The sequence below is a fragment of the Aquarana catesbeiana genome, linkage group LG09 (genome assembly GCF_042186555.1).
Source record: "Aquarana catesbeiana isolate 2022-GZ linkage group LG09, ASM4218655v1, whole genome shotgun sequence".
NCBI classification, from domain to species: Eukaryota; Metazoa; Chordata; class Amphibia; order Anura; family Ranidae; genus Aquarana; species Aquarana catesbeiana.
The window spans coordinates 64,189,007-64,333,185 of NC_133332.1; the positions used below are offsets into that span (position 1 = coordinate 64,189,007).

Here is a 144,179-nt window from a genome sequence, read left to right on the forward strand (position 1 = left end):
TGCCCTTCCTGCTGCATTCGCCAATCCTAATTGGGAACCCACCGCTTCTGCAGTGCCCGTACTTCCCCCATTCACATCCCCAACCAAATGCAGTCGGCTGCATGAGAGGCATTTTCTTTATGTCCTCCCGAGTACCCCTACCCAACGAACCCCCCCAAAAAAGATGTCGTGTCTGCAGCAAGCGCGGATATAGGCGTGACACCCACTATTATTGTCCCTCCTGTCCTGACAATCCTGGTCTTTGCATTGGTGAATGTTTTGAACGCTACCATTCACTAGTTGAGTATTAGCGTAGGGTACAGCATTGCACAGACTAGGCACACTTTCACAGGGTCTCCCAAGATGCCATCGCATTTTGAGAGACCCGAACCTGGAACCGGTTACCGTTATAAAAGTTAGTTACAAAAAAAAGTGTAAAAAAAAAAAAAAAACACATACAAAAATATAAAATAAAAAAAAATAGTTGGCGTTTTATTGTTCTCTCTCTCTCTATTGTTCTGCTCTTTTTTACTGTATTCTATTCTGCAATGTTTTATTGTTATTATGTTTTATCATGTTTGCTTTTCAGGTATGCAATTTTTTATACCTTACCGTTTACTGTGCTTTATTGTTAACCATTTTTTTGTCTTCAGGTACGCCATTCACGACTTTGAGTGGTTATACCAGAATGATGCCTGCAGGTTTAGGTATCATCTTGGTATCATTCTTTTCAGCCAGTGGTCGGCTTTCATGTAAAAGCAATCCTAGCGGCTAATTAGCCTCTAGACTGCTTTTACAAGCAGTGGGAGGGAATGCCCCCCCCCCCAACGTCTTCCGTGTTTTTCTCTGGCTCTCCTGTCTCAACAGGGAACCTGAGAATGCAGCCGGTGATTCAGCCAGCTGACCATAGAGCTGATCAGAGACCAGAGTGGCTCCAAACATCTCTATGGCCTAAGAAACCGGAAGCTACGAGCATTTTATGACTTAGATTTCACCGGATGTAAACAGCGCCATTGGGAAATTGGGAAAGCATTTTATCACACCGATCTTGGTGTGGTCAGATGCTTTGAGGGCAGAGGAGAAATCTAGGGTCTAATAGACCCCAATTTTTGCAAAAAAGAGTACCTGTCACTACCTATTGCTATGATAGGGGATATTTACATTCCCTGAGATAACAATAAAAATGATTTAAAAAAAAAAAATGAAAGGAACAGTTTAAAAATAAGATAAAAAAATAATAATAATAAAGAAAAAAAAAAAAAAAACACCCCTGTCCCCCCTGCTCTCGCGCTAAGGCGAACGCAAGCGTCGGTCTGGCGTCAAATGTAAACAGCAATTGCACCATGCATGTGAGGTATCACCGCGAACGTCAGATTGAGGGCAGTAATTTTAGCAGTAGACCTCCTCTGTAAATCTAAAGTGGTAACCTGTAAAGGCTTTTAAAGACTTTTAAAAATGTATTTAGTTTGTCGCCACTGCACGTTTGTGCGCAATTTTAAAGCATGTCATGTTTGGTATCCATGTACTCGGCCTAAGATCATCTTTTTTATTTCATCAAACATTTGGGCAATATAGTGTGTTTTAGTGCATTAAAATGTAAAAAAGTGTGTTTTTTCCCCAAAAAATGCGTTTGAAAAATCGCTGCGCAAATACTGTGTGAAAAAAAAAAATGAAACACCCACCATTTTAATCTGTAGGGCATTTGCTTTAAAAAAAATATAATGTTTGGGGGTTCAAAGTAATTTTCTTGCAAAAAAAAATTATTTTTTTATGTAAACAATAAGTGTCAGAAAGGGCTTTGTCTTCAAGTGGTTAGAAGAGTGGGTGATGTGTGACATAAGCTTCTAGATGTTGTGCATAAAATGCCAGGACAGTTCAAAACCCCCCCAAATGACCCCATTTTGGAAAGTAGACACCCCAAGCTATTTGCTGAGAGTCATGTTGAGTCCATGGAATATTTTATATTGTGACACAAGTTGCGGGAAAGAGACAATTTTTTATTTTTTTTATTTTTTTTTTGCGCAAAGTTGTCACTAAATGATATATTGCTCAAACATGCCATGGGAATATGTGAAATTACACCCCAAAATACATTCTGTTGCTTCTCCTGAGTACGGGGATACCACATGTGTGGGACTTTTTGGGAGCCTAGCCGCGTACGGGACCCCGAAAACCAAGCACCGCCTTCAGGCTTTCTAAGGCCGTAAATTTTTGATTTCACTCTTCACTGCCTATCACAGTTTCGGAGGCCATGGAATGCCCAGGTGGCACAAAACCCCCCCAAATGACCCCATTTTGGAAAGTAGACACCCCAAGCTATTTGATGAGAGGTATAGTGAGTATTTTGCAGACCTCACTTTTTGTCACAAAGTTTTGAAAATTGAAAAAAGAAAAAAAAAAAATTTTTTTCTCGTCTTTCTTTATTTTCAAAAACTAATGAGAGCTGCAAAATACTCACCATGCCTCTCAGCAAATAGCTTGGGGTGTGGACACTTTTTTTCATGAAATGGTACCATTACCGTTACCAATTCACATAGGGGGGGCCCGGGATCTGGGGTCCCCTTGTTAAAGGTGGCTTCCAGATTCTGATAAGCCCCCCCGCCCGCATACCCCCACAACCACCGGGCAAGGGTTGTGGGGATGAGACCTCAAAGCACCCTCCCCATGTTGAGGGTATGTGGCCTGGTATGGTTCAGGAAGGGGGTGGTGCTCTCTCATCCCCCTCTTTTCCTGCAGCCTGCCAGGTTGCATGCTCGGATAGGGGTCTGGTATGGATTTTGGAGGGACCCCTACGCTATTTAAAAAAAAATTTGTCTCAGGGTTCCCTTTTGGGTCTGGTATGGATTTTGGGGGGGACCCTTACGCTATTTTTTTTTTAAATTTGGCGCAGGGTTCCCCTTAATTTCCATACCAGACCTGAAGGGCCTGGTATGGATTTTGGGGGGACCCCACACAATTTATTTTTACATTTTTGGTTCGGTGTTCCCCTTAATATTCATACCAGACCTAAAGGGCCCAGTAATGGACTGGGGGGGAACCCATGCCCTTTTTTTCAATTAGTTTTATCTATTTTACCGAGACCAGACAATTCATTACAGCCGCGATCAGTTTTAAATGACAATTTTTCCTTTAGAAATGTCATTTTGCTGCGGTACTGCGATACTGTGCAGACCTGTGGCTAGTGGAGTCTGTGCATAGCACCAGGAAGACTGGAGTATCAGGACTCAGCCACTGAAGGGTCTCTTGGCTGTGCTGTACTGGAGCAGGACTGAGCTTTGAGAGGATCGGCGCCCCCTCCAGGCAAATCCAGACATAAGTTGACCATTGTCACTGTATCGTTGGGACTGGTGAGAGGGCATTGCTGCCCTCAACCTATCATTGCTAGCAAAGACTGAGTATATAGGGACTGGCCATCTAACTAACAGCCTTACCAGCTGCATGCACACTGGGCCCCAACATTAGCCAGCTGAAGAACTGGGACAAAGGACTGTTCCCTCAGCTGTTCTACAAGGTCTTAACTTGTTGTCAAGACCAAGAGATACCTCTGTAAGAAGGTCTGGGTCTTAGTGTAGTAATTCATACAGAATGCACCCTAAGCAACATAGCCTACTGGTCGAAGGAAAGTTGTTGCAGATCTGACCACCATTTCCGTTACTGTTACCTATGCCTTTGTTTATTGCTGATTTACAGATTATCAGGTTTAAAATAATTCAACTACATTCAAAACTGCTATAACATAGTGAGCATATTGTTTAGTGAACTATGGTTAACCTATTTCTCTATTTGCTTGATTATACATACATACTGCCATTTACCTCAACCCGTTACAATACAATTAATTTACCGCTACCCAGTCTGGTGTTTACTTTCTAGTACTGAATCACAACTGGGTGCATTGTATCTATACTAGTGTTCCTATAAGACCCCATTCACACCTGAGCGTTTTGTAGCTTGAAGCCTGAAGCTACAAAAGGCTGGAGGGGAAAAAATCAATTATTCTTTATGGAGATGGTTCATGACTCCACTCCAAAACGCCTGAAGCCAGAAGCCCCAAAACACCTGAAGCTCAAACAAGTTCTGGAACTTTTTTTATAGGCAGATTTGGGCATTTTTCTGCTTTTTACATTGGTGACCTTTTGACCTGTACAAAATTGCGGCAAAACATGGTAAAAAAGCCGCAAAAACGCGGTAAAAATGCGGCAAAAATCGTGGCAAAATCGCGCAACTTTCTGCCTGAAAACGCTACGCTCAGGTGTGAATGGGGCCTTAGTGTTTGCAGAAACTTTTGTTTAACCACTTGCCAACCGCCCACAGTACATTTACTGTGGGTAGGCAGCGGGGGGGGGGGGGCAGGCTTGATCATGTGCATGTCATGACTTAGGCTGTTCCTGGGTTAGGGGGGCGTGCAGCGCAACACTTCTGTGGATCACAATTACAATTGGGTAATGATTAAGCACTGACTTTAGCATGAAACACGTCTACCTGCTTGTCCCCCACTGTACTTGTTCCGTCTGTCACTTGGTTTTAATGTTTATACTGAGTAAAATGGATTGTTGGAGTGCAGCCTTCTGGATCTTTCTTGTCTTCCTACCAGTAACCAGTTACCGGGTATCATGTGATTGCTATGATTCATTATAGTAATCACACAATACCATGGTACCTGGCTACTTGTGCCATGTGATTAGCTATGGCCAATCACAGATCACAATCATAAGCACAATCATAAGCAAGCTGTTCATGAATGTTAACCCATTCGTGACAGCTAAAACTATTGCTTATACAGTGAACATTGTAATAAATAATTATATTTACGCTTATCCAAAATATTATTAAAATAGGTGCTGCTGCTTATGATAGCCTGAATACTATAGCTAATGGTAAATGTGGGAAAAATATAAGCACACTACCCAAAATTCCAGTGCAAAATAAAGTGATTACAAGCAAATTAAACGTGGTAAGTGTCTATATAAGAACTGAAAATGAATTAAATGATCAAAAAAAAAGTCCAATGTGTACTCAAGACCAATGCAGAAAGTTAAATAGCAGGGTTCATTCAATGTTTTCTCCTTCATATAAAATTACCAGAGCAGTTGGATCTCAATGTATAGAGAACATGCATAACATACTAGCTCATTATGAAATACTTACCTTAGATCGAAGCCCCCCGCAGCGGTCCCGCCACACTGCTCTGGCTGGCGACATGTCTCCCGAGTTATTTCTGGGTATCGTGGGCTCCAGCGCTGTGATTGACCAGAGCCGTGATGACGTCACTTCCGTGCATGCGCGCGGGAGCCGCCGGTAATGGCACATCAGCTGAAGAACCGGCACGCTCGGTCAATTTCATCAGTGCGCATGTGCTGATGACGTCGGCACATGCTGATACAGTGGATATCTCCTAAACCGTGCAGGTTTAGGAGATATCCATGGTACCTACAGGCTTACCTGTAGTAAAAAGTTGTCTGTATGGCACATTCTAATAGGCCGTACACACGGTCGGACTTTGTTCGGACATTCCGACAACAAAATCCTAGGATTTTTTCCGACGGATGTTGGCTCAAACTTGTTTTGCCTACACACGGTCGCACAAAGTTGTCGGAATTTCCCATCGCCAACCACGCGGTCACGTACACCACGTACGACGAGACTAGAAAAGGCCGGTTCAGAACCAAGCGCGGCACCCTTTGGGCTCCTTTTGCTAATCTCGTGTTAGTAAAAGTTTGGTGGTTTCAGACTCGTGGCTTTCAGATCGTTTTCTGCCGTTCAGTTTGTGCTTGTGGGTTTGTATCTGCTCTTCAGTGCGTGCAGTCAGTTCGTATCAGAGTTTTCTGTGTGATCTTGCCTGCTCGTTGCTGTTTTTCAGGTCGCTCTTCACAGGCCTTGCTGTTCTTCAGTGCGTTCTGTTACTTCGTTCTGAGCAGCCGACCGTTTTCTAGCCATGTTTCGTATGCGTACTCCTCGTAGAGTTCGTGCTGTGCGGGGGCTTGGTGTTAGGGTCCTGACCTTGACACAAGTCCAGTCCATGAACAGGGTGGGGAGGAGTTCATGGACCAAGAATTGGTTGCTTCAGCGTGACCAGTTCTCTCATATGCCTTTGCTCCGTGAGAATAATCCTGATGATTTCAGGAACTTTCTCAGGATGACGGACCCCGTGTTTCACCGTTTGTTGGCTTCGCTGACCCCCTATATCAGCAGGCAGGATACCTGCATGAGGCAAGCCATCACTGCGGAGCAGAGGTTGGTCGCTACCTTGCGGTATTTGGCCACAGGGAGAAGTCTGCAGGACTTGAAGTTCTCGACAGGCATCTCCCCCCAGGCTCTGGGGATCATTATCCCAGAGACCTGTTCTGCCATCATCCAGGTCCTGCAGAAGGAGTATATGAAGGTAAGATTTTTATCCTTTTATATCCCATTTTAGTGTATTTAATGTTTGCTAATATATTGTATTTCTTTCCTCATTCCCTAATTACGATGATTGTAATATGCTGTGAATGTCCCCTTTGTCCTCATGCATGCTGGATTTTTATGTAATTATTATTTTAGGTCCTTCATACATATTTGCCCTTCAATAACCTCCCCAGCATGGTGTCTCTTGGCCCTATATTCACCTCATGTAGTCACTTAACAATGTATTTTATCTGCTCCATAGTAGTGCTTTACCCCAAACACCCCCTAAAATGTTTGGTAATGTTATTTTTGATTTAAATTCAGGCAGAGTGGCAGAGGCTTTTTTTTGTGGTGTCCCCAAATAATTTTTAGTAGCCCTCCCTCCCCCAACTGCTAAGTCAGCTGTAGGGATGAGCTTCGAGTTCGAGTCGAACTCATGTTCGACTCGAACATTGGCTGTTCGCAAGTTCACCGAACAGCGAACAATTTGGGGTGTTCGCGGCAAATTCGAATGCCGCGGAACACCCTTTAAAAGTCTATGGGAGAAATCAAAAGTGCTAATTTTAAAGGCTAATATGCAAGTTATTGTCATAAAAAGTGTTTGGGGACCTGGGTCCTGCCCCAGGGGACATGGATCAATGCAAAAAAAAGTTTTAAAAACGGCCGTTTTTTCAGGAGCAGTGATTTTAATAATGCTTAAAGTCAATCAATAAAAGTGTAATATCCCTTTAAATTTCGTACCTGGGGGGTGTCTATAGTGTGCCTGTAAAGGGCCGCATGTTTCCTGTGTTTAGAACAGTCTGACAGCAAAATGACATTTTGAAGGAAAAAACTCATTTAAAACTACCCGCGGCTATTGCATTGCCGACAATACACATAGAAGTTCATTGATAAAAACGGCATGGGAATTCCCCAAAGGGGAACCCCGAACCAAAATTAAAAAAAAAAAATGACGTGGGGGTCCCCCTAAATTCCATACCAGGCCCTTCAGGTCTGGTATGGATATTAAGGGGAACCCCGGCCAAAATTTAAAAAAAAAAATGACGTGGGGTTCCCCCTAAATTCCATACCAGACCCTTCAGGTCTGGTATGGATTTTAAGGGGAACCCCGCGCCAAAAAAAAAAAAAAACGGCGTGGGGTCCCCCCAAAAATCCATACCAGACCCTTATCCGAGCACGCAACCTGGCAGGCCGCAGGAAAAGAGGGGGGGACGAGAGTGCGGCCCCCCCTCCCTCCTTAACCGTACCAGGCCACATGCCCTCAACATTGGGAGGGTGCTTTGGGGTAGCCCCCCAAAACACCTTGTCCCCATGTTGATGAGGACAAGGGCCTCATCCCCACAACCCTGGCCGGTGGTTGCGGGGGTCTGCGGGCGGGGGGCTTATTGGAATCTGGAAGCCCCCTTTAACAAGGTGACCCCCAGATCCCGGCCCCCCCCCTGTATGAAATGGTAAGGGGGTACATAAGTACCCCTACCATTTCACGAAAAAAGTGTCAAAAATGTTAAAAATGACAAGAGACAGTTTTTGACAATTCCTTTATTTAAATGCTTCTTCTATCTTCCTTCATCTTCTGGTTCTTCTGGCTCTTCTGGCTCTTCTGGCTCTTCTGGTTCTTCCTCCGGCGTTCTCGTCCAGCATCTCCTCCGCGGCGTCTTCTATCTTCTTCTCCTCGGGCCGCTCCGCACCCATGGCATGGGGGGGAGGCTCCCGCTCTTCTCTTCTTCTCTTCTTCTCTTCTTCTTTTCTTCTTTTCTTCTCTTCTTCTCTTCTTCATTTTCTTCTCCGGGCCGCTCCGCAATCCATGCTGGCATGGAGGGAGGCTCCCGCTGTGTGACGGCGCTCCTCATCTGACAGTTCTTAAATAACGGGGGGGCGGGGCCACCCGGTGACCCCGCCCCCTCTGACGCACGGTGACTTGACGGGACTTCCCTGTGACGTCACGGGGAATGCCACAGGGAAGTCCCGTCAAGTCACCGTGCGTCAGAGGGGGGCGGGGTCACCGGGTGGCCCCGCCCCCCGTTATTTAAGAACTGTCAGACGAGGAGCGCCGTCACACAGCGGGAGCCTCCCTCCATGCCAGCATGGATTGCGGAGCGGCCCGGAGAAGAAAATGAAGAAGAAGAGAAGAAGAGAAGAAGAGAAGAAGAGAAGAAGAGAAGAAGAGAAGAAGAGAAGAGCGGGAGCCTCCCCCCCATGCCATGGGTGCGGAGCGGCCCGAGGAGAAGAAGACAGAAGACGCCGCGGAGGAGATGCTGGACGAGAACGCCGGAGGAAGAACCAGAAGAACCAGAAGAGCCAGAAGAACCAGAAGATGAAGGAAGATAGAAGAAAGAAGAAGCATTTAAATAAAGGAATTGTCAAAAACTGTCTCTTGTCATTAACATTTTTGACACTTTTTTCGTGAAATGGTAGGGGTACTTATGTACCCCCTTACCATTTCACACAGGGGGGGGGCCGGGATCTGGGGGTCACCTTGTTAAAGGGGGCTTCCAGATTCCGATAAGCCCCCCGCCCGCAGACCCCCACAACCACCGGCCAGGGTTGTGAGGATGAGGCCCTTGTCCTCATCAACATGGGGACAAGGTGTTTTGGGGGGCTACCCCAAAGCACCCTCCCAATGTTGAGGGCATGTGGCCTGGTACGGTTCAGGAGGGAGGGGGGGCCGCACTCTCGTCCCCCCCTCTTTTCCTGCGGCCTGCCAGGTTGCGTGCTCGGATAAGGGTCTGGTATGGATTTTTGGGGGGACCCCACGCCGTTTTTTTTTTTTTTTTTGGCGCGGGGTTCCCCTTAAAATCCATACCAGACCTGAAGGGTCTGGTATGGAATTTAGGGGGAACCCCACGTCATTTTTTTTTTTTAATTTTGGCCGGGGTTCCCCTTAATATCCATACCAGACCTGAAGGGCCTGGTATGGAATTTAGGAGGACTCCCACGTCATTTTTTTTTTTTAATTTTGGTTCGGGGTTCCCCTTTGGGGAATTCCCATGCCGTTTTTATCAATGAACTTCTATGTGTATTGTCGGCAATGCAATAGCCGCGGGTAGTTTTAAATGAGTTTTTTCCTTCAAAATGTCATTTTGCTGTCAGACTGTTCTAAACACAGGAAACATGCGCCCCTTTACAGGCATACTATAGACACCCCCCAGGTACGAAATTTAAAGGGATATTACACTTTTATTGTTTGACTTTAAGCATTATTAAAGTCACTGCTCCTGAAAAAACGGCCGTTTTTAAAACTTTTTTTTGCATTGATCCATGTCCCCTGGGGCAGGACCCAGGTCCCCAAACACTTTTTATGACAATAACTTGCATATAAGCCTTTAAAATTAGCACTTTTGATTATTCATGTTCGTGTCCCATAGACTTTAACGGTGTTCGCATGTTCGAACGAACTTTTTTCCTGTTCGCATGTTCTGGTGCGAACCGAACAGGGGGGTGTTCGGCTCATCCCTAGTCAGCTGATCCCAATTCTCTATCCTCAATCATCTATCTGCTGACTTTGCCAAACCCATACACACTATACCCATCTCTTTAGTGCTCAGATTTATGAATGAATTACCCAAAGCATGTAGTGCAAGGGCCTGCCTGTATACTTTCAAATTGTACTGTTTAAAGTTTTTGTATCCTATTATTATCTTGATAGGTAATAGCAGAATGTCCAAATGTCCTCAAATGTGTACAGTGTGTATTTATATCTTTGTATTATGACACTTCTTACCTGTCCAGTGGGCTGCCAATAGTGTAACTAAGGAGGGGCTGTTCCAAGTAATACCCTGTATTTAGGCATTCATCTCTCAATGAAGTGAAGAGGGTTACCTGTCCAAGAGTTCCCCCCCCTATAATGTTAGAAATGGCCCATGAGAGGGGGGAGGGGGAATATGATAGGTGTACCTTATACTTTGGCCTTGTTAAATTCCCCTTAATAAATGCTATCTGGAGGTTGCCCCAGAATGTTTGTGTCTAATCTGCTTGCCATGTTTCTGTGAAAAAATAGTAATGTTTATTGTTTTTTCCTCAACAGTTTCCTTCCACGCCACAGGAATGGCAGACTGTGGCCTCCCACTTTGCCCAGCGGTGGGACTTTCCTAACTGCGGAGGGGCAATTGATGGGAAACACGTCCACATCGTCCCACCACCCAACTCGGGGTCGTACTATTATAATTACAAGGGGTTTAATAGTATAGTGATGTTGGCGGTGGTGTCGGCTAATTACGACTTCTTGTATGTGGACGTGGGGAAGAATGGCCGGATGTCCGATGGTGGAGTCATCGCCCAGACGGAGTTCTACAGGCGTCTCCAGAATGGCAGCTTGGACTTGCCAGCTCCAGAGGACAATGTGGAAGGTCTCCCATTTGTGTTCGTTGCTGATGAAGCATTTGCGCTGGGGGACCACCTGATGCGGCCATTCCCGATGAGGACCCTCACCCTGGAACAGAGGGTTTTTAATTACCGGCTGGCCAGAGCCCGAAGAGTGGTGGAGAACACATTTGGAATCCTGGCCAGCCGGTTCCGACTATTTCTGACACCCATCCATATGGCGGAGTATAAACTGAACCATATAATACTTGCGTGCTGTGTTCTCCATAATTTTTAAGAAAACATTCTGCCAACTATGCTGGCTCAGTTGGGCCTGAGGCCGGAATCCTACATCCAACAACACTGACGGCGCTTGAAAGTGGCCGTCCTGGCTTGCCCTCCCTGAGTGCCCGTGATGTCCGGTTACGATACCTGGAGTTCTTTGCGGGTAGGGGGGCTATCAATATGCCAGACAATATGTGAAGCCTTTTTCAAATAAATAAAAAAAAGAAATTCTTTGTGGACATTTACTGCTTGTGTTTGTTTTAGCTGACCCTGACAGAAATGTTTTGAGTGCAGAAAATGTTGTGATTGGGTAACCTTATACAAAGCACTGTTGGCTGGTATTTCCTAAATGCAAAAACACATTTCACTACAAGTGCACTTGCAACTGCACTGAACCTGCACTTGTAGTGCAAAGTGGATTTGCCCTTAGGAAATAACCCCCATTTTTGCATAAAACAGCTATTACATCACCCCAAAAGTGTTGTAGTGTTGAGACAATAATCCACACATTCTTGAGTAAGCCACTTTTTTATACCTGCACAATCACATGTGCATTTACCAAAGGTTTTTAAAACAAAACCAACATGTTTGTTGTATAACAATTTTTGCAGTAGCATTATCAAAAATCGAAATATCCATTTCAGATAAAACAGGCCTGTGTAAAACCAACAAGAAAGTCAAAAAACTTGAACTTACAAAGTTCACATTAGGTAAAACCTGAAGGCTATATCAGACATCAGTATTTAGGAACTGTGTTTGATATAGCGTTCAGATGGGGGGAAATCACCCCAGGAAAAGCCAAATTTGGAAGATGCACACCAATTTACGAATGTCAACATGTGCTATCTGCCATCAGGGGGGATCAAGGGACGAGTTTTGGGGGAGCAAGCCCTTCCTCAACGCGACTTTATAATTGAGTAAGGGGTTGCGCCCCCAAAACGCGTACATTGATCTCCCGTGATGGCAGATAGCACATGTTGGCACACTGTGTGCATCCTCCAAATTTGGCTTTTCAAAACATTGCAAAAAAATTTAAAAGATTGAACCACAATACAAAAAGTGATTTTGTGGGGTTTTAAATTCGCCCCAAAACATCAATGATGTTATTATTTTTTTTAATAACATCATGGATTTTTTGCTGGATGTTTTGCAGTTCGGCATTACACCCCATGATCTCCCCGATCAGGATCTGGGCACTTTCAGAAGTAAAGCATTCGGGATCCACAACCTCACGATCACCTAAAAAGAGATAAATAAAAAAAAAAGTCTCAAAAATCTGCCACCATCCATCTCTTTTACCTGAGCCTGTGGTCGCAGACACTCACCTGTTGTGGTGCCAATCTCCACCACATCTTCTTCTTCCTCCTGCTCAGCTTCGTTTGGGGGTATTTCACCTTCTTCCATAGGTGGGGGGTCTGTGGTCTCCTCGGATGAGGGGTGTCCTCCGAGTCTTTTCTCCCCTATGTAAAACAAAAATGTTATAATTAGCACACAGATATTTGATGGTAGAACTAGAAATAGGAAACATTGCTTGGAAGTGGGGTACAATTGTCTATTTTAGCAGAGTTCCAAGATGTAAATTTTTTATTGCCCTTTGTCAAGCTGCAATACTTTACCTGTTTGGTACAAGCTTCACAGATGTAGCCCCCCCCTATAGTATACACTGGAGCACCTGTGTGCCCCCCCTAATAAAAATGGTGTTCTTGGGGGCGTGGCCTGGACGGGACCCGAGATGGCTGCTTGAGGAGAAAGCTCCCGCACAGTGAGGACGAAAAGAAGCCGAAACAGGGGTATTTGAGACTTGTCCCACGATGGGAAAGTCAAACAGGAGCACCTCCACACCCCGCACACAGAAAGACCCCACACCGCAACTCAGCGGTAGTATTCCGGACATTTTCCGGACCCGCCAGTCCGCACTGCTAGAGGCGTCACAGGCCTCATCACAGGCCGCGCGCTCTATACAGGCCGCATCCCCGGACTCGATTAGGAGCGCCACGGACACGCTAATGGACGGCGGCGATCACACCGATCCGCACCCAAGCCTGCTAGACCTCCAAAGAGACCTCCAGAAGGTTGCTCTGGTTATCAAACACACCATGATGTCAGCAATCTCGGATCTCAAAGAAGATATTCATGCTATAACCCACCGGATAAATGATGTGGAGGAGAACGCCAGACTGCAGGCCTCAGCCATCAGGCAAGTACAAAAAACGTACGATCTCCACCTGCCCCACATGTTTGAGCTACACAGACAGGTGGAAGACTTAGACAACAGGGGACGCAGGCATAACATTCGGGTGAGGGGGGTCCCGGAAGGGTTTGACCAGGCCGCACTTCCCCAAACAGTCAGCACCATTTTTAATGACTTGCTCGACTGCCCGGCAGACTCCCCCATAGAAATGGAGCGTATACACCGAGCCCTGCGTCCCCCACCCCGAGACAACGAACCACCCAGAGACATTATCTGCTGCATTGTTAATTTTCCCCTTAAAGAGGAAATCCTCAGGAAGGCGAGGGAAAAAGGACGCATAACCTTTAATGGAACCGAGGTGAAATTATTTCAGGACTTATCTGAAAATCACATTGCAGAACAGACGCACCCTACGCCCTCTACTGGACGTGCTTCGCGCTCGCAACATCCAATATAGATGGAAATTCCCCTTCTGTCTTTCCGCATCAACCAGAGGCCGCACAGCCTTGTTAAGAACCCCGGAAGACCTACCCAATTTTTGCGAGCAGCTGGACATCCCACTGGTGGACATCCCTGACTGGCACTCATTTTATTTCCCCACGGAGCCGTGGAAGCCAGTATCCACTAATTCTTCCCCCAAAGCTCAAAGGCATCACTCGAGACGCCGCAGGTTGGATCCTACCTCCCCTGGAGACCGCATATCACGCCGAGACATGCCTGTACATAGCCCTGGGCGACATGACACCCCGCGTCGGAATCTTCCGTTGGCATGATAACCGCCTGAACACTCTACCCACGCAAATACGGGCAGCACTAACTTTCTTTATTTTTTCCCAGCACCGATCTAGCCTTATTTTATAGAAACTGGCTTTCAGGTAACCCACCCCACAGATGCCAATGAAGAACGTCGAAGCTTACGGAGACTTTTCACCTTTTACCTTCTACAGGAAAAAAGAAAAAGCCTCACATAGACTTATGCTTAGGTAACCTATTCATCCTATTTCCAGGTATTGTTTACCAGCACACATACACATGCTGATGCAGATAACTCCTCTATCTCACTTTGGCCACCCTCTTGGAACGTGGAAATCCACTTCTGTGGAGAACCCATAGGGCCATAGAGGATTACCAAACCCAACCCACCTATTTTGTATTTCACTAACCCTGACCAGGGGTACCCCAGGACACCTGCTTACAGATAAACCTAGCTAACTGGTCCACCTTACTCACGAGCCTGAAAGACCTACTCTCAAAGCAACCTGTCTTTTGCTCTTGGAACCAATTAAAACCTTGTAGCGATAACATAACCTCTATTGGGTTAACATAAAGCTAATCCCATAGCCAAACCAGTCTGTTCTTCTTCTTAAAGAATAAATATAATGGAGTCCTGGGGTACACTCACACTCATAAAATGTCTCATAAAATACCTCATATAATGTTTTAGTGCGGTGCTGATATACGCTACCCATACATCCATAAAGTAATTTAGACAGGCTGGAGAAGGAGTTTACATTGTGCTGCCCGGATTGTTATTGTTACTGTTAAGGTTACAGTTACTGTTATTGCTAGGTTTAGATCTATGTTCATGTTCTCGCTTTCTATCAGTTCATTTTGGTACAAGTAGCCCCTTTAGTCTCCTGAAACTTAGACTACCATAATTTTTGTACACCCCACCCAGCCAAGAAATACCTCCCCACGCGTCCTCACTAGTGCAACAGATCTCGTGCCCGCTCAACCCTACGTACCCCACATAGCTGTCCGTACGGACTTGAGCTACCAACCCGGAATTATTACTAGGTGGTTGGGCACGCCTACGACCACCTCCGGTAACTGACTCGCCCAGTTCACTAACTGGTGTTTTTTTCCCGTCCCCCTCCCTTTTTCCCCCCACTTCTTCTGGTCTATTCCCCTTTCTCCCTCCCCCCTCGCTTCATACTACCCCCATCCAAACACCTCACCCCACCCCTTTTTCTTTTTCCCTTTTCTTCTCTTTCCCTTTCTCTCCATTCTATACCCACTCTTTTCTTGTTTATTTTCTCAGGGGGCCGCCCCTCTGCCCGCTCCCCGTCGTCGATCCTTGGGCTCCCCCGATCAGGCAAACAATACTGGAAGACAGGCTAACTTTCATTTAAATTTTTCTCATTACCCGCAACACTAACACAATGAAGAAGAGTGCCACCAGCAACTATCAACTCTCACTCAAATGCCTGTCACTTAATGTAAGAGGCCTAAACCTCCCGGAAAAGAGATCTCAAGTTCTTTCAGAACTCACGAAACACAAAGCTCACTTCCTGTTACTGCAAGAGACACATTTCCGAACTAAAGCCATACCTAAATTGATGAACCATGTATACAAACAGGCCTTACACTCTACAAATCCATCTTCCAAGACAAAAGGAGTCTCTATTCTTATCTCCAAACATGCAGACTTTCACTTATCTGATACACTGATAGACCAGGAAGGCAGATACATTTTCATCAAAGGCACGTATGCGTCCAAACCCATCACAATAGCGAATATATACTGCCCAAACGACCATCAAGTCTCCTTCCTCCGGAAAATCTGTGACTTACTCTCATCTTTTCAAACAGGCATTCTGATACTGGGAGGTGATTTCAATGTTCCACTGAACCCCTGCCTAGACACCTCGACTAGCACCTCCACACTCCCATTTCGAGCCTTAAAACAAATGAAACTCCAATTACAAAACCTCTCCCTACACGACTCATGGCGCACCCTATATCCGACAGATAGAGATTACACGTACTTCTCTCCCCCACATCAGAAATACTCTAGAATTGATTATATATTCCTATCCCAACCAGACCTTTCATATCTCTCACAAGCTACAATAGAAAACATGTTCCTATCCGACCACCACCCCATCACGATAACCCTCTCATTCCCAGAATCGCGACAGACCACTAAAACTTGGAGATTGAACCCTTCTCTCCTAAAAGATCCTGAAACAATTCGGCAACTGAACGCCCAAATCCAATTGTACTTCCAGGAAAATTCAACCCCAGATGTCACCCCGGTGACGCTGTGGGAAGCACACAAGTGCGTTTTAAGAGGCAAACTTATAGCCCTAGCCACGGCGGAAAAAAAGAGACACCAAGAGCAGATTAAAGCCCTTATCGCAACAATCCACAAACTCGAAACAACCCATAAAAAGTCCATCTCTCAATCCACACTACAAGCTCTCTCACAGGCAAGAGCATCTCTGCTAGACGAACTGGGGAAGCGCACTAGGCGAAGATACATCCTAGGTCAAAAAGTGTTTTACGAACACGGCAACAAGAGCGGGAGACTTCTCGCCCGCACAATCCAGGCAGCTAAAATATCCTCCACTATACATCACCTCCGCACGGCAAAAGGCACACTTCTCTCCAAAAATGAGGAAATAGCCAAACATTTCGAGGAGTTTTACTCTAAATTGTACAATCTACCTCAAAATCCACCAGACTCTCCTTCCGCACATGACAGGTCCTCACAAATTCAAGAGTTCTTGACCCAATATTGCCCCAAGCCTATATCAACACAAAAAGCTAAGGAATTAGAGCTCCCCATGACCAGAGAAGAACTCAATCTAGCCATTAAACAAATGAAGGCGGGTAAAAGCCCAGGCCCTGATGGCATACCCCTCATATACTATAAAACTTTCCTAGAGACACTAGCGCCCAAAATGTTGTCGGCCTTTAACTTTCTTTCAAACCCACTCGCCACATCTGGACACATGTTAGAAGCCCAAATAGCAGTGATACCCAAAGCAGACAAAGACCCAATGATAGTTTCTAATTATAGACCCATATCGCTGCTCAACGCAGACATTAAATTGTATGCCAAAATTATAGCCAATAGACTACTACCCCTGATTCCAGACCTAATTTTGCCCGATCAAGTAGGCTTTATCCCGGGCAGAGAGGCAAGGGACAATACCATCCGCACCCTAAACCTACACCACTGGCTCAATACATCCAATACCAAGGGATTTTTTTTATCCCTGGATGCTGAGAAGGCGTTCAACAGGGTGGCTTGGGACTATATGCAAGAGGTACTCAAAGGGATTGGCCTCCTACCACGCATGTTTGCACACATCAGTGCCCTATATACTACTCCAACAGCAAGAGTTAAAGCAAATGGCCTCCTGTCGAACGCCTTCCATATCAGCAACGGTACCCGTCAGGGATGCCCTCTGTCCCCCCTAATTTTTGTCCTGTCTCTTGAACCCCTCCTCAACAGAATAAGAGCCAACCCTGATATTCAGGGTATTCCCATAAACCGCAGGGAATTTAAGGTTGCTGCTTTTGCAGACGACATACTATTATCACTACAATCACCTCGCACATCCCTTCCCAATCTGTTGAAAGACATTAACCACTTCGGAACATTGTCCAATTTTAAGATTAACTACTCTAAATCCCAGGCCCTCAATGTCTCTCTCCCACCATCAGAAGTCGCGCATTGCCAGGCTTCGTTCCCATTTCAGTGGGGAAAAGACTATATTACTTACCTAGGCATTAAAATCCCCCGACATCTAACAGAGCTCTATGATCTCAACTTTCTTAATGCCTTGACGAAAATCCAAACAGACCTTCAAAGCTGGAATACCCTGAACGTTTCTTGGTTTGGTCGCTCGGCATTGATAAAGATGATAATCCTTCCCCGTCTTCTGTATTTCATGCAAACGATCCCAATCCACCTGCCCCCATCTTTCTTTTTGGCCTATAAAAAAGCCTGTTCAAAATTTATCTGGAGAAGCGGCCCCCCCCGCATCAAATACACAAAGCTGACATGCTCCAAAACGAAAGGGGGGATTGCTTTGCCAGATCTACATAAGTATTACTTGGCTTGCCATCTCTCTAGAGTGGTCAACTGGAAAACCCATAAGCTAAGCAAACTATGGACCATTTTGGAAAATGCCTCTAGTACTATACCCTTGCACACCCTAACATGGGTTCCAATACAACACTACCCCCACGCAGTCAAAACACATCCGCTTATATATTCATCATTGCGAGCTTTTTCCACAGCAAGGAACTTATACCACATAGCTTCAACACCAGGACCGTTGACCCCCCTGCGGGCCAACCCCGAATTTCCTCCTGGAGAATCAAACTCTTTCCTAACACAAGAATGGCCACACGACGATATCTATGCCCGTCATTTTTATGCTGACGGGAGGTTACGTACATATAACGAATTAAAAGCCATCTCACGCACAAAAGAATTCCCCTTTTGGTCTTACAGACAGCTAAGACACTTCTTCACATCGACCAACACAAACGACCTCTGGACAAGACCACTTACCCCATTCGAAACACTGTACTCTCAGCCCACTCCACAAGGACACTTAATTTCCACGATTTATTCCTCCCTCCAGGATGACCCGCTTCTCCCGCAGACGGAAACCTCAAGACTATCCTGGGGGAGAGACCTACAAATCAATTTTTCTGATGACGACTGGGAATCTATCCTTACATATGCTCATAAGGGGTCTATGAATGTAGCAATTCAAGAGAACGGGTACAAAATTGCCACAAAATGGTATAGAACCCCCGCTCGATTACACCACTTTTCGCCCTCCATCCCCAACATTTGCTGGAGGTGCAATAAGGCAATAGGAAATATGTTACACATCTGGTGGGAATGCCTATTAATTCAACCATTTTGGAAAGAGGTACACTCTGTTATTACACAGGTAACAACCTATTCTTTAGACTTTAACCCGGCCCAATATCTCCTCCATCATTCAACCTTGTCCAAAAAAGTTTACCACAAATCACTCGCAATGCACATGGTAAATGCCGCTAGAATGTGTATTCCCGCACACTGGCGCTCAACTAATTCCCCGACCATAACAGAATGGTTAACCAGGGTTGCAAGGATCGAGGAGATGGAGGAACTCATTCATATATCCCAAGACTGTATCCAAAAATTCACTGCCATATGGGCTTGTTGGTCCCATTTTAAAACCACTGATCACTATAAATCTTTCTTTCCGTCCTAAACACCCTCCCATTTATAGCCTAACACCCATGACCCCCATGATTTGGGGGGGCGCTCGCGGGGCCTGGGCTGAGGGGCGGTCCCCCCTCTCTCTCCCTCCATCTGCCCTCCTCGCTTTATCTATTATCTTTTCTTTTCTTCCCTTCTTCCCCTATGCCTTCCCCCCAACCCCTGACTCTTTGTTTTAACAATCCCTCCTTACCCACCCTTATATTTTTTCTTTTTTTTTTATTTTTTAAATTTGGGGCCACACCCCACGCATGATCGTCATAACATGCAAAATCCCCCACTATCAGACACTCAAACCTGTATCCTTATATGTAATATACTCAAGGAACAGGACAGACACTGGACCTTCCTGTACCAAATACACTGGAACATTTTTATTACAGTATTAGCAACAATGGTACAGTTCTTGCTACCAAGTTTGCCCCTTCTTATGTGCATACTTCAATGATTACATTTGCACTTTGTAAACCCAAACGTGTTATAACAATAACCATTATGATGTATCCTTGTCCAATGAGTGTACTGTATGATTCTTTTTGATACTCTTTTGATGTATTGTACTTGCTATCTTAACCCTTTTTCAATAAAATCTTTTTTGTGGGAAAAAAAAAAAAAAAATGGTGTTCTTGTGTCCCACACTAGTACTCCAGTGTCCAGATGTGAAAACAGCTGCTCAGTGTCCTCTCCTTACACACAATCTAGTTGGCATTTCATTCTAGTAACAAACCCATCTACACAAACAAATATTTGGCATCCAAGTAGGCCCAAAAAAAATGTGTGAAAATGCATATGGCCTAAACAATGGTGTTCTAGAGGCCGAAAAAAAATGTTTGATACGAACGAATAATGGGCCCATGAACATTAAAGTTGCCCTTTTAAACGTTACAATTAATAAAAGCATATGGAGCAGCACGAACGTAATAAAGACAGAAAGAATAGGAACACAGCACAACTACTTACTTTTTTGCAGCACTCTCCGGATCTTTCGGTACTGCTCTGGCTCTCTCAACTTCAGGTCCGACCACCGCTTCCTGAGCTGATCTTTAGATCTTCGTACCCCGAAATTCCTGTGAAGGCTTTTGACCACTTTAGCAATGATTTTGGCCTTTCGGATGTTGGGGTGGGGGTAAGGCCCATACTTTCCGTCATAGTCAGACTTCCTCATGATGTCGACCATCTCCAACATCTCCCCAAAGGACATATTTGTGGCCTTAAAACATCTCCTTCTGGATCGGGACGTGCCTGGATCCGGGCTTTCCTCCTCCTCCTCCTCGTTGCTATAATTAGCACACACCTGCTCGAACTCCGCCATCATGCTCTTCACCCACTGCGCTGAACGAAAAGGGGCGGGGAATAGACTAGAAAGAACGTCAGGGGCGGGCGGAGTTACACGCATGCGCAGTGTGTATAAAGCGTAACACGCGTGCGTATTACGTACGATCTGTGAGCGGAGGAAGGAGCATTGGACGCGCCGATCGTAAGAACGAAGGTAAGAGACAAACTTGTGCCTATACTGCTTCTAGATTGAGGCCTATATTGTAACAAGATTAGGAGAGTTTTGTCTGACATTAGGCTTTGTCTTGTGTTGTGTCTTGCAGTGAACATGGATATGCTACTCAAAGATAATGACTTCATGTCAGTATTCCTAGAGATGCTAAGGGAGCTGCCCTATCTGTGGGAGATTAACCACCCCCATTTCAAGAACCAAGCAAAGAGGAAGGCAGCACTGGAGCAATTGTGTGAAATTGTGAAGCAGGTGATATCCACGGCAGACATCACTTATTTAAAGATATTAATTGGTTGCCTGAGGAGCACATATCTGAGGGAGTGCAAGAAAGTCCTGGATTCACAGAGATCCGGAGCAGCAGATGACATCTATGTCCCCAGGATGTTGTACTACGACAGGCTGCACTTTCTGGCAGGCCAGACTGAACCCAGGCCATCCCTCTCAAGTCTTCCTTCCACGCTTCCTTCCCCCCCGGCTGAGGCTTCTGACGCCCAACCTGGGCCTTCCAGGCGATATGTGGAGGAGCCCAGATTGAGCCAGGTATAGCATTCCTCTAAATATTTCTGCTTGTCCAATCAATGATGTTAACTAGATGTTAGTTTGGAGTACTAATTTAGGATTGTGATTGATGAAGCAAAAACTAAAACCATGTCCCTTTTTCATACACAGGGAAGTCTCAGCCAGGAGGTGGCCGGGCCGAGCCGGCTGGCTGATCTGCAGGTCCCTCCACCCCCCCCTGGAAAGAGAAAGTGGCAGTAGGAGGAGTGCCCTAGAGGAGGCTGCTATAGGATTCTTTTGGAGGGCTACAGAGGTCCTGGGAGCACCACACACCATGGAGGAGAACATTGCTGCCTTCATTGCATATAAAATGCAGAGGATGGAGGAGGGCCAACAAGCCATGTGTGAGGCCCTCATATTGGAGGCTCTGGAGAAAGGTATGAGGGGCCAAATTACACCTCAGACACACCTTCGCGATGGTCCTCCTCCTCCTCCTGCAGGTCCTCCTCCTCCTCCTCCCTCTCCTCCAGGTCCCCCCAGTACTCCTCCAGGTCCCCCCAGTCCTCCTCCTCCTCCAGGTCCTACTCCTCCTCCTGCCACATCTCCAACTGCACAGCCACAGCCCGGAAGGAAGCGTGGAAGGAAGACCAGACAGTGATTGCCCTGGGTTCAGTCTGGTCGGCCAAAAAATGCAGCCTCTTGTGGTACCACAGCCTGGGGACATACATGTCATCTGCTGCTATCCGGATCTCTACGAATTCTGGACCAGACTGCCCTCCCTTACATATGGACTCCTCAGGCCACCAATTTTGATGTTGAAGAATTGATGTCTGCCGTGGGGGTCCCAGGCTTTGCTAATTTCTCATGTTGATCCAGTGTTGCCTTCCTCTTTGTTTGGTTCTGATCCCTTAATAAAGGATTTTTGTTTTGAATTATACTCTCCTATGTGTTTTACTTCAAAAAGGACAGTTTGTTTGTGAGGATTCAGGTACATTGCAAATATACAATGTGAAATGAACAAGGGACACCAACAACAAACAATCTCCTGGAGATTAAATAATAAAAGATATCAATGGTGTTGGGGTAAATTGACACACAAAACACACACAAAAATATTCTGGAGTAAAAATAAAAATAACATTGAACAAAGATCAGCCTTGGAAAAAATCCAAACATTAAAGAAAAAAAAAGTCTGAAAATCCAAAAAAAAAAAAATATATAAAACTGTCAGATGTGACAACTAATAACAATATATTCAGGGAATCCCACTAAAAAAACACAAATAAAACTTTGTGAGAAGTGTGTGTGAATATGAGCAGCAAAACTACTTAATTTTTGTCACATTATAAAGAAGAAGAGAGTGCGCTGTATTAAACCATTTTTAACATTGCAGCGTGACGAAAGTGCTGTATCCATTGCGAACGCTAATGCCGCGTACACACGGTCGGACTTTTCGTCTACAAAAGTCCAACGGACGCTGACGGACTAAAGCTGGCTGGTAATCCGATCGTGTGTGGGCTTCTCCGGACTTTCAACGGACTTTTTTAGCCTAAAATCCGACGGACTTTAGATTTGAAGCATGCTTCAAATCTTTACGTCGTAAGTACGACGGACCCCGAAGTCCGCTCGTCTGTATGCTAGTCCGACGGACAAAAACCCATGCTAGGGCAGCTATTGGCTACCGGCTATGAACTTCCTTATTTTAGTCCGGTGTACGTCATCACGTACGAATCCGTCGGACTTTTGTGTGGTCGTGTGTAGGCAAGTCCGTTCGTTAGAAAGTCTGCTGCAAGTCCGCTGAAAGTCCGCCGGAAGTCTGTCGGACAGGCTGTCGGACTTTTGTAGACGAAAAGTCCGACCGTGTGTACGCGGCATAAGTTTACCAGAACGAGCTGTCCCGTCTCGGAATTTCTTCTGAGCATGCGTGGCACTTTGTGCGTCGGAACAGGCCACACACGGTCGGAATTGACGCGATCGGATTTTGTTGTCGGAAAATTTTATCTCCTGCTCCCCAACTTTGTGTGTCGGAAAATCCGATGGAAAATGTCCGATGGAGCCCACACACGGTTGGAATTTCCGACAACACGCTCCGATCGGACATTTTCCATCGGAAAATCCGACCGTGTGTACGGGGCAATAGAGCGGAATGACACGGCACAGGGAGAGCCTTGAACAGCTCATCCGGCATCTCTCCTGCTTAATTGCTTAAAGTGATTGTAAAGGATCATTTAAAAAAATAAATAAAAAACAAACATCTCATACTTACCTCCACTGTGCAGCTCGGTTTGCACAGTGTGGCCACAAACACCGACTTCTGGGGTCCCTCTGCGGCTCTCACGGCTCCTCCCCACATCAGATAAGCCCCTCTGAGAAGCGCTCTCCAGAGGGTGTTACCTTGCGGGCGCACTCCCGAGTCCAGCATTTGTGTCCACAGACACGAATGCTGGACTTGGCCCCGCCCCCGGTGCCCACTTCATTGGATTTGACAGCAGCGGGGGCCAATGGCTGCGCTGCTATCAATCTATCCAATCAGTACACGAGACACCAGCTAGAGCTGGTGTGCTCGTCCCTGGGGAGAAGAAAACCGGCTTCAGGTAAGTAAAATGGGGGGCTGGGGGGCTGGGGGGCCGGTGATTGCAAGAAGTTTTTTTTACCTTAATGCATAGGATGCATAAAACATGAGGGTTTACAACCCCTTTAAGATCCCTATTCAAACAGCCCGGTCCTATCGGAGAGGAGCAGTGTGCAGAGGATTTCCAGGACAGGATTATTTGTGATGGCTATCATTTGCATGAGCACATCTGATCTCTATAATTTAAGATCCAACTGCTCTGGTAAATGGCTTTGATTTTATATAAAAGGAGAAAACATTAAGTGAACACTGCTATTCAATTTTTTGCATAATTTATTTATTTTTACATACTGTCACCATTTAGCAACCCTGATCAACACGACACCACGTCACTGGCAAAAAATATATATATATATTTAATTTCTTCATTTTCCAAAAAAAGTGTGAAAAAAATTACAAATTCCAAAAACTGCTTCTTACTAAATACCTTATACTATCTAATTTCCAAAAAGGGGTCTTTTGGAGGGAACTTGTACTGCCGTGGCATTGTAAGGACCTCAAGAAATTAGATAGGCCGTCAGCACATCCGGATTGAATAATTTTCAAGTATACTGTATATACCATAGTCTGCAGACGCTATACTTTTACACAAACCAATCAATATACACTGCTAGTGTTTATTTTCCTTGGACATTAAACACCTTATTTATATGAAAATTGTTTTGATAGTAGCAGCTATTTGTGTAACGGACTATTTTAGTTCATTTGAATATTAGACCATTTCTGAGCGCTGAGGGGACGTGGATTATTACTTGATTGTGATCATATCATTTATTTTTTAAATATAAACTTATTGTTACTTTTTTTACCAATGACATTTAGGCCTAAATTTTTGGATTTATGGAAATTCGATTTTATTGCATATGTTTTATAACAGAAAGTAGAAAATATCTATTTGTTTTTCAAAATTTTCAGTCTTTTTCCTTTATATAGCAAAACAAATAAAGCAGAGATCAAATACTACCAGAAAAAAAGCTCTATTTGTGTGAATTATATAAAAATAGGCCTGTTTGTTTTTGATCTGGGGGGCTGGGAATGGTTTGAGAGTAGCAGCATGTGACTGACATGTGGTTTTATCTCTCTGGCGCCTCCCTCTGGTTTCTGAAAGTTTCTGGAAAAGAGGTGGGGGGAGAGGATTGGAGTGACATGGGGTGTATCTGGGAGCCCTAACCAATCCCCAACTAGAATTGGCAGGGAGCAGGCCTCCTATATATACTCAGGGTCAGCCTGCTGGGGGTGGAGTTTTCAGGTAGAAGAACTGAGTGATGGAGTGTTAGGCTGTCATGGCCTTTGAGGGAGCCCCTCTTCTGGGGGTTGGGTGATCTTGGACCTGGAGCTCGGGAGCTGGGAAGGAACCTCTCCATACAACCCAAACGAGGGGTGTCCGGAACAGGAGTAGGAGAAGGACAGCAGGGAACATTGCCGGGCAAGTCATCAGGAGGGATCCACCCGGGGTCCGTGAGTGACAGGCACAATAAGAGGATCTGGGAGAGACATGCCAGGAGTGCATGTAGAGCCAGAGGGAAAGACTGTGATGTAGCTGTGTTTAGAAACAAGCTGCTGCTGTCAGGAAGGTTGGCAAAGCTTGCACAGGACTGACTGGCACCAGTAGACCACCAAGTTACAACTAGCACAGAAAGTACTCTTTTCATTGCTATTGGTTGATACATCAAAGGAGACTGCAGACCCCTGCCAGCAAATGGCGAATCTTGAACCTTTAGGGCTTTTTCAGAGTGGGGCCTAACCATATGCTAGCTGTGTCAGGAATCAAGCATTGCAGTAGAGAAAGAAGCGTTGACTCATAAGCGATGTGCTGGAGGAGTGAGGAGCTTTAGAGACTACAAATACAGATTCCAACTATCTTTTCCATCGGTTTGAATTAATTTATCTGGGCATCCCATGTTCCTTTTACCCCATCCAAGTTAAATCCCTCAAAAAAACAACAAAAACAAGCTGATGGACTGTTCATTGTCTAATAAAGTGTGACTGGAAGTGAATGCCGGGCTGAGCAGGGTAATAGGTGGAACTACTACACTCAGCGATCCCACGGGGGAACCGCTACACTTCCGTAGCTCAAATGGTTAATCAGGTGTGTCAGAGGAGCTGAGGTTGTTCACAGAGTCAAAACAAAAGAACAAAGAACCCAATCTACCAAGTGGCTCCTCAGGGGGTAGCGCTATAGTTAGTTGAAAAGTAATATCATGCCAATACATAGAATGCCTAAGGACTCATTTCAGCTGTGCCTTTTACTAGTAGTTTTCTGGTGTTCATCAGGAAGTTTTGACTCCTACCAGGTGCTCTGCAAATGCAGGTTCAAAAACGTTGTACGGAGTAATATGGACAGCACTTTAACCACTTCCTTACCGTGCTATAGCCAAAATACGGCTACAGCGTGGCTCTGATGTTCTGGGACGGCGTTCATGGACGTCCTCCCAGAACTGGGGCATGCACCTGGTGCACTCTGTGATCGATGTGTCTTTCGGATACAGTCAATCACAGATGGTGGTACATGGTCAATCACAGCAGCCCTTTACCATGTAATCAGCTGTGTCCAATAACAGTTGATCACAATGTAAACAGACTTGCTGATTAACGGCTCTCCTTTCCCTTAAACGCTGTCACAGCGCGATGGAGAGTCAGTAACCGAAAATCCAGACCGGGGACATGTACACAGATAATCAGGACACAGATCATCAGTTCCCCTTCAGTGCAGCCCCATTAGTGACAATCAGTGCCTATCATTGCTGCCCATCAGTTTTGGCCATCAGTGCCGCCCTTCACTGCAGCCTATCAGTGCTCATTAGTGTTAATTTTAGTGCCCATCAGTCCTGCATATCAGTGCAGCCTCATCAGTGCCCATCAGTGTTGCCTCATCTGTGCCCATCAGTGCAGCCTCATCAGCGCACATCAGTGCAAGAGAAAAATTACTTATTTGCAAAATTTTATAACAGAAATTAAAAAAAGTTTTTTTTTTTCAAAAATGTCTGTATTTTTTCGTTTGTTTTTCAAAAAATAAAAAAACCCAGTGGTGTTTAAATACCATCAAAAGAAAGCTCTATCTGTCTCAAAAAAATATAATGATTTCATATGGGTACAGTGTTGCATCACCATGCAATTGTCATTCAAAGTGTGATAGCACTGAAAGCTGAAAAATTGGCCTGGGCAGGAATGGGGTAAAAGTGCCCAGTAAGTGGTTAAAAGCATGTGTAATGCCTGTGTAGATCATTTAAAGGCCCAGTGCATTTAGCTCTTGATAGAACTGGAAAAAGTTAGTATTTGTTTTGTTAGGTATGCTGGAGGAGGGTATTAGGGTCCACTAAGGGCAGAGATCCACCCAGCAGCATGTCTCTTCATTGTATTTTACAGTTGGAGAGACATTTTTGCATTGACTTTTCTATTCGCACAACAGAGGTTCTCACCATCATTCACTATATGATGTATATATATATATATATATATATATATGTATATATATATATATATATATATATATATATATATAAACATATTTATTTATTTATTTATTTATTTATATACTGTATACAAGATATATATATATATATATTTATATATATATATATATATAGATAGATAGATAGATAGATAGATAGATAGATAGATAGATAGATAGATAGATAGATGTTATATATGACATTTGTACAGTACACTGTACACTTAGTTATTTCCTTTGTTATACCAGTTATTAAAGTGGTTGTAAACCCACGAAAAAAAAAAACCTGCAAGACAAAGGCATAATGAGCTCATTATGAAATACTCACCTTAGATTAAAGCCGCCGCAGCGGTCCTGGCACACTGCTCTGCCCGGCGACATGTCTCCTGGAGTTATTTCCGGGTATTGCGGGCTACGGCGCTGTGATTGGCCGGAGCCGCAAAGACGTCACTCACACGCATGCGCGCGGGAGCCGCCAATAACGGCACATCAGCTGAAGCAACGGCATGAACGAGCCGTTGCTTCAGTGCGCATGTGCTGATGACGTCGGCACATGCTGATACAGGGGATATCTCCTAAACCGTGCAGGTTTAGGAGATATCCATGGTAGCTACAGGTAAGCCTTATTATAGGCTTACCTGTAATGAAAAGTGGTCTGTAAGGGTTTACAACCACTTTAAGGTTTCAGCTGTATAAGTTGGATACAGCTTTCTGGTGATTCACATTCACATATGGGGTTTCCACTACTATTCACATATATTCGTTTTTTAAGGGGCATTTTGGTTATTCAGTTCTATTAGGTGTGGGAACTCATTTCAGTGATTAGCACCAAGCCCATTATATAGAAAAATATATATGGTCCGGCGCTCACTCTCTAAATTCTTAAAATAATACAAACATTCAATTAACCGAGATTACTAAATGGCCAAACAATTTTTCATTAGCATTGATAGTCCCACACCATAGTGTAAAAATAAAGTGCTCTGTTCCAAACAAATAAACTTCTCCTCTTCTGCTTTATTACATGAATGCTTCACCACATGTAACACTCCAAAGCACTCACCACAAATTTGCAAAAAAGAAGGTCATAAGCACTTAATCCAAAGACTCAGATGCAGTTTCCAGATGATTTGATCAACTTATGGGAAGTCCTCTTCCCCAGTATGGCTCTCAAGGAATAAGCAGTACGCACCAAAAAGGAAATGCCATCATAGCCACTTAAAGTGGTTGTAAACCCTTACAAACCACTTCTTACTACAGGTAAGCCAATAATAAGGCTTACCTGTAGCTACCCTGGATATCTCCTAAACTTGAACGGTTTAGGAGATAACACCCTGTATTAGTATGTGCCGACGTCATTGGCAAATGCGCACTGAAGCAATGGCTCATTCATGACATTGCTTCAGCTAGTGTGCCGTTACCAGTGGCTCCCACGCGTACGCGTGGGAGTGACATCATTGTGTCTCCGGCCAATCATTGTGCCGGAGCCTGCGATACCCGGAAGTAACTCTGGGAGCAATGTCGCCTGCCGGAGCAGTGTGCTGGGACCGCTGCGGGGACTTCATTCTAAGGTGAGTATTGCTATGCATACTAGCTCATACCAGAAATCAGTGCCCACAAGTGCCAGAAATCAGTGGCCATTAGTGATGCCAGTCAGTGCCCATCACTGCTGCCCATCAATGCCACCCCTCAATGCCCATCAGTGCTACCCATCAGTGCCACCTATCTGTGCTGCCTATCTGTGCCCACCAGTGCTGTCTATCAGTGCCCACCAGTGCCACCTATCAATGCTCATCTGTGGCACATATCAGTGCCACCTATCAGTGCCCATAAGTGCGGCATATTAGTGCCTCCTCATCAGTGCCACCTAATCAGTGCCCATAAGTGCCTCCTCATCAGTGCCCATAAGTGCCACCTCATCAGTGCCCATCATTGCGCCCATCGGTGAAGGAGAAAAATTACTTATTAACAAAATTTACAGACAGAAACTAAGAAAAACTTTTTTTTTTTCAAAATTTTCGGGCTTTTTTTTTTTTTTTTTAGGAAAACATAAAAAAAAACCCCAGAAGTTATTAAATATCACCAAAAGAAAGCACTATTTGTGTGAAAAAAATTATAAAAATTTCGAAAGGTTATAGTGTAGCATGAAAAAATTATAGTTCATATGGAAAATGATGGTATCATAAACCGGAGGTGTGATTCCTCTTTAAGTCTTCAGTAAATCTTCTATGGATCTTCTAAGACAGTGCAGAAATAAGAAAAGGGGGCTGCTTACCAGATTTGATGGATACCCACCACAGAGATCATGCGAGCCTGAACAAACTCCTCTCGGGGTCAGGAACAGCTGGTCTTTGAGTAGAGACAGACTTCCTTCCACGCCAGGTAGTTGAAATGTTTAATTTCTTTATATTCACATTGTTATTTGGTTTTAATTTGAGTAGCACACTGAACTTTTTTCTTTATACTGTACAAAAATTCATGTTCAAGGTTTTTTAGTTGCAGCACTCAGGATTATTTATGTTTCATATATTTGCAATTTTGTGTGTTTTTTATGCACTTTAAAATAGATTTTCACCAATTTAAATTTCACATTGGTTTATCACAGTTGGGGGTAGCGTGGAACGTTTACCATATACAGTGTATCATGACCGCGCAATTGTCATTCAAAGTGTGACAGCGCTGAAAGCTGTAAAATGGCTTTGGCAGGAAGGGGGGGGGTAAGTGCCTTGTATTGAGAAGGTTAAGGACCAGGCCTATTTCTGACATTTGTTGTTTACAAGTTAAAATCGGTATTTGTTGCTAGAAAATTACTTAGAACCCCCACACATTATATATATTTTATTAGCAGAGACCCTAGAGAATAAAATGGAGATCCCAATCATCCCACTATAACCACTCAAAGTCCAGCAATGTACCAGCACATTTCTGGTCCTTGTTGGGCATATAGTTACATAGTTAGTCTGGTTGAAAAAAGACACAAGTCCATCTAGTTCATCCAATAAAAAAGGGAAAACAACAAAACCAAAAAAAAACAAACAAAAAAAAAATGTTCTTTTTTTTTTTCGTTCAGCCCGTGGTTTGAACAAAAAAAAAGAACCTAACAGATTCCGCCATTCACATCGATCAAGTGGATGAAGAAATCTCTGCAAAAAAGTGAATAAAATATGTCGAAGCATAGGAGCAATCTGTCCACTGACCACCCGAGGCAACCATGCTTGCGCATATGCGTTCTTTTCCTAACTGCGGACAAGAAATCTCCTCCTGCAGCACTGCAAGCAGTGACGTATGTATTCTGAGAGCACACCCTGCTGTTGTCAGAATAAACAGATCACTGCTGCAGCTGAATGGCTTTCCTGCAAAGCAAACAACATTGGTTAATAATAAAACACTAAAACAGAACATTAACTCAAAAAAACTATTTTTTTAGACTTCATTTTTTTTTTTTTACTTTTTCATTTTTTACCTTGTTTTTAATTATTTTTTTTTTTTTATTTCAACTGTGGACTACAAATAAAATGTACCTGCTAGTGCTAGCAGAGATCAGGCCTGATTTTGCTAACGCATCAGAAGTGACATTGATCTACTGACACTGCACTTGTGGGGGGGTGAAAGGGCTAAACGCAAGGGCTAGCAGGTGTCGGGGGTGATCCTGTTAACACTGTGATTTTGGGGACATTATACTATTGGGGACGCTAGTACAGTTCTGATCTGATCAAAGGTACTTATCCATTCAGACACTATACTAGTAATGGAGGTTCATAGTGTGTCTGTGATAGCGTTAAATGTGATGGTGATAATGTAGCGGCCAATCTGACGCTATCTGGGAAGAACGCTGACTGACACCAACGCTATCTGAAGTTGCCCGTGACACTAATACAGTGATCAATTAAAAAATATGTACACTGTACTAATGATACTGGTGACAAGGCAGTGAAAGGGTTAACTGGGGGGGGGGTAATCAGGGGGTTAAATGTGACTAACTAGGTATTTTTTTGTAATTATAGAGCTTTTACTCACACTAGATGTGCTCTCTTCTCTCACTGGAACTGACAAGGGCTCCAGGAGAGAAGATCACATCACCATGTATTTTGTAAACACAGACGCAGATCTGTGATTCAGTAGAAGCGGGTCAAATTATTGGCCTGGACCTGATGACTGTTGGGTACTGTATCAAATCTCAGCACCACTGGGCCGGTGAGCGCTCACGCGCGTCCCCTGCCCAGGAGCGCAGATCACGTGCCTTCTGATCCAGTGCAGGAGAGGTGATCTGCAGCCGTATATCTGTGTTATGCGATAAAATCCTTTGGAAGTAATTAAAGCGGGATTCCTTCCAAAAAAAAAAAAAATTTACAGTCAGCAGCTACTAACACTGTAGCTGCTGACTTTAAATAAGTACTTACCTGTCCTGGGTGCCCGCGATGTCGGCCGCCCGAGGCCGACCCGTCCCTCGGCTCTCGGGTCCCAACACCGCCATCATAGGAAAGGGAAACAGGCAGTGGGCCTTGCGGCTTCACTGCCAGTTTCCTACTGCGCATGCGCGAGCGGTGCTCCGTTCTGTGAATGGCCCCGTGGTGTTCTGGGAACACACACAGTTCCCAGAAGACAACGGGGCCGCTCACCGAGGAGAAGAACACACCGCGGAATAGGAAGAGGCAGATTAGGAACACTGCCTAGCAACAAGGGTTTAGGTAAGTTTAATTTTTTTTTTTCTCATTTTTTTTTTAATTTTTTTTTAGGATTTTTGGTGATTTTTTTTTTCAGGGTGGCCCTCCACTTTAAGAAATGGAAAAAGCACCAAAGAAGCAAAAGAAAAACGAAAGTAGCAAGGCCTCATAAGGGCTAAAACAGATCTTAGAAGCTGCCTCACAAATTTGTACCAATACTGTAGGGGTAAATTGGTATTCTGCAATTAGGAGTAAAATATATTTTATGTTAGCCTTCCAGAACCTGTTAGAAGGAGTAAAGCAGTTATACAAGAAAGGGTATTAGGCTTCATGTACACGGGACGTTTTTACAACCTCTCTTGAACGATTTAACTTGACAGGTAGCCCACGTTTAAAACATCCGTTTTGCCGCGTTTACATGTTGCGTTTAGCGGCGTTTTGCCACGTTTGCGTTTAGTAGCATTTTTTTTTTTTTTAAATAGATTAACAAAAAATGAAAATGTTGCCAGTGCTTTACTGATATAAGAGTATGAGTGAAATTGTAACATTAAAATGACTAATGATCTTGAAAAACATAATGGACTAGAACTTCAAGTTCTCATTCATAATTATGTGTCACTCCCTTGAAAACTGAGTGAGATCATTATGTGATAAAAATCAAATCAAAAACTGCTACCTCATGCGGAAATCAACATATATCCAACCTACAAGGTCAAATTATAAAGTGAGCATTCCAAATGTAAATAGGCAATTGACATCAAAATTTAAATAACCAAATCTTCCATATTATGATGCTAGACCATAAAGAAAATACTATAACAACAATGCAAAATAATCAAGTCTCAAAGGGATGCATTTATGTGTCCAAATCAACTATTCCTCAAATGTGTGCCTAAAAAGTTTTGTACATCCACACTATCATGCAAAGTGCATCTCGCAAGTGCAGGTCTAATGCACTTTTACCCTCTTGGGCTATGAATATGGTAGTCTTTCTCTTCCTAGATGTCCTTAAAGTGGATGTAAACCCAATTTCATCCTTTCTAAACTACTGCCATAGGGGTTATCTATAAGGATATACATGCCTCCTGCATGTATCTTTACCAGTCAAATGTCTCCCCTCTGTCTGTTATTAGACCCAAAAAAACTGCAGATTCTGTGGGTGGGTCTGTTGTCTGGAACACAGTGGGTGGAGTCGGGATGTCAGTAGACTCCCCGCCCACCTCTACACTCCCCTTGTCAATATGCATTTTTTCCTGTGTATTTCTTACACTGAACTTCTGCTATGATCTCTAACATCCAATGAAAAGACAGGAAAGTAACCACATGACTTCAGCATGCCAAATCATTCTGAGGTGTTTAACAGCCAATCCTTGCAGAACTGCTGAAGAAAGGAGTGGGAGGGAATTAAAAAATAATGTATGCCTTAGGCTAATGCACGAGATATGTAAATCACCTGTCACTCACAGCAAGGGGGAGGATTTGACAAAGTTTTTCTCAGTTTGTCAAGATTTATCTCATTGAACAATAAAAGAGGATTGCTCAGAGATGGATTAACTCTTTGTGGCAAGACTGGGCTCAAACGATAGGAAATCTTATACTCTACAGTATGATATAAAAAAAAAAATTTGGGTTTACATCCACTGTAAGGGATAATTGCTTCTTTGGTGGTACTTGGTTAGTGTCTCTTTAAGAGACCATCAGCCTCTGCCTCCTCTGCAGCCAGTACACTCAGAAGAACACAGGGTGGCCTCTCATAGTGTAGTACATCACAAGATACAAATTTATTAAAAGTTATTTTGGCTTTAAAAATACTCTGTGTGCAGCTGCGATATGTCACTGCCCTCAGGACTTCCTCAGGGAACTAGAACTGCAAGTGAAAGGCAGGACTTTAGTAGTTTATTTATTGATAACCACACCAATGTTAAATGTAACAGCAAATGCAGGGGATAGGAATCCCCACCCACTATCACAAGGAAGAGGACTCTGGCAATAGGAGGCAGGTGATTAGGAGCATGTTACATGTTACACTCTAAATACAGGTGTATCATGTAACATGTTCCTAAAGGTATGTGTGTGATGGAAAAATCTGGACAGCCGCACTCCGGATTGGAAAAGTAAAAAATAAAATCCTCTTTATTGAAAAAGTAATGACATGATTAAAATCCGTACATGGCTTTGTTGGGATAATGCAGCATAACCGCTAACGCGTTTCACGCTCCCATAGAGCGCTTACTCATAGCTGGTTTGAACAAAAGTGATCACCACTTATATACACATAATTTGTCTACCACATGACTACATATTGATTATCTAATTCTGAACAGCTGGTCGTTAGTCTGTGTGGGATCTTTTTGGCATAGATGTAATTGAATGTGCGTCCTATAGTGGAATCACTAATGAAGACATAAATATATAAATGAAATGTGTTCATGTTGACAAATGTCAACATATATGAATGATAAAAAATTTTCTTTTCAAGGTTTTCGAAAAAACATATTTATTATTTTCCAAAATCACAAGAATGAGATGGGTGCTGGAATTCGACGTTCAAACGTATAAATTATCATACGGATAGGCGCAAGTAATCGATCCATTTTATTGGGCCACACATCCTTCCACTCATACCAGCAAATGACTAGTGATATGCATATATGCTTTCATTAAAAAAGAAACAATTTACTATATCTTTCGCATTCACTGTCACTTGAATCTCGTTTTTAATTAGACATTATTGTTTGATGGTACTGTAGGTAGACCATAACACTAACTTTGCATAAATGTTTGCACAAATGTTTTTCAGCACATGAGTACATGGTTCATTACCTTCTTTGTAAAGTTCTCATGTGTTTTGAGTTGATTTAAGAGCTGTGGTCTTCAAAGAGGTAGATTAGTTGTTTATTTCACATAGTAATTGGTTAAGTGAGATTGTAACTTATCCATTGATATAAACACATATATTGGATGAACCTGTCATATGGTCACTGCCAATACTATACTATGTATAGAAAGAATAGTGACAGGTGCGCAAACACTGTATTTTGTCCTATTTTTATCTACCTCATATAGTTCTGCCCATACACTTGAAGACAATTCATCGAGAGATGTGATTGCTTCAAAGAAAGACATTCAGCAACGTTAATGTTGTTGCTTGATTGGGATGAATGCATCCCATACGGAGTGATGCAAGGTTTTAAATGAGCACTTTTGTGAAACTGGAGTGGTGGAGTTATCAGTGAGTGATAAGTTTCACAATCCTTCATATGCTGCAAAGATTAATATTTACACATGTAGAAATTGAAGTAAAAGCACTTATTTACACACAGACTCCTGCAAATCAGGAGATTATTGGTCGCATCATTGCGACAGGACGCTAGTTTTCTGTTCAGTATCTAATTTACATACGTATCACGTTTTTTGAAAGCCGAAATTATCGTGTATATACACATACACATATATATAAAGAATTGCTTTTTATCATTATTTCTATTTTTATTTTTATTTTTATTTTTACCTTTATGTCGTTTCAAAAAATTTTTTACATATATTCATGCACTATACACACATATTTAGCCTTTTTTTTTTTTTTTTTTTAGACACCGATAGTGGTGTTGGATGCACATCTTTTTACCACATGCATATAGACTTAATTTTCACTCTATACACTATTTACATTATACCGCAGCCACCAGTTCACATAGTTTGCTCATACTTGCGCCTATCCGTATGATAATTTATACGTTTGAACGTCTAATTCCAGCACCCATCTCATTCTTGTGATTTTGGAAAATAACAAATATGTTTTTTCGAAAACCTTGAAAAGAAAATTTTTTATCATTCATATATGTTGACATTTGTCAACATGAACACATTTCATTTATATATTTATGTCTTCATTAGTGATTCCACTATAGGACGCACATTCAATTACATCTATGCCAAAAAGATCCCACACAGACTAACGACCAGCTGTTTAGAATTAGATAATCAATATGTAGTCATGTGGTAGACAAATTATGTGTATATAAGTGGTGATCACTTTTGTTCAAACCAGCTATGAGTAAGCGCTCTATGGGAGCGTGAAACGCGTTAGCGGTTATGCTGCATTATCCCAACAAAGCCATGTACGGATTTTAATCATGTCATTACTTTTTCAATAAAGAGGATTTTATTTTTTACTTTTCCAATCCGGAGTGCGGCTGTCCAGATTTTTCCATCACACACATACCATTGGGATAGCAATTGCCGGCACCTGGGACTCTCACAATCATCCACACAGCGGAGGACGGGAAGCTTATACCCGGTCACCTAGAGCGGTGGTAACCATTTTGTTCATCTTAACATGTTCCTAAAGGTGGGCCTATCCTTTTGCATGAGTGTTTGTCTATGTTGATGAGGGAAAGGGCTTCTTCCCCACAACAACAGTAGTCTAGGGGATGTCTTTTTGAAGTTTTATTTTTGGGTAACTTGGATGGGGTGTAGGGTAGAATAGGATACTCCAAGGTCACTAGTGGAAACAGGAGGACACACTTCTCTAAACTACAACTTTAGGAATTAATCTTCTGCCAACTCAAAATAAAACCCTCCATGGGAGAATAGTAGAGGCCAGAGGTATGTAAACCTCCAAAGGGGAACTATTTATCTTCCAGTTTAAAAAGACAGTTCTCCCATGTGATACAAGAGGGGTCAACAGTGTGAACCTCACACACAGAATACTTATCCCAAAATTGGTATAAAGTCTTTCCACAAAACTAGAGGGGGACTGGTCAGTATGTACCTCTCAGGAGAAGAACTATCCCAGCAATCCCAATAGTGTACAGTCACCCTGATCTTGCAGCAGAGCAGTACTCACATATCTAAGGGAGTAGCTGCGCCCATTCAGTTTTCTCCAGGTGCCTTTTAGTGAACAAAATGTAGTTTGATCCTAAGGTGAAGTCTTTGGGGTGTTATCCAACTCCCGAGTGTAGGATTTCCGTCTATGCCACAGCTGGAACCTCAATGATCAGCCCCTTGGATCAGTGGAACAGCTTGGAAGTAAGAGGTAGCTACCGCCTACCTGAACAGGTGGTCTCCTCTCAACAGGAACCCTGACTGTTCTAGAGCTCAAACTATTTTTGCACTCCCCAGCCACCTTTTAGACACACCTTCCCAGGATTGGCTGTAGTGCCATAAATATCCATGCTGCCCATTTGCCTTGTCTCCCACTCCTATGTTGCAGCACATTCTAGAAAGCAGGGAAGAGCAATCAAATCTGCAGCCTGTGAAACCCTGAACAGCCAAAACCAATCAACTGCTACTCTTCTGATTCAGGAGATCCAAAAAAAATAAATTCTCTTAACACCCTAGCACCTAACTAAAAGGGAGCTACAATAAAAAAAAGTACAGCAATGTAATTCCATTGTCAGTCATGTTGTCCAGCAATGCAGATCCTGGTCAGTCATGATAATTGACGCCTGCCAACCCACCAAAAGAAAAAAAGGCATTGGCCCACTGACATGTCTGATGACTGCTCACAGGGAATGATAGCTCCCTGGCCCGCAGCTTAATGTACAGTGGGGACGGAAAGTATTCAGACCCCCTTAAATTTTTCACTCTTTGTTATATTGCAGCCATTTGCTAAAATCATTTATGTTCATTTTTTTCCTCATTAATGTACACTCAGCACCGCATATTGACAAAAAAACACAGAATTGTTGACATTTTTGCAGATTTATTAAAAAGAAAAACTGAAATATCACATGGTCCTAAGTATTCAGACATTTTGCTGTGACACCCATATATTTAACTCAGGTGCTGTCCATTTCTTCTGATCATCCTTGAGATGGTTCTGCACCTTCATTTGAGTCCAGCTGTGTTTGATTATACTGATTGGACTTGATTAGGAAAGCCACACACCTGTCTATATAAGACCTTACAGGAAAGGGTGCCTTTGGCCAATCATGGCTCACACTATATAAGGCTGCCTGCACGTCGGCCCCATGTAGTGTGTTGTTGGCATGGACGGAGAGAGAGTGTCATTAAGATTGAGCATTCTTGTATATATATATATATATATATATATATATATATATATATATATATATATATATATATATATATATATATATGTTGTGTATGTAGCTTAGTTATATCTGACTGCAGGCTGTTCCTGGTGTACTTTTCTAATATACTTCAGGCAGGCAGGCAGGTTATTCAGTTAGCTGCAGTGTATTTAATATATATATATATATATATATATACAGACAGTCTTGTGTATATATATATATATATATATATATATATATATATATATATATATATATATATATATATATATATATATATACATATACACTGTATCCAGTTTAGCTATATCTGACTGCAGGCCATTCCTGGTGTACTTTTTCTAATATACTTCAGGCGGTGTACACAGTACACTGTACTGTGCACCCATAGTGCAGTTGCTACTACTTTTCTGGTGGTGTACACAGTACACCCATAGTTGTTATTACACTTCTGTTGGTGTACACAGTACCGTGCACCCCTAGTGCAGTTTCTACTATTTTTTTGGTGGTATACACAATACAGTAAACCCATAGATGTTATTACACTTCTGTTGGTGCACGGTACACAGTACCGTGCACCCCTAGTGCAGTTGCCACTACTTTTCTGGTGGTGTACACAATACACAATACATACAGTGCACCCATAGTTTCTATTAGACCTCTGGTGGTGTACACTGTACCGTGCACCCCTAGTGCAGTTGCTACTACTTTTCTGTTGGTGTACACAATACAGTACACCCATAGTTGTTATTACACTTCAGTTGGTGTACACAGTACCGTGCACACCTAGTGCAGTTGCTACTACCTTTCTGGTGGTGTACACAGTACACAATACATACAGTACACCCATAGTTGTTATTACACTTCTGTTGGTCTACACAGTACCATGCACCCGTAGTGCAGTTTCTAGTGCTACTACTTTTCTGGTGGTGTACACAGTACCCAATACATACAGAGCACCCATAGTTGTTATTAAACTTCTGTTGGTGTACACAGTTGTGTGCACCCCTAGTGCAGTTGCTACTACTTTCCTGGTGGTGTACACAATACATACAGTGCGCCCATAGTTGTTATTACACTTCTGTTGGTGTACACAGTACTGTGCACCCCTAGTGCAGTTGCTACTATTTTCCTGGTGGTGTACACAATACATACAGTACACCCATAGTTGTTATTACACTTCTGTTGGTGTACACAGTACCGTGCACCCATAGTGCAGTTGCTACTACTTTTCTGGTGGTGTACACAATACAGTACACTCATAGTTGTTATTACACTTCTGTTGGTGTACACAGTAACCTGCACCCCTAGTGCAGTTGCTACTATTTTTTGGTGGTGTACACAATACAGTAAACCCATAGATGTTATTACACTTCTGTTGGTGCACGGTACACAGTACCGTGCACCCCTAGTGCAGTTGCCACTACTTTTCTGGTGGTGTACACAATACACAATACATACAGTGCACCCATAGTTTCTATTAGACCTCTGGTGGTGTACACTGTACTGTGCACCCCTAGTGCAGTTTCTACTACTTTTCTGTTGGTGTACACAATACAATACACCCATAGTTGTTATTACACTTCAGTTGGTGTACACAGTACCGTGCACACCTAGTGCAGTTGCTACTACCTTTCTGGTGGTGTACACAGTACACAATACATACAGTACACCCATAGTTGTTATTACACTTCTGTTGGTGTACACAGTACCATGCACCCGTAGTGCAGTTGCTAGTGCTACTACTTTTCTGGTGGTGTACACAGTACCCAATACATACAGTGCACCCATAGTTGTTATTAAACTTCTGTTGGTGTACACAGTTGTGTGCACCCCTAGTGCAGTTGCTACTACTTTCCTGGTGGTGTACACAATACATACAGTACACCCTTAGTTGTTATTACACTTCTGTTGGTGTACACAGTACCGTGCACCCGTAGTGCAGTTGCTAGTGCTACTACTTTTCTGGTGGTGTACACAGTACCGTGCACCCCTAGTGCACTTGCTACTACTTTTCTGGTGGTGTACACAGTACATAATACATACAGTACACCCATAGTTGTTATTACACTTCTGTTGGTGTACACAGTACCTTGCACACGTAGTGCAGTTGCTAGTGCTACTACTTTTCTGGTGGTGTACACAGTACACAATACATACAGTGCACCCATAGTTGCTATTAAACTTCTGTTGGTGAACACAGTACCGTGCACCCCCAGTGCACTTGCTACTACTTTTCTGGTGGTGTACACAGTACACAATGCAGTGTAGTGTGGTTTTGCTAAACAAAACCACCAAGGAGAAGCAGAAGCTCACAAGCCACTAAAAAAGGGCAAGCAGGCTCTGTGTCTACAGTCGACAGTGCTGGTCGTGGACACGGTGCATCCTCAGCACTTGGCCGTGGGGCACGCTTGTCCTTTTTTTCTGCAGCTGGCCGTGTTATTGAGCCACAACATGCAGAAGAGTTGGTGGAATGGATAACAAAGCCCTCCTCATCCTCCTCATCCTCTGTCACCCAGGCTCAGAGTAGTTTGCCTGCCAATGCAGCTGCCAAAGTGGCCTATTCCATCAGCTCCATGTCAACAGTCACTCCTTCCCTAGCCCCACCATCATGCACGGAGGAGTCCCCCGAACTATTCGACCACAGTGTCGGGTACATGCTGCAGGAGGATGCGCAGCGATTTGAAGGCTCCCATGATGGTACCCAGGTTGAGAAAGGCAGTAACGTGAGCCTAGAGAGAGGGGGTGCCCAAGAAGGTCAAGAAACTGGCAGTTGTGTTCCCTGAGCTGTGCATACTGCCAAGTTTGCTCCAGTGATGAGGAGGGAGGGGATGATGACGTCACTGACTCTACTTGGAAGCCTGATAGAAGAGAGGAGGAGGAGGCACATCTCCAACGAGGCATGGCCCTCCAGGGGGCAGCTTAAGGGCAGCCACCCTATTGCATCACACCGCAGAGCTAAGCAGATGCAGGGCGCTGCTGACTACCCACATATTTTGAAAAGTTCTTTGGTGTGGGCCTTTTTTGACACGTGTGCAGCAGATCACATCATTGCTGTTTGCAACATATGTCTGAAGTGTATCAAGCGTGGCCAAAAGAGCAGCTGCTTGGGCACCACAGGCTTGACCAGACATATGTTGAGCTCCCATGCAGTCCGTTGGCAACAGTACTTAAAAGACCCACACCAAAGAACAAGGTGGACCTCTCCTTGCTCCTCATCAGCTGAGATCTCCAACCCCACTATACCTTCAGTCCTCTCAGAAACCAGCACTGACAAGAATAAAGGTGTAGAATTAGGTGTGCCAAGTACTTGCGGGCAATCTGCTATCGCTACACCAACGTCCGATTGTAGCAGGCAAATTTCCCTACACCAGTTGCTAAACCGGCGTAAGAAATTCTGTCCCAGCCATCCACATGCTCAGCGGCTGAATGCTAGTTTGGCTTAACTGCTAGCACTCCAACTGCTGCCTTTTCAGCTGATAGACTCTGCCCCCTTTCGAGAATTTGTGGAATGTGCGGTACCTCAGTGGCACGTTCCCAAATGCCAATTTTTTTCTCGTAAGGCAATTACGGCTCTCTACCGACATGTGGAAGGCAATGTCTTGGCCACGTTGGACAGGGCGGTCAGCAGTAAGGTGCATATTACCACTGACTCATGGTCCAGCAGGCATGGACAGGGACGTTACCTGCTGGCAGCTGGGAAGGATGCAGGACAGGGTGCAGTATTGTTGGAGCTTGTTCCGCCACCACGCCTCCAAAATGCTGGTAGTGGTGATTCTGCCACACCTCTCTCCTCCACCCCCTCCTCGTCTTCTTCCTCTATGGCCTCTTCCTGTGCAGATTTGTCCTCAGAACCAGCGGTGCTCCATAGGCGTTCTAGAGACTACGCAAGCACTCAGGCAAAAAGATGTCATGCGGTGCTTGAGTTGGTCTGCTTAGGAGACAGAAGCCATACTGGGGCAGAGATTCTGTCAGTTCTGCAGGAGCAGGCTCAGAGGTGGTTGACGCCACGCCAGCTTCAGCCAGGGATGGTGGTTTGGGACAATAGCACCAACCTCCTCTCCACCCTCCAACAGGGACACTTGACCCATGTGCCCTGTTTTGCTCACATCCTTTATTTGGTGGTGCAGCGGTTCTTGTGCAGGTACCCAGGCTTACAGGATGTCCTGAGGCAGGCCAGGAAAGTCTGTGGGCATTTCCGCCGGTCATATAATGCCAGTGCTCGGCTGGCTGACCTTCAAAAGGAATGCAACCTGCCCAAGAACCGCCTCATCTGTGACATGCCCACCAGGTGGAACTCAAGGTTGGCAATGCTGCAGCAGCTACACACGCAGCAGAGGGCCATAAATGAGTACCTGTGTGAGTATGGCACCAGGACAGGGTCAGGGAAGCTTGGCTTTTTTTCGCCACGCCATTGGCTCATGATGCATGCACTGTCCTGTCACCATTTGAGGAGGCCACGAGGATGGTGAGCAGTGACAGTGCATGCATCAGCATGCATCAGTGATACTGTCCCTCTTGTCTACCTGTTGGAGCACACGCTGCGTGGAATAATGGACAGGGCACTTGAGGCAGAACAGAGGGAGGAAGAGGAGGACTTCCTTACCTCTCAAGGCCCCCTTTATCCAGACAGTATTCCTGCGGGCCTGACGATCTCACAGGAAGGAGGAGGAGAAGGATGAGGATTGTGTCAGCATGGAGGTGGAGCCTAGCACTCAGCATCAGCAGCAGTCTTCAAGGGATCGTTTACAGTCCCCAGAAACCCAAGGACTTGTACGTGGCTGGGAGGAGGCGGCTGGGGATCAGGTCGTCCTTAGTGACAAAGAGGACTCTCGATCGAATGCCTCAGCAAACCTACGCTGCATGGCCTCCCTGATCCTGCAAAGCCTGCGAAAGGACCCTCGGATTTGTGTGATCAAGGAGAGGGATCACTACTGGCTGGCAACCCTTCTTGATCCACGTTACAAGGGTAAGGTTGCGGAACTTATCCAGCCGTCACAGAGGGAGCAGAGGATGAAACTTCTTCCAGAGGCCTTGCAGAAAGGTTTGTGCAACGCTTTTCCAGAGCCTGGGAGGATACAAATTCCTTGTCCTGGACAAAGTGTTGCTGAGGCTTCGGTCAGTCAGAAGGAGCAGTGGAGAAGGTTGCCGTCTGACTGATGCGTTCAGACAATTTTTTAGTCCACAGCCCCAAGGTATGATTGGTTCCAGCAACCATCGCCAGCGTCTGTTGTACATGGTGCAAGAATACCTAGGGGCAAGATCAGACTTGGAGACCTTTCCAACCGAAAATCCTCTGGGTTACTGGGTCTTGAGGATGGATCACTGGCCAGAGCTTGCACAGTTTGCAATTGAGCTACTGGCCTGTCCTGCATCCAGCGTTCTTTCGGAACGCACATTCAGTGCCGCTGGAGGCTTTGTAACCGATCAGAGTGCGTCTGGCCACCGACTCGGTTGATCGGCTCACCTTCATAAAAATGAATCAGTCTTGGATCACCAGCTACCAAGCACCTGATGCTGATGTAATCGAATAATTTTTTTATGAATGTGAGATCCCTTGAAGACTGCCTATGCTGATGCTGATGCTGACTGACTATACTGTTATGCCGAGTGACTATCCTATTCCTCCTCAATGTTCATGTTGATAGCTTCTAAGAACATTTTTGGTTCTGGGCACTAGCACCAGTGCCTAAAGCCCAATTTTTCTGCCCCTGTTTAACAGGGGCACGTAATTACAATTTTTGCTGTAATATTTTGCAGCAGGGCTCGTTCCTGCACTCAACTAGAGTATCTGTGAGAGGTTGCAGTGTTGTGGCACCAGCACCAGTGCCTAAAGCTCAATTTTTCTGCCCCTGTTTAACAGGGGCGCATAATTACAATTTTTAAATCTAATATTTCACAGCAGGGCTCGTTCCTGCACTCAGCAACAGAATCTGTGAGGAGTTACAGTGTTGTGGCACCAGCACCAGTGCCTAAAGCCCAATTTTTCTGACCCTGTTCAACAGGGGCATGTAATTACAATTCTTTATATAATATTTCACAGCAGGGCCCGTTCCAGCGCCCAAACAGAGTAACTGTGAGGGCTTACAGTGTTGTGGCAACACCAGCACACCACCACCAAAGGCCCATTTTTTCTGACCCTGTTCAACAGGGGCATGTAATTAAAATTCTTGATATAATATTTCATAGCAGGGCCCATTCCAGCGCCCAGCAAGAGTAACTGTGAGGGCTTACAGTATTCTGGTACCACCAACACCTAAGGCCCAATTTTCTGCAGAGTATATAAGGCAGGCCCCTACTTTCAACCATCCGACTTACAAACGACTCCTACTTACAAACGGAGGGAGACAACAGGAAGTGAGAGGAAATCTACCCCTAGGAAGGGAAATTCTCTCCTGTAAGAGTTAATATGGGAAAAAGGTGTCTCCTCCACTGATTTATCACCAATCCTTGTTTCCCTTAAAAACCCCACATTTTTCAAATCCAATTGTCATTGGGACAGAAAGTGAGGTAAAATCTTCTGAACAGGGGCACAGACAGCAAAACAAATGTTACAGGGGTGATACCCCTTCCCTATGTTTTCCAAAAAGCTTTAAAATAGATTTTTTGGCTGGAGCTACACTTACAAAATGTACCTGTTCCAAATTAAAAACAGATTCTACTTAAGAATAAACCTACAGTCCCTGTCTTGTTTGCACCGCCTGTATACTGCTGTTCAGAGTATATAGGGCCTGGGGGCCCCAACGCCTTTTCTTTTTTTAATTTGGGTGCGGGGTTCCCCTTAATATCCATACAAGACCCAAAGGGCCTGGTAATGGACTTGGGGGGTACTGATTTTCATCCATATTGGTGGACCCAACATTACATTAAAGCCGCAAGCAGTTTTAAATGACTTTTATTCCTTTAGAAATGTCATTTTGTGCAGGGGCTGCTCTAAGCGCGGGAAACACACGCCACTTTACAGGCATACTATAGACACCCCCCAGGTACGATATTTAAAAGAATATTTCACTTTTATTTTTTCACTTTAAGCATCATTAAAATCACTGCTCCTGGAAAAACGGCCGTTTTTAAAACTTTCTTTTGCATTGATACATGTCCCCTGGGGCAGGACCCGGGTCCCCAAACCCTTTTTAGGACAATAACTTGCATATTAGCCTTTAAAATTCGCACTTTTGATTTCTCAAGTTCGAGTCCCATAGACTTTAACGGTGTTCGAATGTTCGCGCAAATTTTCGGTCTGTTCACATGTTCTGGATGCGAACCGAACCGGGGGGGTGTTCGGCCTATCCCTAGTGTGAATGCTGGAACCTTTAGTTTTATCTCTTTTGTGTGTCATGTCATGCAGATGTGACCCCCCTCCTTTGCGCTCTAATGAAATAATGTAGCTGGGATGAGAGATCAGTGATAAGCTGGAAGGACACCATGCCAATTTCTGTTTTTTTAGACAAAACATTTATAACAAAATGTGCCGGGTTAATCTAATGATAAACAATGTGATCACAATTATTTTGAATCTGTTTTCCAAACATGGTAAAATGAAGGTAACATTTAAACATGTATTACACAAATTTAATATCCTTTGGTAGTGGAAACAGTGCATTTAAAAAATGGAATCTAAGTAAAATGTCCTCCTTTTAAGGAAATATATTAGTATTAGAGTGTGATATTGAGATTATCACTTGAGTATTAATTTCTTATTTGAGTTTAACAATATTATTTAAAAAAATAGATATATTGTAACTGGTTTAGACAACCTTTGGTTGGAAATGAAATCCAGGTTATTGGGGACATTTGTAAAATGGGATTAGTTTAGATAAGATAACAATTTTGTAATTTTACATTTATACAACAAACCCTTATTGAGAGAAAAAAAAAGATTAAGATGAGGTTGTTAATTGGAATACAGCTGCCATAATATTTAACAAAGCCAAGATGGATGGGATACATAAGAAGTTTTCCTACAAAAATGAAATCTAAAGGTCTGATAATAACTTGATGTGCGGTCCATGATGTGAGAGTAATAATAAATAACATTTAAATATAACAGACCCATCACATCAAGTCCACACACCCTGTTAGCATAGATGCCACCTGCAGCCAGTTGTTTTATAGTTTTTGATCTGGCTGAGAGCTTTCTGTTCTGTCATATACCGATCATTGGTCCTTTTGTTTTTATTTATTTTTATTTTTGAAATCCAAAGCAGAATGTGGGGATTGTAAAAGTATGTGCCCCTTTTCCTTTTAAGTGCAGTGGTATAAGCAGAAGAATATTTTGGGTTTATTAGGCATCTCTGCATGCAGAGTATTGTTATAATTTATTATGTTATGACATCAGGAAAATAATGTCAGATGGAAACTAAGGACTTGTGTTATCTAGCTAAAACTAACAACAGAGCAAGCAATGAGAAATTATAATATTGCCAGGCAAAAATTGTCTTTTTGAAACATGAAACTGAAGTTCTTACACAAACAGCATGATAGAAAACAAGCCATTGTAATATATTTATGCAAGCTGGACCCAGTAATGAAGGGTTCACCCCGATATATCAGAGCTGTAGCTTTATGCAAAGGTGCTATTAGACAAAGTTAACACAGTAAAAATCTCTCCTGCGCTCAGGTGTCCATGAACCGAACATGTGGTGCGACCGCCTAAAAAGGTAATGCCTAATGTCTTGCAGCCCTCCTTTGAACAATGGGTATTCAAGCTAGAAAAAAAAACAGAAAAGAAGGAGGGTGCACCAACCTAGTGCATTACCACTGATAAACTCTAATGCAGCATAAAAACAGTAAAAATTATACTCACAAACGAGCTTGCAAAAAGGGCGCAACAGCGCTGTTTCTGTGAATCGACACACCAGGACCTATTGCCAAGAGGGTCAAACCGGTGCAAATGGCTAACGCGTTTTGGGGGAGCACCCCTTTCTTCAGAGCCTAAGCAGGCAATGGTTGGTCTCTCAAAATTCCCTCTCTATAAATGTGCCTGTATCTGCCACACCCAATTGGTAGCGACGCCCCCCCTCCCCAAAAAAAAAATTATAGGCAACACCCACCCATTTAGGCTAACCCTCCCTGGACCCATCCCTCTGAGTGCGATCCCTATTTGAGCCAGATAATAAAAAACAACAAGCATCACTCTATGTTGCCTGCTAAATATTGAGCCAATGGATCTATAATGCTATCAGCATGGACCACATAGCACAGGGCCCTGCGCACCAAATATACAGCAGACTAAATGTTTGTCTAATGAAAGGTTCAAATTATGAATTTGTTTTGTTTGTTTATGTACAAATCTAACAATAAAAAGGGTGTACATTTGAATCCAGCCACCTTATTTCCTCTATTAGAGGAGGCTGGAGACGAAAAGAAAGAAGAAAAAAAAAGAAAAACCACATGTGTTAAATTGATGATGTAGGAATCAGCTGCTGTGAGCCCAGTGCAGGACACACTCCCTGAAGACCCAGATATTTAATTTTTTGTAGATTTGATCCATAGGTTTTATACTGAGGATGGAAATACCCATACTGAGTATGCAGTTCACCCAGAAGGATACTCTGTATTTAGAGTCATTGGATCCTTTTTCCCTATCTCAAGAAGCAGAGCTCCATGTTTTAGCAAAGCCTGTGAGCTATAAAAAGAGTATATATATATTTATATAGATAGTCGAGATATAGAGAGCTTTTGGTTCCATTTGCAGGGCCAGAAGTTTGTTTTTACTTTGGCAGGTCAATCAAGCATGCTAAGTTAATTTGATTGGCTGTTTTCAGCCTTCCAGGTTCTTGCTGATGTAGTCATACTAACATTAAAACTCACACATGGAAGCAGACCAGCTGAATAAGGATGCTGCGTTACAGCCCCGGACACTTGCTGGGTCTGTTCAACTCACAGATTCCACCCTAGTTCTGGCCCAGTATAGCTGGGATTAATAATTCAACTTTAAGGACCCCAGAACGAGAAGAACATGTGGTCCACAGGGAGCAACTTCTTATAAAACAGGACTTTGGGAAAATGTGATCTTTTATGTCTGCCAGCCACTCTTTTCCCTCCTTGACACATGGACTGTGTCATCAGTCACAAGTAGTTATGGCTGCCTTAGTAAATGAGCATGGGATAGAGCCAGGGTTCTCCACAGTTATTTTTTTATAACATATAACTTCTTGTTTTACCTGTTACCAAAGGTGTTACCAAAAGCTGAACATCCTTCCCAGAGATTACAAAAAGATATATCCAGATGCCCAAGTCAGGATCTTACGAGTATGCATTTTGTCTGTATGGACATGTTTTCGGGATGTCCAGTGGCAAATGCTACTGCAAAGGCCACATTAAAAAGTGTTATCAGAAGTATTTTGTAAGTACAGAGTGCCAGAATCTACAGAGAGTAATGCCGCGTACACACGGTCGGACTTTTCAACCGGACTTGTCCGACGGACGCCGACGGACCAAATCCGGCGGACAATCCGATCGTGTGTGGGCTTCACAGGACCTTCAGCGGACTTTACCAGTCGCAAATCTGACGGACTTTAGATTTGGAACATGCTTCAAATCTTTACGTCGTAACTCCGCCGGACCAAGAAATCCGCTCGTCTGTATGCTAGTCCGACGGACAAAAATCCACGCTAGGACAGCTATTGGCTACTGGCTATCAACTTCCTTATTTTAGTCCGGTGTACGTCATCACTTACGAATCCGTCGAACTTTGGTGTTATCGTGTGTAGGCAAGTCCGGTCGTTAGAAAGTCTGTTGAAAGTCCGCCAAAAGTCCGTCGAAAGTCTGTCGAAAGTCTGTCGAACGGGCTGTCGGACTTTTGTAGCTGAAAAGTCCGACAGTGAGTACGCGGCAATAACAGAGGAAATCATTTTTATAGGAGAGTCCTTACTAAAACTCTGTAGTATGTCCTTACCAGTACTCTGTAAATATCTCTTATTAATCATTTGTTTTTCACAATGAAAAGTCATTTTGTAATGAAAAAAGCTGCTCAGCTATTATAGTCTCCACAATGGAGTTTTCCCTCTTTGGCCAGGATTACCTTCACCTAAGCGTGTGAAGGTTCCAGGTTAAAGGTGATAGCAGTTATGGTAAGTGATCAAAATATTGATCAAAAGAGAGGAGACTGTAAAGGAAATTTGTAAGTTCTGTATATAATTGTATTCTATTTTGTATGTATTGCACACTGCCCTCACTGTGCACACAGCGCTAATAATGTTTTCATTACATGTTTGTATTCTTTCGAGTTCTGATTAGAATTAGTCTGCCTATGTTACGCCCCTTGTTACCATAAACGTACAATTGTAATATTAATGTGATACCTACGTAATCATGTGTATAAAAAACCTTCAATTGCATAACAATAAGGCAGAACAGTTATTTGGAAAGATGCTGAGCGTATCTTTTGTGTCTGTTCTCTACTGCAGTAGTTATTATTAATTTGAAACCACTAATCAATATGAGGATAGGAGTTGCCTATCTATAAATTTCCAGGTCATTGGGGACTGGATTCTAAGCAGATAAAGCATGTCCAGCAAACATCTCCCATTTGAAGTGCAATTGGAGTAAGCCCACATGACTAGATTTTGGAAGTAAATTTAAACTTGTTGTAATCTGAGTTTATTTTATGTTATTTTTTACATTACTAAGCACTGCAGGAGACATAATTTTAGCTTCAGAGCTAAGACACGAAAACAAAGCAAAACCCAACAATTTAATGTTTACCCCAAACACCCCAAACAGTTACATTCAAGGCATGCCTCTGGTGATAACTAGGGATGAGCTTCAGGTCCCCCCTCCCCCCACAAGCTATACCAGACCCTTATCCAAGTATTCAGCCTGGCTGGTCAGGAAATAGGGGGTAACCAGCGTGTCCCCCCTCCTTCCTCTGAACCATTCAAGGCCACTTCCTTTAACATGTGTAGACTACCAATAACAATAATGGGGCTCCCAGATACCATCCCTCCACGTGAATGAGTAAAGCGTACATGATACAATTTTCACAAAAAAAGTAATCCATCATCACTTGCCTCTCCAAGCAATGCAAATCCTTTATAACCGTGATTAATGATGTCAGCTGTAAGGAAAAACCAAGTTACCATGTTCAATCCCAATTACTGCTTGCCCTTAATGACAGCTCCTGCATCCTGCAGCTGAATGCAAACAAGCTGGGTTCACACTAACAGCAGGGGTCCGGTGCGTGTCTGTTCACCGTTTCAGGTGTGAATCAGGTCTGAATTTTTGGCTGAATTCGCACCTGAAACGGACCAAATGACTCACAGGACCCTTCTGCAATTTGGACTGCAGCCGCCCTGGAGGTATTTGAACTGGCCCCATTGAGAGCTGGTCACACTCTCCTGTCATGCAAATTGGATGCGGAGAAACCTGCATCCAATTCCCATCAGTGTGAAGACAGCCTCAAAAACAAAAGTCTTTAATATCACTTTAATATTATATGATATTTTTTTCTTGTTAATATTATTTTTATTGAAGGACTTTGTGTGTTTGTATGTTTATTTACTTTTTTTGTGTTTGAGCAGGGATAGTATGTGCCACTTACTCATTCACGTGGGAGTGGATAGCTGGAGGACTTTCAGAAAAAAAAACCTCCCTGCCCACAGATCAACACAACCCCTAGGCCAGTGTTGTGGAGAAGAGGCCCTTGTACTCATAGCAACATGGAGACAAGATGCTATGAGTGGGGTCACTAAGGTTGGTGTCACCTGGTGCAGAAAAAATTGGTGTCACCCCCCTCCCCTAACTATATCCCCCCTCCTTCAGTATAGACCCCCCTCGGTGCAGACCCCCTCTCCATCAGTGCAGACCCCCCTCAGTGCAGACCACCCCTCCATCAGTATAGACCCCCCTCAGTGCAGACCCCCCTCCATCAGTTCAGACCCCCCTCAGTGCAGACCCCCCACCCTCCATCAGTGCAGACCCCCTCAGTGCAGACCCCCTCAGTGCAGACCCCCCTCCATCAGTGCAGACCTCCTCAGTGCAGACCACCCCCCTCCATCAGTGCAGACCCCCCTCAGTGCAGACCCCCCTCCATCAGTGCAGACCCCCCTCCATCAGTGAAGTTCCCCCTCAGTGCAGACCCCCCTCCATCAGTGCAGACCCCCCTCAGTGCAGACCCCCCTTCATCAGTGCAGACCCCCCTCCATCAGTGCAGATCCCCCTCAGTGCAGACCCCCCTTCATCAGTGCAGCCCCCCTCCAGTGCAGACTCCATCAGTGCAGACTCCCTCCTCCATCAGTGCAGACCCCCCCTCAGTGCAGACCACCCCCCTCCATCAGTGCAGACCCCCCTCCATCAGTGCAGACCCCCCTCCATCAGTGCAGATTCCCCCTCCAGTGCAGACCCCCCACTTAAGTGCAGACGCCCCTCCATCAGTGCAGACCCCCCATTCCATCAGTGCAGACCCTCCTCAGTGCAGACCCTCTCTCCCCTCCCATAGCGCCACACCCAGCACATGTCCATTTGTATTGCATTAAACTACAGACCTCAACAGCATGGGATAGGCACAGCGTTGTGTCCCTCGGACTCCCTCTCACACAGGCAGAGCAGTATGGGAGCATGGCATTAGGCCAGTAACCACAGCCTAAACCAACCAGAGATGGTTTGACTCTCAGCTGGTTCAGCAGATTCAAACCATGTAAGGGCAGGCTGATTGTACCCAAATTAAATAATGGATCAATTTGGGTTGATGGTGGATTTTACATGCGATTATCACTAGCTGCTGTTATAGTCGTTGAAACAATGAATCCATGGGAGGCATTCCCCTATCAGCACTGACAGTGTTGATGGGGGAATCGACCGATTTTCTTTCCTGTAAAAAAATCGCTCTGTCTATGGCCAGCTTCAATCTTGCTCTTACTGACACCAATATTTTGAGGTATATTTTGCTCAAACTCCAACCAACAATATAGAGCTAATGTTTTCCTACTGACCCCAACAATGGGCCTAATGTTATCCCACCGACACAAACAATGGTACTAATTTTATCCTACTGGCATCAATGATGGGGCTAGCTTTATCCCACTTAAATCAACAATGGGGTTAATTTTATCCCACTCACACCAATGATGGGATTTGTTTCCTCACACGGACGCCCAAGATGAGGATAATTTTATACCTGTGCCCCCAATGATGTGATCTATTTCATCCCACTGACACCAACGATGGGGCTGATAGTATCCTTCTGACACTATGGAAGTTGCCAATTGTCAAAAATAATAGGAGTTATTTTATTCCAACTGATTTGAAGATTTTCTTACAAATGTGCTAGTCCCCATCAGGATAATTTGTGCATAGAAAAGATGGAGGGAGAGACCTGGAGGAAGGAGATACAGTAATGTTTGCAAAGTTAACTTTCCACTGGGCAGGTTTGGCCAGAGACCATCAGCCATTCCCTGATCCATTTGTAAAAGGCTGAATTGTAAAACACTTGCTAATGTCTGGAGGTAACATTAGGCTTTCAAGTTCTGTTTGAATCCATATGACAATGTGACAGTTTCCTTTAATATGGTACATAAAGGCATGTCTATAATAAAATCATAAAGCTATTCAATCCAAACCACCTATTAATTATCTTTTTTTTTTGTTTATCTGAGACAGCTTTTCACTTTGGTGTCTCAGACACAGTGGAGTCGATTTACTAAAATGGGAATATGCAAAATTTGGTGCAGCTCTGCATAGAAAAAAAATCTGCTTCTCGTTTTTTTTTTTTTTTTTGTCGAAGTACAGTTAGTAGAACAAGCTCAAGTTAGCAGCTGATAGGCTACCATACACAGCTGCACCAGATTTTTCACTGTCCACTTTTAGCAAATCACCCACAATATATTTTCAGAAGGAAAGGCCAGCAAGGGTGGATATACCATCTATAAACACTTTACAGTTAGAAAAAATCACTTTGTGAGTTAGAAATCTACAGTATTTTTACTTGTTTTGGGTCCAGAGTGTACTGGAATTCCCTCTGCAGCCACTTAGACTTGGACAATAGTTTGAAATAGTTAAGTTGGGTTATTCGCAGATCATCGCCTGGCTGATCGCCCCCTGAGACATACAGAAGATTTACTAAAACTGGAGTGTGCAACATCTGGTGCAGCTCTGCATAGAAATGAATCAGCTTCCAGGTTTTATTGCCAAAGCTTAAATGAACAAGCTCAATTTAGATGCTGATTGGCTACCAGAAACAGCTGCACCAGATTCTGAGCGTTCCAGCTTTAGTAAATCCCCCCCCCCCCCCTTAAGGTATCTGTCTATCTTTCTGTTTAGCTGTCTGTTATTTATATGCATTAAATAAGTATTTGTATTCGGGCAGTAGTTGAATAGGGGCCAAGAAACTGATCTTGCACAGGGGCTCTTTGGTTATCTGTCCCATTGCCTGCCTTGCCGAACTCTGCTGAGTTCAAATTATTATTTTGTTGAAATATATTTCAGCATTCTGCACACTTAAAGTGTGTCAGATGCATGGTCCCCTGCTGTGTGGTTTGGTTCCTTCTGCTGGCCCATGCTTCCTGTAGTAATTTATTGGCTGGTAAAGGAAACCACATATTCCACAATGCCAACATTCCACACTGCCAATTGTGTCAAATACAGAAAATCTTAGAGCAAGCTTCACCCGAGCCAAGTTTGGTGGTACGGGCAGCAGGGCAAGTAAGTAATAAAGATTTGCTTATAATGGAGAACATTATTTCATGTTCTAAAGATAGCTAAATCATCACTAAAATTGCCTGTAGGCATTAGGTGGTCATTGGGGTGCCTTCATCAGACCTGCAACTTAATATGCTGGGGGGAATAGACTGGTGGAGCTGGATTCAGTAATTGCTATTCCACCCAAATAAGGAGAGTGCTAGAAGAGTCTGCTGGAGGTAAACTTGCAAATCTAACAAAATGACATTTATGTTCCTTAAGCTCTAAAACTTTATCAGTATTTTACACAGTTATCGGAATGTCATAGCTTGATAGTAATAATCATTCAATTTGTCTATTTCCTCATTGAAATCTATACATTTTTATAACCTTGTTATCATTTACAGTTTTTCACATCCTACTTTTATTAATGAATAACAGTGGGAAAATGGGGGTGGATGTGATCCTTTAGGTATATATAGTGGGACAACAGAAGGTCATCAGTACAGAAGACCAGAGAAGCACCATGTACACTTTCTTCATTCTTCTGCTCACCATCTGGCATGCTCAGGCTGTCACTTTGGTAAGTCTTAACAGAGATTAAACATTCATAACCACTGTCATAATTTTAGGGAAAGATTTCCTGCAAAAGCATTGTATTATTTTGTTTATTCTTTAGAAAACACAAACTGCAGTTCATATGCAGGTAGAAAAATTTGCTGCCAATGTCTAGGGCTGTCTTTAAGTTAGGGCAAAAGGGGCCCTGTCATTGTTGTGGGGCCCAAAGCAGCTGCCTCATACTTGGCAACTATCCAAGTTTAAATTCCCTCCTCCCTTGAGGTTTTTGTCCCGTGCTGTGTCTCGATATATCAGTGTAAAGTTCTTTTACTAATGCTGCCAAGCTCTGCCTTATTGTTGTGTACAGATGACTCACCTGCAGACCCTGTGTTTACATGTAAATACCGGCACTGATATGTAAATAATGACGGCATTCATATGTAAATAGTGGCGGACCGGCAACATTCATATGTATATCATGCCCTCCTGAGGTCATGTCCACCATCAGCTATACTGAATGCTACCCACTGGGGAGATAAAGGGGCATGCCTGAAAGTCCTGCCTACAACTGTGGTCATTAAGCCTACCATCAGCCTGTTCTGCAAAGGTAAGAAAATTAGTGGGGGGAGGGTAGTGTGGGGTGGGCAGAGGTAGGCAGAGAAGGAATTACAGTTTGGGGTGCACAGGTGAGTAAGGAGGGGATGTATGGAGGTAAGGAAGGTGGGTGCAAAGATGAGCAGAGGAGGCAGGTAGAATTATGGGGGAGGGGGATTGGTGTGGAGAGGATGGGGGAGGTTTAGGGTGCAGAGGTTAGCATGGGTTTTTGTGTAGTGACAGGGTGGATAAAGATGTAGGTCGTGTGTAGGGCAGCCCATTCATTTCAATGGGCTGCTCTATGCGCTACAAATGCGGAAGAAAGTCACAAACCTTTTTTCAAAATCACACAGTGCCAAGGCACATGTCAGCAGATGTGTGAGGGTGTCATTAACAATTAATCGCACTGCTGTGTATCTACTAAAGGGCAACAGGTTTCTGTGGTGTCAGGAAAGCGATTTTGCATGTGTTTCCAACACACAAATGTGAACGGAGGCTAAATGTCTCAGTTACATTGGTGGTCAGTGTAAATCTTCTCATTACATTGGTGCTTGGTGTAGAATTCTTTCATTCACACTAGTGGCCAGTGTGAATGTCCCCCTTACATTGGTGGTTAGTGTAAATCCATTCTTACATTGGTGGTTACTGTGAATGCTTCTATTACATTAGTGGTCAGTGTAAACCCCTATTACATTAGTGATCAGTGTAAACCCCTATTACATTGATAGCCAGTGTTGAAACTTCTCTTTATATTGGTAGTCTGTAAAAAAAAATCAGCATTGCCATTGATCACACCCTCCCCTCCCCCAGCACTCTCACTGATCCCAGGAGTCCTAGGATCCATAGGAGTTTTCTTTTTCTAGTAATGGGTCACCTCACCTCCCCAGTCTATGGTGTGCAGGCAGTGAGGAGATGATGTGCTGTAACCTCTAGAAATCAATCAGTAAGCAGTAATGATGTGCAGTAACCTCTAGCAACCAATCAGTGAGCAGTATTGATGTACAGTAATCTCTAGCAACCAATCAACAAGCAGAAATCATGTTCTGTAACCTCTAGCAACTAATCAGTGAGCCGTAATGTGTGCTGTAACCTCTAGCAAACAGTCAGTGAGAGGTAATGATACACTGTAACCTCTGGCAACCAATCACAATCGCTGCCTGATCTGATTCAGTAACTGATTTTGAGTCTAGCTGCTATTTATTGTATGTCTCAGAGCAGGTGGAGAGCGAAACTGCATGGAGGGCAGGGGGTGGGCCCAAGAAAATTTTTGCCCAGGGTCCAATTAATATTAAAGACAGCCCCGCCAAAGTCACTGATTTTCATCTGAAGTTTTTTTCTCAGTAAATATATTTAAAGCAAGACTATAGCCTTGCATTACACAAACTATGTGCTGCGCCACCTAAAGCAGAACTCCTGGCAAACAGCTAAATGGAACAATGGAATAATTACCCTCCCCAACCTGGGACTGGAGACCTTTAGACTGATGAGCTTATCTTTCTGCCACTTTGCTCCATTCTCCTATCAGCATGCCCCCCTTTATTAGAATATAGGCACTTCAGTAACTGATTGCCTCCTTGTGCTGCTTACCTCTTTCCACATCTAAGCTCTGCTGTACAGGGACTGAAATAAGTTGATACTAGGTAAAAATAATAATATATTGTTACATACAGAGCTCAACTGATTTGTCTGCCTGGATTCCAGCTTTAATTGTGAGGGAATCTGCACTTACCTTTTTCCCTTAGTCCCCCTGTAAAGTCTCACAAATACTTGTTGATCCATCTCATGCAGCTTCCTGTGATGGGGGGACAATACTGCTTCACTAATAGTGAATTCAAAGCAGAATTGTCCCTCATGTTGGCTGTGGCTGCTTTCACTACAGTGGGATGAGAAGATCGGGCAGAGGGCAAGCCTGTAGCTTGTCAATCAGCAGCTGGCCACACAAAGCACTACCGCATTGGAAGAACTGACTATGCTGCTGAATCCCTTCCATTTGGACTGCAGTGTCTGGAAGGGGAAGCATGTGAGATAAAAATGAAGGAAGATTTGGTTGACTCAAGGGATGTAAAAAACTTTTTTTTTATTTATGAGGCTGTTACACAAGAGCCTTTAGATGTACTTTAGGAGTCAGGGCAGAGGCAAAGCTTGAAGCTTGTGGGACCCGATGCAAAAATTGACCTGGGGTCTCCCTATTACCACCCACCGCTTTCACCACATGCCAAGATACTCCAAGTGGCTAAAGAGTTATTTCAAATCTTTATTTGCATATTGAGAGGGTTACGGTAATAAAAAGAATTTGAGAGGAACAGTATGTCAAAATGTGGACAGTTTCTAGAAAATCTTTTGAATACCCTGGAGCAGGGGTAGGCAACAGATCTATGTGAACAAAATGAAAAAGATCACTGGGTTTTGCGCCCTTTTTTACTTAGAAATTACCCAGCAAGGCCTAACTAATAGGTAAGGAGAAATACAATAGGACAAAATATCACTGTAAAAATATAAACTTAGCCTACCATAAAAGTGGACAGTGTCAGTAGAGCAGTGGACAGTGTCAAAAGGGGATTGAACGGTGTCAGTAGAGCAGTGGATGGTGTCAGTTGGGAGTGGACGGTGTCAGTAGGGCAGTGGACGTTGTGTGGACAGTGTCAGTAGAACAGTGGACAGTGTCAGTCAGTAGAGCAATGGACAGTGTCAGTAGGGGAGTGGACATGTCAGTAGAGCAGTGGACAGTGTAAGTAGGACAATGGTCAGTGTCAGTAGGGGAATGAACAGTGTCAGTAGGGGAGTGAACAGTGTGTGGGGCAGTAGGGCAGTGGATGGTGTGTTGACAGTGTCAGTAGGGTAGTGGACAGGGTGAGTAGAACAGTGTCAGTCAGTAGAGCAGTGGACAGTGTCAGTAGTAGAGTAAACAGTGTGTGTACAGTATCAGTAGAGCAGTGAACAGTCTCAGTAGAGCAGTGCACAGCGTCAGTAGAGCAGTGGACAGTGTCAGTAGGGCAGTGGATGGTGTGTTGACAGTGTCAGTAGGGTAGTGGACATGTCAGTAGAGCAGTGGACAGTGTAAGTAGGACAGTGGACAGTGTCAGTAGGGGAATGAACAGTGTCAGTAGGGGAGTGAACAGTGTGTGGGCAGTACCAGTAGGGGAGTGAACAGTGTGTGGGACAGTAGGGCAGTGGATTGTGTGTTGACAGTGTCAGTAGGGTAGTGGACATGGTGAGTAGAACAGTGTCAGTCAGTAGAGCAGTGGACAGTGTCAGTAGTGGAGTAAACAGTGTGTGGACAGTATCAGTAGAGCAGTGAACAGTGTCAGTAGAGCAGTGGACGGTGTCAGTAGAGCAGTGGACGGTGTCAGTAGGGCAGTGGATGGTGTGTTGACAGTGTCAGTAGGGTAGTGGACAGGGTGAGTAGAACAGTGTAGAGTCAGTAGAGCAGTGGACGGTGTCTGTAGGGCAATGGATGGTGTGTTGACAGTGTTAGTAGGGCAGTGGATTATGTGTGGACAGTGTCAGTAGGGAAATGGATGGTGTCAGTAGTACAGTGAATGGTGTGTTGACAGTGTCAGTAGGGCAGTGGACAGGGTGAGTAGAACAGTGTCAGTCAGCAGAGCATTGGATGGTGTCAGTAGGGCAGTAGACGGTGTGTTGACAGTGTTAGTAGGGCAGTGGATGGTGTGTGGACAGTGTCAGTAGGGAAGTGGATGGTGTGTGGACAATGTCAGCAGGGCAGTGGATGGTGTCAGTAGAGCAGTGGATGGTTTGTTGACAGTGTCAGTAGGGCAGTAGACAGGGTGAATAGAACAGTGTCAGTCAGTAGAGCAGTGGACGGTGTCAGTAGGGCAGTAAATAGTGTATTGACAATGTTAGTAGGGCAGTGGACGGTGTGTGGACGGTGTCAGTAGGGCAGTGGATGGTGTCAGTAGGGTAGAGAACAGTATCTGTAAGGCAGTGGACGGTGTGTGTGGACAGTGTCTGTAGGGCAGTGGACGGTGTGTGGACGGTGTCATTAGGGCAGTGGACGGTGTCATTAGGGCAGTGGACGGTGTCAGTAGGAAAGTGGACAGTGTCAATAGGGCAGTGGACGGTGTCAATAGGGCAGTGGAGGTGTCAGTAGGGCAGTGGACGGTGTCAGTAGGGAGGTGGACGGTGTCAGTAGAGCAGTGGACGGTGTCAGTAGGGCAGTAGACAGTGTCAGTAAGGCAGAGGATGATATCAGTAGGGCATTGGATGGTGTGTGGATAGGGTGAGGTTTTTTTTATTTATTTTTTACCAATTTTATTTTTTACAATTTAAATTTTTTGGATTTTTTTTTTAGCAGCCCTGTTGGGGGGCCTCTAGTGAAATATCAAGGGTCTAAACAGACCTCTGAGGCCTCACTTTTGAAACAGAGAAAATGATTGAAGACACAGTCCTCAATCTCCATCTCTGCAGCCTCAGCTACACAGAATGAATGAACAGGAAGAGCTCTGCGCTATCTTCCTGTTCATTCACAGGGGCAGCATATACAGGAACAGACCCCTACATTTTCCTCCTGCAGCCACTGAAAGCCGCCTTCTCCTCCTGCCAGCTTTCAGCAGGAGGAAAATGGAGGTGGTCGGTTCCTGTATATTACGTCCCTCCCATCCAGGAGGGTGAAACTAATGCATAGCTCTCAACTGTCCCTGATTTTGAGGGACTGTCCCTGATTTGGAGCAAATTCCCTCTGTCCCTCATTTTGGTCTGATTCATATAGTTGTATATAAAATGCACTTTTTATCTTTCAAAAAGTGTTTCCCAGTGCTAAACCTTTCATCCCATTTTTAAATGACTGAATTTGTAAATTTCAAAAGCCAGTATAAAGGAATAGTAGTGGTAAAAAGAAAGCACCTGTGGGTTTAACTAATAATTATTTTTTTATAATTCTCTTTTAAGGGGGCATGGCAGGGGGTGTGTCCTATGGCAACATACTTTTGCTAATAGGTGTCCCTCGTTTCCATCTCAAAAAGTTGGGAGGTATGCTAATGCAGGGGTGCCCAACCTTTTGAAGAGCGATGGCCACTTAAGCAACTTGGTAACCGATCGTGGGACACAATGAGTGGAGCGGGCAGATGACAGGTCTGTGTCTACTCCACATATGCGGAGCAGACATGGACACAGTCCATTCTACTCTATGGGCCCTCCGATCTGCCCAGACAGAATGGAACGGATCCCCTTCTGTTTTTTTTCGAGGTAGGCGTGTGTAAACGGATACAAATCTGTTTACATCTGCCGCTTAAGAGAGGTGAATGGAGGGTCCGATTGGGTCCGCCTGAAAAAACAGACAGATGGACCCGATTGGACTTATTGTACGTAAGGGGCCTGAGGCTGCTTTCACACTGATGCACTGTGGTTTACCCGCACTGCGAGTGCAGAGCAGTGCTCCTTTGGCTTTCCTGTGGGTTAGCTGCACTTTGCCATAGAATTCAATTATATCTTCATAGTGTGGTGCACTTTCTGAAAGCACACCAAACCCGCAGGTAATAACAGAAGTCTATGGCTCAGTGCAGGTAACCCGCAGGTGCACTGCACCTGTGGATCAGTTTGAAAGCAGCCCAGTGTAGCTAATGTACCAGATTTTAACCACTTCAATACCGGGCACTTATACACCTTCCTGCCCAGACCAATTTTCAGCTTTCAGCGCTGTCGCAGTTTGAATGACAATTGCGCGGTCATCCATCACTGTACCCAAACTACATTTTTATAATTTTGTTCCCACAAATAGAGCTTTCTTTTGGTCATTTTCTTTTGGTATTTGATCACCTCGGCAGTTTTTATTTTTTGCTAAACAAATAAAAAAAGACCGAAAATTTTGAAAAAAAATTGTTTCTGTTAAAAAATTTGGTAAATAAGTAAGTTTTCTCACTGATGGGCACTGATAAGGTGGTACTGATAAGGCGGCACCGATGAGGTGACACCAATGAGCGGGCACTGACGGGCACTGACGATGGGCACTGATATGCGGCACTGATGGGCACTGGTAGGCGGCACTGATGGGTGGCACTGATATGCAGCACTGATGGGCATTGATAGGCGGCACTGATGGGCACTCATGGGTGGCACTGGTGGGCACTGATGGGCACTGATAGGCGACACTGATGGGCACTGAAAGGCTGCAAAGATGGGTTCTTATGGGTGGCACTGATACGCGGCACTGATGGGCACTGATAGGCTGCACTGCTAGGCACTGCTAGGCACTGATGGGCACTGATAGGCAGCAATGCTGGGCACTGATACGTGGCACTGATGGGCACTGATACGCGGCACTGATATGAGGCAGTGATATTCATCCCTGGTGGCACTGGCAGTGCTAGGCATTGGAGTGGGCACTGATTGGCAGCTGCCTGGGCATTGATTGGCAGCTACCTGGGCACAGATTGGTATTTCCCTGGAGGTCTAGGGGGCATACCTGGTGGTCCAGTGTGGATGGCAATCCTGGTGGTCCTGGGTGGCTTCCCTGGTGGTCCTGGGTGGGATCCAAGGGGGGGTTGTGCTGATAAACAATCAGCACAGCCCCCCCCCCTGTCAGGAGAGCAGCCGATCAGCTCTCCTCTACTCGCGTCTGTCAGCCCCGAGTGAGGAAAAGCCCATCACCGGCTCTTCCTATGTACATCGTGATCATCCGTGATTGGACACGGCTGATCATGTGGTAAAGAGTCTCCGTCAGAGACTCTTTACCTAGATCGGAGTTGCGGTGTGTCAGACTGACACACCGCAACAACGATCGCCACGATGCGTGCACCCGGGGGGCGTGCAGCGGCTTAATATCCTGATCACGTCATATGACGTCCGGTCAGGATATTGATACCACTTTGCCGCCGTCATTTTGCTATATGGCGGGCGGCAAGTGGTTAATTAAAAACAGACCTCAATCTTCACTTCTTCCTCAGGATTCCTGCAGCTATCGCTGGCTGCTGCTGTCTCCCAGGCAGGTATGGCTGGTGGCTGCTGCTGTCCCCCAGGGTGGGCATGTCTGGTGGTTGCTGCTGTCCCCCAGGGTGGGTATGGCTGGTGGTTGCTGCTGTCCCCCAGGGAAGATATGGCTGGCGGCTGCTGCTGTCCCCTTGGCAGTTATACACACCCTAGGGAACATCCAGCCAGCCCTACCCACAGGGCCTGACGTCCTCGGCTCAGCAGGGGTGGCCCGGGCAGCCTTACAGCCAGCCCAGAATATGAAAGGAAAAAAAAAAGAGTTTTTCTAAATTACACCCACGCTCAGCCGCTCCCACTAGCTTAGGGGGATGTATAGTTGCTATTTTCCAGGCTCCTCCTCACTGATTATGTGGTGGTGGGAGTGGAGGGACTTTTTGTTCAGTTTCGGGCGCATGTGCAGTGCATTCTGCCCCCGTTCTGTTGCTTAAAGTACCTGCTGCTGTCCATTTCCCTCCCTGGTGGAGTGATCTATTGGTCATAAGTTAACAAGGTCAGCACCCGACAGCCATGTCACATGACACACTGGTCAGCAGCACACAGACAGCCATGATAGAGCACCTGCTGACTGTTGCCTGTATGTTATCATAATGCTGATGATCTTAACCTGCCTGATTTGCTGTTTGTTATCAAGTATTTCACACGGAGTGGAATCCACTTGCTCAGCGGGAATCTGTCTACTGATCCCCCACTAAGCAGAGCGGGCAGATGACAGGTCCGTGCCCACCCAGCTTATGCAGAGCGGACACGAACACAGCCCGCTTTGCTCTAAGGGCAGCTGGTGTAAACAAATCGACTCTCCATTTATACCTGACTGCCCTCCAATCTGATCCGCTAGACAGAGGGGAACAAATCCCTTTCCGTTTTGTTTAGCGAATCAGATTGGAGGTAGGCGGGTGTAAATGAACACAAGTCCATTTAGATCCATCGCTCTATAGTAGTGAATAGAGGGTCAGATCAGGTCTGCCTGAAAAATGGACAGGCAGACCCTATCAGACCTGTCATGTGAACCCACCCCCAAACTTCTTTCCGTCTGCCCTCAGTACATTCACATTCAGGGTGGCACAGGCAGGCTGGATGACATACATGTATGTCATCCAGCCTGTTCCTACATTTTGTTTCAAGGCGGGGTCTGGGGAGGGGCCAGGGGCGGGGTTGAGGGTAGGGCTTAAGGGGGCCCCTCAGGTAGGCTGTACGGGGCACCATGATTTCTATCAGTGGCCCTGCATATCAACATGTTGCCCACAGGTCAGCGATTGCGCACACCTGCCCTAATGTGACAGGGAGGCCGAACGGGCCCCCTGCAGCATGGGCCCAGCACTATGCCAGTGCTGGGGTCCCTTTATGTCCACAGGGGTCCCCCTGCTGCCTGCAAACTACGAGTCCCAGTATGTTCAGAACTTACCCCTCCCCCATGCTGGTTCCTGTCACTCCAGGGGGAATCCAGGGAAGTCTCAGTCACCCTCCCTTTTATTAGAAGCCCCCAGCCCTGTCATTTCAGTTTCCTGCACAGTAGAATGTACTCAGCCCCTTCACACCTCCCCCCATCCTCCGGTCTCACCACTTGATGAACATGCTTGCTTGTAGAATCTACTGCACCAATTAGAGAGCACGTACCCCCGGCCAGGCCCCCGCCATTACAGAGGACAGGTAGGGGGGTGGGATTGGAGCAAGAGGTGAGGGGAAGAGACAAGCGAGGAGAAGGCGGACCAGCTCACCAAGGTGCATGGATAGGGAGGACATGGGGCTGGGAGGCAGCGTCATTCTAAACAAGAGAACGGCCCCTTAGTAGATGACCCGCCTCCTCCACTCAGCGGCCCTGTTACAACAACATCTGTGTGCAGGGGAGGGGAGTGATCTGTCCCACAACAAACTGGCCCCTCATGCAAGCCCACCGCCCACAAACCGCGACATAAAACCTAACATGAGAGGGAGCCGTACGGCCCCCCTGAAGCATGGGCGGAATCACAGTTGCGACTCCTGACGCTATGCTCATGAGTTAGGGTACAAGGGCATTTGTGCTTTATTCTGACATCAGTTTCTGAATCCTTTTTTATAAAACTGTGGAAAGCAATTTTAGAATTTTTCATTCAATTCAATGGAGCAGTATACAGTATATGCATGCATTATATTGCTTTTGGTTTTTGCCTCTCTACAAAGTCACTGCAAAGGTTTCTCAAAGGCATCTCAAATTGATCTTCAACTGATCTGATATAGTCGCCAATTGTTGCAATCAAAAATCTCAGTATATTCACAGCAATGTCCTTCAAGAAAAATTAAATATGTCTTTGGCTGACAGGTGTGCCACTTGGAGTACCTTGCCCTTGAACGTTCTAGATCACATTAATATACTAAAAATGATCTTCCTCCCTAAATTTCTCTGTGTCTTTCGTAATTGTCCCACTCTGTTGCAGAAGACATTCTTTAGGGAAGTGGATAGTTGTGTGGGTACCTTTGTCTGGACGGTGCCGCCCCGCATCTGGCGCAGTCTACCCTTCAACTACCAATCAGTTACAGGGGGCTGGCACTCCCAAACTACCAAGTCTATTTTTGGGCAGCAGTGCTTGTTACAATCCGATGTTGGGTGGTGGGATCCTGGGCTATTGCGACGTTTTGTCTAGAAGTGGCTCTCCTAGGTTCACTTACAGAGCTGGGCAATTTGATATATAGGGGGGCGAGGGCCTATCCGTTCCTTCCACTGCCTATTAGAGTGACCCTACGGGTGTAGTTTGCTGCTAGGACCAGGTTTATTAAACCTGACTGCTGGTCCCCCTACCACCCGTTGGGGTAATCTCTCTCTACCACATCTCATGATGTTGCCTGACCTGCAGGTGTGGGCTAAATATGGAATACGGAGACTGCGGGACATTATGCCGTTGGGAACCTTGCTGACATTTGCGACACTGTCTACTACCTTTAGACTGCCTCGATGGATGTACTTCCGATATTTACTACTACAACATGCAGTGCGTTACCAATTTTCAAATCCCCTACGCTTGTCGTTGACCCAATAGAGGAGTTCTTAGCGCAGGAGTCTGTAGTTAATCCTCTTTCTGCATTTTGTCTGGCTCTTCTTAGTTTGCAGTCCTCTAATGCCGCGTACACACGGCCAGACTTTCTGACAGAAAAAGTCCGATGAGAGCTTTCCGACGGACTTAGATATAGAACATATTCTAAATCTCTCTTTCGGAAATGCCGACGAAATTTAGACTGTTCGCAAGTCTGGCCGTGTGTACAGGGCATAAGATGGACAGGCTATGGGAACAATGGCATATGGACATTCCTGAATTGAACAGGGAGGAATGGGAGGAATGCTTAGAGGATCGTTCCAGGTTGATGATAGCCTCCAGAGACAAACTGATCCAAAGTTTCTTTATAGGGTGCAGAAGCTGCACAGAATTTATCCACAATGCTCAAATACTTGTACTAGATGCCATACGGCCGAGGGCTCTTATTTCCACATGTTTTGGACATGTCCCGGGGTGGCATGGTTCTGGACGGCGGTTGTCGATTCCATCAAAACCCCTCTACAGCTGTCTCTCCCTTGCATGCCAGAGTTGGCGTTTTTGGGCATACATGTTGATGAGCAAAGCCCCAAGTGTACTTAGTTGTTGATCTTATACCTGCTATACTATGCTAAAACGGAAATTCTCTTCAAAGTGGTTGTAAACTCTCCCAGAGAACTTTGTCCCGTGTAAATCAAGATAAAAACCCTAATGAACACTGCTTGTAGATATCTCCTTACTTGCTTAGTATTGTTGTAATCCTTTTTGTTCTTTAGAATGACTTCACTGAGCATGCCCAGATCTCCCCTGATTTACGGCACACTCTGTGTACTTGTCTCTCTATTATCAGATCTTCCTACGGCACAACTCTGAAATCCCACGAGACTGCATAATCACTCAGAGCTTCCTACTACACCCCATGTGACCATGTGACATCACATGCAGTGTAAACCTGGCCATCGGACAGCATTACTGCAGCCTTATCAGCTGAAGCTGATAAGACTGACAAAGGCAAACACTAGATAATCGGCACAAGTAAATACTATGAAATCAAGCAAGTCAGCTATGAGCAGTAAAGCAGGGTTGCCATAGAAACGTTGGATTGAGAAGGAGGCTTGGTTAACAGTACAGGAAGTGCTCAATGTAAGGGAGGAAATACACTCTACTGTGGACTCAGAAAACAATACTTAAGATGGCGCTGCCTTACCCCTGGAAACAAGTTTTTTAAATTTTCTTTAAACAGTAAGTAATATGCGATTTGGGCTTGATTACAGTGGCTATAGTTTGATAATTACTTATTATAATGGACTAAATGAAAAGCAGCATCAGAGTGGGAGAGTTTACTTCCTCTTTAAGTGGGTCTCCCCCTCTCCTCCTACATCATCATCTTGGGAATCAACCATTAACGGAGTGCTGCCAATGTACAAGCTGACATATATCAATAGGAACTGCCCCCTGAAATATGACAAAATATGGAAGCCATGGGTAGATAATACATAAGATTTTTACATGGGAACGATTTTCCGGTTATGCTGTTTTGCGATAACAAACATTCCGTATGTGGCTCCTCAATATAGCGAGCAATGTATCATTCTATTTACTTGCTGAGATGTTATATTGCTGTCCTTGGTACACTTGACCCTGTATACTTGCTGTTATATTTCTTTACATCTTTTTCAATAAAGAGCAATTCTGTTTGTAAAAAAAAAATATGTCTTTGGCTACAGTGGTGAGCTGGTTAGATACATTGGGGTTGAGTTTACTACAACTGGAGAGTGCAAAATCTGGTGTAGCTGTGCATGTTATCCAATCAACTTCTAACTTCAGCTTCTTCAATTCAGCTTCGACAATAAATCCTGGAAGCTATTGCAGGATTTATTGTCAAAGTTCAATGGTTCTATGCTGAGCTACACCAGATTTGGCCCTCTACAGTTTTAGTAATTCAACCTCATTCTGTATCAGAGCTTATGTAACATTTTCACATATTTTTCTCTTTATATTCATATGTTGGGATTTCACTTGATATTCACTTGGAAATACCTCAGTGAAAAGGTTATCTGACTGTAAATCCATTTCTGAGAAATTAGGTGGGTTTTAAGCACCCACAATGCACTGCATAGAATTCTTTTCTTTTAAAGCCGAACTCCAGAGATACTAAAAAAATGCCCTTGCAATGTTTCCTTGCAATGTGTGCATAGCATGAATCTATCCACGGCCGCTGCAGCCACCCCCTATTCAAGTGTCCGCCCCTTTCAGGGTGCTGTGTGCCTGAATTACAGTGGTGGGGGTGTCTTTTGAAGCACCTGATTAGAGCCATAGGCTCTAATAGGCTTCAAAATAGGGTGGACTCATGGTGCAGAGCATTGCACCATGAGCCCCCCCCAGGTGTTACAACAGCGAATGAATATTCGCTGTTGTAACACTCATCCTCAATCCGGCCAATCAGAAGCAGGTCTGAGACCCATTTTCCGATTGGCCGAAAAGAGAAGAGTCTCAATTGACCACCAAGGAGGAGGGAGGAAATGGAAGCCGCCGATACCCGTGGAAAGCAGGGGAAGGGAGAACTGCCGCTGCCGAAGAGCAAAGGAAGCCGCCAGTGAAGTCCTGCATAGATAGGGTGAGTGCACCAGACCCGCCCCCCAACCGACCAACAGGGGGTGGTACTGTTTGCCTACCCCCAAAATAAATTACCACCGGCCGCCACTGCCTGCACTGAAAATACGTGACAAAGCATCTGATGTGAACTAAAAGGCAATACCAGTGTATTTAACATATTGTTGTAGTTATTTTCATAATAAGATAGAAATGTTAGAATCCCTTCCAATGATTATAATTATATTTTATTACTTTTTGTGTTTATCTGTTAGAGCAATGTATGGGTTAGTAATGTGTATGTTTGTCTTTTATAAGACACAGAGTTTGATATCTGAATCTGGATCTGGATTTCTGGATGAGAATGGAGTCTGTTACTGCACCATCAACCTCCCAGACACCACCTTCCCGGTTGACCGCTTTGAGAAGCTGGAGATAGCAAACCGCAACCTGACAATCACTGTGGAGAAGGAAATCACTAAGGTATAAATATTATATCTCCTATATATAAGAAGGGACTATACATTAACATACCTCCCAACTTTCAGATGCAAAAGCCTAGTACACACATTAAGTTTTTCTTTTTCATTCAACCCAGCAGGCTGCGATCTCCCCGCTGTGCTATTGTATTCTGACAGGGGGACCGCCCTCCGCCAGAAAACACCAGTCAGCGTTCGCAGCCATTGGCTGCAAATGCTGATCGGATGCTGATTTTCTAGCATGCTTGTTCCACAGAAGTCAATCATGAGATCTGATTCTGCCAGTCATGTGTATGGGGCTTACGGTATGTAGGCAAAGCACACACCCCTGCTATGCATCATGTTATGCAAGCATGAAGAATTGATATGTGAAAAGATGATTGTTTAAACCAGTGTTAATTTTGACAGCAAATTTTGATTTAGTTTTAGTTATAGACTTTTGACTAAAATGGCATTTTAGTTTTAGTCTCATTTTAGTCTTCTGCAATTGTTTTAGTTTTAGTCGTATTTAGTAAACTAAATCTCCAGTACATTTTAGTCGACTAAAATCATTTTAGTTGACTAAAACTAGTTTTAGTTGTCTAAAATCTAATGGGTGTAGTTAAATTGTAATGCATTAATTAAGCAATTCTCTACAAATTCCAAACTCGTTATATACTCCTGGAGTGAAAAATCTAATATGTTATTATTTATAGTATTAATTAAAGTGTAAACCCTCACATATACCCAGTGAAGTGAATAGCCCCAGATAATACACAGGGATGAAACAAATCTCCCTACATAAGTTTTACATGTATATCTGCTGTCTTTAGCTTTATATATTGAAAGCGGGTTTGTTAGAGATTTTCTTTTCCTGTTCAACACTCAGTGTGAAGTCTGGGCATACAGCCAAGATAGCTGATTGGAGGAAAGGTACCCCCCCCCACACACACACACACACATAGGCAAAGGAAGGAAAGAACGTGCAGTGCTGTGCTCTGACAAGTCAAACTGTCTACTAATCTATTTATAGCAACCTCCCACGACACAAATTTCAGGCTGGTTTTAGCTCCTGTGCCGGGGAACTTGTCAGAAGTTATCATGCTGATAGCAAGAATGGAGCAGGAGAAAGCCACGGGACTTAGTGCTTTGAAGAGAGATAAGAAAACACTGCAGATATACAGTATGTGCCAGCTCAAATTTCATGAATTGGGTTTACATCCAGTTTAAGGTTTGAACACGCACAACAGACACAGATTTAGTCATTATATAACGTCCTTATTTAACCACCCTGGTGGTATGATTATGTCAGATTTTTGCGTCTCAAAGCGGTACGATTGTTTTGCATAGAAATTTGGCTTTTCATCACCATCTGGTAAGCGAATTATAATACTCACCTAGGGTGTAATACCACACGGATGATCCATTCTTTTTCTGGTTCCCTGCATTTTCACAGATGGGTGTTTCTTCCTTCATTCATGGACTAATACTTTAATGGGACTTTTCTCTTTTTGCATTTTTTATATATACGTTTTATTCATATATGTTCTTATGTCATTGTTCACTGGATTATGTTTCATATGGATTTTTCACTATTGATCACATGCTAATATGTTTATAGGATTCTGCTTTAGTTTTCCTCAGTCCTGAATTTTTTCACACAATTTTAGCGCTGCACTTTTTCTGTTTTTTTATATATAATATAAAACTGCATGCAGGGCATTGGACAAAGCACTAGAGACAAAAGGAATGTGAAATTATTTCATACAGTAATGTAATCTGTGAGATTACAGTGTACTGTATGTGTTATGAATTTTCTATTTTTTAATTTGCCGTCGGGCTCCGCCCCTGTGCGTCACGACGCTCGCAGGGAACAGAGCCCGGGACACAGAGGCATCAGGCAGAGGACACAGCCCACAGACACAGCGGGAGGACATTGCAGGATCCTGTGGACAAGGTAAGTAACCTGCACCAGGATCCTGCAATGCAATCCCGAATGTGGCTCGGAGTTACCGCTAATGGTACTGAAATTTAACCCCCGAGCCACAATCAGGAAAACTGCCAGAGAGGTTAAGCAAAACCAGCAAAAAAGTTTTGTTACAAGAATATTGCTTTTTTGACAGAAATGTAATGTTAAAATTAAAAATATATATATATAAAACCCCAAAAACTCTTTGCGTGATGATGCCACCATGCAGTGCACAGAACTTCTGTTCAGTTTCTTGAACTGTTCAAGTTGATGCAAATGTGCACTGCATGGTGGCATCATCACACATAGAGTTTTGGGGGTTTTTAGAACACAGCAAAACATTTCAGCAGTTACAAGCACGTCACTGGCAGTCTGGCACAGGCACAGCATAATAAACCAATACTCGAGGGTAATACTTATTTCTACAATAAGAATCAGTTTACTGCCAGTTTATTATTTCAACCGTTCTAATTCTCAGATGCATAAAAAAAAAAGTGCACAGTCTACAATAATGCCATTACTGTGTGGATTATAACAGTCACCACTTTTTATCAACTCTCTCTCTCTCTCTCTCTCTCTCTCCACAATGACAATGGAGGTAAATATCACACTAAAAAGACTACTAGGGGCAGGACCTCGATGTAAGGCTGCCCTTTTTGACAGTTACTGGTCTATTTTTCTTTTTAGTGTGATATTTACCTCTATTGTCAAATTTGTCAATGCTAAGAGAGAGAGGAGTTGATAAAAAGTGGTGGTTGTTATAGTTCCACATATTAATGGCATTTGTTGCTGTAGCCGGCGCATTTTTCCTATCAATTTAAATTGACAATTAAAACTGTTGTTGAAAATATTGATTCTTCCTATAGCAATAAGCACAACCCACAAGTATTAGACATGCTTCTTATGTTAGAAATAGAAATACCTGGAGAATAAAACACTTTTATTTGTTTTGATTCATTTTAAGGAAACACTTTGTGCCAACATGACACTTGCTCTATTCTGCCAGCCTCTAGAGAGGTCACCTGTGACATTGAATACCCTCTCTGTCTTTGGAGCAATGTGGATTTTCTTACGGAATATTCCTCTGCCTTTTTTTTAAGCAGTTCTTGAATATTCTCATCTGCCACATGAACTAGGGTTTCACAGATGGTAGGGTTGACAAAACAAGCAGCTGCTGCAAGTGGTGAGAGCACATCAGTTGAATCTAAGAATAAAGTAAAACGCTCGTTTACATTCCCTTTCATCTTCTGTGCAATAGTGGCAAGGTCTTGGTAGCTAGTGTTCTGTTTAAAGTCCTCAAGGTGGCTGAGTAGATCAAAGTGGGCAAGGACAGCCAGGGACATGGGCATGGTGTCACTCTGGAGGGTTTTAGTATGTTCTGCAAAAGGCAGCAGCAGTAGGTCATGCAATGATATGAGCTTTTGCCATTGAGTGTAATGCTGCTGCTGCACAGTGCTCTGGACAGTGGTCTGAGGAGGTCTGTAATGCTGCACAGTGGTCTGAGGAGGTCTGTAATGCTCCACAGTGCTCAGGACGGTGGTCTGAGGAGGCCTGTAATTCTGCACAGTGCTCTGGATGGTGGTCTGAGGAGGCCTGTAATGATGCACAGTGGTCTAAGGAGACTTGTAATGTTGTATAATGCTTTGGACTGTGGTCTGAGGAGGCCTGTAATGCTGCACAGTGATCTGGGTGCCAGTGGTCAGAGGAGGCCTGAAATGCTGCAGACAGTGCTGGATGGTGTTCTGGTCTCAGCCAGGCTGACTTGGATAGCCTGTAATGCACAGTGCCCTGGTTGCTAGTGGTCAGAGGAGCCTGTAATGCTGCACAGTGCTGGATGTGGTCTCAGGTCTGAGGGATGGACTGTAATTCACAGTGCCCTGGATGCCACTACTGGAGTCAGAGGAGACCTGTAATGCTGCACAGTGCTAGATGGTGGTCCTCTGAGGGATGGCCTGTAATGCACAGTGCCCTGGATGGTGGTCCTCTGAGGGATGGCCTGTAATGCACAGTGCCCTGGATGGTGATCTGAGAGATGACCTGTAATGCACAGTGCCCTGGATACCACTGCTGTAATTGTAAAGTACTACACACCCACAGTTTGCTCTGCTCTCTGCTCAGGATGTTGGTGCCTGGCTGGCAGTTGTGTCATGACTCGGGAGTGGGACAGTCTCCTTGGGAGTAATTCTGGAGGCCTGGCTGTAATGCCCAGTGCTGCTCTGGTCTCTGGCAGTCGTCACGTTGCACACAGTCACTTGCTTGCTGGGAGTGGAAGAGGCGGAGCTCCGTGAAACCCGGAAGTTAATTCATGAGGGTAAACGTCCTTCCTTGCCATTTTCGTCCCGTTTTCGTTAATGAAAACGGATTTGATTTTTGTCATAGTTTTCGTCAGTGAAGGTAAATTTGGTGTACTTTTCATTTAATTTTCATCACTATAAAAATGCCGTTGACGAAAACTTTGACAAAAACATTTTCGTTGACAAAATTTACACTGGTTCAAACCCACAAGTGATTTTTTTCTACCACTACTTTTTCTTTATACCAGCAATTTAAATGAACAAATGCAATCATTTAGTGCTTGGATATAATGAATACTTCAATATAATACTTCTAGTACATTTCTTTATAAAGATCTCTACAGCAGACCAAAAAGAGGGGCAAATATGAAGGAAGGAGGTTAGAGATTAGTCAGTTCCTCCAAATCAGGGACAGTTGGAAGCTATGGATTAACAACTCTGGAAAGTCCACAGGGATTCTTTAAGATGGATATTTTTCAGCCTAATTCTTATTTTGTCTTCAATGAAAACTTTCAAAAGAGAATTTTCAAAAGGCACATATTATTGTTTGACTGAATACAATATTTTTACAAATTGAACTTTTTTTTTACATACAGTATATCATATACAGGCTCATAGATTCTCGTTGTAGTGATTTCCTGCTAAATAGTTGCTGGGTAAAAAGTAATTTAGAGGATAAGCTTAGAAAAAAAAACATTCCCCAAAGACTTTAGTGTCAGTTCACAAAGCTACATGAGTCATCTTAACAATAATCTCTAAATACTTTTATCAAGAACAAAAAAAAAAACTCAAAACATTCAATTAACACACCAAAAGACTGTATTTGTTGACTATAGGTATTTTTTTCATAAAGCGTTGTTATAGCTCCCCCTAAAAGGGCCTTTGTCTATGCTGTTCTCAGTAGTTGCCAGTAGAATCTTCCTCTTTATACAGCATTACCAATCAGGTTCAAAGTTTTGAAGCAAGTTCGAATGTGATTGTTGGCTCTGAAGCTTTCTGCATTTAAAAGACGGCAAGGAATCTGTACTGCCAAGAGATAAGAAAAAGATCACTAGTATAATGACCAGTGGCGGCTGGTGGGCTCTTTTTTTGGGGGGGAGGCAAGCAACAACCCCCCGGTGGCAATAAGACAGAACCTCCCGATGCAGCACTAACAGCACCGGGACTTATCCGCTCGCCGTGTGGCGGGGCTGTGGTGTCCTCCTGGAGTGCGGGCAGCGGCAACTCCGGTGTCCGCTCCCAAGCTTCCTCCGCCATGCGTCTCCTCTTCTGCCAAAGCTCTAGGCATCCTGATGCTTTGGCCAATTGGGAAACAGATCCTGATTGCCAGGGAGGAACTTCAGTGTGAAAATAGCAAAAATTAATTCGCTATCTGCACACAACAGGGTAGGATCAGCATGCAGTGCTCTGCGCCCCAAGCCCATTCTTTTTTGAACCCTATTAGAGCCTCTGGCTCTAATCAGGTGCTTCAAACCCCCCCCCCATTGGAATCCATAATCCGGCGCCCTAATATGTAGATCAGGGGACTGGACACATGGATAGGGGTTGGCGCCCATGCACCCTCTATGGACGGGCTGCCACTGATAATGACTAAAGGGGTTGAGGGGAATAGTGTACTAATACCTAGATGAAAATATATTTTCAATAAAGAAAGCTGAAGTAAAATTAGGTAAAGTTCATTTTTTGAGTTTTCTCACCTGCTATTTAGAGATATCTATGGAACTGTGACATGAGAAACAAGCAATAAAGAGCTTATAACAGCTTCTATGAACAGGAATTGTTGATTAGCAAGATGAATGGAATGAGTCATGTTCAAGCAGGGCTGGACTGGGACAAAAATTTGGCCCTGGACTTCACCCAGAGCGGCCCACTTTAATTTTGCAAACATGCACAAAAACAGTATATAAAACTATACGCAATTGTGCAATATGGATACTTATTGAGTTTGGGATGGATCTGAGGGAAGCGGTGCGGCCTTTGTATGGGGCATCAGAGCGACCTGGAGGAAAATTGACACCTTGCTCCCCAGTAGGGTGACCACACTTTCAGACTGAAATTCAGGGACAATTTTGCCAAGGACCGGGGAGAATGTAGTCTCAGGGTTGACGGGGAATTCAGCCACTCCTGAATTGCCGCCTTGGTCCCATGGTAGGGCCGGCCCTGGGCAGTACAGCAGTGCTCAAAATAATGGCCGCGCAGCCATTATTTTGACAGGCTGTCACTGAAACCGGCCCACTGAGCCACCGGCCCACCGGGAAACTCCCGGTAGTCCCGATGGCCAGTACATGCCCAAGGAAACCTGGACTGAGTAAAGAAGCCCATAGATGAGTCAGTTTTTTTGTTCAAATTTGTTCAAGCAGTGGTTTGAATGAAAAAAGCGAATTTGATTCCCCCATGCACACACTCAATGTGGATGGGAGAATCCTTCCCACTGAGCTATTGTATTCTGACAGCTGTATTCGACTTCTGAACATCCACAGTGCCCTTACATGGTTTGAAATTCGGCTGTTCCCTGCTGAACCAATCGAATTTCAGTCCATGTATGACCAGCTTTAAGCATTGAGCCTTTTTTAACCTGCCGTTGGAGTGAAAATCTAGTTGCCTGGATGTTATACTGAATTTATTTTTTCAGTACTCTGAGTCACTGACCCTCATCAATATATATATAAGGTATGCTTACAAATTTCTTGCCCCTTTGATTGTGGTAGCTCTTCCTACAATCTGGATTAAGGGTGCCAATTGATGGGTGAAGGTGGTGTTCTGCACAGAGTGAAAAAATACTTATTTTTAAAGTGTGTAGAGACCGTGTGAGAATGAACTGGTGTCTCCTCTTACTAGGGAGAACCTAGCTGTTAGACTGTACTCCCCAAATAGTCTTGACCTCCTAAGAGGGAGATCTTCAAAGATTTTATTAAGAATCAATAGTAGATTGCAAGACCGACTAGAAACCAGCAAAGCTTGTGCCTGATCCAGTAAGATATGTTGTCTCTGGTGCCTGAGAAATTAGTCATGGATGAGGAAGAGAAGGCAAGAGTCCACCAGTGTGATTCTGAGACCAATGGGAAAAGGAAGATGATGGACAGGCACAGGCTAATTGTGAGTCTGAAACTTCTGGTTTGGTTTCTGAACTGATTAGACAACGTTGTGGATATACTGAAGCTAAAATGTGTTTGATGATTCCCAAAATGCATCTAAGGCCCTTTGAGTTTTACCTTGAAAGGTCAGCCTATGACTGCCAATTCTTACATGATGAAGAGTTCTAATCCATTGACTTTCCTGATCTGTGTGCTTGTTCTGCCCCAGTGGCTTAAAGTATTGAAGAGGCAGCCAGACAACTAGCATTTTCAGAAGCTCTGTTCAGCAATGGCAGGTTCCATATTGCTCTCATTACCAGAGGCAGAGTTTTTCTGTTTGACCACTGAGCAGGAATCTGTCTGTATGAAGGAAATCATGGCTCCTTGCAATACTATTTTTATCTCAGATGCCTTCAGTCCTGATAAATTCCTAAAACTTCAACTTTTCTGTCATTTAAATGTAAAAGTCCTATCAACTCTTCTGGGAAGCTAAGTTTACCCAATTTCAGGTCAGCCTATGCCATCTAAGAGCAAACACTACATGGTGCCTGGTATGACATTTACTCATCAATATTCCCTTCTTTAAAACACTCGTATTATACAGGAGAAACCTGAAATCGGGTAAATTTAGCTTCCTAGATGAGTTGATCCATTAATTCAGGTAGAATTGGATTATGATTTAATTTCGTGCATTTGGATAGCCAGAGCAGAGTTCACATTTCAGTGTTTTTCGGGGGGGTTTTGGCTTTCCAAACGGTTTATGGGAGCAATGTGACCTACAAATAAACAATCAGAGACTCTATAAAATGCTATATCTCTTGTAAAAATTAAAAAAAAGCTTCCTCCAAGTATTACTCACTCTGTGGCTAAGATAAAAGGCAGTATAGAGAGAGGTCATTGCTGCTTGTAGGAAAATGTGGTAAAAATACAGTGTGGGAGGCTAGAGCATCAGTGATTTAGAGCAGTGGGTTGCAGTAAGAAAACTGCCAAAATGTTACCACTTTCCAAACTCTGAGCTACTACAAACTACTACTTACTACAGTTTCTGGAATGAGTAGCTTGTGCTGTTTGTGCACCTATGCCTTCCTCTCTAGGTACTTTGCTGCCCCAAGGCTCCTGCCCGCTGCTAGGTTTAGACCGTGAGTAACATTTTTGGATTTGGAAGTGCCTCAGACTAATTCTTATGTCTATACTGATTATGGCCATATTCCCACTACCGTTGTCAGAGCTTGCCAAAGTTTCTATGCAGCAAAAACAACAAAACATTGGTATACATTATTTCTAGGGATGCTATGAGCTGCTTTTTTTGCCACATGATCTTTTTAGGCAGTTGCCAGGTGCTTCCCAATCCAATTTGCAAAATTCAGCTTCATTTGCTGCTCTGAATTGCACACTTTTTAAACCTGGTTTGGATTCCTAATGATTACAATAGGACTTCTGCTTTGGAAATTCCATACAGAAGAGGTTTCACAAAGTCATATACAGTATAGCATATTGTAATTTGGTTATTGCTCTTTCATTTACTCTACTGAATAAGTGAGAAGCAATTAGATAAACAAGGTTTTCCTGAATATGGGGACTTTCGTAAATATTAGACAACAATAAAGTACAAAAATAAGAAGGTCTCACAATCTGGCAGGAACATCTTTATAAAAATGTTTGCACATTTCTCTGTTGGGTATGATTTAAAATAACCAGGGGAGGGCTGGACTGTGGCTCCCTGGGCCACTACTATTAAGATATATTGGGCTGATGGTCCTCAGTGGAAATACTTTACTATCCAGTCAGAGTGGGACCTACACATGCTGGATATTAGATAGCTACTTGCACACTGTTTAGACCTGTGATCACAGCATTTGTCAGAGGGAATTCTACCAACATTGACTTACTTTGCAGATTTGAGATGTTATGTGACCGAATGCCCAAAAGCGCAAAGGAAGCTTGTAGTGCTTACCCCCAAAGGAACCACTTGATGTTTTGGGTACTCTGTTCTTCTACCCATGACTCTTCCAAGAACTCTGTACTCTCTAACACACCTGGCTGGGCTAAAGATAATCATTTTATTTATTTCAGGTACTTATATAGTACCATCAATTTACACAGTGCTTTAAAAAAACATTAACATCAGTCTCTGTTCTCAAGGAGCTTACAATCTTAGGTCCCTAACTCACATTTATACATACACATACTAGGCAAATTTACCTACCCACATGTCTTTGGGATGTGAGAGGAAACCGGAGTACCTAGAAAACCGCAGAAGAACAGTGATAACATGCAAACTCTGTGCAGGTAGTGCTGTGGTTGGGATTCGAATCAAGGACCCTAGTGCTGCTAGGCAGAAGTGCTAACCACTTAACCACTGTGCTGCCCTAATACAGATGCCTGTGTATTTAAATACCCCCAAACACAGCAACACATATACACTAAAAAAAGACACAGACCTTTTTAAGTATCAGTCAACTATATTGTAATTGGTGTAAATAAAAAAGGTATACAAATATATTTCATAAAGCAATAGTTATACTGAAATGGGTTCAACATAAAAGGTTATACCACAGCAGTTAACGATCAAACATCAGCAAATAGTAATATAGTAGTAGTTAACCCCCCCCCCCAAGTCAATACTTTGTAGAACCGCCTTTCACTGCAATTACAGCTGCAAGTCTTTTTGGGCATGTCTCTACCAGCTTTGCACATCTAGAGAGTGACCTTTTTGCACCTTCTTCTTTGCAAAATAGCTCAAGCTCTGTCAGATTGGATGGAGAGCGTCTGTGAGCAGCATTTTTTAAGTTTTGCTGCAGATTCTCAATTGGATTTAGGTTTGGACTTTGACTGGGCCATTCTAACACATAAATATGCTTTGATCTAAACCATTCCATATTAGCTCTGGCTGTATGTTTAAGGTTGTTGTCCTGCTAGAAGGTGAACCTCTGCCCCAGTCTTAGGTCTTTTGCAGACTCTAACAAGTTTTCTTCTAAGATTGCCCTGTATTTTTGCTCCATCCATCTTCCCATCAACTGACCAGCTTCCCTGTTCCTGCTGAAGAAAAACATCCCCACAACATGATGCTGCCACCACCGTGTTTCATGGTGGGGATGGTGTGTTCAGGGTGATGTGCAGTGTTAGTTTTCCACCACACATAGCATTTTGTTTTTAGGCCAAAAAGTTAAATTTTGGGCTCATCTGACCAGAGTACCTTCTTTCACATGTTTGCTGTGCCCCCCACATGGCTTCTTGGAAACTCCTTGTGGCTTTCTTCTAACAATGGCTTTCTTCTTGCCACTCTTCCATAAAGGCCAGATTTGTGGAGTGAACGACTAATAGTTGTCCTGTGAACAGATTCTCCCACCTGAGCTCCCACCTGAGCTCCTCCAGAGTTACCATGGGCCTCTTGGCTCCTTCTCTGATTAATGCTCTCCTTGCCCGGCCTGTCAGTTTAGGTGGACAGCCATGTCTTTGTAGGTTTTCAGTTGTGCCATACTCTTTCCATTTTCAAATGATGGATTGAACAGTGCTCAATGAGATGTTCAAAGCTTGGGATATTTTTTTTATAACCGAACCCTGCTAAAAACTTCTCCACAACTTTATCCCTGACCTGTCTGCTTTGTTCCTTGGCCTTCATGATGTTGTTTGTTCACTAAGGTTCTCTAACAAACCTCTGGGGGCTTCACAGAACAGATGTATTTATACTGAGATTAAATTACACACAGATGGACTTTAGTTACTAATTAGGTGACTTCTGAAGGCATTTGGTTCCACTATATTTTAGTTAGAGGTATCATAGTAAAGGGGCTGAATACAAATACACGCCATACTTTTCACTTTTAAAAACAATGAAGAATTAACCATAACCTAAGGCATAAGGCAGCTTAGCTAAGGGGGGTGGAGAGGACCTATGGATGGTTACAGTCAGCAATGCATGCAATAGTGAAGTGTTCCTAGCTGACTAGTAAAGATGTCCAGATCACTGCCTTTGCTTCACTCACATACCTGCCAACTTTAGAACTTGAGAATGAGGGACACTTTAGGGAGGTAGAGATCTGTAGCGCGCTATTCACGCTGTAGCAAAGAGTGCTTGTGGCCAAACTGTTTGTGGGGAAGCTTGAGGGGCATGGAAAAAAAAACCCAGGCTTCCTTTTATCCATAAAATATGCTTTGATTGTTGTGTCACAGGCAAGAGTCTCACAGACACATATGAACCCTAGTACTGGCATTTTAAAAAAAAGGAAAAAGGCTTCTATTACATATGGTTGTGCACAAACTGAAAAGAGACAGAGAGCTAACACCTTGTCTGAGCCTACCTTAAAGAAGAACTTCATTAAAATAATCAAGGACTGCTTAGCAACCAGTAATGGTTGAGACAACAGACACTTTGGTGAGAAGTGTATAATGTACAATATTGTGCAGGATTCTGTAAGGCAGAGTGCAGGGGTCAATGGCGTGCAAGGGTCAGGATTGCGTAACACACAGAGTTCTGCAGTCAGTGTCAGGTTTAGGATACATAACAGAGAGTGCAAGAGTCCAGGGTGTGTAATGCAATGTATTCAAGGATCAGGAGTATGTACAGTAACACACAGAGAGCAGGGGTCAGAATTGCGCAGAGTGCAGGGGGCAAGACTGTTATGCTCAGAATGCCGGGGTCTAGAAGTATGTAATGCACAGAATGCAGGCGTCAGCAGGATTATGCACAGAATATAGGGGACAAGAGTTTGTAATGCACGAAATGCAGGCGACGGGAGAGTCTAATGCAGAGAATGCAGGAGACAGGAGTGTGTAATGCATAGTAAGAATCAGGAGTACAAAGCAAAAAGAGTGCAGGTGTCAGGGTTGTGTAATGCACAGTGTAGGGGTCAGGAGATGCAAAGTCCCCCCCCCCTCCGTAAGCAGTATTCTCCCCACTTTACCCTTTCAGCAAAAATCTCCACTCTCTCCCCTCAAAAAAAGCAGCGCTAATTTGCACGCTTACCCCTCCCAAAGCAAATCTTTACCCCCTCCCCAGCACAAATCCCCCCAATCCCCCCCACCTCAGCACAGATCCTCCTCTACCCCCACCTTAAGGGTAGGAGTGTGGCAGCTCCCAAGGTTTTATCTAAAAATCCTCCTTCCCCCAATCAATTCTTCCAGCACAATACCCTCCTCAAAAATCACCCTCTCAGCACAAATCCTATCCCTTAAATCACTCCTCCCCCTATCCAGAACAACCCCCCTCCTCCATCTTGGAACAAATACTCTGCCCCCCTATCCCCTCCAGCACAAATAAACTTACAGCCCCCAAATTTTAACAAAATCCCTGCGTACCACAAATCCTGGCTGGGTCTCAGAGCCCAAAACTGAAACAAGTCCTGGCACATTGTTTTTAAATTTGTATCTAAATACCTGTCTTTTTTTAATATTTTCTATCAATAAAAAAATGTGCGTTTTATTTTTAACGTGTAATTACTGGGTACCGAGATAGTCCATTGGTTCTATTTATATGGGGACATATGGGAAAATTGTCTCCAGCTTCCCTGTATCTGCACATGCTCAGTTGCTCTCTATTTTTAGCCACTGTGCTGAAAATGTAGAGGCCGATCTGATGACAGCCTATAGATTTATTGATTTTTAGGGGCTCTGAGCCTCAGCAAAATGGCAGCCTACAGCAAGAAGAATCAGGGACACTACTGGAGGCAATTTACCAATGATTTTGGTATTATAATTACCGTATTTATCTGCGTATAACACACAGCAGCGTATAACAGGCACCCCAAGTTTAGGAGGGAAGTTTAAGGAAAAAAACTTTTAGGAGGGAAGTTTAAGGAAAAAAACTTACATTTTAAATGCCCATCATTTGTAAAACTTAACTCTGGCACTGCAACAGTGGGGGTAGTGTGGGACACCTTAAAAGCCTTTCTTAGGGGGTTACTACACCAGCAGGTGGTAAAAATAAAGAACAAGTCAAGGGAACTGGAGGCTAGGGCTAGAAAAGAAGTGATGGAATCAGAAGCACAGTATGTGACAGACCCAACCCCAGAGAAACATGAAATATGGCTCAAGAGGCAGCAAGAGTATAAAGAAGTAATTAATAGAAAAACCGAGAACAAGAGGCTCTTTCAGAGACAAAATTACTTTGGAGAAGGGGAAAAGACGGGTCGTATGCTTGCACTCTTAGTTAAGTCCAACACATCTCCTCCAGCTATCTCCTCAATTAGAACCACATCTTGAGAGATATCATCTGAACCCGCGGCAGTCTTGGAGGCTTTTTCTACATTTTATACGGACCTGTACAGGTCGCGCCAGCGTTCAGACAGGCATGACATGGATAGGTTCCTGGAGGGAGTTGACTTACCTGTACTTTCAGAGGTAGAAAGGAGAGAGATGGAGTCCCCTCTGACCTTAGAGGAGATGCAAAGAGCAGTTGCGGAGCTGTCTGGTAAGAAATCCCCGGGCCCAGATGGGTTACCACTGGAGATTTATAAGCAACATGGAGAGGTCCTGCTCCCGGAGCTCCTAGAGGTGTTGGGGTGGGCAGCAAAGGAGGGTAGGCTGCCCTCTTCAATGACAGAGGCTAATATAGTAGTAATACCGAAGGAAGGTAAGGACCAATCGGAAGTTTCCTCCTACAGGCCCATATCATTATTGTGCTCCGATGTTAAAATCATTGCAAGAGCACTGGCATCTAGATTAAATAAATGTATTGCAAAACTTGTGCACTAGCACAAATATCAGAAGGGCGTATTTGAACCTCCAGGTGCCAACAGAAAATACGGGTTCTAGAGCTATCTTGTCCCTCAACATAGCCAAGGCTTTTGATAGCCTTGAGTGGGAGTACCTTTGGTGGTCACTGGAGAGGTTCGGATTTGGCCCGGTATTTATCAGATGGGTGAAATTGCTATACAATCGCCCTAGCGCTAGGCTCAAAATAAACAACGGTTACTCAGAGCATTTTCTGCTTGAGAGGGGGACAAGACAGGGGTGTCCTCTGTCCCCCCTCTTATTCGCTCTAGCTATGGAGCCTTTAGCGGAAGCGGTGAGGGCATCGGCTGAGTTACGGGGATTTCAGAGGAAATGGGGTGAAGAAAGGATAGCGCTATATGCAGATGATGTGTTATTTTTCCTGGGAGATACGGGATCCTCCTTGGAAAAAGTGATGCACATAGTTGAGGAATTTGGCAATTTCTCAGGTTTATCTATTAACTGGGAGAAATCGTCCCTCTTGCAAGTCGACCCATTGGATGACTCTACCTCGGTGGGAATCCCCCAGTTAAAGATTACAGAGAAAATGAAATATCTTGGCATAGTGCTGTCTAAAGACCCTAATTTGTTTATTGAGGATAATTTAGCCCCTTTACTACTGAAATTCAAGAAGAAATGTGACATTTGGAGCAGATTACCCCTGTCCGTGGCCGGACGGGCTAATCTGGCCAAAATGATATGGTTGCCGCAGCTGTTGTATTTATTCCACAACTCCCCGACTTGGATCGGAGAGAAATGGTTCCAAAAAATCTAAGCTCTCTTTAGGGAGCTAATAGGGAAAAAAGGACAGGCCAGGATCGCCCTGCAAACGCTGCAGCGCCCTGACACGGAGGGGGGATTGGGCGTTCCTTATCCATTCGGTTATTATTTGGCAGCCCAGCTACAACAGTTGGGGGGATGCGCCAGTGGGGGAGGAGGAAATAATAACGCCAAAAATATGCTACAGGGGAACCCGCATAATTTATTAGTTGAGGCACTAGAGGCAGGCTCACGACCAGAGGAGATCCCGACACTTAAGATGATTATTAAAGTTTGGCAGACAGTTAGAAAAATCATGGGGTATAATGGAATCTCAGAATATTCACCAATCTGGAATAACAAATATCTACATGTATTACTAACCATAGACAAAAACAAGCTGTGGGAGAGATGCGGGGTGAGTCGGTTGATCCAACTGTAGGAGGGGGATACCTTAAAATCATTTGAGGATCTGAGGCAAGAGTATGGGATACCAAATCAAATATTTTACAGCTACCTACAGATTAGACACGCTCTGGGTAAACAGTTTAGTGCTCAGCCGCTCACTTGGAGCAAGATCTCATTACTACAAAAAATAATCAAATCAGACACCACCAAGGGACTTATAGCTGAGATATATGCTCAATTAATGAACAGAATCATCACTCAGGCGGGGCCCTTTGGGAGTAGGGACAGATGGGAGGCAGATGTGGGGCAAATAACAGATGTTCAGTGGAAGAGAATATTAGAACTAGGCCCAGAGACATCGATTTCTCCCTCACAAAAAGCCTCGCAACTGTTACTACTGCATAGAGCTTATTACACCCCTAAGAAATTATATATGTTTGGATGTAGGCCTGATGATGAGTGCCCTAGATGTCGCGATACAGGGGACTTAATACATATGACGTGGAGATGCCCAAAACTGGTTAGATATTGGCATGAGATCTTAGAAATAATTAACACCACATTTAGAGTCAAATTAGAGCCCGAACCTAAAACATGTATTCTGGGTTACATAAGCAAAGAACTAGGCGATAGGAGTACGGTAATAGCTGTTGCAAGGTGCTTGTATCAAGCAAGAAAATTACCGGTAATTGCTCAATCTTGGCAATCAAGAACACCTCCGACCCCGGAAGATTGGGTCAGTACCATCAACTCTTTAGTGTGGAAAGAAAAAACATTCTTCACCAGGTCGGGTAACTATAACAAATTTATAAAGGTATGGAATCCATGGGTACTAGGGATGGTGGGCTCCTCGTCAGTGCTACACTAGTGTTCATGAGTAACTGCTGTCCTAACCAGGAGAGGCGACACAGAATAGTCTCCAGTAGAAACATTTAGAGAGTGTAACAAGAAGGGTAGTATGTTAGGAACTAGGTGTGCAAAAGGTTTGGTTCCTCGGAGGGAGGGTGGCGGGGGGGGGGGGGGGTATAAAATCCAGAAAAGGAGTATTCTTGCTAATTGGAATCGTAGTATGGTTATATTGTAAATGTTATGTCTTTTTTATATTTTGTACTGCTGCAAATAACTTAAATAAAAAGAAAAAAAAAAAATGTCCATCAATGCAGCCTTGCACAGCGACCATCTGCAGCCTTGTCCAATGTCCATCTGCAGCCTTGTCCAGTGTCCATCTGCAGCCTTGTCCAGTGTCCATCTGCAGCCTTATCCAGTGTCCACCTGCAGCCTTTCCCAGTGTCCATCTGCAGCCTTGTCCAGTGTCCATCTGCAGCCTTGTCCAGTGTCCACCTGCAGCCTTGTCCAGTGTCCACCTGCAGCCTTGCCCAGTGTCCATCTGCAGCCTTGTCCAGTGTCTATCTGCAGCCTTGTCCAGTGTCCACCTGCAGCCTTATCCAGTGTCCACCTGCAGCCTTGTCCAGTGTCCACCTGCAGCCTTGTCCAGTGTCTGTCTGCAGCCTTGCCCAGTGTCCATCTGCAGCCTTGTCCAGTGTCCATCTGCAGCCTTGTCCAGTGTCCACCTGCAGCCTTGTCCAGTGTCTACCTGCAGCCTTGCCCAGTGTCCATCTGCAGCCTTCCCCAGTGTCTGTCTGCAGCCTTGCCCAGTGTCCATCTGCAGCCTTGTCCAGTGTCCACCTGCAGCCTTGTCCAGTGTCCATCTGCAGCCTTGCCCAAAATTGCAACATGCTTGGTTTTTAATTTGCTGCTGCCGCTGAGATATTCAGCTCCTCTCGCTGCCGACATAGAGCGAGCCGAGCCGAGTGTACTGTGTACTCGGCTACTCGGCTCTGCTCACAGTTACGCCCCTTTCCTACCCCTTGGCCTGGCTCCTATGATGGATACAACACCGGTCCAATGGCGTGAAGTAAAGGCTAGGAGGCGGGACTGGGCGTGACTGCGAGCAGAGCCAAGTGGAGCCGAGTACACAGTACACTCGGCTTCGTCAATGTCGGCGGCGCTCCTCTTGCCCTCACAGACAGTGGGGGATCGGTGTATAACACGCACCCACGATTTCCCCCTGATTTTAAGGGAAAAAAAGTGTGCGTTATACGCCGATAAATACGGTATTAATGTGGAATGTATGTTCCTTGCTAAAGAACATTATTTTTAATCAAGTTGTTATGGGTAAAGTTTCACATTAAAGTTTCCTTCTAGGTCAGAGGTACTCAGTCCTCCCTGAAAATAACACAGAAGAGTGATCGTCATCATGGCGGCAGGAAGGTTAACCCGGACTTTACTACCTAAAAAGATTAAATCAACAAATAACCTTTAATGTTACTGTATTGTTGAGACCACAAGAGGACAAATAGGAGCTGCATTCTCCAACTCGCAGACCACATACTAATTCCAGGGATGATGTGTAAAGTGCATCTGCCAAAACCTTTAATTCTGTTGTGGTTAAAGTGAGAAAGCTTTGAAACTGTCAGATTTGTATTCTATGTGTTCTTTTTGGGGAGATTTCGCCTCACTTCCAAACCTTAAAAAAAATGGCTTCAAGTATACTTTAGTTCAAATTTCCCTAATGGGACACAGAAGGCAAAAATCCTAATAGGAGCATTAATTATTTCCTACGTTATCCAAAATGGAAAAAAAAAAAACTTTTGTTTTCAGATATACAGTATATTCAGCAGACTGTAAGATATACTGACAATAATAACTACAGATGTGAATTCTTTGTACAGATCTACATCTATCAGAGCACACTGACTGTGTACATAGAGCAGATGAAGAACCTGACCAAACGTGTGGAGATCATGGAGAACGGAGGTCTTTCCTATACTGAGCTGGAGTTTGAGCTCATTAAGTTGGAGATCAAAGAGATGGAGATCCTCATAGTGCAGCTGAAAGAGTCATTTAATGGCTCCAGTGTCATCATAGAGACTCTCTACCAGGAGGTAAGACAAAACTTTATATTCTCACAGTAGTGTAAGGACCTTATTTCTTTTCCTAAATTGTGCAATTCACTAAGAGCAATGCTACCCTAGTGCTTAAAGACAACCTGTCTTTGGATCTCTTATTTCAAGAAAAATCCTTCCATACATTTAGCATATTTTATGCATGTTATTTAAAAGCCTTCTTAGTGCAGACATCCAAATGCCCAAGACTGCTGCTGGGTGCAGGGTTGGATGTAATGTCAGCTCAGTTGACACTTTATAGTATTCCCCATTGCTCCTTCCCATAATGATAAAAGGTTACGTCAGGAGGTAAGCAAAGGGATAAAGGAGCTGGGCCAGCACAGAGAATAATCAGACACTCCAGTCCCAGAGGAGGAGAGTGTTATAATGTACAAGGAGGGTGGAGACTGTGCTAAGAACTGACTAGAATTTTTTTTTAACTTTGGCACATTGCAAGTGAAAAAAAATGTAAACTTAAAACTTTTATGTGCAGTTTTTAAAGAGGAAACTTTACCAATCCCCTTTACCAATCCCCTCACTCACCTGCAATCCAGCACTCTCTAGCTATACCCCCCCCCCCAAAGTGATATCACCAGGATCTGCTTCTGTTTGATCTGCAACTGCCATGGTTTTGCACATGTGATCAGTTATGTCACCATTTTCCCTCCTCACACACCAATGTATCCATGGACATGCCCCTCCCTACCTTAAAGAACTTCTCAAACCACAAAACCCAACACGTTCCCTCCGTTCCATTAATCCCAACTTTCTTCATATACCCAGAACTAGACTTAGAACAATGGGAGACAGGGCCTTTTCTGCAGCTGCTCCGTGCCTGTGGAATGCCCTACCTGACACCTCGAGGGTTCCTCAATCCACTGACTGTTTTAAAAAAGGTCTTAAGACATTTCTTTTTAGTAAAGCCTTTTGTCATTTTTAGATGTTTTGTTTAATTGTATAAACTGCTCATTTTTCTGTTTCTTTTAACTTGTAGCACTTTGAGATCTTTTGATGAAAAGGGCACTATAAATAAAATTTATTATTTATTATTATTATTATTATTATTATTATTATTCATTTTGCCATTTGATGGTTTGACAGTTTGGTTGAGGACACAGCAAATGTGACAGTTAGCAATCCAGGCATTCCAAGAATGTAACTGTTTTTTAAACCATTAAATCGATGAGTTTCGTTCCACTTTATGATTTACTGCTGTTCAGGGGCTCTGGGCTTCAGCAAAATGGCAGCCTGCAGCAAGAAGAAACAGGAATAATGCTGGAGGCAATCTACAGCACATTTTGGTAGCATAATTATTAATGTGGAATGTATGTTCCTTGCTAAAGAACATTATTTTCTATCAAGTTGTTATGGGTAAAGTTCCACTTTAATGCCGCGTACACACGATCAGACTGTCTGGCATACTTGGTCCGGCACACTTTCCGACGGAATGTGTCCGCCAGGTGTGCCGGACTTTAAAACGGACGGACTTGCCCACACATGACCGGACTTTCTGGCGGGCTAAATCCGCCCGTCTTTCCGACGGACTTTCGCCGGAGTTACGGCGGACTTTCAGAATGAACGGACTTGCCCACACATGGACAAGTCCATTCATTTTGAACGTGACTCAGGTGCGACAGGACTAGAAAAGGAAGTCAATCTTGCCGCTTTTATCGGCGAGATTGACACCTTGCGAGCCCCGTCGCGGGTCATACCAGGCCCTTAAGTCTGGTATGGGTTATAAAGGGAACCCCCTATGCCGAAAAACGGCGCGGGGTCCCCCCTTAAATCCATACCAGACCCCGATCCGAGCACGCAGTCCGGCCAGTCAGAAAAGGGGGTGGGGATGAGCGAGCGCCCCCCCCTCCTGAACCGTACCAGGCCGCATGCCCGAAACATAGGGGGTGGGTGCTTTGGGGGAGGGGGCCCTGCGGGGCCCCCCCACCCCAAAGCACCTTGTCCCCATGTTGATGAGGACAAGGGCCTCTTCCCGACAACCCTGGCCGTTGGTTGTCGGGGTCTGTGGGCGGGGGGCTTATCGGAATCTGGGAGCCCCCCTATAATAAGAGGGCCTCCAGATTCCGGGCCCCCCACCCTATGTGAATGAGTATGGGGTACATGGTACCCCTACCCATTCACCTAGGGAAAAAGTGTCAATAATAAAACACACTACACTGGTTTTTAAATTAATTTATTAAACAGCTCCGGGGGGTCTTCCTCCGGCTTCGGGGGTCTTCTTCCGGCTTCGGGGGTCTTCTTCCGGCTTCGGGGGTCTTCTTCCGGCTTCGTGGGGTCCCCCCGGTTCCTCTTCTCCCGGCGTCCGGTTGGTTCTTCTCCGCTCTCTCTGGCCTCTTCTCCCGGTGTTCCAGTTCTTCGGCCGGCTCCTCCGCTCCTCCTCAACATCACCCGGTGACCACGCCCCCTAAAACGTCACAGTCCCAGCATGCCCAGGGACTGTGACATCATAAGGGGGTGGGGTCTCCGCCTATATAAGTCACAACGGAGCGCTCAGAGAGCAGTCCACCGGGAGAGAGCATCGTGTCAACATCTGGAGAAGAGAAGAGGGAAGAAGACAAGAAGCCCAGAAGTCCGGACCTCCGCTGGCAAAAGAGCTGCCTGAAGACAGCGGAGGAGCCGAAGAACTGGAACACCAGGAGAAGAGGCCGGAGAGAGCGGAGAAGAACCAACCGGACGCCGGGAGAAGAGGAACCGAAGGGACCCCCCGAAGCCGGAAGAAGACCCCCGAAGCCGGAAAAAGACCCCCCGGAGCTGTTTAATAAATTAATTTAAAAACCTGTGTAGTGTATTTTATTATTGACACTTTTTCCCTAGGTGAATGGGTAGGGGTACCATGTACCCCATACTCATTCACATAGGGTGGGGGCCGGGATCTGGGGGCCCTCTTATTATAGGGGGCTCCCGGATTCCGATAAGCCCCCCGCCCGCAGACCCCGACAACCAACGGCCAGGGTTATCGGGAAGAGGCCCTTGTCCTCATCAACATGGGGACAAAGCACCCACCCCCCATGTTGAGGGCATGCGGCCTGGTATGGTTCAGGAGGGGGGGGGGCGCTCGCTCGTCCCCACCCCCTTTCCTGACCGGCCGGGCTGCGTGCTCGGATCGGGGTCTGGTATGGATTTTAGGGGGTACCCCACAACGTTTTTTCGGCGTAGGGGGTCCCCTTTAAAATCCATACCAGACCTAAGGGCCTGGTATGCCCCGCGCTCGCCGCAATAGGAAAATTTGTTTTTCCTATTGCAGCGAGCGCGAAATGCAATACCCTGCCCTTGCGTCGTATCTGGTCCGTTGGACCAGCATACAGACGAGCGGGCTTTCCGTCGGACCAGCACACAGATGAGCGGAATTTCCGCTAGAAACTGAGTCCGACGGAAAGATTTAAAACATGTTTCAAATCTAGGTCCGGCGGGCTTTTGGGAAAAAGTCCGCCGGAAAAGTCCGCCGGACCAGAGTCTGCTGGAAAGTCCGCTCATGTGTATGCGGCATAAGGGAAAATGCTGGAGGAAATTTACCTGTGGAAGCTGGGCTGGAGAGGGAAAACTTCACTTAAGAATATTGTAGGGTAGCTGGTTGGGAGCTAGCTGGATATAGGCCTTGTGAGTGAGAATTTTTGCTCATAGCTCCAGATATAAAAGTACTTCTTAAGGGTGAGATACCAGAAGTTGCTGTTCAAGGACTGTAACTATTCTCATAAGGGTCTCAAATTCACCGGCTGTCTCCTCTTTATTCAGCATATTCTTGAGGCTGCTACTATAGGGCCCAATACCGAACACAGGGTGGGTAGCCTCTGACCAGGTAGAGGGTTCCAAGTTATATCCAGCAGCTCCTCCAGCTCTACACTTTAAAAAAGAAAAAATGCACGCTAAATACATGAATGAAGAATTTTTCAAATGTTTACTTTATTAATGTTTTCTTTAGGTGCAGCTTTTGAGTGTATGTAGAGTGAAACTCTAGCCAAAGCCTTTTTGAATAGAGCAGAAAAGGTTTAGATCATCTGTCATCTCCTCATTTCTGTCTGAACTCTTATTGCTAAATAATAAAAAAAAAAAGTGACACACTCATATTAAAGACCAATTGTGGGATAAATGTATGTGCTCATCCAGTGAGGGGCATGAAGGGAACTTTCTGTCCACGCTGGTGTCTCCATGCTTATTTTCATTTTTTTTTTTGAGCATGGCGGTCAGCTTTAGGTGTTAGATGGATTTAGTTTTGGATGGATATAGAAAGATTCAATCCCTTGTTGACTTTATATATTATTAGTGGACACTGGCAGTAACATCTTCTACCTCAGTAATACCAGGGGGTCACTGTCACCATTTAGTAACTATCAGTCATTAGATGATCTTCCTATGAATGATGTAATCTACCAAGTGCAACTCCACTCTTACAGGAGAGACTTTTCCACCAATGACCTTTTTGAAAAAGGTAGTTGCAAGTAAAATGTTCAGTTTTAGAATTGTTCTACCAGTATGTTTCTATTTTCTTTGTAGATCCGTAATATTTCCATCATAGTGAATCAGTTGGAAATCTATGATAAGAACAACGTGTTGGTGATTAGACGGGAGATTGAGGCTCTGAAGAAACGCCTGGAGGAATGTGAGAAGAACCATACAAAACCAGAGTATCCTTCCCTTCCTTCACCAGATATTGGTAGGTTAGAGTAAAGACTGAATTTCGCTGGATAATGTTACATTTTCAAATGTATAACATTATACAGCAGCCATACCATAGGTCCTTGTCTACTTGCTTTCTTTGTATTGCCAATGTATTGCTGTTTTGTCTTTTACACAACCGTTTCTCTTCTTTGTGTGATCCTTTGCTTCCATCCAAACCCACTCTAATCCCTCTTACTTTTTGTCCATATCCAGCCATGTCCGCTTTGCATTTTGGTCATTCTAATCCACCTCTCCATGCCCCCTCTCCTCTCTGGTCATTCTCCTTCACTTTCATTCCTTGTCTAGTCTCCTCAACCTTTATCTATGGATACTCTCCTGACATTCTTCTTCACTTTCATCCATGCTTACTCTCTTCGCCCTGTGATTATTCTACTTCAGTTTTTACTTCCATCTGTGCACATTTTGCTTATCTTGTGATTAGTCTTTTCCACTACCATCTATATGCATTCTGCTTCTCCCTTGATTATTCTCCTCCATAGACAGACAAATGAATAAATAAGTGCACAAAAAAACAACTTTTGACTTGAGGGTGGTTAGCACCCATGGGAGTAAGTCACATATGTGCAAGTCACAAGCAAGTCTCAAGTCTTAACCTTCAAGTCACAAGCAAGTCCCAAGTTACTGTGGCGAAAAGCAAGCAAGTCAAGTCGAGTCCCTGCTAGAAGTCAAGCAAGTCAAGTCAAGTCATTTATTTTGGTCAAGTCACAAATTAAGTCAAAATACTGATCTACCCCATTTCCACCTTTAAATGAGTTAAAAGTCAGTTTTCAGGAAAGGTTTTGTTTTATTTTCAACATTAACAAAACTGCTTAGTGCTTTTTTCTTGGCATATTAAAGAAACACTTTGAATGCCCAAACAACAGACAAGGAGCAGAACACTCAGCAATTAAATGGCCAACAAGCCTGAAAAAATGTAGTCCTTGCTGAGGGGGAAAATAACTAAGCTCAAAGTTTGAACTTGTGTCAATGCCAACATCTGGACACTTGAATGGTGATGAGAATAGCCACTTAAAATGCATTGAATTTGCAAAAAATTACATTGGAAAGTACTTTCTCGCTCAGTTGTGAGCGATGGGGTCGCATTATCACCCCACCATGGCTGAACACACGTTCAACAGGTTCGCTTGATGCAGGGACTGACATAACTCTTACCGCTACCCTGAACAGCTCCAATGGCATTTGGCAAATGCTGATTGGCTCAGAGGCGGTGGTGGGCGGAGTGTGTGGGTAATATTTTTGGGGGGTGGTGCCAAGTCATTGCAAGTCAAATAGCGCAAGTCAAAGTCAAGTCGCAAGTCATTAGTGACAAGTCAAAGTCAAGTCGAGTCATTTATTTAATTTTGTCAAGCAAGTTGCAAGTCCTCAAACAGGTGACTCAAATCTGACTTAAGTCAAGTCATGTGACTCAAGTCCCCCACCTCTGGTGGTTAGATCATGCTTGTACTGTATATCTGACAATCTATGTGCTTAGTACTTGCATGGCAAAGCAACAGGTTTACGTAAATTAGAAAAAATGTGTAAAAGTAAATATACCAAAGTAGCCAGACTAACCCAATCCCAGCGCTTATGGTAAAATTCCAAGATGTATAAAATTATAGCAGCTACTATAAGCAGAGAAATATAAAATACAATATGCTAGTTAAAACCAGCATTAGCAGCGCTTCAAAGTTCAAATAAACATAAAGTCCAGTAATCAAGTAAATCTGTATAATCAAAAACGATCAAAACAGTTCATCCATATGTGTCCCAAAACGGCATAAATCCTTATTAATCAACCGTCACCACACCTCGTGTGCTATCCCCCTATGGTAATGGATCCGATAAAAGAAAGATAAATGCCCATCTTTATCAACAATTCCTGAAGCTCCAAGGTCTGTGCTTTCATCTACGTGTCACTCATGACAAAAGATACATATACATAGCGTAATTCCATAAATAAAGTTTATTCATTAAATACCCACCCCCCTTACAAGATGCACTTACAAGAAAGATTAATTTAAAAGGCATTCAGGACATTTAAACAGTCCATATTGTGAGCAGTTAGAACTCTCACCGCCAGATGCGTTTCTCCCAGAGCAGCGTACCCAGGTTGAGTTTAACTGTGATCGACAGACTGGATGGCTGCGTGGTCACGCCCTGATGCATTTTGTCATAATTTCGTCAGAGGGCCATTGTTGAAGTGATGACGAAACGCGTCAGTAATTACCATGGAATTACGCTATGTATATGTATCTTTTGTCATTAGTGACATGTAGATGAAAGCATGGACCTTGGAGCCTCAGGAATTGTTGATAAAGACGTACACATACACACAGTAGCTGCCACCACATTTTAATAAAAACATGCAGCGTTTACTCTCACCATCCACAGTTGTGATTCTGACTTTTCCAAAATGTATGTATCACTTGCTGCCATGCCCAGACAGGACTGTAACAGAGCTTTCACTACGATAGCTTCTTCATTTATAGCTAAAGCATTCAGATACTCAGCTTAAATTTTTTTAAATATCATTAAATGAAAAGAAAGGAAAAACCATGTAAGAAGTATGATTTTTAATTTGAAAACATATTGTCTGGGGGGATTAAATGTTGACTGGGACATCAATTGTTTTATTAGCAACAGTTGAGTCCCAATCATACATAATATATTTTCCTTTATTAATTTTAAATAAAATATATTTTTTTATGTTTATAAACATCTGTGATGAAGATTCGGTGTTTTTTTATTGTGTGTGAAAAAGATGTATTGTATATCTACTGTATTTTTTGATGTTTCAGTGCAGTCTCCTTTGTGGCCACAAGATAGCGATTTTGGGCAGTATTTTATATGTCTGAGGTAATTTTAGTATATTGGGAGTAGGGATGAGCCGAACACCAGAACCTGCAAACGGACCGAAAGTTCGCACAAACTTTAGAACCGCATTAAAGTTTATGGGACTTGAACGTTCGAAATCAAAAGTGCTAATTTTAAAGGCTAATATGCAAGTTATTGTCCTAAAAATGGTTTGGGGACCCGGGTCCTGCCCCAGGGGATTTGTATCAATGCAAAAAAAAAGTTTTAAAAACAGCCACATTTTCGGGAGCAGTGATTTTAACCACTTCAGCCCCGGAAGGATTTACCCCCTTCCTGACCAGAGCACTTTTTACAATTTGGCACTGCGTCGCTTTAACTGCTAATTGCGCAGTCATGCAATGCTTTAACCAAACGAAATTTGCGTCCTTTTCTTCCCACAAATAGAGCTTTCTTTTGATGGTATTTGATCACCTCTGCTGTTTTTATTTTTTGCGCTATAAACGGAAAAAGACCGAAAATTTTGAAAAAAAATGATATTTTCTACTTTTTGTTATAAAAAAAATCCAATAAACTCAATTTTAGTCATACATTTAGGCCAAAATGTATTCGGCCACATGTCTTTGGTAAAAAAAATGTCAATAAGCGTATATTTATTGGTTTGCGCAAAAGTTATAGCGTCTACAAACTAGGGTACATTTTCTGGAATTTACACAGCTTTTAGTTTATGACTGCCTATGTCATTTCATGATGTGCTAAAATGGCAGGGCAGTACAAAACCCCCCCAAATGACCCCATTTTGGAAAGTAGACACCCCAAGGAAATTGCTGAGAGGCATGTTGAACTCATTGAATATTTATTTTTTTTGTCCCAAGTGATTGAATAATGACAAAAAAATAAAAAATAAATAAAAAAAAAAAATTACAAAAAGTTGTCACTAAATGATATATTGCTCACACAAGCCATGGGCATATGTGGAATTGCACCCCAAAATACATTCAGCTGCTTCTCCTGAGTATGGGGATACCACATGTGTGGGACTTTTTCAGGATTTCAAAGGGCATAAATTTTTGATTTCACTCCTCACTACCTATCACAGTTTTGAAGGCCATAAAATGCCAAGATGGCACAAAACCCCCCCAAATGACCCCCCAAAGGACTTTTCAGGATTTCAAAGGGCATAAATTTTTGATTTCACTCCTCACTACCTATCACAGTTTTGAAGGCCATAAAATGCCAAGATGGCACAAAACCCCCCCAAATGACCCCATTTTGGAAAGTAGACACAAGCTATTTGCTGAGAGGCATGTTGAGTCCATGGAATATTTTATTTTTTGACACAAGTTGCGGGAAAGTGACAATTTTTTTTTTTTTGCACAAAGTTGTCACTAAATGATATATTGCTCAAACATGCCATGGGCATATGTGGAATTACACCCCAAAATACATTCTGCTGCTTCTCCTGAGTACGGGGATACCACATGTGTGGGACTTTTTGGGAGCCTAGCCGCATACGGGGCCCCGAAAACCAAGCACCGCCTTCAGGATTTCTAAGGGCATAAATTTTTGATTTCACTCCTCACTACCTATCAGTTTTGAAGGCCATAAAATGCCAAGATGGCACAAAACCCCCCCAAATGACCCCATTTTGGAAAGTAGACACCCCAAGCTATTTGCTGAGAGGCATGTTGAGTCCATGGAATATTTTATATTTTGACACAAGTTGCGGGAAAGTGACAATTTTTTTTTTTTTTTTGCACAAAGTTGTCACTAAATGATATATTGCTCAAACATGCCATGGGCATATGTGAAATTACACCCCAAAATACATTCTGCTGCTTCTCCTGAGTACGGGGATACCACACGTGTGGGACTTTTTGGGAGCCTAGCCGCGTACGGGGCCCCGAAAACCAAGCACCGCCTTCAGGATTTCTAAGGGCATAAATTTTTGATTTCACTCCTCACTACCTATCACAGTTTTGAAGGCCATAAAATGCCAAGATGGCACAAAACCCCCCCAAATGACCCCATTTTGGAAAGTAGACACCCCAAGCTATTTGCTGAGAGGCATGTTGAGTCCATGGAATATTTTATTTTTTGACACAAGTTGCGGGAAAGTGACAATTTTTTTTTTTTTTTGCACTAAGTTGTCACTAAATGATATATTGCTCAAACATGCCATGGGCATATGTGGAATTACACCCCAAAATACATTCTGCTGCTTCTCCTGAGTACGGGGATACCACATGTGTGGGACTTTTTGGGAGCCTAGCCGCATACGGGGCCCCGAAAACCAAGCACCGCCTTCAGGATTTCTAAGGGCATAAATTTTTGATTTCACTCCTCACTACCTATCAGTTTTGAAGGCCATAAAATGCCAAGATGGCACAAAACCCCCCCAAATGACCCCATTTTGGAAAGTAGACACCCCAAGCTATTTGCTGAGAGGCATGTTGAGTCCATGGAATATTTTATATTTTGACACAAGTTGCGGGAAAGTGACAATTTTTATTTATTTATTTTTTTTTTTGCACAAAGTTGTCACTAAATGATATATTGCTCAAACATGCCATGGGCATATGTGGAATTACACCCCAAAATACATTCTGCTGCTTCTCCTGAGTACGGGGATACCACACGTGTGGGACTTTTTGGGAGCCTAGCCGCGTACGGGGCCCCGAAAACCAAGCACCGCCTTCAGGATTTCTAAAGGCATACATTTTTGATTTCACTCCTCACTACCTATCACAGTTTGGAAGGCCATAAAATGCCAAGATGGCACAAAACCCCCCCAAATGACCCCATTTTGGAAAGTAGACACCCCAAGCTATTTGCTGAGAGGCATGTTGAGTCCATGGAATATTTTATATTTTGACACAAGTTGCGGGAAAGTGACAATTTTTTTTTTTTTTTTTTGCACAAAGTTGACACTAAATGATATATTGCTCACACAGGCCATGGGCATATGTGGAATTACACCCCAAAATACATTCTGCTGCTTCTCCTGAGTATGGGGATACCACATGAGTGGCACTTTTTGGGAGCCTAGCTTCATACGGGGCCCCGAAATCCAATCACCGCCTTCAGGATTTCTAAGGGCGTTAATTTTTGATTTCACTTCTCACTACCCATCACAGTTTCGAAGGCCATAAAATGCCAAGATAGCACAAAACCCCCCAAAATGACCCCATTTTGGAAAGTAGACACCCCAAGCTATTTGCTGAGAGGCATGGAGAGTATTTTGCAGCTCTCATTTGTTTTTGAAAATGAAGAAAGACAAGAAAAACGTTTTTTTTTTTTTCTTTTTTCAATTTTCAAAAGTTTGTGACAAAAAGTGAGGTCTGCAAAATACTCACTATACCTCTCAGCAAATAGCTTTGGGTGTCTATTTTCCAAAATGGGGTCATTTGGGGGGGGTTTGTGCCATCTGGGCATTCCATGGCCTCCGAAACTGTGATAGGCAGTGAAGAGTGAAATCAAAAATTTATGCCCTTAGAAAGCCTGAAGGCGGTGCTTGGTTTTCGGGGTCCCGTACGCGGCTAGGCTCCCAAAAAGTCTCACACATGGGGTATCCCCGTATTCAGGAGAAGCAATAGAATGTATTTTGGGGTGTAATTTCACATATTCCCATGGCATGTTTGAGCAATATATCATTTAGTGACAACTTTGTGAAAAAAAAAAAAAACAAAAAAAAACATTTGTCTTTTTCCCGCAACTTGTGTCACAATATAAAATATTCCATGGACTCGACATGCCTCTCAGCAAATAGCATGGGGTGTCTACTTTCCAAAATGGGGTCATTTGGGGGGGTTTTGAACTGTCCTGGCATTTTATGCACAACATTTAGAAGCTTATGTCACACATCACCCACTCTTCTAACCACTTGAAGACAAAGCCCTTTCTGACACTTTTTGTTTACATGAAAAAATTATTTTTTTTTGCAAGAAAATTACTTTGAACCCCCAAACATTATATATTTTTTTAAAGCAAATGCCCTACAGATTAAAATGGTGGGTGTTTCATTTTTTTTTTCACACAGTATTTGCGCAGCGATTTTTCAAACGCATTTTTTGGGGAAAAAACACACTTTTTAACATTTTAATGCACTAAAACACACTATATTGCCCAAATGTTTGATGAAATAAAAAAGATGATCTTAGGCCGAGTACATGGATACCAAACATGACATGCTTTAAAATTGCGCACAAACGTGCAGTGGCGACAAACTAAATACATTTTTAAAAGTCTTTAAAAGCCTTTACAGGTTACCACTTTAGATTTACAGAGGAGGTCTACTGCTAAAATTATTTCCCTCGATCTGACCTTCGCGGTGATACCTCACATGCATGGTGCAATTGCTGTTTACATTTGACGCCAGACCGACGCTTGGGTTCGCCTTTGTGCGAGAGCAGGGGGGGCAGGGGTGCTTTTTTTTTTTTTTTTTTTTTTTTTTCTTATTATTTTTTTGCTTTTTTATCTTATTTTTAAACTGTTCCTTTCATTTTTTTTTTTTTTAATCATTTTTATTGTTATCTCAGGGAATGTAAATATCCCCTATGATAGCAATAGGTAGTGACAGGTACTCTTTTTTGAAAAAATTGGGGTCTATTAGACCCTAGATCTCTCCTCTGCCCTCAAAGCATCTGACCACACCAAGATCGGTGTGATAAAATGCTTTCCCAATTTCCCAATGGCGCTGTTTACATCCGGCGAAATCTAAGTCATGAAATGCTCGTAGCTTCCGGTTTCTTAGGCCATAGAGATGTTTGGAGCCATTCTGGTCTCTGATCAGTTCTATGGTCAGCTGGCTGAATCACCGGCTGCATTCTCAGGTTCCCTGTTGGGACAGGAGAGCCAGAGAAAAACATGGAAGACGGTGGGGGGGGGGCATTCACTCCCACTGCTTGTAAAAGCAGTCTAGAGGCTAATTAGCCGCTAGGATTGCTTTTACATGAAAGCCGACCGCTGGCTGAAAAGAATGATACCAAGATGATACCTAAACCTGCAGGCATCATTCTGGTATAACCACTCAAAGTCCAGTAACATACCAGTACATTGCTGGTCCTTGTTGGGCATACATTGTAAACTTTTTTTTCATGCAGCCTGTGGGCTGAACGAAAAAAAGATCTTGATCGGTGGGTATGCCCACCATTAGAATACCTCCCTTCATCCACCCACTTCTAATGATGGGCATACATGCACCGTTTTATATATGCCGAAGCATGGAGGCATCCTCCCACAAAAGGCAGGAGCAAATCGCTCCTCCACCCACTGCTGCCCCCACGCTTCGGCATATATGCTGAAGTATGTAACTGTGGTGGTGAAATCACCTCCGACAGCGCTGGAGTCACGGCTTTATGTATCGTGGGAGCAAACGCTGTTGCTGTCAAGATAAATAAATCCGCGCTGCAACTGAATGGCGTACCTGCTAAGCAAATGATGGTAAACAAAGTAACATTACAGTATAACAGTAATACTTACCATACCTGCAAAGCAAATACAAAAAAAAAAACATAGTAAAAAATAAAACATTTAACGCAACCTGTGCCTACCTAAAATATATATATGCCGAAGCATGGGGGCATCCTCCCACAAAAGGCAGGAGCAAATCGCTCCTCCACCCACTGCTGCCCCCACGCTTCGGCATATATGCTGAAGTATGTAACTGTGGTGGTGAAATCACCTCCGACAGCGCTGGAGTCACGGCTTTATGTATCGTGGGAGCAAACGCTGTTGCTGTCAAGATAAATAAATCCGCGATGTAACTGAATGGCGTACCTGCTAAGCAAATGATGGTTAACAAAAAACAAAGTAACATTACAGTATAACAGTAATACTTACCATACCTGCAAAGCAAATACAAAAAAAAAAACATAGTAAAAAATAAAACATTTAACGCAACCTGTGCCTACCTAAAATATATATATGCCGAAGCATGGGGGCATCCTCCCACAAAAGGCAGGAGCAAATCGTTCCTCCACCCACTGCTGCCCCCACGCTTCGGCATATATGCTGAAGTATGTAACTGTGGTGGTGAAATCACCTCCGACAGCGCTGGAGTCACGGCTTTATGTATCGTGGGAGCAAACGCTGTTGCTGTCAAGATAAATAAATCCGCGCTGCAGCTGAATGGCGTACCTGAAAACAAAAAAATGGTTAAAACACATTAAACTATAAAAAAATTACATACCTGAAAAGCAAACATGATAAAACATAACAATAAAACATTGCAGAATAGAATACAGTAAAAAAGAGCAGAACAATAGAGAGAAAATAGAGAGAGAGAGAACAATAAAACGACAACTATTTTTGGTTTTTTTATTTTATATTTTTTTTGTGTATTTTTTTTTTTTTTTTACATTTTTTTTTATAACTGTAACTTTTAAAACTGTAACGGTTCCAGGTTTGGGTCTCTCAAAATGCGATGGCATCTTGGGAGACCCTGTGAAAGTGTGTCCTAGTCTGTGCAGTGCTGTACCCTACGCTAAAACTCAACTAGTGTATGGTAGCGTTCAAAACATTCACCAATGCAAAGACCAGGATTGCCAGGACAGGAGGGACAATAATACCGGGTGTCACGCCTAAATCCGCGCTTGCTGCAGACACGACATTTTCTTTGGGGGGCTCGTTGGGTAGGGGTACTCGGGATGGCATAAGGAAAATGCCTCTCATGCAGCCGGCCTACTGCATTTGGTTGGGGAAGGTGAGGTGGAGCACCGTCTGGAAACAGAAGGGCTCTGACGATCTCTTCCTGGAATTTAAGGAAGGATCCAGTCCGTCCAGAAGCTCTGTATAGCACATGAGCGTTCAGCAAAGCCAATTGAAATAAGTATACAGACACTTTTTTGTACCAGCGTCTGGCCTTACGGGCAATTAGGTACGGCGCCAACAACTGGTCGTTGAGGTCCGCCCCTCCCATATTTTGGTTATATTCGTGGACACAGAGGGGTTTCTCCACAACACCAGTCGCCGTAGTAATTTGGGTCGTCGTGTCTGCATGAAGGGAGGTAAGAACGAAAACATTCTTATTGTCCCTCCACTTCATAGCGAGCAAGTTATTACACTGCAAGCAGGCTCTCTCCCCCAGCCTAAGACGGGAATCTACAAGCCGCTGAGGAAAGCCCCGGCGATTAGGTCGCACGGTGCCACATGCTCCAATCTGATGATCAAACAAGTGACTAAAAAGTGGCACGCTCGTGTAATAATTGACCACGTACAAGTGGTACCCCTTTCCGAATAAGGGTGACACCAAGTCCCACACTATCTTGCCAGCACTTCCTATGTAGTCAGGGCAGTTTGTCGGCTCTACGTGACTATCTTTGCCCTCGTAAACCATAAATCTACATGTATAGCCTGTGGCCCTGTCACAGAGCTTATACATCTTGACCCCGTATCTGGCACGCTTGCTGGGAAGGTACTGTTTGAATGACAAGCGGCCAGAAAATTTTATCAGGGACTCATCAACGCAGACAACTTGATGGGGAGTAAACAAGTCTGCAAAACGTTGGTTGAAGTGGTTTACGAGGGGCCGAATTTTGTAGAGCCGATCGTATTCAGGGTCTCCAGGAGGACGACAGAGTTCATTGTCGTTGAAGTGCATGAACCGCAAAATCTGCTCGTATCGTGCCCTGGTCATGGAGGCAGAGAACACGGGCATATGGTGAATTGGGTCAGTGGACCAATATGACCGCAACTCACTCTTTTTGGTTATGCCCATGTTGAGGGAAAGGCCCAGAAAGATCTTAAATTCAGAGACCGTAATTGGTCTCCAATCTCTGGCAAGGGAGGACTGGGGAATAGTGGCGATGTGTTGACCAGCGTATAAATTGCTTTGGTCCACAATAGATCTATAGAGATCTTCGGTGAAAAACAGTGAATAAAAATCCAGTGGCGTAAAATCAACTGTTTCCACCTGAATTCTGGGTTGGCCAGTGAATGGGGGCAATACGGGTGCTGCAGAAGTGGTGGGTACCCAATTCGGATTGGCGAATGCAGCAGGAAGGGCACTATGGGCACGACGGGCCTGTGTTCGTCTTCTTGGTGGCAGCGGGACACTACTAGTGCTTGCCACCTCACCAGCTTGAACTGCACTTATGGGACTCGCCACGTCACCACGTGATACTGCAGTGCTGGATGTACGACCAGGGTGTACTAGGCCGCTGGTGCTTGCCAGTTCACCAGAAGGAATAGCGGCACTAGTACTGCTCTGCTCCATACGAGGGACCTGCGGTTCTTGCACTTCAAGGACAGAAGAAGAAGTTCGGGGTCTGGTACGCCTGACCCTAGCAGGGACCACAACTCCGTCGTCAGAGCTATCTGTCATGGAGCCGCTGTCCTCTACAGGATCGTATTCTGAGCCTGAACTTGACAGATGAGTGACTTCCTCTTCACTATCTGTCATACTCAGAAACCTGTAGGCCTCTTCACTAGTGTACCTTCGATTTGCCATTTTGGGCTGTAAATTTAGGGGTACACTAGTGAGACTCACAGGCAAAAAAGCTCCTGACTGTCAGCGAATGATTCAAAACGCTACCAAAAAACTGTTAGCGATCGCAGGGATCAGGCCTGACTCTGCGAACGCTGCAGTTATGTGTGCTTAGTGTTTTGTGACAGTTATCGATCGATACTGCACTTGGGTGGGCTGGGCTGGGCTGGGCCGAGGAGCAAAACGCAGGTGCTAGCAGGTATCTGGGCTGATCCCGCTAACACTGCGTTTTTTTGGGGGACCCTAAACTGCTGGGGAGTATAGATCTGATCGGATCAGATATCGATCCGTTCAGATACTATAGCACTAAGGGAGGTGTAGCTGCGTGCGTGGGTGTTAGCGGTACTGGCGCTAACCTGACGCTGCCTGGGGCGACGCAGACCTTATCTGACCCTAAAAACTTAACTTATATCACTGCCGGGCAATTAGGGGGTTAAACCTTTATAAGGTAATAAACGGCGGGTGCCCTAAAACTATAATAAACTATAAAAAACTACAAAAAACAAACCAACTAACCAGCGTCACCCGTAACAATTATATGGTGATCACTGGTGAAAGGGTTAACTAGGGGGCAATCAAGGGGTTAAAACCTTTAGAAGGTAGTATATGGGGGTCCCTGTCGCTATAAAAAACACTGACGGCGAACCTATATACTTACCTCCCTAACTAGCGTCACCTGTGTCACTAATACAGCGATCAGAAAAACGATCGCTTAGTGACACTGGCGACGGGGGGTGATCACGGGGTTAAAACTTTATTAGGGGGGTTAGGGGGGTACCCTGGACCTAAGGGGGGGTACCCTAGACCTAAAGGGGGCTAACCTAACTGCCCTAACACTTGTAACTGACACAAACTGACACCAATGCAATAATCAGAAAAAAAAAAAAACCTGCTATTGGTGTCAGTATGTGTGGGGGTACAGGGGGGTGATCGGGGGGTGATCGGGGGGTGACAGGGGGGTGACAAGTGTGCCTGCGTGTTCTACTGTAAGTGTAGTGTTGGTGCACTTACTTGGATGTCTTCTCTCCTCGGCGCCGGATCAAAAAGACCGGCTCGAGGAGAGATTACATCACTTCCTCCGCTTCTGTTTACATTCACAGAAGCCGAGGAAGCTCGTCATTGGCCAGGAGCGATCGCGAGGGGGGAGCCACGAATGAGTGGCCTCCCCCTCACCTTTGATCGACCCTGACCTCGACCTGACTGCCGCTGGCACCGGGGGGGGGTCCGATCGGACCCCCCACCCGCGGGCAGGCAAGGACGTACCTGTAAGTCCTTTTGCCTGCCCGTGCCATTCTGCCGACGTATATAGTCGTGCGGCGGTCGGCAAGTGGTTAATGATGCTTAAAGTGAAAAAAAAGTGAAATATTCCTTCAAATATCGTACCTGGGTGTCTATAGTATGCCTGTAAAGTGGCGCGTGTTTCCCGTGTTTAGAACAGTCCTTGCACAAAATGACATCTTTAAAGGAATAAAAGTAATTTAAAACTGCTTGCGGCTTTAATGTAATGTCGGGTCCCGGCAATATGGATGAAAATCAGTGAGAAAAACGGCATGGGTACCCTCCCCCAGTCCATTACCAGGCCCTTTGGGTCTTGTATGGATATTAATGGGAACCCCGCACCCAATTTAAAAAAAGGAAAGGCGTGGGGCCCCCGGGCCCTATATACTCTGAACAGCAGTATACAGGCGGTGCAAACAAGGCAGGGACTGTAGGTTTGTTGTTAAGTAGAATCTGTTTGTAATTTTGAACTGGTACATTTTTATAGTGTAGCTCCAGCCAAAAAATCTATTTTTAAGCTTTTTGGAAAACCTAGGGAAGGGTTATCACCCCTGTAACATTTGTTTTGCTGTCTGTGCACCTCTTCAGAAGATTTTACCTCACTTTCTGTCCCAATGACAAATGTTTTTTGAAAATTTGGGTTTTTTTGTGAAACAAGGATTGGTGATAAAGCATCAGTGGAAAGGAGAAATGTTTTTCCCATATCAACTCTTACAGGAGAGAATTTCCCTTCCTAGGGGTAGATTTCATCTCACCTCCTGTTGTCTCCTTCCGTTTGCAAGTAGGAGTCGTTTGTAAGTTGGATGTTTGAAAGTAGGAGCCTGCCCTATATACTCTGCAGAAATTGGGGCCTTAGGTGTTGGTGTTGCCACAACACTGTAAGCCCTCACAGTTACTCTTGGTGGGTGCAGGAACGGGCCGTGCTGTGAAATATTAGATCAAGAATTGTAATTACATGCCATTGTTGAACAGTGGTAGAAAAATATGGCCTTTGGTGGTGATGGTGGTGCTGGTGCTGGTGCTGGTGCCACAACACTGTAAGTCCTCACAGTTACTCTTGGTGGGAGCAGGAACGGGCCCAGCTGTGAAATATTATATCAAGAATTGTAATTACATGCACCTGTTGAAGAGGGGCAGAAAAATTGGGCCTTTGTTGGTGGTGGTTGTGTTGCCACAACACTGTAAGCCCTCACAGTTACTCTTGGTGGGTGCAGGAATGGGCCCTGCTGTGAAATATTAGATCAAGAATTGTAATTACATGTCCCTGTTGAACAGGGGCAGAAAAATTGGGCTTTAGGCACTGGTGCCACAACACTGAAACCCCTCACAGATACTATAGTTGGAGCGCAGGAATGAGCCCTGCTGCAAAGTATTGCATCAAAAATTGTAATTACACGCCCCTGTTAAACAGGGGCTGAAAATTTGGGCCTTGGGCACTGGTGCTGGTGCCACAACACTGCAACCCCTCACAGATACTATAGTTGGAGCACAGGAATGAGCCCTGCTGCAAAGAATTGCATCAAAAATTGTAATTACACACCCCTGTTAAACAGGGGCAGAAAAATTGGGCCTTGGCCACTGGTGGCGGTGCCCAAAACCAAAAATGTTCTTACAAGCTATCAGCATGAAAATTGAGGAGGAAGAGGATTGTGACTCAGCATAACAGGATAGTCACTCAGCATCAGCATAGGCGGTCTTGAAGAGATCTCACATTAAAAAAAAATTGGTAACATCAGCATCAGGTGCTTGGTAGCTGGTGATCCAAGACTGATTCATTTTTATGAAGGTCAGCCGATCGACCAATTCGGTGGACAGGCGCACCCTGTGATCGGTTACAAAGCCTCCAGCAGCACTGAATGTGCGTTCCGAAAGAACGCTGGATGCAGGACAGGCCAGTAGCTCAACTGCATACTGTGCAAGCTCTGGCCAGTGATCCATCCTCAAGACCCAGTAACCCAGAGGATTTTCAGTGGGAAAGGTGTCCAAGTCTGATCTAGCCCCTAGGTAATCCTGCACCATGTGAATCAGACGCTGGCGATGGTTGCTGGAACCGATCAGACCTTGGGGCTGCGGACTAAAAAATTGTCTGAACGCTTCGGTCAGATGGCCACCTACTCCACCACTCCTTCTGTGACTAACCAAAGCCTCAGCAACACGTTGTGCAGGAGGACAAGGAAATTGTAACCTCCCAGGCTCTGGAAACGCGTTGCACAAACTTTCTGCAAGGCCTCCCGAAGATGTTTTATCCTCTGCTCCCGTTGCGACTACGGCAAGATAAGGTCCGCAACCTTACCCTTGTAAAGTGGATCAAGGAGGGTTGCCAGCCAGTAATCATCCCTCTCCTTGATACCACGAATACGAGGATTCGTCCGCAGGCTTTGCAGGATCAGGGAGGCCATGCAGCGTAGGTTTGCTGAGGCATTCGGTCGAGAGTCCTCTGGGTCACTAAGGACGACATGATCCGCAGCCACCTCCTCCCAGCCACATACAAGTTCATGGGTTTCTTCGGACTGTAAATGATCCCTTGAAGACTGCTGATGATGCTGAGTGCCAGGCTCCACCTCCATGCTGACACAATCCTCCTCCTCCTCTTCCTGTGTGATCGGCGGGCACGCAGGAACACTATCTGGATAAAGGGGGCCTTGAGAGGTAAGGAAGACCTCCTCTTCCTTCCTCTATTCTGCCTCAAGTGCCCTGTCCATTATTCCACGCAGCGTGTGCTCCAACAGGTGGACAAGAGGGATAGTGTCACTGATGCATGCACTGTCACTGCTCACCATCCTCATGTCCTCCTCAAATGGTGACAGGACAGTGCATGCATCCCTGATCATAGCCCACTGGTGTTAGGAAAAAAATACCAAGGTCCCCTCACCCTGTCCTGGTGCCATAGTCGCATAGGTACTTATTGATGCCCCTCTGCTGCATGTGCAGCCGCTGCAGCATGGCCAACGTTGAGTTCCACCTGGTGGGCATGTCACAGATTAGCGGTTCTTGGGCAGGTTAAATTCCTTTTGGAGGTCAGCCAGCCGAGCACTGGCATTATATGACCTGCGGAAATGCACACAGACTTTCCTGGCCTGCCTCAGGACATCCTGTAAGCCCAGGTACCTGCCCAAGAACTGCTGCACCACCAAGTTAAGGACGTGAGCCAAACAGGGCACATGGTTCAGTTGTCCCTGTCGGAGGGCGGAGAGGAGGTTGGTGCCATTGTCACGAACCACCATACCTGCCTAATCTGTCATGGCGTCAACCACCTCTATACCTGCCCCTGCAGAGCTGACAGAATCTCTGTCCCAGTGTGGCTCCTGTCCCCCAAGCACACCAGCTCAAGCACCACATGGCATCTTTTTGCCTGCGTGCTTGTGTAGCCCCTTGAACGCCTACGGAGCGCCGCTGGTTACGAAGACAAATCAGCACAGGAAGAGGCCATGGAGGATGAAGAAGAGGAGGAGGTGGAGGAGAGAGGTGTGGCAGAATCACCACTAGTAGAATTTTGGAGGCGTGGTGGCGGAACAACCTCCAGCACTACTGCACCCTGTCCTGCATCCTTCCCGGCTGCCAGAAGAGTCACCCAGTGCACGGTTAAAGATAGGTAACGTCCCTGTCTATGCCTTCTGGACCATGAGTCAGCGGTAATTTGCACCTTACCGCCGACCGCCCTGTGCAGCAAGGCCAAGACATTGCCTTCCACATGCCGGTAGAGAGCCAGAATCGCCTTTCGTGAGAAAAAGTGGCGTTTGGGAACCTGCCACTGAGGAACCGCACATTCCACAAACTCACGGAAGGGGGCAGAGTCTACCAACTGAAAAGGCAGCAGTTGAAGTGCTAGCAATTTAGTCAAGCTAGCATTCAACTGCTGGGCATGTGGATGGCTGGGAGCAAACTTCTTTCGGCGGTGCAGCAGCTGGGGCAGGGAAATTTGCCAGGTACAATCTGATGTCAGTGTACCGATAGCAGATTGCCCGCAAGTACTTGGCTGTGACACAACTAATTCTACACCTTCATTCCTCTCAGTGCGGTTTTCAGTGAGGACTGAAGGTATAGTGGGGTTGGAGCTGCAGCTGCCTGCCTGAGGTATTGATAGGATCAGAACAACAGCAATTGTCTTCAGGTAGCTTTAGGTGCACACTGTGCAGAGGACGCAGTACACTAACTGTAAATACTGCAGCTCCCTGCCTGTGGTACTAATAGGATCAGAAGAACACCACAATTTTCTTCAGGTAGCTTTAGGTGCACACTGTGCAGAGGACGCAGTACACTAACTGTAAATACTGCATGTGACAGACCTAGCCTGAAAAGAGGCTTTTGGAAGGGACTGAATGCCAGCCTCCTGCAAACCAATGTTCTATTATGTTTGTCTGCCTTGGATCACAGGATGTGTATTGCATTGGAGGGTTTGTGTTTGTCTGCCTTGGATCACAGGATCTGTATTGCATTGGAGGGTTTGTGTTTGTCTGTCTTTGATCACAGTATGTGTATTGCATTGGAGGGAGGGGGGATTCTTCCAACAGATCTCCCTGCTAACACTGTGTACTGATGAGACGTTAAACACACCTGACCTGTGTGTGTCCATTGTCCGACTTGAACTCGAAGCTCATCCCTAATTGGGAATGATTTGGATATAAAACATATTGGTAGGTCTTGCAAGGGTTCACTTGAGTTTGAGGCTGAGATCTTCCATTTGAAAAGCTTTTTGAAAAGAAATTTGAAAAGTCTTTTCTTTTCCCCAAAACAACATGTGGACCCATACAAAAATGATAAAAAAACTCATAATAGCATTCATACTCTCCCTTTTCGCACACCGCCAACACAGTTCATAGCCAACCAAGATAATCCATTAATAGAATATGTTTGTATGTTATCAGAATGAATTACCTACAGATATTGTAAGCCATGGAAACCACACTTTATCAAATGTACCTGGTAATGCCTGACATACCAAAGTGTTCTTAGCAAGGCTCTGGCTGGCCCAGATTTTGTTTGATGTAATTTGCTGCATTTACATTTAGTTTTTTTGTTTTTTTTAATAAACTTTTATATTCATCTATTCCTTTTTGTAGGTACTTGTGAACATGGCCAAATCATTAACATCAGCAAACCATTTGTAGTCCAACTGAACTATGTAGGACCCAATCATTTGTATGGAGGATGGGGGAGAGATTCACTACTAGGAGCTGATCAAAATGTCCAGTGGGTGGCTCCTCTAAGAACTGATACAAGGTTGATGGAAGGTATGTGCCTCTACCCTTCATATAATGATCTCACAATCTACAATCACGCCGCAGAGAGGATTATCTCTAAACCTTATAATGACTTTAGTGATTGTGGTCAAGGTGGTGGAATGATCCTGTACAACAACATGTTTTACTATAACTGCTATAACACCTTGAACATCTGTAAATATGACTGGAAAAACAATGTGATCACCCGAGCAGCTCTCCCTGGTGCCACATACACAAACCGGTTCTCCTACTCACACACTGCTTGGCAGGACATTGACTTAGCTGCTGATGAAGAGGGTCTTTGGGTCATTTATGCAACTGAGGTGAATGCTGGAAATATTGTTATCAGCAAACTTAATGATACTAGTCTTGCAGTACTGCAGACCTGGAACACCAACCAGTTCAAACATGGAGTCAGCAATGCTTTCATGGTATGCGGGGTCTTGTATGCCACTCGAGCCATCAGCACAAAGCAAGAGGAGATCTTCTACATGTATGATACCAAAACTAATGAGGAAGGGAAGCTGAGTGTCATTTTTGATAAGATGAAGGAGAAAGTGCAAAGTCTATCCTACAATCCTAATGATCACAGGCTCTACATGTATAATGATGCTTACCTGATCCATTATGACCTCTCTTTCACTTCACTATCCAAACCCAAATCTAAAATTATACATTCCAAAATAAACCCTATCAAAATCAAATAGATCAACCAAAACGAATACAAGATCATAAAACGAATACAAGCTTTTCCATGTTATATGTGTCAGATGATGATATCCATTTTCATTAACTATGACCACCCAAAAAAAAGGTACCAATGTGTGAAGATTTCCAGATTCTGACAGTCCGGTGAAAACCAAAATATATGGGAATGCTTGTTGATGCACACTGATAATTATACAGTGGAATGCTTAATTTTTGTAACAATCGGAATCAAAGGCATGGAGTGATATTTGACAGCAAATAAATAAACACTTGAGCATGGTCTATGGTTTGAGTGAATTATTGTTTGCCTTCTTTTTGATTAAATATGCTGCCTCAAAAAAGCATGCATTAAAAAGGGGATCAACTCCAGAGATAAAACGATAATTCTCCCGCTCTACAAAACTCTGGTCCGGCCGCACCTAGAGTATGCTGTCCAGTTCTGGGCACCAGTCCTCAGGAAGGATGTACTGGAAATGGAGCGAGTACAAAGAAGGGCACCTAAGCTAATAAAGGGTCTGGAGGACATTAGTTATGAGGAAAGTTGCGAGCACTGAAGTTATTCTCTCTAGAGAAGAGACACTTGAGAGGGGATATGATTTCAATTTATAAATACCATACTGGTGACCCCACAATAGGGATAAAACTTTTTCGCGGAAGGTAGTTTAACAAGACTCGTGGCCACTCATTAAAATTAGAAGAAAAGAGGTTTAATCCTAAACTACGTAGAGGGTTCTTTACTGTAAGAGCGGCAAGGATGTGGAATTCCCTTCCACAGGCGGTGGTCTCAGCAGGGAGCATCAATAGTTTCAAAATACTATTAGATAAGCACCTGAACGACCGCAACATACAGGGATATACAATGTAATAATGACATATAATAACACACATAGGTTGGACTTGATGGACTTGTGTCTTTTTTCAACTTCACCTACTGTGTAACTATGTAAACTAAGCTGTTCATCAAAACGCCCAACTGTCTGACGACGTCATTCTCCTTCTAACTAACCCAACATCATTATTACCATAGGCATACTCCTTACACAATTCAGCACTGTATCCTATTATAAAGTCAAATTTTCTAGGTCCCTAATCTTGGATTCAGGGGTCCCTCCCAAGGTTAAACAACACCTGCAAAACCGTCTGCCCTTCACCTGGAGCTCCCATGGTATTCCCTACCTAAGAATTATCCTCACACTCAGCAGCATCCCTAGCCCAGGACAACTTCTCATTCCTTATCAACAAAATTAAAAACCAACTTCAACATATGGCGCAATGCGAGCTTACTTGGGTTGGCAGACTTGCGGCTTTAGAGTGCTCCCCATCCTCATCCCGACACCCTATCCTAAAACCCTCTCGAGTCTTCTACATAACTTTATCTGGAGAGGCAGAAAACCGATATGCGCAAACACAAATCTGATTAAACATAGAGCCACTGGAGGCATGGGACTGGTAAACATCCAAAACGAAACAAAATATTACAGCACACACATGCAAAAATTACCTTTACCTCCTGCAAGGCTATTTAAATCACCCGAACATTTTAAAAAAATATGGGGATTTAGTCACACCATATGGCTGGGTCCTACGCTATTCATAGAATAGAAGATCCTGCTTCTCTAAACCAGTGTTTCTCAACTCCAGTCCTCAAGGCGCCCCAACAGGTCATGTTTTCAGGATTTCCCTCAGATGAAACGGTATTTATCGGCGTATAACCCGAACAGGCGTATAACACGCACCTTTAATTTAAGAGGGAAGTTTCAGGAAAAAAACATATTTTAAATAAAGATGTTTGAAGCAAAATTAGGGTCACAGTTCATCATTGCAGCCTCACCAGTGCCCATATGCAGCCACTAAATCGCCCAACAATGCACCCTGCTCAGTGCTCATCTGCAGCTTTTAAATTGCCCAAAAATGCAGCCTGCTCAGTGCCCATCTGCAGCCATTAAATTGCCCAACAATGCAGCCTGCTCAGTGCCCATCTGCAGCCATTAAATTGCCCAAAATGCAGCCTGCTCAGTGCCCATCTGCAGCCATTTAAATTGCTCAAAAATGCAGCCTGCTCAGTGCCCATCTGCAGCCATTAACTTGCCCAACAATGCAGCCTGTTCTGTGCCCATCTGCAGCCTCACCTTTGCCATCATTGCAGCCTCGGCAGTGTTGGATCATCTCTGCTGTCTCCGAGGGAAGAGAAGAAGCGGGTGCCGCTGAATTACACAGAGCCACGATCTCCTGTGTACCCCGGCGCTCCATCACTTACAGTTACATATGATAGACAGGACAGTGGCCCAATGCGGGGCCAGGAGGCGTGGCTGTGCGTGATGGAGCACCGGGGTACACAGGAGATCGTGGCTCTGTGTCATTCAGCGGCTCTCGCTCCTCTTCCCTCAGAGACAGCAGGGATTGGGCAGGGATCGGTGTATAACACGCACACACGATTTCCCCCCTGTGTGTTATACGCCGATAAATACGGTACTAAGGCAGTGAAACTGATCAAATCACCTGTGCAAAATAATGGAAAGTCTGAAAACACGACCTGTTGGGGCGCCTTGAGGACTGGAGTTGAGAAACACTGCTGTAAACCATGGGAGAAATACACTTCTCTATATGGGAGAACTAAAGGACTCCTCCTATAACACAGGTGGACACTAATAAGAGGCAATGATGGGGGAGTGGGGTTCTCCAGACCAAAAGGATTTGGTCAGAATCCATACAATAGATAAAGATTTGGGGGGCACACTCTAAAAGATGCATTAAAGATGGTGCAGCCATAAGACCATACAAACAGAACAAAATATTACAGCGCACACATGCAAAAATGGCATTTACCTCCTGCAAGGCTATTTAAAACACCTGAACATTTTCAAAAAATATGGGGATTTAGTCACACCATATGGCTATATGATCCTTAAGCCCACTTACTGTGTCGAAGTACCCCATTATCAGTGGGTCCTACGCTATACATAGAATGGAAGATCCTGCTTCTCTGAACCATGGAAGAATTACACTCCTCTATATAGGAGAACTAAAGGAATCATTTTGGGCTGGAGAACCCAACTCCCCCATCATTGCCTCCTATCAGTGTCCAGGAGGAGTCCTTTAGTTCTCCCATATAGAGGAGTGTATATTGTGGTTTAGAGAAGCAGGATCTTCCATTCTATTGATAGCGTAGGATCCACTGATAATGTGGTACTTTGATGCAGTAAGTGAGTTTAAGCACCATATAGTCATATGGTGTGACTAAATCCTGAATATTTTTTGAAAATGTTCAGGTGTTTTAAATAGCCTTGCAGGAGGTAAATGTCATTTTTGCATGTGTGCGCTGTAATATTTTTTTTTTTTTCAAATAACAGTTTTTATTATTGTTTCATTCTTGGTTGCAATACAGAATAAAGGAGCATGGAAAATTGTAAATATTATTCAACATATCTTATCCACAATCAAGCATATACTTATGATATAGGGGTTTTGAGATCATATTAAGTTTCAAAGATATCTCATTGTTTAACTGCTAGCCATTCCTTTTGTGAGTAGAGAATGTTAATTCAATTACATTAATGTAAGGTAATGCCTATGAAAATTCAAATCTGTAATAACTGTGCCGTAGAGGAACGAGTAGAATGGAAGGAAGAGGGAAAGAGAGAGAGAGGGTGGAAAGTATAAGGTAAGCCATCTAAGTAGGGTTGGTACCTGGTCATGGTGGGTCCTCCCGGAGATGCCACAGCTCCCACACCCCATTGTGTGCCTCCAGTCTGTCCTGCAACCTAGCCGTCATTCTCTCCATCAGTTCAACGTCTTTAATTCTGGAGTACAGATCTTCAGGAGAGGGTGGGGAACAGCGTTTCCAGTTTAGGGCTACTAGACATCTGGCCGCTGTGAGTATATGCCTTACTAGTTTCTTATATGGTGTGCGGAGCTTAAGTGGTGATAGTCCTAGTAAAAAGAATTTTGGAGAAGCTTGGACCTGCAGTTCCAAAAGGTGGGACAATAGATGCTGGACTTTATCCCAAAAGGGGACAATCAGTGGGCACTCCCAGTAGATATGTATGAGGGTGCCCCTTGCTCCCTGACAGCGCCAACATCGGTCTGAGGTAGCAGGGAAAATTGCATGGAGTACATCTGGGGTCATATACCAGAAGAACAAAATTTTGTATGCATTTTCCTTATAAAGGGTGCACATTGAACTCTTTGCTGTTTGATTCCAGATCGCCTGCCATTGTGCTAGAGGTAGTTCTTCTTCAAGGATTTTCTCCCATCTAAGCATGTATGAGTGTTTTCCCTGCTCCTCTAGGGAGATGGCATTTAGGATCTTATAAATTCCCGAAATGACCCCTTTCTGTGCATTCCCCTCTAGTATTATAGATTCAAAGGGGGATGGTGGAGAGAACTGCAGGTTCGGGGTTATAGTCAGTGCGTAGTGCCTAATTTGTAAATATCCGTAAAATGCCTGTTTTGGTAGGTCGTATTTTGCTTGTAATTCTGAAAAAGATAGTAATTTACGAGTTCTAGGTTCCACTATACTTCCAAAATGAAATAAGTTTCTAGAGGACCAAGGGTAAGACATCTGGTGTGTGAGGCTATCTGGCACTTTGGGATTGCAGATAAAAGAGGTCAGTGGTGATCTCTCTGAGGACAATTTGTGAGGTCGGGCCAGTGCACGCCAAGTTCGTCGTAACAATGACATGGGGCCCAGCATCCGCCCGGGGGGCACCTCCGCCTCCGCACTCCATAGAAGGTTGTTCGGGTGTATTGGAGCTAACCAAAGCTTTTCGATTTCGGTCCATTTATTAAATGATTTTTGAGTGAACCATGAGGCTATCGCTCTTAATTGCGCAGCCTGGTAGTATTTAGTAATGTCGGGGAAAGCTAGTCCTCCCTCCCTGCGCGACGCCAGCATTACCGTCCTCGGTATTCTATGCCTTTTATAGTTCCAGACAAATTGGAGTAGCTCCGACTGGAGCCTTTTTAAATGTTTAAGTGGTATGGGGACAGGAAGGGTTTGGAAAAGATATAGGAGCTTCGGGAGGATGGTCATCTTAATAGAGGCTATACGGCCCACAAGGGAGATATGATGCTTTTTCCACTGTGTCAGTAATGTTCTGACAGAGTGGAAGAGGGGAGGAAAGTTTTCTTGGTATAGGGTGGCATATTTGGGGGTGATATAGGTCCCTAGGTACTTTAGAGCTGTCGTTTTCCAGTTGTAATGGAAGTTGGCTTTTAAGAGTGCAAGTTCAGCTTCAGGGATATGTAAAGGTAGGGCCTCCGATTTTAATGCATTGATTTTATAGCCTGAGAGAGCTCTAAAATTGTCTAATTCCCTATGTAGAACCGGGAGGGTGAGATGAGGATGGGTTAGTGTAAGGATAATGTCATCGGCAAATAGAGAGATTTTAAATTCCCTATCCCTGACCATTATCCCCCGTATGTCCGGATTGTTCCGGATCGAGGCGGCCAAAGGTTCCACGCACAGTGCAAATAATAGGGGCGACAGTGGATACCCCTGTCTGGTGCCGTTCGCGACCGAAAAGGGTGTGGAGAGTGCAAAGGGGGTTCTGACCTGTGAGGTGGGGTTGGAGTAAAGGTGCCTGATCGCTCGCATAAAAGGTCCGCAGAAGCCCATGTGGGTCAGTGTGGCGAACAGGAAGGGCCACCCCAAACGGTCAAAAGCCTTTTCGGCGTCAAGGCTCAGCAGCATAGCGGCGGATCCCTCCCTGTCCGCCACGTCCACCAGGTCAATCACCCTTCTGGTGTTATCACTTGCTTGCCGCAGTGGGACGAACCCCACCTGATCCTTGTGGATCAGTGACGGAAGGATCATATTTAGGCGGTTGGATAAAAGTTTGGTGAAAATTTTCAGGTCTGAGTTCAGGAGTGCAATGGGTCTGTAATTGGCGCAGAGGGACGGGTCTTTGTCTGGTTTGGGAATTAAGGTGATGAAGGATCGCTGCATGTCTACTGGGACAGGGGTGTCATGGAGGAAGGTATTAAACAGCTTGCACATATAGGGAAGCAGCTGAGGGAGAAATGCCTTATAATATTCATAAGGAAAGCCGTCTGGGCCAGGGGCTTTATGGGTTGGTAGGTTTTTGACAGTCAGTTCTATTTCCTCTTCTGTTATCTGTGCATTAAGCGATAGCAGGTCAGATGTTTGGAGATGTGGAATTCCACTTTGCTCCAAATATTGTCGCATCTTTTGAGTCAGGTCTGGAGAGGGAGGGTTACTGGGTATGTCGGGACTGTTGTATAAGTCTTTGTAGAATTCTGCAAAAGTTCGGGCGATGTCCACTGGGTGGGATAACATCTGACCTCCCTTGTTTTTAATCTGATTCGGGGATAGCATGTGGGTACGTTCACGGAGTTTGTTGGCTAGGAGAGAGTGGGCCTTATTACCCTTGTCATAAAACAATTGTTTTAGTCTGGTCAAGGCCTTCTCTACCTGACCTAAGGCTAGGTCCCTAAGAGTCATGCGAAGGTTAGTTATTTTTTTAAGTAAAGGTATTGTGGGGTTGGTTTGGAGCTTGTGTTCTAATACTCTAAGTTCTTTTTCCGCTTTCACTTTTGCAGTTAGGGCGTCTTTTTTTAGCGCTGTGGAGAGCGTTATACATTTACCTCGGAGGACTGCCTTATGGGCTTCCCAGAGCGTGGTAGAGGAGACCTCCTGGTTATTATTCTCTTTGAAATATAGTTGTAGAGTGGAATTTAATTCCGTCAGGGAGGGCTGGTGTTGGAGGAGGAAGGTGTTAAGCTTCCAATTATAAGGCCTACGGAAGGCAGTGCCAAGGTCTATGGTGAGCAAGATAGGGGCATGGTCAGACCATGAGATCGGGAGAATTTGAGCCGTGTGGGTGAGCTGTAGAGTGTGATTATTAACAAAAAAGTAGTCTATCCTGGAGTGGGTGCGATGAGGGGCTGAATAGAACGTGTATTGTCGATCGCCTGGACGGAGAGCCCTCCATGCATCAAAGAGCGCATATCGTCTGGAGATTTGCCTGAATAGTCTCGAGTCTCTGAGTACTCTGGGCGAGGTTGTTTGGGGGCCCACCGTCTGGCGATCTGTGTAAGATGAATGGGTAAGATTGAAGTCGCCTCCTATTACCAGAACTTTAGGTGTTGTTTTAAAGAGGCGGGTATACACCCCGGACAGAAAACTGTGCTGTTTGACATTCGGGGCATACAAGGTGCATAAGGTAATGTCCTGTGACTGCCATTGTCCCTGTAAAATTATGAAGTGGCCATGTGGGTCGCAATGCTGGGTCACGCAAGTGAAGGGGGCCCCCCTCTTAATAAGTATGGCCACTCCTGCCTTTTTATGGGTGCCCGAAGCCATATAGATCTGAGAGTAGTGCCTGGAGGCGAACGCGAAGGAGCCCCCCCTATCATAGTGGGTCTCCTGGACCATAATAATATCAGCCCCTGACTGCCTGAATTCCCTCAGTGCCAGATGTCTTTTTTTATTGGAGTTTAATCCATGTACGTTTAATGAGAGTATCTTAGCCATGGTAATGTGTGGGGTTGTGTGAGTAGGTGCTCACCTGATGTTGATGCATCTGCAGTCCGGACTGGGGCTTGGGGCAGGCACTCTCCGGGAGGAGACCAGGACTCTGCACGGTGGTTGCTGGGTAGGCTTGATGATGGCTGGGAAGAAAAGGAAGGAGGATAGTTAGAGAGAGAGAGAAAAACACTGTTAGTGAGTAAGGAACATGGAGAACATACATTCCTAATAAACCTATAGAGGCCAACGGGCCCAGGTCTGGATGGATTCCCCTGAGCCCCCCCACCCCAAGAAGGAGGAGTGGGAAGGGGCACCCGGGAGCCCGTAGCCAGCCAAAAACAATTATTCTACAGCACATAGTCTATGACCCTGCACTGATATCTATCTAGCTATCGGGGGGGGGGGTGGTAGTGAACTGGGTTTATACCAATCTCTCCGGAGCTCATCTGAGTTAAGCCCTAGGTGATAAAGTGGATTTCAGCATGGGGGGTCAATCTTGGGGGTCCTAAGCTGAAGTTGCTTAAAACAAACTAAAGTAAACTGCAGTCTAACTGGGGGTAAATATTGAGCCTAAAAGCTTAGGTCCTGCAGATATAAAGAGTCACAGTGGTTGCATCTCAGCGGTTCTTTTGCTTGGTGGGCTTGCGTTGCGGGTCAGAGTCCCGGGACCGGTTGGAGGGAGGCACTTTCTGCCAGACTGTAGGCGGTGGTGGTGGGGTTGCTACAATGTCCCAGTCCGGTAGCTTTGGTGCCGAGATTTCAAGAATGTTACAAAAGGTGCGCAGATCTTCTGGATACCTCATTACCGCGGATTTGCCCTGGTGTTTTGCCGTGAGGCTGAAGGGGAAACCCCAGCGATAGGTGATGTTCTCTTTCTGCAATAACTGTAGTAGCGGCTGGAGAAGTCTGCGTTTTTGCAGGGTGATCCAGGAGAGGTCTGGGTACAGTTGTATCTGGACATCATCAAAAGTCACTTTACGAGCCAGGCGGGCCCGCTTCATGATTTCTTCCTTGATGGGGTAGGAGCTGACTCTACAAATGATATCTCTCGGTTTAGCGGTGGCGCCTTTAGGGCGAAGCGCTCTGTGAGCTCTGTCCATTTCAATGTGTTTGTTAGGTGGCTCCCCAATTAAATTATTAAAGACAGATTGTAGGATTGTTTGGAGGTCCTCGGGTCCCTCCGCCTCCGGGATGCCTCTCACTCGTATGTTGTTGCGGCGTCCTCGATTGTCCAGGTCTTCCACGTGTCTTTGCATATCTCTCAACATTTCTCTGTGGTCAGCTCCCTGGAGTTGTGTCCTATGGACCGCCAGTTTAGTTTCTTGTATCTCTTCTTCAGCCATTTCCATCCTGTCTGCCAGGTGTTTGAGCCCCGTTTGGAGTACTTGGATTTCTGTGCGGCAGGTGGATTTCACATCTTCAATGAGTTGTCTGAAATCTTCCTTTGTGGGAATGGCTTGTAGATATGCTTGCCACTGAGGATGTAAAGGTGGATCCCCTGTGGTACCATAACGCTGGTTGGGTGATGATCTGCAGGGTGGAGTGGCGTTGGAGTATGTGATTCCCTCCTCCCTGTTTGATTGCGTTCCAGTTGCTGGGGAGTCCCATGGGTCTGACCAGGTTTCGGCCTGTCGCTGGTGGGGGGGGCTAGCCCCTGTTGGGAGTAAGGTCAGGGCTCCTGCCTTCTGTGCATATGAAGGCATGGAGGATGGGTGGTGTCTGGATGTGCTAGAGTCTCTGGAACGGGATAACCTCTGCGCTTTAGGTGGAGGGGATGTGACCGTGATGGTCCAGGCACTGTCCTGTGTTCCCTCAGGGAGCTGATGCGCTCTGGCAGGGGGGCCTGCGGGCCTAGGTAGTGGTGGATAGTCCTGGGAGAGGTCTGAGGAGAGCGGGGATGCGGGGTCCTGGCTCTGGATCTGGGGGTCAGAAGTCGTTCGCAGCAGCCTCGGAAATGCTGCTGAGCACTGCGTGTATGGTGGGGCGGAGATAGGGAGCGTGGCTGATGGCGGCCCATGTGTTTGTGCCGTCTGGACGCCGGCATGTGGGGAAGAACTCACCGCTTTGGTGTGAGGGATGCTCTCCTGGGAGATCGCCTCCTCCAGTGGAGGGTCCCCCGCATGTTGCAGTCGGTCCGGAGCGGGCTGTGGAGCCTGAGAGGAACTCCGGTGGTGAGGCGCGGAAGTGACCGGCGCCATGTTGGGTGCGCTGTAATATTTTGTTCTGTTCTTATGGCTGCACCATCTTTAATGCATCTTTTAGGGTTTTCTCTCCTAAATCTTTGTTTGGTTGGTAAACATCCAAGACTGCCAATGGACAACCCTATTGGACCACCTTAAACACTGGTTTAAAAATAGGGAAGACCCACTATGGCTGGACATTGAGTCATGGGACATGTCTACCCTCCCTCCTACTATAATAGCATCACTGTGTGCTTGGAGAGTCCTACATAGCCAGTCTAAACAATCCATACAGATTGCTTTACCCAATCTCCATACCTAGACCCTAGAATCCATGATTCCGTTATTGAATACTAAACCACTTCACATGCAAGGTCTAAACAAGGTACCAAACATTCTATAACAACTCCAAGCTTAAATCATGGGAACATTTGAAAGAAGAATACAACCTTCCTAGCAACATACAATACACATTATACACATTCTGTCCAAACACCCCTTACCTACTCTACAAATCCTCCCGATTGCCTGGAACTTCTTCACCTCACAAACACCACCAAATATAGGCATCTCTGTGTTTTACAACCTCTTACACTACAAAGTTTCATTCCTAACCCCCCCCATGTAAAAGTGGGAAAAAGAACTTAACAATTCATATTCCTCGAAGCACTGGCAAATGGCTTTCAAGTCAGTCCACAGATTCTCACTCTGTACCAACCACTGGGAAATTATTTTAAAAATAACACACAGGTGGTATTAGACACCTCTCAGTCCAGCAAAGTTCTTCCCAAACACGTTCCCCAACTGTTGGCACAACTGTGGAAAATTAGGGAGCGTATTACATATTCTCTGTGAATGTCCTAGCCTAACTAGCTTCTGGAGGCAAGTTTCCTGCCTTGTATCCTCGATAACAGGAATTCTCACTTCCGAGTACTTTGGTTGTAAGTAGGGATGAGCTTCGTGTTCGAGTCAAACCCATGTTCGACTCGAACATCGTATGTTCGCCTGTTCGCCGAATTACGAACGATATGGGCCGTTCGCGCCAAATTCGTGTAGCGCCCATAATTCACTGTGGCATCGCAGTACATTGCTGGCTGATGATTGGCTAAGCATGCACTATGACCCGCATGCTGGGCCAGTCACAGCGCCGTCTGTACAGAGAGCCGTAATTGGCCAAAGCCAGGGTGGGTTAGTACACACCCCACACTATATAAGGCCGCCTACACGGCGGCCCTGTGTAGTGTGTTCCGGCGCTGAGAGAGAGATAGATAGAGAGACAGTGTCATTTGATTTAAGGTAGGAGTAGGCAGGCGAGTCAGTTAGCTGCACTAACAGTGTATTGTGTATATATATATATATATATATATATATATATATATATATATATATATATATATATATATATATACATACATATATATATATACATATACACAGTGTATTCAGTTTAGCTAGATCCATTCCTGTTATTCTCTTCGTACTACTGACAGGCAGGCAGGTGTTTTTACAGTATTTACAGCTACCTGAAGAAAATTAGTGGTGTTCTTCTGATCCTATTAGTCCTATTAGCTACAGTATTTACAGTTAGTGTAGTGCGTCCTCTGCACAGTGTGCACCTAAAGCTACCTGAAGAAAATTAGTGGTGTTCTTCTGATCCTATTAGTACAGTACCGCAGGCAGCTGCAGTATTTACAAGTTAGTGTAGTGCGTCCTCTGCACAGTGTGCACCTAAAGCTACCTGAAGAAAATTAGTGGTGTTCTTCTGATCCTATTAGTACAGTACTTCAGGCAGCTGCAGTATTTACAAGTTAGTGTAGTGCGTCCTCTGCGCAGTGTGCACCTATAGCTACCTGAAGAAAATTAGTGGTGTTCTTCTGATCCTATTAGTACAATACCGCAGGCAGCTGCAGTATTTACAAGTTAGTGTAGTGCGTCCTCTGCACAGTGTGCACCTAAAGCTACCTGAAGAAAATTAGTGGTGTTCTTCTGATCTTATTAGTACAGTACCGCAGGCAGCTGCAGTATTAACAAGTTAGTGTAGTGCGTCCTCTGCACAGTGTGCACCTAAAGCTACCTGAAAAAAATTAGTGGTGTTCTTCTGATCTTATTAGTACAGTAACGCAGACAGCTGCAGTGTTTACAAGTTAGTGTAGTGCATCCTCTGCACAATGTGCACCTAAAGCTACCTGAAGAAAATTAGTGGTGTTCTTCTGACCCTATTAGTACAGTACTGCAGGCAGCTGCAGTATTTACAAGTTAGTGTAGTGCGTCCTCTGCACAGTGTGCACCTAAAGCTACCTGAAGAAAATTAGTGGTGTTCTTCTGATCCTATTAGTACAGTACTGCAGGCAGCTGCAGTATTTACAAGTTAGTGTAGTGCGTCCTCTGCACAGTGTGCACCTAAAGCTACCTGAAGAAAATTAGTGGTGTTCTTCTGATCTTATTAGTACAGTACCACAGGCAGCTGCAGTATTTACAAGTTAGTGTAGTGCGTCCTCTGCACAGTGTGCACCTAAAGCTACCTGAAGAAAATTAGTGGTGTTCTTCTGATCTTATTAGTACAGTAACGCAGACAGCTGCAGTATTTACAAGTTAGTGTAGTGCATCCTCTGCACAGTGTGCACCTAAAGCTACCTGAAGAAAATTAGTGGTGTTCTTCTGATCCTATTAGTACAGTACCGCAGGCAGCTGCAGTATTTACAAGTTAGTGTAGTGCGTCCTCTGCACAGTGTGCACCTAAAGCTACCTGAAGAAAATTAGTGGTGTTCTTCTGATCCTATTAGTACAGTACCGCAGGCAGCTGCAGTATTTACAAGTTAGTGTAGTGCGTCCTCTGCACAGTGTGCACCTAAAGCTACCTGAAGAAAATTGGTGGTGTTCTTCTGATCCTATTAGTATCACAGGCAGCTGCAGTATTTACAAGTTAGTGTAGTGCGTCCTCTGCACAGTGTGCACCTAAAGCTACCTGAAGAAAATTAGTGGTGTTCTTCTGATCCTATTAGTACAGTACCGCAGGCAGCTGCAGTATTTACAAGTTAGTGTAGTGCGTCCTCTGCACAGTGTGCAGCTAAAGCTACCTGAAGAAAATTAGTGGTGTTCTTCTGATCCTATTAGTACAGTATCGCAGGCAGCTGCAGTATTTACAAGTTAGTGTAGTGCGTCCTCTGCACAGTGTGCACCTAAAGCTACCTGAAGAAAATTAGTGGTGTTTTTCTGATCCTATTAGTACAGTACCGCAGGCAGCTGCAGTATTTGCAAGTTAGTGTAGTGCGTCCTCTGCACAGTGTGCACCTAAAGCTACCTGAAGAAAATTGGTGGTGTTCTTCTAATCCTATTAGTATCGCAGGCAGCTGTAGTATTTACAAGTTAGTGTAGTGCGTCCTCTGCACAGTGTAAACCTAAAGCTACCTGAAGAAGATTAGTGGTGTTCTGCTGATCCTATTAGTACAGTACCGCAGGCAGCTGCAGTATTTACAAGTTGTATATATTCAAAATGTATAATGCGCTAATATTAACCTCCCAATATAACACGGTGTGATCTCTTAATGATTAATCAGTGAATCATGTGCAAATTAATCAAATAGAGCCTATTATAAATAACATAACATCCTTCACCATAACAAAATCCTATAACTAAATATCAATGTGATAATGAATTATTGAAAACAATTAAAAAGAGAAAATTAAGATAAGATATATTAATGTAATGAACCACAGTATCTCAATAGGACAGCATACTGCTGTGAAAAAATATAACGTCTTTGGTGATTTGATGAATATAGACAGGTTTCAATGAGTAATCCCCAGTGATAGCTGGCTTGCTCATATATTCAGCTGCTCATTAGCATGGGCTGGCTTCTGGCTTTCAAAGAACTTCCGCAGCATGAAACAACAAAGAAAGAAAGACCATTGCGCAGGCAGTGTGATATGTAATCCCTATATAATAAGGGTAAAAAATTTCACTCACACTTTTCAGCAGAATAAATCGCATATCATAAGGTCAGTTGCATACAGCTAACAGCTGGGATCTCCTCACACGCCAACAGTGTACACACAGCACTGCTCGTCACTGGCTCCTCCCGACCGGTTTCATCACTAGACACGTGACTTTTTCAAAGCTACCTGAAGAAAATTAGTGGTGTTTTTCTCTGATCCTATTAGTAAAGTACCGCAGGCAGCTGCAGTATTTACAAACTAGTGTAGTGCGTCCTCTGCACAATGTGCACCTAAAGCTACCTGAAGAAAATTGGTGGTGTTCTTCTGATCCTATTAGTACCACAGGCAGCTGTAGTATTTACAAGTTAGTGTAGTGCATCCTCTGCACAGTGTGCACCTAAAGCTACCTGAAGAAAATTGGTGGTGTTCTTCTGATCCTATTAGTACAGTACCGCAGGCAGCTGCAGTATTTACAAGTTAGTGTAGTGCGTCCTTTGCACAGAGTGCACCTAAAGCTACCTGAATAAAATTGGTGGTGTTCTTCTGATCCTATTAATACCACAGGCAGGCAGCTACAGTATTTACAGTTAGTGTAGTGAATCCTCTGCACAGTGTGCACCTAAAGCTACCTGGAGACAATTGCTGTTGTTCTGCTTCTATTAATACCACAGGCAGGCAGCTACAGTATTTACAGTTAGTGTACTGTGTCCTCTGCACAGTGTGCACCTAAATCTACCTGAAGAAAATTGGTGGTGTTCTTCTGATCCTATTAATACCACAGGCAGCTACAGTATTTACAGTTAGTGTAGTGCATCCTCTGCACAGTGTGCACCTAAAGCTACCTGGAGACAATTGCTGTTGTTCTGCTTCTATTAATACCACAGTATTTAAAGTTAGTGTACTGTGTCCTCTGCACAGTGTGCACCTAAAGCTACCTGAATAAAATTGGTAGTGTTCTTCTGATCCTATTAATACCACAGGCAGGCAGCTACAGTATTTACAGTTAGTGTACTGCATCCTCTGCACAGTGTGCGCCTAAAGCTACCTGAAGAAAATTGCTGTTGTTCTGCTCCTATTAATACCACAGGCAGGCAGCTAGAGTATTTACAGTTAGTGTACTGTGTCCTCTGCACAGTGTGCACCTAAAGTTATCTGAATTAAATTGATGGTGTTCTTCTGATCCTGTATTAATACCACAGGCAGGCAGCTACAGTATTTACAGTTAGTGTACTGTGTCCTCTGCACAGTGTGCACCTAAAGCTACCTGAAGACAATTGCTGTTGTTCTGCTCCTATTAATACCACAGGCAGGCAGCTACAGTATTTACAGTTAGTGTACTGCATCCTCTGCACAGTGTGCACCTAAAGCTGCCTGAAGACAATTGCTGGTATTCTCATACTAAAAATACTACAGGCTGGCAGTTGATTCTGCTAGCTGCAGTATCAGTATATATATATATATACATCCCAGCTTTGTGCAGCTACATCTCACTGCAGGCCATTAGTATGTTTGGAAGGCCAACAAGGAGAGGCAGACAGTCACAAGCCAATAAAAGAGGGCAAGCAGGCTCTGTGTCTAGAGGCAACAGTGCTGGTTGTGGAGATGGTGCATCCTGATCAGCACATGGCCGTGGGACACGCTTGTCCTTTTTTCGGCAGCTGGCCGTGTTGAGCTGAAACATGCGGAAGACTTGGTAGAGTGGATGACCAAGCCGTCCTCATCCTCCTCATCCTCTCCCACCCAGGCTCAGGGTACTTTGTCTGGCAAAGCAGCTGCCAACGCGGCCTCTTCCCTTGGCTCAATGGCATCAGTCACTCCTTCCCTAGCCCCAGCATGTCCTCCTGAGGAGTCCCCCAATCTGTTTGACCACAGTGTTGGGTACATGCTCCAGGAGGATGCCCAGCGTTTTGAAGGCTCCGATGATGGTACGCAGCTAGAGGAAGGCAGTAACGTGAGCCCAGAGAGAGGGGGTGCACAAGAAGGACAGCAATCTGGAAGTCATGTTCCCCCAGCTGCAGCATACTGCCAGGTTTGCTCCAGTGATGAGGAGGGAGGGGATGATGAGTTCACTTACTCCACATGGGTGCCTGATAGGAGAGAGGAGGAGGAGGAGGCACATCACCAACAAGGCAGTAAGCCCTCCAGCTTAGGGGCAGCACACTGACACACTGCAGAGCTCCGCATGTGCAGTGCACTGCTGTCTCTGCACGTTATTCCAAAAGTTCTTTGGTGTGGGCCTTTTTTGAGACGAGTGCATCAGATCCCACCTCTGCTATTTGCAACATATGTCTCAAACGTATCTCGCGTGGCCAAAACATCTCCCGCTTGGGCACCACATGCTTGACCAGACATATGTTGACCTGCCATGCAGTTCATTGGCAAGCGTACCTAAAAGACCCACACCAAAGAACAAAGAGGACCTCTCCTTGCTCCTCATCAGCTGGGTTCTCCAACCCCACTATACCTTCAGTCCTCTCTGAGACCTGCACTGAGAGGAATGAAGGTGTAGAATTAGGTGTGTCATAGCCAAGTACTTGCGGGCAATCTGCTATCGGTACACCGACGTCAGATTGTACCAGGCAAATTTCCCTGCCCCAGCTGCTGCACCGCCGAAAGAAGTTCGCTCCCAGCCATACACATGCCCAGCTGTTGAATGCTAGCTTGGCTAAATTGCTAGCACTTCAACTGCTGCCTTTTCAGTTGGTAGACTCTGCCCCTTCCGTGAGTTTGTGGAATGTGCGGTTCCTCAGTGGTAGGTTCCCAAACGCCACGTTTTCTCACGGAAGGCGATTCCGGCTCTCTACCAGCATGTGGAAGGCAATGTCTTGGCCTCTCTGGACAGGGCGGTCAGCGGTAAGGTGCATATTACCGCTGACTCATGGTCCAACAGGCATGGACAGGGACGTTACCTATCTTTCACCGCGCACTGGGTGACTCTTCTGGCAGCTGGGAAGGATGCAGGACAGGGTGCAGTAGTGTTGGAGGTTGTTCCACCACCACGCCTCCAAAATACTACTAGTGGAGATTCTGCCACACCTCTCTCCTCCACCCCCTCCTCTTCTTCTTCCTCCATGGCCTTTTCCTGTGCTTAATTGTCTTCGGAACCAGCGGTGCTCCGTAGGCGTTCAAGGGGCTACGCAAGCACACAGGCCAAAAGATGCCATGCGGTGCTTGAGCTGGTGTGCTTGGGGGACAGGAGCCACACTGAGGCAGAGATTCTGTCAGCTCTGCAGGGGCAGGTTCAGAGGTGGTTGATGCCACGCCAGCTTAAGGCAGGTATGGTGGTTTACGACAATGGCACCAACCTCCTCTCCACCCTCCGACAGGGACAACTGACCCATGTGCCCTGTTTGGCTCACATCCTTAACTTGGTGGTGCAGTGGTTCTTGGGCAGGAACCTGGGCTTACAGGATGTCCTGAGGCAGGCCAGGAAAGTCTGTGTGCATTTCCGCAGGTCATATAATGCCAGTGCTCAGCTGGCTGACCTCCAAAAATAATTTAACCTGCCCAAGAACTGCCTGATCTGTGACATGCCCACCAGGTGGAACTCAACGTTGGCCATGCTGCAGCGGCTGCACATGCAGCAGAGGGCCATCAATGAGTACCTGTGCGACTATGGCACCAGGACAGGGTCAGGGGAGCTTGTTTTTTTTTCCCCCACGCCAGTGGGCCATGTTCAGGGATGCATGCACTATCCTGTCACCATTTGAGGAGGCCACGAGGATGGTGAGCAGTGACAGTGCGTGCATCAGTTACACTGTCCCTCTTGTCCACCTGTTGGCGCATACGCTGCGTGGAATAATGGACAGGGCACTTGAGGCAGAACAGAGGCAGGAAGAGGAGGACTTCCTTAGCTCTCAAGGCCCCCTTTATCCAGTGTTCCTGCATGCCCACTGATCACACAGGAAGAGGACGAGGAGGAGGAGGAAGAGAAGGATTGTGTCAGCATGGAGGTGGAGCCTGGCACACTCAGCATCAGCAGCAGTCTTTAAGGGATCATTTACAGTCCCAAAAAACCCATATACTTGTACGTGGCTGGGAGGAGGTGGCTGTGGATCATGTCGTCCTTAGTGACCCAGAGTACTCCGGACCGAATGCCTCAGCAAACCTACGCTGCATGGCCTCCCTGATCCTGCAAAGCCTGCGGAAGGATCCTCGTATTCGTGGAATTCGTGGAATTCGTGCAACCCTCCTTGATCCACGTTACAAGGGTAAGGTTGCGGACCTTATCTTGCCATCGCAGAGTGAGCAGAGGATGAAACATCTTCGGGAGGCCTTGCAGAAAGGTCTGTGCAACGCATTCCCAGAGACTAGGAGGTTACAAACTCCTGCTCCTGGACAACGTGTTGCTGAGGCTTCGGTCAGTCAAAGAAGGAGTGGTGGAGAAGGTGGCTGTCTGACCGATGCGTTCAGACAATTTTTTAGTCCTCAGCCCCAAGGTATGATCGGTTCCAGCAACCATCGCCAGCATCTGTTTTACATGGTGCAGGAATACCTAGGGGCAAGATCTGACTTGAACACCTTTCCCACCGAAAATCCTCTGGGTTACTGGGTCTTGAGGATGGATCACTGGCCAGAGCTTGCACAGTATGCAATTGAGCTACTGGCCTGTCCTGCATCCAGCGTTCTTTTGGAACGCACATTCAGTGCTGCTGGAGGCTTTGTAACCAATCACAGGGTGCGCCTGTCCACCGACTCAGTCGATCGACTGACCTTCATAAAAATGAATCAGTCTTGGATCACCACCAGCTACCAAGCACCTGATGCTGATGTAACCAAATAATTTTTTTTGAAATGTCAGATCCCTTTAAGACTGCCTATGCTGATGCTGAGTGACTATCCTGTTATGCTGAGTGACTATCCTCTTCCTCCTCAATGATCACGCTGATAGCTTGTAAGAATATTTTTGGTTCTGGGTGCTGCCACCAGTGGCTAAGACCCAATTTTTCAACCCCTGTTTAACAGGGGCGTGTAATTACAATGTTTGATGCAATATTTTGCAAGGAGGGTTCGTTGCTGCGCTCAGCTAGAGTATCTGTGAGGGGTTGCAGTGTTGTGGCACCAGCACCAGTGCCTAAGGCCCAATTTTCCAGACCCTGTTTAACAGGGGCGTGTAATTACAATTTTTGATGCAATATTTTGCAGGAGGGCTCATTCCTGTGCTCCAACTAGAGTATCTGTGATGGGTTGCAGTGTTGTGGCACCAGTGCCTAAGGCCCAATTTTTCTGCCCCTGTTCAACAGGGACATGTAATTACAATTCTTGATCTAATATTTCACAGCAGGGCCCGTTTCTGCGCCCACCAAGAGTAACTGTGAGGACTTATGCCCCGTACACACGGTCGGATTTTCCGTTGGAAAATGTCCGATCGGAGCGTGTTGTCGGAAATTCCGACCATGTGTGGGCTCCATCGGACATTTTCCATCGGATTTTCCGACACACAAAGTTGGAGAGCAGGAGATAAAATTTTCCGACAACAAAATCCGTTGTCGGAAATTCCGATCGTGTGTACACAAATCTGACGGACAAAGTGCCACGCATGCTCAGAATAAATAAAGAGATGAAAGCTATTGGCCACTCCCCCAGTTTATAGTCCCGACGTACGTGTTTTACGTCACCGTGTTTAGAACAATCGGATTTTCCGACAACTTTGTATAAATAAAAATTAAAATAAAGATAAAAAACTTGAACAAAAGAAAGAAAGAAAATAATGATGTAAAGCAAACAGTGAAAGGAAAAAATGTATAATAGTGATGTATGGGTAAAATAAAAATGAGAGAGAGTGATAAATAAATGTGAAACAGAATTAGTATTCAAAAAGAGAAGAAGCTCATAGAGGCTTGTCACATATAACGAAGATATAAAGTTAGTAGTATGTGATCCGAATAGTAAATATATAGAATATTTATAAAGTGTTTAAAACCTGAAGAAGTCAGGGTAAAAAGTGAACATAACATATGTAACCAGTGTACAGTGTTACCGATGAACGTGTCAGGTATACAATGTTACCAATATAAAACAATATAAATAATAAAAAGTATACATGAACAAATAACAAGCAAAAAATGTGTATAATGTTAAACATATATTAATATGGACTGTGTTCTGATCTAGGCATGCTAATCTATCAAAAATTGGGATATGTCGTTATGGACAACAAATCAATGTAGTAAAAACAAGATAAACTAATGTAGCTGAAGAGAATAGATATTTTAACAATGTCTAAGGATAACATTTGTGACAAAATACTAGTTTGCTGGGGGTATAGATGAATAATTGATGAGTAAATGAATGTGGGATATGTTCAAAACATAATTGCAATAATAAACCCCCATAACCAGTACTGAGATCTCAAACGGTTGAAACAAACATAGAGAAAGAGACACGCAATAATTGGTATGAACAGTCCATGATCACTTGACTCAGGATCTAGAGAAAAACACAAATATATCACAAAAATATACTCCAAAATGAATACTATAAATGAAAATAATACTTATAAGACAACCATGAAAAATGAGTTTGAAAATTATTAAACAATCTAACATCAATACATAAAAGTTTATGTACTGTAAGATATACAAATGTACACATAATCGTCCCGAAACCTAAATAGAAGGCATGGGGTGTTTGGATGAAGTATACAAATACTGAATGAAATCATTTTGCACTCTCTTGGATGGTTCTGGTAAAACGACTGAAAATGTAAATATCCATGTCATTAATATGAGTGTCGTTATTATAAGAACCTGTAGAAAAAACAATAAAACAGCTCCTCGGAATAGAACCAACAAAGGAACAAAAGAAAAAAACAAAAAAGAGAGGAAAAGGGCCCTTATCGTGTATTCAAATAAAGAACAACTGTTGAGGCGCCTAACATATGTAGCAATGTCACAATATAAATAGACATATCATTGATCATAGCAATCAATGAGATAGGGTTAAGGGAAATAATGTATGTATATATTAGAAGGCCAGTATGCTGGCCTGAATTTATGGGAAGAGCCCGGAGGGTATTTAAGCTGACCACTTCCCCTTCCTCTTTCGTTACGTATGTGAAGTAGCATACGTAATGAATCTTAGATTTATGATAGGGACTGTTACGAATTGGTGTGTGGGATACTGGTGATGCGAATCGTTGTTCCGCTGATGCGACTAGGTTTGAATCGGATTGTGATGTGTACAAATGTAAATGTGACACGAATCGGTTAGTAGAAATGATATAAGTAACGAATCGTAGATTTATATAGGAACCGCTATGAATTGGTGTGCGGGATACCTGTGATGTGAACCGTTGTGCCGCCGGAGCGACTAGGTTTGGAATGGACTGTGATGGATGTAGCTGCCGAATCGGTCAGTAGAAATAATATGAATAACGAATTGTAGGGTATGGTAAGAACCACTATGAATCAATGTTTGGGACACGACCGATGCGAACCGTTGTGCGGCCGAGGCGACTAGGCTCGAATTGGAGTGATGCGTATGGCATGAATCAGTGAGTAGCATGACATAACAATGAATCGTTTGTAGGGTGAGTGAGTGGTATGAATCGGTGTGGGATGTATCTGATGCGAACCGTTGTGCCGCTGACATGAATAGGCTACATATACAATTCTACTATTCTTTTACTTTTTCGCCTATCAGTAGGTGACCTTTTCTTGCAATCGCTGCAAGATACGCATCTCATCATAACTCCTTGCAATCGCTGCAAGGCACGCATCTCATCATAACTCCTTGCAACCGCTTCAAGACACGCATCTCATCATGACTCCTTGCAACCGCTGCAAGACACGTATCTCATCATAACTCCTTGCAACCGCTGCAAGACATGCATATCATCATAACTCCTTGCAATCGCTGCAAAAAACACGCATCTCATCATATACCCATTTTGCAATCTCTGCAAAACATACATCTCAGTACAAACTCCTTGCAATTGCTACAAATACATGCATCTTACCATTTACCCGTTTGCAAACACTGCAAAAACATGCATCTCAGTATAAACTCCTTGCAATCGCTGCAAAACACGCATCTCAGCATATACCCATTTTTGCAATCGCTGCAAAACATGCATCTCAGTATAAACTCCTTGCAATCGCTGCAAAACACGCATCTCGGATTTTACCCATTTTTGCAATCTCTGCAAAACATGCATCTCAGTATAAACTCCTTGCAATCGCTGCAAAACACGCATCTCAGCATTTACCCATTTTTGCAATCACTGCAAAACATGCATCTCAGTATATACTCCTTGCAATCGCTGCAAAAACACGCATCTCAGCATATACCCATTTGCAATTGCTGCAAACATGCATATCAACAATCGCTGCAAGCACACTCAGTGGTGCTCATACAGCCCACTTCATTTTTTACTGGCACTTAATCAGTCACTCGTCTCCAGTGGCATTCATACGAGACACTCATCGTTTTCGTCTGTCTTTTCTCCCTCAGGTCAGTCGAGTTCAGGTCTCCTCCTTTACCAGGTTGGACGTTATTTCCCAAGTTAAAAAAAAAAAAAAAAGAGCTATGTTTGCATCTTCACCAGGGCCAGTCACATACAAGGGGGACACATAAAAAAAAGAGAAAGGAAAAGAGTAAAGAAATCTTGTTGCACTCATGTCACCCCTACTGCAGGTGTTCCCAGTCAACCGAGTTTCGATCCTAACCAGGACCTCGCTACTAGAGCGCCAGTCAGGGCCTAGTTCATGGGCTTTTCTATCACATCATTCTACAGCACCCTTTCACTATACCGTTACTTCACATACATCATTGGACGTGATCTCCAGGCGTTAGTTCTGTTACATATGTCTATTCATGAAACTCTGTTTTCGAAGGGTGACCCTTCACCTCACAGACAAGGTCGGTTAACAGTAGGCTTGCTGGCAGTGCAAGTGTTAGCATGCCAAGCACACATCACCCCCTACAGACCGCAACATTCCTACGTAGGCCGTACCAGACTTCTACTTCTCGCCCCAGTACGCCCTGGGGTTCTGGTCTTCAGGTTTGTGCTCACCACAGACAGGCACCCGAGCTATCAGTTATCTGGCTAGTCACCTCTTGGCCCACCTCGGTCCCCACGCACTCTTCTGAGTTTTCTAAATTATTACTCTACATAAGTTCTGCACAACAGAACTCTGTCAACTCCTGTCTATGCCTATCATTCCTTTTTCTGTACTTCTCCCCTTTTTCCTCCTCTCTGAGTTTTCTCTTTACCACTCCGCTCTCTATCCTATGGCTATGACTCCTCTTAAATATGAGCACCCCGCCCCCTTTTGTCTTCTGGCCGGAGCCATGTCGCAGGCTGGCAGCGAGGACTTCACACCTGCCCTTCTGTTACCCCCCCCAAGCGGGCTCAGAGCACGGCTGCCTGCAGTCCCTCAGGGGACGGAACATACCCAAACTCATAGCTGAGCTGAGTCGCAGGGATATTCCCTTTCCCGCTACGGCCAGGAAGGCAGAGCTTTTCAGGCTCCTCTTCCCGCCTCCAGCTGCAGCTGGGCCCAACAGGCATCCCTACAATCCATCCACGGGGCCCAGCTGCACTCTTTGGTCTCCCCCTTAGCTGAAACAGTTCGGACGTCCAGACCAGAGTCACACCTTTGAAAGTTTGCCCACCCATGGCCCTCCCTGACCTGGTCATGGTCCCAATGACAGCTTCTCCTTCTGCAGGTACACCAGGCCCTGCACCTATCGTCCTCCCCGCTCATCTTGTCCTGACCAGCATCGGGGAGGATATATTGGAGGGCAAAGACGTCAATTGGCATCTCTGCTCATCTCAGTCCATGACTTAGCTGACAACAAATCATACGCCTGGGGGAATGTCTCACTGGTTGTCAAGTCGAGAGACCCTAGCCTCAGTCGTAAGCTGTCAGCCACTGAGTTCGCCCTGGCCTTCGGGATGTTCAGAGACGTACTTTGTTTAGCCACCCTCAGCAGGAGGGAGGAGCTGGACTTATCCCTTCATGCAGTGACAGATCTTGCTTACAAATATGGAGGTTTTGCCTTCTACGACTACCATCGGTCGTTTTCAGCCAAAGCAGCAGCGAGACTTGCCCAGTTCCAGATAAGCTCTGACTGGAGCCTCACAGACACGGAACTCTTTTGCCGCCACTTTGCACACAAAGCTGACATTTTCGCCCAGTCCCTCACTTGAACCTGTCATACCAGGCCCAGTGTCACAGGGTTATCCATTATCCGGACGATTTTCTGCTCATCGAACACCTGGAGATACCCCCTGGTAGATCTTGTCAAGCTAAGAGAGGTCTTCAACAATCTCAATAAACACATAGTGGAAGGCCCAACACATTTCATAAGTTTCTCAGGCATCGTCCTGGATACGCACGCCATGCAGCCTAAGCTGCCTTTTGACAAATTAGCTCTTGTTAGGTCGGTCATTCAGGAGTTTACCCGGTCACAGGAGTGTACTAAAAGACAGCTGCAGTCCTTGATAGGGATGCTCAATTTCGGTATGAGAACTATTCCTCAGGGGCGGTCGTTCATCTCACGGCTCTTAGTCTTTCTCGCCCAAGTGCAGGACCCGACCAAGTCCTCAGACTAGACCCAGCAGCAATAGCAGACTTGGCTATGTGGGACAAGTTACTCTTCAACTGGAACGGCATATCAATGTTTTTCCCTCAGTATCAGCTCAGTTGCCCCAGGTAGTCACAGATGCTGAAGCCTCCACCTGCTTTGCTGCAATTTTTGCCCATCACTGGTTCGCCAGACCTTTGCCCCCGGAAATCTGCCTGATTCCTGGTTTCCCTTGATCTTCGTCATTGTTCGAGCTGTACCCCATCATGGCAGCAGCCCAAGTCTGGGGCCACACGTGGACAGGTCAGACAGAGCTCTTCACCACAGACAACCAGGCTATAGCCGACATCATTAATAAGGGTAGATCCAAGTCGCTCCCCATCATGTCCTTCCTGCGCAGGCTGCTGCAATTATCACTACATCACCAAATTTAACAGTTACTGTGAGCATATCCCTGTCAAGTGCAATGCCGCAGCCGATGCACTGTCCAGCTTCAATTTTGTCTCATTCTTCCAGCAGGAACCCGGAGCTGACCCATCATCCACTCCTATCCTACCTTGGTGTCAACTAACAATGGATTGAAGCCACACCTTGCCAATGCAAACTGGCTCATCAACCACTCACTGTCTAGCAACACACTAAAGGCTTATCACATGGCCTGGAACACCTAACGTAGGTTCCTTGCCACTTGTCCCGGAACCACAGCAGAGGACGTCACTCATGGCCTAGCCTTTATATCTTATTGCCACACACACAGCTGGCTCTCGCTCATATCAGCTGTCTCTCGCTCATATCACTATCAGGCTGTACCTGGCCGGTATCCAAGCCACTATGTCCTTAATCTTACAGTCTCCAAAATGCAACAAACTGGACCCGGAGTGGATATCAACTTCTTTCGAACCAGCAACGCCTGGTGCCCAGCAACGATCTTTTGACCGTCTGCTCTTTCACCTACCCAGCCAGCCAGTCTCCAGCCCGTTACTGCCTTTTCCGGTCAACCCCCTGAGTGGCAGTCAGTTTATTAAAGAGGAGTTCCCATTTTAAAAACAAAATTAAAAGTCAGCAGCTACAAATACTGCAGCTGCTGACTTTTAATAATCGGACACTTACCTGTCCCACGGTCCAGCGGTGCCGGGGATAGAGGCTCCGCTCGTCTACCCCTCCATTCGGCAGCGCCGGCATTGCAACTGTGGGCACCGGCTGTGGCTTCACAGCCGGGCACCCACTGCACATGCGCGAGCGGCGCCACGCGCCGTGATTGGCCGCTCAGTCATCTGGGACCTTTAATGTGTCCCAGATGATTGACAAGAAGGAGGGGGCAGAGCTGAGCCCTTCCTTTGCTGAGGGGAAGTGATGTCACCAGCCCAGGCACTGAAGGAGGCAGACTACGCGGGACCCCCTAGCAACAGCCATTTAGAGGTGAGTAAAAAAAAAAATGTTTCCAAATGTTTTTTTTTAATTTTTTTTAGGAACATTCATGCTTTTTTTTTTTTTTTTTTTTTCGTTGGAACACCACTTTAAACATGTTGAGGTCCTACTGGTCAACTTAGCCCTAGACCCCGGGCGGTATTCTTGACATTCCTTTGGATCGACGCAGCCTCAGCGATATCTCAGCACGGAGTACCAGACCATTTGACCAAGAAGCTAGGCAGGTGAAAGTCTGCCTGCTTTACCAGATATATATTCCAAACCCTCAAAATGGCCCTTTCTCCAAGCTCACTCAATGAGGTTAGAGGCAATAAAGATACTTCCCTACCTGGTTATTTTTGGCCCCTTTTCTTGCCATACCTACCAGACGACCAAAAGCCACACCTCAGGTCTATTTATGTTGTGAGTCTTGTTACGTGTTTATGTGATCCACATTTGTCTCGGTCTTAGAGCCACAACCTTAAATATGTATATGAATTAATACATACCGAAGTTATTGGGACAGAAGTTCAGTCCTTTTGCTAGAAGATTGAATTCTTCTTTGTTTAATGGTCTTTTGGAGAGGTTGATGACACTGTAGTTCATTTCCTCAATTTGTCTTGCAGCGTGTAGCATGCGTTGTTTGGAGTTCTTGTGTCTCGTACCCCCTCTTCTTGTCTTTTTGTGGAGGATTTCTTTTTCTTGGTTTGTCCGGACCTGCAAGGGTTTCCAGGAGTTCAATCATTGTTGGATCTTGCTGGTTCCGGAGAGGCCATAGATCTGTCAAATGAAGACTCCGACATTGTATGTGCTAGAGTGTCATCTATTGGTTCACCCTCTTGATCAGAGAAGCTGACCTGTTTGCCCCAATTTATGCGTGATCGAATGGGGGCAAATTGTGGTCTTTTTCAAGTGTAGACTTTGTTACTTTCGTACTCATCTTTATCCCGGGCCATTTTGCCTTTCTTGCTGTCAGTTACAGATCTTTCCATTTTATCCAGTTTTTTATTTAGTCTTCCATCTAGATCTGTGAAACCAGTGTGAGTTTGTAAAGCTGTAAGATCTTTCTGGATTGAAGACATATCTGATTGTAGCTTCTCCACTTCTTTCTTTTTTGAAGCAATCAAAATATTCATAAGTTTGAAAGAACATGTATCAAGAGTGTCAGTCCATTCTTTCTTGAACTGATCATTGAATAAATCTGAAGTAGGACATTTTTTAATTCTCAGTCCTCGTGGAATATGAGATAAAGCCAAGTACTCAGTTAAGAAGCTAATGTCCCATTAGGCTCTGATTTCTTTAACCATCAATTGTTCCAATTTCCTGAAATGGAGTATTAACTGTATCCCATCGTCATCGGAAAGTCGTAACGTGTGTGCTTGTGACGATTGCCTTAATGGATTGTTGGAAGGTGCTGTGAGAGTTCTGCTGTATACAACTTCAACAACAGGTGTCGAAGTACTGGTCTGATCCATGACAAAAAGTAGACAAGCTCTCAAAGTGAAATACATTCCAAAAAACAGGAATAGATGGAGGATGGGTGAAAGAGGATAAATAATGCTGGAAGAATTTTCGGGCTGGTGGATAGGCAAAGCAAAAGTCCAGATATTTGAATGAAACAGAAATAGTTACCACCGCTCAGGACAATCCAAACTAGAATTCCTCGTCCTCCAAGAGAAAAGAGGTGTATACATACATGGATTTCTGCTTATACATTAATTATGTCATTGTCATACATGCACTTTTCATTTTACTTAATTTTGTCTGACATCCAAATAGGTTTGCTGGATTTTATGGATATATCATTTCATTAAGTATATTAACTACAATATTTAATTCTAGCTCACTTTAATATCTTATTAATTCATACATTATTTCCCTTAACTCTATCTCATTGATTGCTACGATCAATGATATGTCTATTCATATTGTGACATTGCTACATATGTTAGGCGCCTCAACAGTTGTTCATTATTTGAATACACGATAAGGGCCCTTTTCCTCTCTTTTTTTTGTTTTTTTTCTTTTGTTCCTTTGTTGGTTCTATTCCGAGGTGCTGTTTTATTGGTTTTTCTACAGGTTCTTATAATAACGACACTCATATTAATGACATGGATATTTACATTTTCAGTCGTTTTACCAGAACCATCCAAGAGAGTTCCCTCATGGGGTGCAAAATGATTTCATTCAGTATTTGTACACTTCATCCAAACACCCCATGCCTTCTATTTAGGTTTTGGGACGATTATATGTACATTTGTATATCTTATAGTACATAAACTTTTATGCATTGATGTTAGATTGTTTAATAATTTTCAAACTCATTTTTTAGCTCATGGCTGTCTTATAAGTATTATTTTTATTTATATTATTCGTTTTGGAGTATATTTTTGTGATATATTTGTGTTTTTCTCTAGATCCTGAGTCAAGTGATCATGGACTGTTCATACCAATTATTGTGTGTCTCTTTCTCTATGTTTGTTTCAACCGTTTGAGATCTCAGTACTGGTTATGGGGGTTTATTATTGCAATTATGTTTTGAACATATCACACTCATTTACTCATCAATTATTCATCTATACCCCCAGCAAACTAGTATTTTGTCACAAATTTTATCCTTAGACGTCGTTAAATTATCTATTCCCTTCGGCTACATTAGTTTATCTTGTTTTTACTACATTGATTTGTTGTCCAAATATCCGACATATCCCAATTTTTGATAGGTTAGCATGCATAGATCTGAACACAGTCCATATTAATATATGTTTACCATTATACACATTTTTTTGCTTGTTATTTGTTCATGTATACTTTTTATTATTTATATTATTTTATATTGGTAACGTATACCTGACACGTTCATCGGTAACACTGTACACTGGTTACATATGTTATGTTCACTTTTTACCCTGGCTTCTTCAGGTTTTAAACACTTTATAAATATTCTATATATTCACTATTTGGATCACATACTACTAACTTTATATCTTCGTTACACCTGACAAGCCTCTATGAGCTTCTTCTCTTTTTGAATACTAATTCTGTTTCACATTTATTTATCACTCTCTCTCATTTTTATTTTACCCACACATCACTATTATACATTTTTTCCTTTCACTGTTTGCTTTACATCATTATATTCATTCTTTCTTTCTTTTGTTCAAGTTTTTTATCTTTATTTTCATTTTTATTTATACATGAATGTAGGTGTTTTACTCATGGTGATTGTATTACCTTATTTAGATTTTTCTTCACACACTTTTTCATGTATATACTCCTGATATTGCCTATATATATAATTTTTTCATTTTTTGTTCGCTATCCTTATATCTATTAAATCATGGGTGCTTTCACTCTATATTGGCCACTTAATAATGAGTGCTGAGATCTCACACGGTTGGTTCTCAGCTGTTCCATATTATCTCATTTGTATTTGATCACATGTCTTCAACATTTTAAGTATATATGTGGCTATCATTCCCATGTTAGCCAGCCATGAGTAAGCACTTTGTTGTACCACTCCAGTGGTGTCTTATGTACCCTATGATCCTGTTTTACGAATAAAAGAAGAATTTAATACATTTATCCCGGTTTGCGGCTGTCCAGATCCTTTCAGCCTTCCACATCCATACAATTTTTCAGGACAAGCTTTCGGGGTATGTCCCCTACTTCAAGGTCCAAGCATTGCTCAAGGTCCAAGCAGTACTCAATTCCCACAAATCTACTGACATATAATCACACACATAGGTTGGACTTGATGGACTTGTATCTTTTTTCAACCTCACCTACTATGTAACTATGATTAAGCCATGATGCAGCATCTCAGGCAGATTCGTCTTCATCGCAGCTGAAGACGTCTATGACGAAATGCATACGGCGTCACTACACACATCACATGACTTCCAGGAAGCTGAGCGAGTGGGTGGAACGCAACCAGAGTGCACGCTGTCCACCTACAGCTCGGTTGCCTATGCTTTATACCATTTTTTGTCTGTTTGCTTTTATACATTTTTTTAAACAATCTTTTAATAAACTGAAGTTTTAGAAATACTGCACTATGGGAGCCAATTTCTCTTTTTTATGAGGATTATGAAAATTACATCTACCACAACACGGATATCCCAAGGCTGCTTGAGGAACTGCAAAGGCTGACACCAGTGGTTACCTGCCAACCTAAGGAGCTAATGCGCATTACCGCTGTAGTGGTAGTAGGATTTGGTGAGTGGGGACTCTTGAGGGGGACCACGCAAGTCACCTGTCAAGATTCTGTGATCATTAAGTCACCTGCTACAATTCCTCTAAACACGAACAGTCACCTTCATTGATATGAATGCACCTATGTGTTTTTTGTACATGGTGTGATAAACTGCATCTTGATGTAATTTTTAATTTTGGCGATTTTTGCATTCTTTTTTTTTTTTTTTTTGCATCTTGGGTTTATACACACCTTGCTTTTATGATTGGGACACTATATGTATACACTTATATGTTTTTGTATATGGTGCGATAATTTACATTTTGGTGCGACTTTGGTGCGATTTTTTTTTTTTTTTTATTTATTTATTTTGCATTCTTACTTGGATTTGGTTTTTGGATTCACTCATATCCTGCATTTTGGGTTTGGACACTACAGGCACTGTTATAAGCAGAGGATCACTATACTATTATGATATTCATGTTTGGATGTTTTATACACTAATTTGTAAGCCATTAAATTTTTGGTGATAACTTCTCCTAGAGGATTTTAGTACTCACCTACTGGGGTAGGTGAGGTTTGATAACTATTACACTATCACCTTTATGGAAACTGTTTTGTTCTAATTCATTCCACAATAACAAAGGTCCGATGAAGCCCACACACGATCGAATTGTCCGGAGGATTTGTTCCGTCAGACCTTTGCTGTTGAAAAGTCCGGTGGTGTGTACACGGCATTAGAGACCAAAGTTTTTGATGTATACTACTTAAAAAGTGCATTATCTCAATGTGCCATTTTACAATATCACATTTGTTAGCAAGATTGATGCTTTAAAAGCATAGGTAAACCCAAACACTAAAATCCTATGTAGACTTAACTTAGCTTAATATTTTTTTTAATCTGATGGTTTTATTAAACCCCAACCCCTATTGGAGAATACATTGTCCAATTTTGTCACCATCAGGAAACTGGTTCAGAGCAATGATGTGAAGTCAGCAATTAAGTAAGTTCACAAAAAAAGTGGAATTTTATAAATATATTTAAAAACATGGTTGTTTGTATTATCTATGTACATGAAGGACCTTTTTGGATCCCCTTGTGTCTTTGTTGCATGAGAGCAATAGACTCTCTGCAGTAATGAGTGGCCAGAGGCTACCTAGGCTGACAGCTGGAAAGAAAAAATGTAATGCATGGAAAAAAACATAACCTGTGGTAGAGTCATATTGGCCACTCCTTGCTTAAAATAATCAGCCAAACATTGTAGCTGATTTAAAATAGACATTTTAATTCAAAATGAAAATAGACCACTGCATTATGACAGTAAAATTAAAATGTATATTAAATAAAATCCATAAGAACTATACATATGTAGCAATAACGCACGGTGGAGCTGCTGATTTAAAGCGGGCTGTTTCCGTCACCTTTTTGCCTGTAGTTTCACCAATACCAGACTTATGCCCCATACACACGGTCAGATTTTCCGACAGAAAATGTGCGATCGGAGCGTGTTGTTAGAAATTCCGACCGTGTCTGGGCTCCATCGGACATTTTCCATTGGATTTTGCAACACACAAAGTTTGAGAGCAGGCTATAAAATGTTCCGACAACAAAATCCGATCGCGTCAATTCCGACCGTGTGTGGACAATTCCGACGCACAAAGTGCCACGCATGCTCAGAAGAAATTCTGAGAAGGAACAGCTCGGTCTGGTAAAATTAGCGTTCGGAATGGATACAGCACTTTCATCACGCTGCAATGTTTTAAATTGTTTAATACAGCGCACTCTCTTCTTCTTTATAATGTGAGAAGAATGAAGTAGTTTTGCTGCTCATATTCACACAGACTTCTCACAAACTTCTTTCTTTCTTATTTATCGTGATTCCCTCAATATATTTTGATTTGTCACATCTGACCAAATTTCTTTTTTGTTGTTTTATTTTTGTTTTGTATTTCTTTCCAGGCTGATGTATTTTTTGGGGGTTTTACTCCATAATATTTTTGTGTGTGTTTTGTGTGTCAAGTTACCACAACACCATTATTATCTTGTATTATTTAATCTCAAGTAGGTTGCATGGTGTTGGTGTCTTTTGTTAATTTCACATTGTATTTTTGAAATGTACCTGCCTCCTCACAAACAAATTGTCCTTTTTGAAGGAAAACACACATAGGCGAGTATAATTGAAACAAAAATTCCTTTATTAAGGGCTCAGAACCAAACAAAGAGGGAGGCAATGCTGGAGAAACAGCAGAGATTGGCAAAGCCTTTGGCCCCCAGGGCAGACATCAATTCTTTTCCAGCAAAATTGGTGGCCTGAGGAGTCCATATATAAGGGAGTGCAGTCTGGTCCAGAAGTCCCAGAGATCCTGAAAGCAGCAGATGACATGTACGTCCCCAGGCTGTGGTCATATAAGAGCCTGCATCTTTTGTCACACCAGACTGAACCCAGGTCATCACTCTCTGGTCTTCCTTCCACGCTTCTTTCCACGCTGTGGCTGTGGTGGAGTAGTTGTGGCAGGAGGAGGAGGAGTAGGATGGTCCAACTCAATCACATGTGGTATTGGGTGTGATTTCGCCACTCACCCCCTTAGTTAGGACTTTATAAAGAAGTTTCTCACACATGAGGCGTTGACCCTCCTGCATGCCTTTCAGTTTGGTGGCAGCCATGCAGGCAAAGGCCTCTTCAGGAGTGGGTAAGGCTCTGAGGGATGCAGAAGCCTCCTGAATGAGCCTGAGAGATGAATCCTGCACGTGACTCCCCTTCCTGGGTCTTTTGTTTGGGAGGCGGAGGGGAGGAACCTGCGATTCGGTCAGGCTCCTACTGGTCCCAGGCTCCTCCTGGCTGCCACTAACCCCCGCCTCCTCCTGGCTGCCACTAACCCCCGCCTCCTCCTAGCTGCCACATTCCACAGCCTCCTCCTGTGTGCCACATTCCAGAGCCTCGTCCTGGCTGAGGTCTTCCGGTGTATGAAAAAGGGACATAGTTTTAGTTTTTTCTTCATCAATCACACACAATTTTCACCTCATGACTGTTGCAAATTGAATGTTAACAAATATAACAGACTATCCTTCTGAGCCCAGCATTTTTCATTCTTGTCCCAATTATTTTTGCCCACTACTCTCTATTGATATGTAAAAAAACTGTATTAAATCAGCAATTAGTGATCAATAATAACATCTAGTAAACATCATTTATTTATTGACCAGAAATCTGTAGAACAATGCTATACCTGGCTCAAGCTGGGCTCCTCCACTTCTTCCTGGCTGGAAGTTCCAGTTTGGACATCGGAAGCCTCAGCTGGGGTGGAAGGAAGAGTGGAAGGAAGGGTTGAGAGGAATTCCCTGACTCTAGTCAGGTCTGACAGAAATTGCAGTCTCTCATAGTACCACAGCCTGGGGACATAAACGTCATCTGCTGCAGCTCCGGATCTCTGTGAATCCATGACATTCTTGCGCTCCCTAAGATAAGTGCTCCTCAGGCCACCAATTTTGGCTTTTAAATAGGGGATGGTTGCTGTGGGGACCACCGGCTTCACCAACTCCAGCAGTTTCTCCAGCGCTGTCTGCCTCTTTTGTTTATGATTATAATGTGGATGTTTCACCCGCCACAGACAGGGCAGCTCCCTGTACTTGTCTATGAACAGGGGGAGGAAGTTGTGGTCATTGAAGCCATCCATTTTATCTGCAAGACACAACACAAGACAAACCCTAATGTCAGGCAAAACTCTCCTAATCTTGTTACAATATTGGCCTCAATCTAGAAGCAGTATAGGCCCAAGTTTAGATCTTACCTTCGTTATCACGATCGGCGCCTCTGATACTCCTTCCTCCGCTCACAGATCGTACATACTACGCACGCGTGTTACACTTTATACACACTGCGCATGCGTGTAACTCCACCCGCCCCTGACGTTTTTTCTAGTCTATTCCCCGCCCCTTTTCGTTCGCCGCAGTGGGGGAAGAGCACATGGTGGAGACACAGCAGGTGCGTGCTAATTACAACAACGAGGAGGAGGAGGAAGAAAGCCCGCAGCCTGAAACATCTGGATCCAGAAGGAGAAGATTTAAGGCATCGAATTTGTCCTTTGGGGAGATGTTGGAGATGGTCGACATCCTGAAGAAGGCCGACTATGACGGGAAGTATGGACCTTACCCCAATGTCAGAAAGGCCAAGATCAAGGCAAAAGTGGTCAAGAGTCTGCACCGGAATTTCGGGGTACGACGATCGAAAGATCAGCTCAGGAAGCGGTGGTCGGACCTGAAATTAAGAAAGCATGAGCAGTACCGAAAGATCCGGAGAGTGCTGCAATAAAGTAATTAGTTGTCCTGTGTTCCTATTCTTTATGTTTATTACGTTTGTGCTACTCCATGTGCTTTTCTTAACTGTTATCCAGTTTCAAAAGGCAACTTTCATGTTCATGGGCACGTTTTTCGTTCGTATAAAACATTGTTTGTTTGGCCTTGAAAACACCATTGTTTTGGCCATATGCATTTGCCCACTTTTTTTAGGGCCTACTTGTCTGAAACTAATTTGGTTGTGTAGATGTGTTTGTTACTAGAATGAAATACAAACTAGATTCTGTGTAAGGAGAGGACAATAAGCAGCTGGTTACACATCTGGACGCTGGAGCACTAGTGTGGGACACAAGAACACCTTTTTTATTAGGGGGCCCACACAGGTGCTCCAGTGTATACTATAGGGGTGTCTCCATCTGTGAAGCTTGTACAAAACAGGTAAAGTATTGAAGCTTGACAAAGGACACTAAAAATTATACATCTTGGAACTCTGCCAAAATAGACAATTGTACCCCACTTCCAAGCAATGTTTCATATTTATAGTTCTGCCATCAAATATCTGTGTGCTAAGTTTACCAATTTTTTTTTTACATAGGGGAGAAAAGACTTGGAGAACACCCCCCATCTGAGGAAACCACAGACCCCCCACCTCTGGAAGAAGGGGAAATCCACCCAAGACAAGCAGAGCAGGAGAAGGAAGACGAGATGGAAATTGGCACCACAACAGGTGAGTGTCTGCGACCACAGGCTCAGGTAAGAGATGGATGCCAGCATATTTATAATACATGGTGTTTTTTGGTTTCTATCTTTTCAGGTGATCGTGATGTTGTGGATCCAGATCCTTTCACCTCGGAAAGTGCACAGATCCTGATCGGGGAGATCATGGGGGGTAATAGGGACTTGGAAATCATCAAGAAAAACATCAATGATGTTCTTCAAAAAATGAAGAACATCATTGATGTTTTAGGGAGAGTTTAAAACCCCTCCAAATCCCTTTGTTTTTTTGTGTGCTACAAATTTTTGACATTTTTTTGACAAATTTGAGAAAAGCCAAATTTTGAAGAGGCACACAGTGTGTCAACATGTGCTATCTGCC

The 144,179-nt window shown here is 44.2% G+C and overlaps 1 protein-coding gene across 1 annotated transcript; it reads left to right on the forward strand.

The window, feature by feature from the left end:
- The first annotated feature begins 28,763 nt into the window (after nt 1-28,763).
- On the forward strand, nt 28,764-109,048 carry LOC141108915 (olfactomedin-4-like). The gene is made up of 5 exons (XM_073600881.1): nt 28,764-28,816; nt 67,532-67,739; nt 85,662-85,874; nt 90,381-90,540; nt 108,180-109,048. The coding sequence occupies exons 1-5, from the start codon at nt 28,764-28,766 to the stop codon at nt 109,046-109,048; spliced, it is 1,503 nt and encodes a 500-aa protein (XP_073456982.1).
- Nucleotides 109,049-144,179: the final 35,131 nt, after the last annotated feature.

What these genes read in the sequence shown, in the direction of transcription:
- LOC141108915 (XM_073600881.1), top strand. Translation starts at nt 28,764, where the DNA reads ATGTCGCCTGCCGGAGCAGTGTGCTGGGACCGCTGCGGGGACTTCATT. An exon ending in TGCGGGGACTTCATTCTAAG is followed by an intron (nt 28,817 to 67,531) that starts GTGAGTATTGCT and finishes TTTATCTGTTAG; the next exon opens with AGCAATGTATGGGTTAGTAA. An exon ending in TAGAGACTCTCTACCAGGAG is followed by an intron (nt 85,875 to 90,380) that starts GTAAGACAAAAC and finishes TTTTCTTTGTAG; the next exon opens with ATCCGTAATATTTCCATCAT.